This window comes from Vulpes vulpes, chromosome 7 (assembly GCF_048418805.1).
Source record: "Vulpes vulpes isolate BD-2025 chromosome 7, VulVul3, whole genome shotgun sequence".
Lineage (NCBI taxonomy): Eukaryota > Metazoa > Chordata > Mammalia > Carnivora > Canidae > Vulpes > Vulpes vulpes.
Window position 1 is genome coordinate 56,698,882 of NC_132786.1, and position 144,179 is coordinate 56,843,060.

General features: G+C 40.9%; 1 protein-coding gene across 6 annotated transcripts; it reads right to left on the reverse strand.

Annotated features, from left to right (window-relative positions):
- Positions 1–1,805: 1,805 nt before the first annotated feature.
- On the reverse strand, positions 1,806–120,442 carry NEIL3 (nei like DNA glycosylase 3). 6 transcript variants are annotated; one of them, XM_072763887.1, is made up of 14 exons: positions 120,083–120,419; positions 87,099–87,303; positions 85,109–85,258; positions 78,323–78,476; positions 71,187–71,281; positions 36,664–36,791; positions 27,515–27,649; positions 26,893–27,106; positions 24,650–24,724; positions 22,898–23,064; positions 12,447–12,604; positions 10,147–10,570; positions 4,089–4,263; positions 1,806–2,272 (listed from the first exon to the last, which is right to left on the reverse strand). In XM_072763887.1, exons 6-14 carry the CDS (start codon positions 36,687–36,689, stop codon positions 2,090–2,092), a joined length of 1,557 nt encoding a protein of 518 aa, XP_072619988.1. In that variant the 5' UTR covers positions 36,690–36,791; positions 71,187–71,281; positions 78,323–78,476; positions 85,109–85,258; positions 87,099–87,303; positions 120,083–120,419; the 3' UTR covers positions 1,806–2,089. The 6 variants fall into 6 exon arrangements, 5 of the variants coding, with proteins under 5 accessions (XP_072619988.1, XP_072619987.1, XP_072619989.1 ...); XM_072763886.1 differs by lacking the exon at positions 78,323–78,476 and having other exon boundaries at positions 120,083–120,442; XM_072763888.1 differs by lacking the exon at positions 78,323–78,476 and having other exon boundaries at positions 12,447–12,601.
- Positions 120,443–144,179: the final 23,737 nt, after the last annotated feature.

The following is a 144,179-nucleotide window of genomic DNA, read 5'->3' on the forward strand; positions in this document are numbered from 1 at the left end:
GAATATCACGTGGAGGAGGGTCTGGGTTTGGTGTTTTCCTTTAGAGCGTGTTGATGGTTTTGTCTCTGCCAGCAATTAGTTTGGTTGGATTCAAACTGCGAATCCTCTCAGGCAGTGGGTCAGATCTTGGTTGGGTTCTTCTGTCCTTTGCTGCTCTGTGTTCAGGGGTCAGGCGAGGGCAAGGAAAGAGTTTAAGCACTGGACCCCGGGGCTCCCCCTCTTAGGTCTCCTCTTTCCCCTCCCCATCCCCAGTGGCTGTGGTTGCCCAGACTGACCATGGCCTCTTTGGGCTCCTTTTCTGTCAGACTCTGGCCAGCCTGCTTGGTTCTCACGTTGTTCTGCCCTCAGGGTGAGACTATAAACTGTAAAACATGGGAGGTTACCTCCAGCTGGTCTGTCCTCCCAAACCTCTCACCTCTCCAGAATCTGCCTGCTGTGGTTGGCTCTCCAGTGTCGTCTTTGAGTGTGTGCAGAACCCAGTCATCCGGTTGCCCAGAGTCTAGAGTGGGGTTCACTTAGAGCTTGACCCACAATGGACACAGAAACCTCCTTGAGGTCTGGAAGGGAAATATAGTCAAAACGCAGAATGAGGGTCGAATGAATGCCATGTTTCAAACATCCACTCTTTCCAAGCAAGATCCTGTTTTATCTATCCATCCTGTTCTTTGATGCTTCTCAGTAGAATTTTCTTCATACAGATCCTGCATATTTCCTATCTGGTAAGTATCTAAAAGTATCATACTGAAATTGATTGCATTTCATTTGCCTATATTTCCTTGGCATTAATTTTCTCACTGATGGAGGCCTCACTTGAGATGGGCCTTCCCCTCCTTGTGGCACCAGGAGTCTGCAGTCTCGTTCTGCATGTGCACCCTGTGTAACTTCACACCAGGTCAGTCAAGCTCACCAGTGGTCCAGCCCAGTTCCGGGCCTGCCTTGTAGTCATTGTCCTGTTGAGCTCTTGGGGTTGGGGTTACAGATCTTGGGTTGGTTCCAATTTGGTCTCTTCAAGGCAGAGTTCAAATGCAGATAGATGATCACATATGCTCTGGCCTTGCTGAGAATGTCATATGTGGATAACTCTGAGACCTCTGCATGGACAACTCAGAATGGGGTGGGGGTGGGGTCAAGCCATCTTCTCTGCTGTCCTTTTCTAAATATCTTTTTAATAGACTGAACCACCTCTGAGTGGAATTTACCACAAACGTGTAGAAATGACGTAAGAGTGAGGTTTTCCTTTCCTTTGGGTGAATGATTATATAGTTACCCCCACTAAATTTTGGAGGAGGGTACCAAAAAATGGAATTTAAAATGATAAACTTTTTTAAAATAGCACATTATCAAGCATTTTAAATGGACTTGTTTTTAAAAATTAATTTTAAATATTAAAATCAAGATCAGAAAAATTGAAATCAACTTCCCTTTTAAAGAAGTACAGACGACTTCTGCTCCTAAATGTTACTTTCATATTCTGGATCCCCATAGGTTTCTCTGAAAATGCAGTTGAATTCTCGAAGTGTTTGGCTTATCTCTAGCATCTGATGGGAACTTGATGTTGAATAGAATTTAAAAGAAAAAAGCAAATGTCCTTTCCCATGAAGGAGATCTCATTTCCTTAAATTTCATTTAAGAAAATAAGTACTTTAATCATATGCTATGAAGAGGAGTGATACCTGAGAAGGTTACTCATTGTAGATAGAAGACTTGGCTATTTCACTGGACTATGCAGTCCTCCCCTTAAAAAAATAAAAAATAAAATAAAAATAAATCATTGCTTCCCCAAAGAAGTTACGAGAGACCAATAGTGCACTAAAAATACTTTATTGTCATTACTAAATGCATTATACACGATAAACAGAATACACTGTACATCTGATGAAACACACAGAGCCTTCATCAAGGCAAAAACATAGCCATAGAATGGAAAGATGGCACGCATTAAGAAAAAATGAACGGCTCTCAAATATTGCAATAACTATAAAATGTGCCACAGATAGTCTCCAACCTTTCCATTGAACAAAACAGGGACAAAACATTATATACAGTGTGAAGAAATTAAATGTCAGATATCCCACTGAAGGAGAAAATATTAGCATCCTGGAATAATTTTTATTCCTGGTCCGTTTTCTGCCCACTGGAAAAAATTGCACTGCTTTGCCTTCTCAAGAGGACAGACAAAAAAATTCTTTCCGTTATTAGGTCCAATCTTCAACACCGTTCTCATGACGGAGCGTTTGCCATGGTCGCAGAGTGGGAAGGACAGATCTGCCCACTATAGGGTGAAAACAGAAGGATTGCAGAGTTTAGGTGTAGGTTAGGAATAGGCACAGCCGAGCCTGGGGGCATGTGGTCAGCACACCCCATGTTCTCTGCTACTGCTAATCTGACGTTGTAAAATCGACACAAGCCATCAGTTCTTCCCTTAGAAAAGCCTAGATCCTATAAGACGCATCTCTCCTACAAATGGGCTTGAGTCAAACAGAAAACTGCCATAATTCCGAGTTTCTCTTGGTCTCAAGGCATGCTTATTCTTTCCTCTTTATGGCAAGTATCTGGAAATGATCAGAATCTTGCTGTAAAGCAATCACCAATATTTCTGCTATCAATCTGTTTTAGTGAAAACGATGAAGATCAAAGATCTGCTATGATTTTAATACTAAACTCCTTCATCTCTTAGGAAAGGAAAGAATCCGATGCAGAATTGCATGGATGAATTTAAGCAGATTCCACTGTATTATTCTTATAAATTTTGGCGTCCGGGAGCTTTTAGAGCAGGCTGTGATATTATTAATTTGCCACCTAATCCTTTCTCCATTACATCCCCAAAAGCTCCTCGAGGAGGAAATGCGTCAGTTCAGCAGGATGGAGTCACATGTTCGCAGGGGGTAAGACCCAAAGTCATCATCCCGTTCTCCCTGGAAACTTTCTTAGGAAGACAGCCCCCTGAAGACAGAGATTTTCTCTCTCAGCAAGCTCAACCCCCAAAATTTTGCTCCAGCACTAAAACAGATCAGTATTTTCTTTCTTTTTTTTTTTTTTTTTGCAGTTATGTACCAGATGCAACAGTTAGACAAAAATGTATCTTTAAACATCAGAATTACATAATTGCATAATGAGAGGCTCACACCCTGAGAAACACAGATGGTGAGCCAGAGGAGGAAGGACTCTAGATTCTAGTGTCCCGTCCCATCTTCACTTCCAGGGACACGCTCACAGATCTGTGAGGAGGGCAGAGCCGTCCTATATTTACACTGTCAGCGTGCAAGCTTGTGCAATCGGATTCACAAAGTTTACTGTAAACCCAAGGTCTGCAAACTATTTCTCCTGTGTCCTATCCAGTGCATAAACCAAACTTTTGTAGCAGAAGTTAGGAAGAGTGTTTGTATCATGGGTTAGTTGCCACCTGGGTAAATCACTCCCTATCTTTCTATCTTTATAAACCAAGGGTGACAAACCTGCACTTGTGGTTATGCATGTGACACACTAGAATCATCTAACAGCTATTATTTGATTAGTTTTTCTTTTTTGGACAAAGCTCTTTGAATTTTAAGTCCTTCAACGCTCAGGCTTTGGACTGAAGTGTCAAATGGCTATTTGAAATTCCCAGATGAAAAAGAGGGACACCTGGGTGGCTCAGTAGTTGAGCATCTGCCTTCGGCTCAGGTTGTGATCCCAGGGTCCTGGGGTCAAGTCCTGCATCGGGCTCCCCACAGGGAGCCTGCTTCTCCCTCTGCTTACGTCTCTGCCTCTCTCTCTCTCTCTCTGTATTCTCATGAATAAATAAAGTATTTAAAATAAAATAAAACAATAAATAAAGGTGAAAAGGAAAATAAAATTTAAAGGTGAAACTGGAAAAAAAGACCACTATTTATTCCTTTTCTTTCCTCTAGAGAAGCAGGGAGGAGGGGCAGAGGGAGAAAGAGAATCTTAAGCCCCAACTTGAGGACTGAGCTCAGGAGCCTGAGCCAAAATCAAGAGTCAGACTCTTAACCCCCTGAGCCACCCAAGTGGCCCCCAACTATTTATTACATTTTAATAACGGTAGTCCTCAACTGCACGAGAGTAAGCTGGAAAAATCTCATGCATACCTGGAAAAACCCACACTGTGCTTCTCTAGGTAGAGAACAAGCATAAAACCGCCTGCCCTTGTTGTCGCCATCCTTCCGCACAATTCGGAGAGCGCAGAGGCGGTTGTGTTTACTGCAGCGAGGACTGTCAGCATTTAACATACAAGCTCCATCTGTCATATTAATTCCAGGTTCACTGTAATGACAGGTTACAAAGTTACTACGGGGTAACCATGCTAAAGGGATCATTCCTAGCCGCCCCCCACCCCCCACCAGAATTCCGCTTGTACGAAGATATGGTACTGAACAGTGGACCATGGTCAGCTGTACCTCATCACACACTCTGCAACATCTTTTTAATTTGTGGTTTTCCCAGGCAATCCCAATTTACTTCCAAAGTTACCTGTGCATCCAGAGCACACAATTAAAATTTCTAAAGAACAAAAATGGCTGTAATGTCCATGTCCATCCACTTACTGACTTCTCATTGGTGGCATGTGGTTCTTCCCTTATTCAGTATTACACGGTGGCATCTTTTATCTCCTCTAAAATATTCTCAAGTCCAACTGCTCCCTGCCCCCTGAAGTAACTAGAATGACAGTCTTCTCTAATTATTTTCTCATCGCTGGCAAACTCTCATCGATGGCTCTGACAAGGCCAAAGAGATCACCCTTTCTATCGTCCATTTTAAAGGCAATTTTCTATTTGATCAAGGCTACATCTAACGGTTGCAATCATATTTCAGCAGCCTTCAGAAAGGCTGGTGGCAAAGTGTGGAAGTGTGTATTTGGGAAAGCTACTGGGGAAGCTTTCTTCTCCCCCACAATTAGGATCAAGAGTATCTGCAAGTTATTCTTCCAAACAGTGGTCAAAGGTCAGAAACCGAGCTACTATGGTAGCTGGAGAAGCAGAATTTTCTCTTGGTAGAGGAGCTTCATGATTATTTAAAATTTTTTTTCATATTTTGCATATTTTTAATAATGCCTTTATAAGAATTAGTCTTTTTAATAAACCAGTTGAAGAGAAAAAGAGCTTGCATTAATTAAAACCAAAAGCCCTTCCCCTTAATATCCCTATTTTAAAACTTTTTCATGATAAAAAGATTCATCCTTTCTCAGTTTTTTTTTTTTTTTTTGGTTAGAATATCATTATTAAATAATTTCTAGGATGGAATAAAATATCATTCTTAAATAATCTTGAAAAATACTTAAAAATCATAAATATTTCCCCTTTCTCTTACTCCCTCCACGACATTCTTCATATACCTGTTCCTATAATGATGCTTCAAGGTATCTTATCTAATTGAAATGTTCAGAGTTTGAGGTATTTTTTCTTTCCAGTTGTTGTTTTTTCTTTTTTTTTTTTTTTTTCAATCATGATAGTCACAGAGAGAGAGAGAGAGAGGCAGAGACACAGGCAGAGGGAGAAGCAGGCTCCATGCACCGGGAGCCCGATGTGGGACTCGATCCTGGGTCTACAGGATCGCGCCCTGGGCCAAAGGCAGGCGCCAAACCACTGCGCCACCCAGGGATCCCTTTCTTTCCAGTTGTATTCAGGTATAATTGACATATGAGGTCTTGTTTGTGCTGAAATTGCTTTAAAATCACTTATAAAACAGACGCTCAAATACATTGCTTTACATTAACTCGAATATTCTGAGGGTAGTTTCTGAAGCTGTTGATGCAGTAGACATTGCCAAGGAAATCCTTACAGTTAAATATTTTGCCAGCAACTCCTCTGTGGCTACCTTTTTCAGAGTGGGGGACGGTAGCTGGTATTTTAGAATCAGGTGATACCATCCAGAAACAGCAAAGCAGAAAGCACAGGCTTGTCTTTCTCACATCCCCTCCTTTTCACCAATGCTCTACCGAGACAGGCCATACTAAAAACCTTCAAGAGAAGCTAAATATGCAGACGGTCATAGAAAAGGCAAGACATGTCAAAACCAAAGAAGATCATAAATGTGCTTTAAAAAAACAAAACGGTTAAGAGAAAGAAAAAAAGGCCTAAAGAATATTAACAGAAAGGAGTGAAATGATGCTTTCTTACAGAAAAAAAATGCATGCCTGCAAACACAGTTTTTTATATTATTTTTAAGGTGGCTGCCTTCAATAACAATTAGCTGAAGGTTTTCTAACCCATTTGCTTCAACCTAGAAATCCCCAGGGCTCTGAATACCCAAGAGAGGTTTAAATTCTCTTACTAGTAAAGCTTTCCTGGGGAGCGGTGAGGGGCAGGTAGGATTAAGGTGTGTGTGGAGGAAACTACAGTGTCCCCCTTGGGTTCCTCGTTTCTTTCATTCCATTTCTTCCTTGGTATAAGGTAATGACAAAAATGTCCACCTCCCTGGTACTCAGAGTGTGGTCCGCTGACCAGAAGCATGGCATTACCTGGTTGAGCCTTGGAAACACAAGGATTACCCACCCTGCCTCAGATCCTCTGCAGCATTAGAACCTGGATGTTAACAAGATTCCCGGGTGATTCATAGGCACATTAACTTGTGAGGCACTGAGTTAATGTAACCAGGATATTGATGCCACCTGTGATCACATCAACTCTAAATATGCATGGCTAATCTTAATTTTATGATAGAAAACATTATCCAGGATAATTAAATGTTCTGATTAATTGGGGACATCTTGGTTCCTCTTTGTTTCCATCATTATTTAAAAACTTTCTAAGACGTAGCAGAGCATTTTCTTAGGTAAACTTAGCACGCAACATAGTTTGACTTGGATAACTAGGACCATCACTTTGAATATTAACATTGGATTATAAATGGCCTATTAATAAATACAATAGGTCAGGGGTTGACAAATCTATTCAGATGGCACATATTTTTAGCTCATGGGTCTTCACAGTCTCTGCTGCAAGAACTCAGCTCTGCCATTGTAACATGAAAAGCAGCCATAGAACATACATAAGCCAATGGGATTGGAACATGTTCCAAAAAAAAACTTTATTTATAAAAACAGGTGGTGGCCTGGGACTGGGTGGCTCAGTGGTTGAGCACCTGCCCCTAGCTCAGGGCGTGATCCCGTGGTCTCAGGATCAAGTCTAACATCAGGCTCCCCTCAAGGAGCCTGCTTCTCCCTCTGCCTGTGACTCTGCCTCTCTCTTTCATGAATAAATACATAAAATCTTTAAAAACAAACAAACAGGTGGTGGGCTGGATTTGGCCCTGCCAATGGTAAAGTAAAAGAGAAGTGAGCAATGCTTGATGCCTAATAGGTTCTAAAGACATACTCATTAACTAATAAATAAAGATCATTGAACAGAGATCAGATAAAAACTATCATCAGGAAAGGGGACATGACCATGCACAAGTCTGTAATTTTCATATGGACGGTTTCCAATGATCAATTTATCATGGTTTAACTTATTTTACAGATAGGGTGATTCATTACATTAAAAACACTGCCTAAAATTTTTTGAACGAATCCGTCTCACTGAATGTAGATTTCGGAGCTCAGTGGTATTTCAAGAAATAAAACAGAGGTTCAGTGACCTCCTAGATGGTCCCCAGTAGTTCTAGAGTCTTTAGGGGCTGAAAACCCCACAGGTGACAGGAAGGCCCATAATGAGGGGGTCGGTGCTTCCCGGGTGTTGGAGGGGGAGTCGGCCAACCCCGACACAGCAGACGTGAGACGTCATGACTCTGTCAGTTTTATTTCCTCATCTGCTCAGCTCTGGAGAAGCCTTTAGGTAAAACCCATGTATATTCCTTGAATACATACCACTGTGTTTTGCTCTGTATTTACAGTAATTGGATCAAAGACCTAAAACCGTTTCTAGCAGTCATTCTGAACTGCTTAAGAACTGGTTCAATGATCTCATTTATAATCCAGTAGCTGGATAAAATTCAAGTGTATCCAAAGACCAATCTGAAAATAGGCCTCATCACCACAGCACGTATCATGTGGTGATGAGATCAGTAATTAAGAGAATAAAAGGTGAATTTAATTACCATATAATTATTAAGGGAAAAAAAATAAACTGGCTATAAATCCTCTGAGTGGACCACCTGCTTTACTCGTATTATGTTGTGAGCTTCTGCTCGGCATCTTGTCCGCAAGATGAACACTGTAGCTGCCAGACAAGGAGAAAAATGAAATAAATGACAGTAATTTGCAATTTATTCCTTGTAAAGTAGCTGGGTGCAGAAGGGCTGCTGGGTGAATGTATTTCATCACTTGACATTTATTCTGCTAGTTGATCTTGATTGATTTTAGAGTCTCAGTCCTGGGGTTCTTATATTCAACACATACCCAGGCTGCAGTGTTTCTAAGTAATGCTGTGCGCCGTGATTAATCATATGACCCTATTACTAATGGCTTATGAAGAAATCATTTAAATTTAAGGTTACATTAATGTTTTTTTAAATCCCTAATTCATTAGTTAAATTGTCTGAGATTTTCCTACAAAGCACTTGAGGAAATAAAAATATGCCAAGATATTTCATCTGGGTCCAACGAATGCCACAACACTTTTAAAATGCTCATGTCTACTTCTTTCCGCCGAAGCTACGGAACAGAAAAGACTTCAATAGTGAGTTTTCTAACAGGAGAGCCTCCCAGCTCAGACGCTCCTGACCCTAGCTCCTCGTGACCTTGGATTGGGGTTCATTAGACGTTAGTTAGGATTAAAGTGTAGAGGTAGTGTCCCTATCTGGTCAGGTAAACGCTTGGACCTCCAAGGCTTAATTCAAATGTCTAGCATTTCTGAGTATTATGGACAAAAGTTAAAGCAGTTATTATAAATGATTGGGAACAAGATTTTTTTGAGAAACCAGCCAAGTAGATAAATCATCAAGACTAAGTGCCAGCAAACTTAGAGTTAGGGTAGGAGACTCAAGACAAAGGCATCTATTGACCACACACTGACTCAGAATTACGAAATAAGCTCTAAAGGTTCCTAGAGGCTGGGCTGGGCTGGTCCCCCATCTTGCTGCCTGAGGGAAGAATCTTCCCCTCAACAAAGACACAGCCCATCTGGGGAGAAGCTAGTAATGCAACCTGCTGCCCCGTACCCCACGATCACTGTGTATCCCACTCACACCAACTCTTTTCTGCTTGTCTCCCACTGGTGAGGAAAGATGCATGGGAAGAAGACCCTCCACCTCCACTTCCTGTAGAAATGTAGAAGGCACCTGCTTTCTGAAGGAAAAGAAACAAAAGAAGCCAGGAAAAGAAAACTGTGGAATGATGTCTCTGTCTGAGGGAAGCCTAATATCAGGTTGTGAGAGTCAGGACGCCCAGAGAGAGGGTCTAAGCAAGGCAGCATGGACAGGTAGTTTCAGGCGCTGCCAAGAGTCCTAGGAGAAGGGGTGACACTGTTTATTAACACTGCAGTATCTGTGGTGACAGCAACTGGGGGGAAGAGGGGCTTCTCCTAGATGTGAAGCTCATAGTCTCGAAACAGGAAACACATCTGGTCTGCTAGTATTTACTCATCAAAAGGACAACGTTTCAAGTTCAGATACAAAAGCAGCACACGTGTTCTCTGGGCCTTGTGGGCTGAAACCAACACCAGCCTCACCCCCAACAGGGCTACTGAGATAAAGCCACATTCTTGAGCAGCATTGTCACTAAAAGTATCTCCAATCCCTCCCTTGAGAAGACACTTGCTAAACTGTCATGAGTTAAGTCTCCCTTTTAGAAGAACGATCTTTCTTTGGAAGGAAATATTAAAAAAAAAAAAAAAAAAAGAAAGAAAGAAAGAAAAAGAAAAAGAAAGAATGTTAACAGCGGTGATTGATATCAGGTGGGATTATGGGGGATTTAAACACTTTTCTTTACACTTTCCAATATTTTCCGAATATTCCGTATTGAACTGTAGACAGGTGCAGTCAGAATAAAATCACTTTTTACAAATAGCGGTGGAAGGTTCTGTTTTCATTCTCTTCCCCTTTTGAACATTCTAAGCTAGAGGAAGTGAGGGAAATAAGCTATCATAATCACCTTTGCAGGTCTGGTTTACCTTTCAAACTCTATGTCATTTCTTTAGCAGCGGATGGCTTCCTGTCTTCTTAAAACTGAAAGCATATACCTTTCAGGATCAAGGTTAGAAGTTATCATACCTGTTAGAAAACCCAGGGTGACCACTTTTGAGGTCTGGTGATGAGGAGTGGGTTGTTTTCAATTTTTTATACGCTGGACTAAATAATTTAGACTGAGCGCAGACCGCAGGCGATACGTTTACTTTGTCAGATGGTTGAGGGGTACGGTTTGTTCTCTCCTTGGAAGGGTGAAGTGGATCATCACTAGAACAAATGTTAGTCCGAGGAGGGTTTTGAAATTCTCCATCCAGTATCTGGTTTTGGCTTGTTTTTCTTTCCAGACCACTGGATTTATTGCTGAAATCAACCAAGACGAGGGTTGTAGTTCCAAAGGCTGTTTTCCTGTTGATCTTCACTTCTGTACTCGGTTTTCCAAAGCTATTACAAGGGTATTTCACTAAGTTGGTAAAGCCAATAGAATTGTTTTCATTCTTGATGGCTAAATCTGGGAGGAGAGAGATGTAATTGAGCAGTGTTCCAATAATATATTGGCTATCTGAAATATACATTTGTAATATGTATTTGTAATATATTGACTACCTGAAACATCTTTTTATTATTTTTTTATTTTTTAAAGAATTTATTCATGAGAGACTCAGAGAGAGAGGCAGAGATAGGCAGAGGGAGAAGCAGGCTCCATGCAGGGAGCCTGATGTGTGATTCGATCTCAAGACCCCAGGATCATGACCTGAGCCAAAGGTGGAGGCTCAACCACTGAGCCACCCAGGCATCCTGAAACATCTTTTGATATAATTAAAACTTACTCACCCATGATAGTGAATACCTAGAAGGAATAATACACAGTTTGGACAATTTAGGGTTAGCCAACTTCTTGCTAGGAAACGAAGTATTACATAAAGAGCAAAATTTCAACAACTCAGAGAGGCTCCGAGGTGGGTTTAACAAAGATTTGTATTTGCTTCCTCCTGTGTTTAACCATTTAAAGGTCATTCAGCTATCAGTTTTGTTACTATGAGGCAGCATATTGAAGCATGCCTTTAAACATTAAAGCATATTAGGACGTGCTATGCCATGAAGCTTTAGATCAGCGGTTAGAGACCCGACTCTAGATGATCAGTAATGTTTCTGTGAATGACACAGTAAAGGGAAAGGCTTAGTAAAACTAAGCAAAGTTGAATTACAAAGACTTAAGATCAATTAAAAATGTTTCAATAGGGGCACCTGGGTGGCTCCGTCCGTCCACTATGCATCTGCCTTCGGCTCAGGTCATGATCTCTGGGTCGTGGGATGGAGCCCGCGTCAGGCCCCCTGCCCAGCCCGCTTCTCCCTCTCCCTCTGTCAGCCACTTCCCCTGCTTGTGCTCTCTCTCTGTCAAATAAATAAATAGAATCTTCAAAAAAAAAAAAAAAGGTTTCAACAAAGCATCCCAGGATTTTGGAATCAGTACTGTAATATGTTCTAAATTGTAGTCTTTTGTACTTAGAAAAACACCAAGAAAATAGTTAATGAGATGCAAAAAGGCATTTCAGTTGAAATGAAGGTGGAGACCTAAGACTGTGGTTTTTCTGAGGGCTTTCTGCCGAAAGATCCCGAAACAGGAGGCGCCATCCCTTCCAGCAAAGCTGTGAGCGGAGCCAGGCCCGCCTTTCTGGCCCAGAGAACAAAACCCAGTGTGACAGCTAGCACAATGTGGGGTCCGCAAGTCAAGAATGAACTTTCTCATCTCTAATTGAAGGAAGAAAGAACACTTTGGGAACACAATAGAAGCTGCGTCAATGAGCTGGTTCTTAATCACGGGCTCTCTCAGAGGTTTTACTTTCTCTGAACACATGAAATTGGGAGCTGTAAAGAGTTATTTTGAAGGATTTCAATGAAATCAGTACAATTGTCTGGGTAAAGATTTTAATAACAAGGGGTAGGAAGGATAAAGAAGAGAAAAAATTCAGCATTTTTCTATTCCACCTGCAACGATATTCTTACAGAAATCCTCCCTTTCAGTTTACGAAGCACTTGGACTGAATAACAAACTTAAAAGTTGCTGAAATCTGCATAAAACAAAGGCTTTATTGAATAATTCATTAGAAATAGAAGAGAACAGATGTGATCATCTCGGTTTTTTGAGATACAAAGGCACATACTCTTTTAGCACAAGCATGTCTTCCTTCCCTGTTGAAAAAAAAAGGGGGGCTCAACAGAATATTAGCGTGGTTTACATGCAAAGGCTGGCAATTCCTTTAAACCTTTCAGAAAGAGAGCATTTTACTTACTTATGAAATATCAAGATGGAACAAGATATACACCTTTGTATAATTAGCCCTCTTTGAAGCAGAATGCACTCAGAATCAGAATTTCAGGCTTACCGGTAGGCCTGGAAGTCAGGCAAGCATCACACGTCTTCGAAGACGGCCTATTGAGCAGCGTACAGACCACGCACGCCCACTGCTCTTCAGACTTCCCAGCCACATGGTCCCCCCTGCTACACGGCCACCTGATTGTAGTGTCTCTCCTGGGCAACCTGCTACAAAAGAGCGTTCAAAGTTCCTCATTAACACAGTTGACTGTTGGTCTTGTTCTTACGCGTTCTGCGTATTTTAGAAATTATTATAACCATTAACACCCAAATGTGTACCAGCCCTAACACTCTAGAATACGACATTTCCAACTGTGCCCTGCTGATTGCTATTAAAGACAGAAATAACAAATAAACGTTTGTATTTAGAATCAGAGTTGTGTTCTTGCTGCTGTTGTTGTTTCAACTCACTAGAAATGGTTGACATAACTGCTAGGAAGCATTTCTCAAAAAATGTTTTAAGGAAGTGGCTAAGTGGTACTCGTCCCAAAGCCAGACTCAGATATTTTCATTCAACCAAACAGGGGGTGGGGGGTTGATAGGAGAAAAGACTTAGGCAGCAATTAGAACACGGAAAGGACAATGAGAAAAATTTTACATTTACCTCACATGCGTATCCCTCTTGAATTTCTCAACGCTCTCTACTAAAACACCGTATCGATCAGCTAATCTATCATGAAGAAAAAGAAACCTAGCTTTGTATTACTTCCCTACAGGTAAAAACTGCTTCCCATGAGATATCTAATTAATATTTAGTAAGAAAACAATAAAACCAACCCTGATTTTTGGACACAACCGTAAATCATGATTTCCCACCTGGAATTCTTAATTGACTATTTATTGTTATACAAAATGCCTTTAAGAGCTCTGATAAAGTCCTACTCTTTTTTTTTTTTTTTAAGATTTTATTTATTCATGAGAGACACACACACACAGAGAGAGAGAGAGAGAGAGAGAGAGGCAGAGACACAGGCAGAGGGAGAAGCAGGCTCCATGCAGGAAGCCTGACGCGGGATTTGATCCCGGGTCTCCAGCATCACACCCTGGGCGGAAGGCAGGCGCTAAACTGCTGAGCCCCCCAGGGATCCCCTAAAGTCCTAGTCTTAAATACAGAGTTCTACAAAGCCCGTCAGTGGGCAAGCAACCTGGCCACGACACGGATTCCTTTCAGGCTTCCGAACACTCTACTGAGAAAAGCTCTTTGGGTAAAGGCGATGGGCCCTCCTATCTGAGAGAGCACGAGTTCTCTGACCTGCAGAGGTACTGGGTCTCCCCTAACAATTTGCTCCTCACGTAGAGTCAGGCCAGTTGTTAAATTCAGGCTTGTCTGGTGAGATAACAAATAGCACAAGACAATCTGGGAGGCTGACGCATCTCATTATGGTTCTTCTATCTTGACTTTAAACGCTCTTCAGTGCTTCTCATCCCTATGGACCCCAGACCTTCCATAGAATCTGCGTCCTTGACCTAACTCCTGCCCTCCGACCAACTTGCTCTGAAAGGCAGCAAGATGCATTTACTCATAATTAAATAAACACAATTTAAAGAATCTTCAGACTTTCTACACGCTTCAATTTTTCACCATTTTCACCTTCTGCGGATTTCAGTGACCACAAGCACGTATGTTCATGGTTTCCAGCAGAAGCTCTGGAAGCATTTTCTTCCCTTACTGTCCCACTTCTTAATCACCTACTGAGAAATTCTTTCCAGTCTCCACTTGGATGTGCAACAGGAATTTGAAATTTAATATGTTTGTAGCGGACTAAGAGTCTTCCAAAGCTAGCGAGTCACAATGCCAGGGACCTGTAAACATCGTTTTATAAAGAAAGAGGACCTTTGCAGCCGTAATTAAAAACCTCGACGTGGGGAGATTATCCTGGATCCTCTGGGTGGTCCCTGAACCCAAAGGCCAGTGTCCTCATGGGACAGAGGCGGAGAGAGGGGACACCCACGCAAGAGAAGGCGCTGTGACCGCAGAGGCAGAGGCTGGAGCCACCGAAGCCACGAAGGCCGCAGGTGCCCCCTGGGCCCGGGAGGGAACGCGGGGTCCTGGCGTCCAGGAGGGGCCGCGCTCGGCTTCCCGCCCGCAAGTCCGTGCCCGGTGCCAGGAAGGTTCACGCCCCCCCCACCCTACACGCCCCAAACGTACGAGTCGCCCTTCACAGCGCTGCGCGCCCCGTCGCCGCGCCCAGGCCCGAAAGGCTGCAGGCTCCGCCCCGGGGCGAGCGCACCCTGAAGCGAGGGGCCCTGCATGTCCCCTGCGGCCCGAGCGCGCGGAGCGGGAGCTGCACCTGCAGGGTGCCCGGGGCTCCTCGTGGGCGACCCCGGCCGCCCGCGGACCCGCTGCACCTGCTGCGCGCCAGGCCGGGTGCCCTGGGGGAGGGGGCCCCAGCAGGTCCGCGCACTCTGCCCCTGCCCCAGGCTGCAGGGCTGCTGGGCACCCGCGTCACCCGCGCACCATGATGGGGACAGCGGGCGGAGGGGCGACGGGACCGGGCGGAGGGCGGACGGGACCGGGCGGAGGGCGGACGGCAGCGGGCAGAGGGGCGACAGGACCGGGCGGAGGGCGGACGGCAGCGGGGTGGAGGGGGGACGGCAGCGGGCGGAGGGGGGACGGCAGCGGGGCGCAGGGGGGACGGCAGCGGGGCGGAGGGGGGACGGCAGCGGGCGGAGGGGGGACGGCAGCGGGGCGCAGGGGGGACGGCAGCGGGGTGGAGGGGGGATGGCAGCGGGCGGAGGGGGGACAGCAGCGGGGCGCAGAGGGGACGGGACCGGGCGGAGGGCGGACGGCAGCAGGGCGGAGGGGGGACGGCAGCGGGGCGCAGGGGGGACGGCAGCGGGGCGGAGGGGGGACGGCAGCGGGGCGGAAGGGGGACGGCAGCGGGGCGCAGGGGGGACGGCAGCGGGGCGCAGGGGGGACGGCAGCGGGGCGGAGGGGGGACGGCAGCGGGGTGGAGGGGGGACGGCAGCGGGGTGGAGGGGGGACGGCAGCGGGGTGGAGGGGGGACGGCAGCGGGGCGCAGGGGGGACGGCAGCGGGCGGACGGGCGACGGCAGCGGGGTGGAGGGGCGACGGGACCGGGCGGAGGGCGGACGGCAGCTGGCGGAGGGGGGACGGGACCGGGCGGAGGGCGGACGGCAGCGGGGTGGAGGGGGGACGGCAGCGGGGCGGAGGGGGGACGGCAGCGGGGCGGAGGGGGGACGGCAGCGGGGTGGAGGGGGGATGGCAGCGGGCGGAGGGGGGACGGCAGCGGGGCGCAGAGGGGACGGGACCGGGCGGAGGGCGGACGGCAGCGGGCGGAGGGGGGACGGGACCGGGCGGAGGGGGGACGGCAGCGGGGCGGAGGGGGGACGGCAGCGGGCGCAGGGGGGACGGCAGCGGGCGCAGGGGGGACGGCAGCAGGCGCAGGGGGGACGGCAGCGGGTGGAGGGGGGACGGCAGCGGGGCGGAGGGGGGACGGCAGCGGGGCGGAGGGGGGACGGCAGCGGGGTGGAGGGGGGACGGCAGCGGGGCGCAGAGGGGACGGGACCGGGCGGAGGGCGGACGGCAGCGGGCGGAGGGGGGACGGCAGCGGGGCACGGGGGACGGCAGCGGGGCACAGGGGGGACGGCAGCGGGGCGCAGGGGGGACGGCAGCGGGTGGAGGGGGAACAGGAGTGGGGCGGAGGGGGGACGGCAGCGGGGCGCAGGGGGGACGGCAGCGGGGCGCAGGGGGGACGGCAGCAGGGCGGAGGGGGGACGGCAGCGGGGCGCAGGGGCGACGGCAGCGGGGCGCAGGGGCGACGGCAGCGGGGTGGAGGGGGGACGGCAGCGGGGTGGAGGGGGGACGGCAGCGGGGCGCAGGGGGGACGGCAGCGGGGCGCAGGGTGGATGGCAGCGGGGCGGAGGGGGGACGGCAGCGGGGCGCAGGGGGGACGGCAGCGGGGCGGAGGGGGGACGGCAGCGGGGCGCAGGGGGGACGGCAGCGGGGTGGAGGGGGGACGGCAGCGGGCGGAGGGGGGACGGCAGCGAGGCGCAGGGGGGACGGCAGCGGGGCGCAGGGGGGACGGCAGCGGGCGGAGGGGGAACAGGAGTGGGGCGGAGGGGGGACGGCAGCGGGGCGCAGGGGGGACGGCAGCGGGGCGCAGGGGGGACGGCAGCGGGGCGCAGGGGGGACGGCAGCGGGGCGCAGGGGCCGAGGGCGGGCTGCTCCTTCCCGGCGCGGTTCCCGCAGCGCCATCGCCAGGCCCCGCAGGAGCATGGGGGGGACGCGGGGACACGCGCCCGCCTGGCCGTCCCGCCCGCCCCCCGCGGAGCTGGGCCTCCCGGAGGCTGCGCCCCACCGACGTCCCCGGAGGCACTGCTCTGGGCCCGGGGCCCCGCCGGGGAGCCTCGGCCTTGGGCTCAGGGCGTGACCCCGGGGTCCCGGGTTCGAGTCCGCAGGGAGCCTGCTCTCCCTCCGCCTGTGCCTCTCTCTCTGTCTCTCGGTGTCTCAGGAATAAATACACAAAACAACCCCCAGAGCCCGCTCGCGGGGCCTTCTCACAGGCAGGAGGCGGTGCTGGAGCAAAGCTCCCAGGAAGCGAGCCAGGGCCACCAGCGACGGCCACCTGGGAGGCTGGCGGGCGACCCGGGCGGGTCAGGAGCCAGGCCTGCGCTGTGAGGACGCGACAGGGCCCGAGGGGTCCCTCCCCGCCTCTCCCTGTTTATAAATGACCATTTGTCGTTGCTTGTTCTGAATAGTCCTGGGAGGGCCAAATTCAGCATTCATGCTTTAAATTTTTATTTTTATTTTTTATTTATTTTTTTTAAAATTTATTTTTTATAAAGATTTTACTTATTTATTCATGATAGTCACACAGAGAGAGAGAGAGAGGCAGAGACACAGGCAGAGGGAGAAGCAGGCTCCATGCAGGGAGCCCTACGTGGGCCTCAATCCCGGGTCTCCAGGATTGAGCCCCCGGCCAAAGGCAGGCGCCAAACTGCTGCGCCACCCAGGGATCCCTATTTATTTATTTATTTTTATATATATTTTTTAATTTTCCTTTATTTATGATAGTCACACAGAGAGAGAGGGAGAGAGGCAGAGACATAGGCAGAGGGAGAAGCAGGCTCCATGCACCGGGAGCCCGACGTGGGATTCGATCCCGGGTCTCCAGGATCGCGCCCTGGGCCAAAGGCAGGCGCCAAACCACTGCGCCACCCAGGGATCCCTATTTATTTTTTTTAAAGAAGGTTCCCTACATTGTATAGGTTCCAGTGCTCAACCCTATCTCAACTTCTGGAGGTATCCTATATTCAGTCATTTCCCCCCTCCTCCCCCGACAAGTTGCCACCATGGCCACAGGCAGTACTGTTGAGGGCGCCTCGAGGTCACCCCCTCACCCTGCGCACACTACAGCCACCTCCCCACCCGCCACCTCATGATCCTCCTAAAACCCAAGTCAGTGTGTGGCACCCCTCTGCTCACCACCTTCCAGCACCTTCCAGCTACCTTAAAGGCAACACACCCCCGCCTACCCAGAGCGACCTTTCAATATAGGTCTCCATTTCTTCTCTCCCGGCCAAACCCCTCAGAGGCACCCCCCCCACATGTGGAATAAACCCCAGAACCTCCCATCAGGGCCGAGCAGGCCCTGCCCCACCAAGCAGGCCCTCCGCTCACCACACTCGCCCTCTTGCTCCCCATAAAACAGACTTCTTCATGCTTCTCCAAGCACCTCCTCCTCCACCTTTTCAAGTCTCAGAGGCTTTATCCACGCAAACCATCGAAGATGAACTGCCCCAGCCCTGTGTGTCCCCTCACGGAGGGGGATGCGTTCTCCGGGCGTGACAGACACATCCTCACCGGGCACCGCATAGGCACGGGGACACACACAGCTGTTTTCAAGATCTCCTCCCACCAGAACGTAGACTTCTATGAATACATCACAAATACAAGTTGAGTGAGTGAGCTGTGCCCTGGGCCGGGGGAGGCGCCCCTCGAGCCCGCCTGCTCTAACTCCCTGGATGTCGCTCTGTCACATGCTTCCCACTGCTCTTCCACGGGCTCACTTCCGTCTTCTGCTCAGCCAAGTCAAGGGAACCCCAAGGCGGGCAGCCCGGGTGGCTCGGCGGTTGGGTGCCGCCTTGGGCCCAGGGCCTGATTCTGGAGACCCAGGATCGAGTGTCACATCGGGCTCCCCGCATGGAGCCTGCTTCTCCCTCTGCCTGTGTCTCTGCCTCTCTCTCTCTCTGTCTCTCATGAATAAATAAATAAAATCTTAAAAAAAAAAAAAAAGGGAACCTCAAGGCTGTCTCCTGGACTTTCCTCGCCTCTCTTCACGCGCTACCACCACCACGGTGGACCATCGCCTCAGATGATCCCACAGTGGGCAAGGGGGCACGGCTCTGCTCTCAGCAGCCAAGGGCCTAAAACACAGGTGGACGATGACAGTGTCTCTAAGGAACCACTTCTCAGTGGAGACCAGTTGCCACCATGGAAAGCGGTGGATTTTTCTGTCTACACAAAACAGAAAGAATTGTTTAAAGGCAGCAACATAACTGTTAATAAAACAAAAAGAAAGGGGCACCAAAGAGAGCGTTTAAAGAAGGTTTGAGTAAAACGAACGACCCGGCTGCTGCCCAGCTGCTACTTGGGCTATTTCAGTCTCATCTGAGCCCTGACCCCCGGAGCACCATGACATTCCGGAAGCCTCCAGAATGTGTTTCTTCTGCTGAAACCAGAAGGAATTCGCTGTCGTGGGGCTTGGGCGGGAAGCAGTTCAGATCTGCCTACGTGTTCCAGCTGCAGAGAATACAGGCAAGGTCACCTTCCTGGGCTCCAGGTCCTGAGACTCAAGGTCTGGCAGCTTTTTCATATTAATCCTGTGAATTACACCAATACTCCTTTGCGCTGCATGACCCGCACATTCCCACTTTGGCTTGAGATCATGGGAGCTGGGTGTCTTTCACTGTACTCCAAGGAAACCCTTTTAAATTACATTTTTCAACATGACAACGGTGTAATCCAACTCTCTTGCCAGAACAAGGCTGTCCTATCAAGGGTTTCCTCATTCCTGTCTCCCAAGAGCTCCCAAGGGCTCTACAGTCACTCTGTTCCCCTCAACACACTCCGCTAGCTCAGACCTGCCTGAAGAATGGGCTTGCCAACACCAGTGACTTCTCATCCACTCGCAACCAACCCTTAATAACTTCCCAAACTAGACGGTTCTCAGAGACCTGAACGCGTCGTCTTACAGGAACAAGATGCCCTCCCCTTCGTGGGGCTCTCCTAATGCACGCTCCTGCCTCGTCTTCGATCAATCTCTATGTCCTTCCACACTGATCTCAAAGGCCACCTTCCTCAGAAAGCCTTCCTAGTTCTTCCCACGCAGATCTAAGGGTTTCCTCCTCTCAACTTCCATTGCTGCTAGAACAATGGTGCCCACTGCCAAACCTAGTGGGGTTTTAATGATCCATCTCCTCATTTCCTCCCCACCTCTGAAGGGATTTCATTTTGTCTTCGTATTCCCAGTAGCTGACACAGAGCAGACACTAATAACAACAACAACAAAAAAGCAGTAACAAAGGAATTTTTAGGAATGTATAATATATGGACTGGTACAGAAAAAGAAATGATAGCACAGCTTCCCCTCGAGGGAAAAATACGCACCTGTATAAATTATGCCAGTTCGTATATAGAGCCAACGATGGTACATTATCGGAAGTGTGGTGTGATCAGTAAAGACTGCAAAATTTGGGGAGGACTTCATGAAGAAGCTAGTAAACTTTGCACAATTGAAGGAACATGGGGATTTAGATTTTAGGCTTTTCGTATTGCTTCGATTTAATTTGAAAAGACTGTAACTTCCAATGAGAAAATGTAGTCAATATAAAAAATGTTCAAAAACTCATGGAGAAAGTGAACGGAATCTACTTCATTGTGGAAATCTCTAAGAATAGGGTAAATACTATCGGTATTCAAATGTTTTCTGTACACGTTTATTTTCCAATGTATAACTGGTTTTCCAAATGGTGTCTTAGGCTGAACTGAATTTCAATATATAAATCAGGAGTAGGGGATCCCTGGGTGGCTCAGCGGTTTAGCGCCTGCTTTTAGCCCAGGGCACAATCCTGGAGTCCTGGGATCGGGTCCCACGTCGGGCTCCCTGCATGGAACCTGCTTCTCCCTCTGCCTGTGTCTCCACCTCTCTATGTGTCTATCATGAATAAATAAATCTTTAAAATAAATAAATAAATAAATAAATAAATAAATAAATAAATAAATAAATAAATAAATAAATAAATCAGGAGTAGCTCAGGAGGGAGGAGGGATTGAAGGGCTCAGAATATTCCCAGTGCAGTAAGGACTCCTCTAGCTCACAGGTGTCCCACACCTCTTGCAGGGAACCCCTGAGCTTTTAAAGCCTAGTTTCAAAAAACCTTTGGAATTGACAATTACCTTAATTATACGGTAAGTAACATATTTCTTTGATGACTTGAAAAAAACTTTTTTTTTTAAACCTCAAAAGCTATCAATTCATAGAAAAAAGTATAGGATATTAATAATTTATTCACTAGACAAAGATTTATCGAATGTCCTCTGTCTGCCAGGTAACGTGTTATACCCATTTGGTCAGAGAAATGTACACTTATAATCTTAAAAATCAGAAAGCCACAAATCTGTGCCATAAATATATTATCTAAATATATCTCAGATCCCCATGGCAGTACAGTGAGGTAAAGAAGAGGCTGAAAGAGATTCAGAGAAAAGAGCTAAGAGCAAGAGAAGGAGAGATGAAAAGGAAATCACAAGGGCCAGGAGCACAGAAAGAAAGCCACAGACACACTGGGGAAGGTGGGGTGGCGGCCTCTCCGCAGACCACCTCGAACGCATCACCCCAGCCTCTCACCCCAGGATCCACGGCGCCATCCGGCCCTGCTTGGCCACCTGTTCCCAACCACATCACTGTGTTTTCTTGGCTCACTCTTTCCCTCCTACTCCGGGTATTCCCTGAAGCTCAGACCTTGGTTCCTCCCTCTCCACTTTCCCTGTGAACTGACCTCTTTTCAATATATGTCACTTCAACAACCATCAAGCCTTCACCTGCCACCTGTAATGTGGCATCTCTTCAAGCAGTCCACTGTTGCTTCACATATACGAAGTTCATCTGTTCCACTCGACCTCAACTTTCCCAGACCCATATGGTGAAAATTTCTATTATTTAGTCTGAAACTTTCTGCATTATTCTACATACCACATCTGTCACAATTGTTGTTGACTTTTTAAAGTTTTTAACTGAAGTCCCTATTTTGTTTTCCATTTCCAGGGTCTTGACCTCAGGCCCAGTAAACCTCACTAGGAGGTTTAATCTCACCATGTCCTACCCACTGAAAAGCCCTTAATCTACTGATTTCGGCAGGACATCAACCATTCCCAGAATGACTAATGATTCCTACTATTTGATTCCATTCTACCTATAAAACTAGCTTTTACGATCCAACAACTCGAAGCCTTTCTGTGGCTTGGCCGGTGTTACCAACATCTCTCCAACATGCCATGCATATGAATGGTTAGGGTTTGTGGCCATGCTCTGTCTTTCCAATTCAATAATATTTGTTTTCTCATTTATTTAGCCAAAATTCTAACTATCTTTTTTAAAGTAAACTTCAAATCACACTTTTTCTAGATCTTTCCAGCTTTGTATGTATATATAATCCTCTAACATCCCTGAACTCCTGTAGCAGGGATTAATAGGCTTCACTGTCTGCACTGGTTATTTTGCCTTATAATCACATATTCCTTTATATTATTCATATTTGTCCTGGCCTTTCCCAAAGGGATGTAAGGCCTTTTATCAGGGTAACTGCGTCGGGGAAAAGGAAGTAATAAGACCTGTTAGACACTGGCTCTCAACAGATACTAATTCCAAGAAACTCAAAACATCAGTGTTCCACCATTCAGAGCAGGGCCTTATGGAGGTCAGGTGATCAATGGAGTTACAGCTCAGATCCATCTTAGGAGGTCCCTGAACCTTTCCTGTGGTTATTTCCCTCGTTCTGGAAGGTGTAATTGGAACAGACGTAACTCAGCAGCTGGAAGAGTCACCATAGACATGTGTAGTAAGCAGTCAATTATTTCCCCCCAAAAAGACATGAATTCTGCAAAGAGATCTTGCTTATGTTTTATAAGATTACTTCTAAATGAAGCAAAAACTTCTGAAGATAGTTGCATTTTCCAACTACTGACGTATGTGCACCTCTCGCCAATCACTTTACAAATGAGATTAAAATGAAATGCTGGATATTAACATCTGAGCTGGAGATTTTCTACTGAATCCAGAAGTGGTCCATCTGTCATCTTCAGCTTATCCTGGTTTTTGGATGAGGTTATTTACTATTTCCTTCCAAGGGCTTAACTACCTTTGAATTATGTTTTTATTAATAGCCTTTGAGTTAGCGAACTAGGGCAAATCGTTTCCAATTAAATTAGATAACTCACCAAATGTCAACATGTTGAGGATTTTCTTTTTGACATCGAGGACAGAAATATGTCATTCTGTTATTCTCTCCTAGGCGACACACAGTTATTTTGCAACAGCACTGACAACAGTTAGGACGCTTATAAACCTTATAGTGTTTCGAGATAACAGATCCCGTTTTATGGCACTAAAAATAAACAAACATTATAATGTTATCTATCAGACAGTGTTGCTTTGGAGCCAAAGATACATTCCTGAAAGTCATTTCTGAAAATAATTTGTTGAAATTTACATGTTTGGACATATGTCCATATAATCTTTTCATCTGAGAAAAAGGTATTGACTAGATTCAGCAATATGTGTCAAACAAGATTTATGTGAAATAATTAAGTCATTATTTTATAACTTACTAGTATTCAAACTTGTTCTTTGCATAGCATTATCTTTTTATCTAAATGAGATGTAAAAGTTCTACAATATAAAATGTCCTTCATGCTTTTAAGTTTTTTTTTTAATTAAATATAATTATGTGGTTATAAGAAAGACTAGATTAGCTTGAAATCTGGCTATTTTTAGAACATGAAAGCTGCTCACTTTCTTTCAACAGCCAAAACCAAAAAAATTATTTCTACAGTGAAAAACTTGAGATCCTCTTTTTTGTTGACCTGACAAAAGACGCTTTTTCCATTTTTAATCTCACAAATTTGCTAACAAAGAAAATAAAAATTCAAATACCTTCCTAGCAAAGAACATTCCTAGCAAATATTCCATTTGGTATACATTCTAATTCAAAGGACATTTTGATATTCTCTGTCACAGTTTTATTCTACTCATATATATTTAAAGCTTCTAAAAGGACAGTGTTTTGGGTTTATGTCAGTACTGTAAAAATCTCAAGGCCCAGAAATATGACTCGCCATATATAAGTTGAAAATTACACAAACAACTTCTATTGATTTAAGCAAAGTATTAAAATACCCAACACTTAATCTGGGCCAAAAATGAGTAGTGGTTTATAATCACCTTTCCCTAGAAGAGTGAGTAAACATATAGAATATTAAAGTAGCCATAATATTCAAGACAGACACGTAAAGCAAGAGGTTCGTTAACACTCTAGGCCAATAAATGAAGACTCCTATCATACCTGCCTTTCTGAACACAGTAAAAATAAAAATGTTGAATACAGAAAACAGACTGTGTAGAAAAAAACAGGCATATTTATGATACTTTGTTTAAAAGAGAAAACGTATTTTTGGAACTCTGTATGCTGATGTCTATGCATATATACAAATTGCAAAATTTACAGGTAGGTAAGTACTTACACTTCATTCTCAAAAGTCTTTGTGGTAGATAAATCTCATTATCTCATTTTACAGATGAAGAAACTGAGCCTGAATTATCTAAATAATCTAAACCACACAGATAACAAGCAGCAAAATCTGAGTTGAGGCCCGTTTTTTCCAAAGGGTTGAGTCTCTCTATGGAGTTCCTACATTTTACTTTCCTATGCCCAAAAATAGAACAAGAATCTACAATGCTAATGCAACTGTTATAGCCAACTTAGTGTAAGGATAATTTAATATAATTACTGTCAGATAAGTTTGGACGGACCGTGACTAAATCTCTAGCCATTATTTACACCCACACGTTGTCCTCCCTTACTGCACCTCTACACACTGACCACTAGATGGTACAAAGAGCCTTGACATTGTTGGCCCCATCCAAAGGGAGACAGTTGACATATGACATAGTAGAAACATTTTTACTCTTACCCTGTAAAAAAGAATGCTGAAGTCACGTATCATCTTCACAAGGTAATGAGTCTGTTCATCTGTCAACTGACAAACCTGAAAACAGAAAAACGAGGACAGTTTCATAATTTGTTACTGTAAAAAGAAAATAATACCAGTTGCCCGCTCTAAAACTACCCTGATTGAAAATATATGCGTATCTTCTAGAACTCAATTTCTCATGCATCTATTTAATGTCATTAGCAGTGGTTTTAAGTGACATCACTACAGATAAAAATATATATATACCATTCTTGTTTATAAATTTTAATTCTAAAAATGAGTAATTCTAAATGAGTATCTCTTCTGTATCAGACATCTTCAAAGTCCCAGCATTGTGGGATCGACCACCTTGAAAAGTCTCGCTGGATTTGAGGAAAAAAAAAAAAAACAGAAGGAAGAGAAGGAAAAATCGGCACAGAATGGATGTCCGTCAAGGTCACCATCGAGCTTTAAAAAGATATGAATTTATATACATGCATTAATATCAGAGTACTTGTTAACACCTGGAAGAACTCAGACATAGCCCTTACTGAAGAATTTTTTTGTGGCAGAGCCTGGCATAAATCTCAGTGTTACCCTTGTAGAATTAATTATCATTTGGCAAGTGGTTCCAATGGTGATGCCAGAAAAACTCCTGTCTGATGACTTAGCCTTGTTTATGTACATGAATGTACACAGGCATCTACATACAGCAGAAACTAAGTTATGAGGGACTATGAAACCTGAAGTCATCTAATCACCATAATCATTATGAAAATATTACATATATTTTTATTTAAAATTTAAAACATAAGCACTTTTGAAATAGAGTTATTCTTACCATATCTTATATACTCTATTCAGTCATACCCTGAGATGTTAAACTATACTTTTTCAATAATTGTGCATGGACTTCTAGGGAGCTAATAGCTAAACTTGAGAACTGTCCTTAATTTCTAACCTCCCAGACATTAGGGCAAATGATCTTCTACTAGATGAAAGGCCTGCTGGATATACAGATGGAAAATAAATTTGCAGTTTATCATAGAGAGTAACAATACTCCGGGTTCTTTATTCCCCAACACGTTTCCCATAGAGGTCTAGGTGGTTTTAAAAAGTTTGTTCTTATTAAAATTCTGTGTCATCATTCCCACGTTACAGAAATGTAACCATCTTGTTCCAAGGGTCAAAAAAGCAGAACCTCATCCAGAAAAATCATGAACGGGTCTCTTTTAAAACTTATTTCTTACTGATTGGGTTTAACAAAAACTATCTAGGAAATAATTACACAAAATCCAAAGGTATCTTTGGACTCATGTAAAAAATGATTTAGTTTAAAGAGACTAGTAGGATGTAGCTAAAAGCCTTACAGTAGATTCCTTCCTTAGGAACTGAAATACACGTGGCCTTCTACCTGGCTTTGGGTCCTAACCTCTCAGACATTCTTATAACTTTGCCCTATTAATCACCATCCTCTTTCCTACAATTTTAACCTCTCTCTATATTATTTTTTTTCTTATATAAGTAAGTTTATGTCTCTCCAGTTGAGGGACAAGGGAAAAAACAATACTGAGTCCTTATCCTGACACCCCCCAACAGCCTCTGTTTTCCCTTTATTCCAGTAAAGCTGTTTTACAAGTGTTCCACATTGTTTCCAGTTCCCTACTAGTCACTTATTTCCCAGTCCCTGCCATCCAACTTCCTTGCTTATTCCCCCAAAACAGCATTTGCTGTCCAAGGAGCTATAAATAGGAATACGTGAGTGCGTATTGAGTGTGAAGTTAATATGCCAGGTACAAAAAGCAAGTTCTGAGCTTACTTCCATTCCTACATCCAAAAAATATTTCTTTTATGCCTTCCATGGGTTAGATACCGCACTCTGGATGCTTGGAAACTTCGGTGAACAAAACAGACACCATGCTCCTAAGAGACTGCATTGGAGCGGGAGGAGATAGATTTTAAATAATGAATATAACCAGTAAAGATTAGGTCATGTTGGAAGGTGATCCTCAGTATGGGGAAAATACAAAGCAAAGCCAGTCATGGGAGATGGAGGACGTGACGTGAGAGGAGGAGATTTTAAACGGAGAGGTCAGTGTTGGCCCCGTTGAGAAGTTAACACAAAGACCCTGGAAATCTCCATTTGGGGAGAATGTTGCCAACACAGACCTACGTTTTCCCCGTTGGTCCCTCAAATGTATCTAAAAATAGAGAGGTCATTTAAAAAAACACTTATAACCTACTTTAACAGCTGGGTGGAGACCACTGTCGAAGAGAGCTTCGTTTTTGATGATGTTCCCTACCCCAGGCAACACCCTCTGGTCCATTAACACATCACACAACATCCGTCCTTTCTGCTTTTTCACTTCACTTTCGGCTCTTGAGAAACTAAATTTAGGTGAACATACATCTAATTCTTCCATCATTCTTACTCTCTGTTGGCTTTCTGCTGAGTTTCTGTAGCAAGGAATATAAAACACATTAATCATCAGTCTAGTTATAATTTCACAAAGTGTCATTTAAAATGAGATTTGATAGAAACACTTTCTGTTAATCAGGGTATGAATTATATAGCCTAACAATGAAGACCCTAACAAACTAGATTATCCGAAGGCTCTCTCAAAATGAGGTTTTATCAGTTAGAAATCATTTTTAAAACATCTCTCTCTCTCTCTCTCTCTCTCCACATTTCAAACCAAACTGCAGATCCACCTCTATAGCTTTTCAGCTGCAGAACTATTTTATTTTATTTTATTTTATTTTATTTTATTTTATTTTATTTTATTTTATTTTATTTTATTATTTATTTTATTTTTATCTTATCTTATCTTATCTTATCTTATCTTATCTTATCTTATTTTTTACCTGAGTTCTACCGATGAGTCAAAGAAACAAATCAGATCTTTGGTGAGTTGTATTTCCAAAACAGGAGAAACTCCATTTTTATTTTTGTATTCAAGTGGATTAATCATGATGGAGCCTTTCATCCCGAAATGAATCCTGAAACAACATCAAACCCAGTTTTGAGTGGCAGAAAGTATATCGTGCATCTAATTTTCGTTCCTTCATTTCACTTTTTGGATTATAAGCAAGCAAATGTTAGTCAAGATAGGCACTTTCAGAGGGCAGAAAATGTAGCCAACATGGTATCTTTTTCTGTTATGGTTTTGTATCCTTATAAAACTAGAAGATGTGACAATAAGTTTTTCAAACCACAAATAAAATAAATTCCCAGAGAAATAATAGGGCCCGACAATAAGCTCAGGAAAACATACCCTGTTCTTCTTTTCTTGTCAGATGAAGTACTTTTATTCATGGAACAGTCTAGTGTTTCAGCTTTCTCTCAGATTCAAAGGCTTTGGATGGGATGAGTCTAAATTTAAATTGCCTACAGTTTTGTTTTGTTTTTTGTTCTTTTTTTTTTTTTTTCTTATAAATTCTACAAAGCCACTAACATTCAAATTCTGTATCTCTAGCCACAATGGATGGGAAGTGTTTACCTACTCCAAAATGATCTCTACAGTTTAAGACAGTCTCTTCTTCCCCTTTGCTCTGGGATACACAATGAAACAATTCTTTTTTTTTTTTTCAAAATCTCATGTATCAAAAGAGAAGAGAAAAAGTCAAAATGCTATTGTTTTCAATTCTTTTAGTTTTTTTTTTTTTTTTTTACCTTTATATGTATTGGGAAGAGGGGATTTATAAATATTTACGGTTAGCTTGAAAGCCACAAAGCAGTGATGAAAAATTTATGACCTTTCAGTTTTTATAGGATTGATTAGCATGTCCAGTAAAAACAAAAAAAAGAGAGAGAGAGAGAGAAAGTGGTTTTGTGAGACCTCTGATGATGAAGATCAAAAATGATTCTCAAGATGAAATACTGTGTTCTGCTTTTCAAATCCATCTCCTTCTAGCTTTGTTGAGTTAATAAATATGGCTCTTTTGGCAGCAAATGTTACTGCACTGTGCTTCTAATTCCAAAGCACCATGTTATAGTATTGTACAAGGTTAACCAGTCTAACTTTAAAAATGTGGGTTTTAAACTCTGTATGCCCTACTATCAATCATAAATGCATTTTCCGTGCCCCATAGTTCTTGACAGGAAAAATGTGTGCCTGTAAGTACTCCATAATTTAGCTTAGGGAGGTTCAACCCCAGTGAAAGGTGTACAACTGTCATGCCCAGAAGCCATCATATCTAAAATCTTTTCAGCTGCATGGCTCATAAAGTGGATTCTAAATCACTTTCTATAATGAAACTGCAAGCACATAAAAATCTCAAAGGTTAAGACCCAAATGAAATGCAGGAGTAGCCCCAGTGAGAACCCTGAATCAAATTAAGTATGCTTTTGGGGGGGTTTTATTAAATCTATTCAATTTAGAAAACAATATGCATAAAAATAACCATTTTAAATTTATTCTTATTTATTTTTATTAAGTAGCAAAATGTGGTGATCACTGAGCCCCAAGAAATGTTGTGTTTATTGTTAAGTACCCTTTATATTATGCTAAGAAAATATTAAGTGTCCACCAGTGTCACTTTTAGGCACCATAACAACTGTACCATTATAACAACTGTCATACGGATCTTTACAGCTCAGGACACAGGCTCATATCACATTTACATTCTAGAGTTAGATTTACTATCCAAGAGTACTCATTATAATCAACCTAGTTTAAGAAAATTTTATTAGATCCTTATTTCTAACTCTTGACCCTCACAGGTCCCTTCAGCCCCCAACCCAACTGGTTACCTAAGATCATTTACTCTGTAGACCATGACTGCCTGCCAACAGAGGGCCTTAGGCCATGCCTTGACATGGTTGAGTCAAAAATGGACACCTGAGTCAAGCCAGATCCATCAGTATCCAGTACCTGGATTCATCAGCATTCTCCTGATGAATTTATGGATCTGGGATGCAGAGAAATCACTTTCCCAATGGTACTAGGAGATCTAACATGGGAACTGTCCATGGGAATGTCAGCCAGCTTGGGCAGCAGAGAAGCCAAGGGAGGCCTGTCTGCAGAAGGGAAGAGTGCAGCGGATTTCAGGCAGAGAAAGAATGCAGAGTCCTCAAAGCACTTAGTCTTTGCTTCCAATTCTGCTGGACGCCACCTACATTATCTTCAGGTAAGATACTCATATTTTTCTAAGAAATAATTACTCAATCTCACTTGAGTTGGGCTTCTGTCACTTGCAACCAAAATTCTAATATAAAAATGATGTTCAAACTAACAATTGAAGTGATATTAAGAAAACCCCCCTAGTTAGAAAGAACTTCCTAAAACAAACAATAAATAAGACCTGATACTAAACAATCAACCACATGCTTCCGGGTCATCACTATCACAATGATCGGAACGTCGTAAGCAAACATCAATGGCATAAAACCACGGTGTGGTCACAGGTTCAACTTAGTGACAACTACCTATACACTGCTAACAAGACAATTGCTTATGAGAATTATCAAGTGGACCAAAGTGACCTAAGGTTAATAATGAGTGTAAAATAGCTGAATGGAATTATTGTAAAGCTTATACTAGGAATTCAAAGAAAAAAGTTATAAAACAATACGGACTTAATCATGTTAAAAAAGAAACAGTGAGTTCTGCATCTACTTAGGGTACAAAAGCTAAAAGCAAAAGCTAGAGCTCCTGTCCTAACATGGAGAGAAAAGTCATATTATTTACAAATATCATAAATTCTCTCGAGCCCATGAGAGGCCTGAGGTTGCAGGCAGCTGGGTGAGCTAAATTCCAGAGTAACAAGCCCCTCTGTGTGGACAGACAGACACACAAATCATTTGGCCTGTGGCACAATAAAGGCAGAAGAGATGGCTACCAAGGAAACAGGTAGGAAGGAAGCAGCTACAATTTTCCACAAACTTCTAAATACTGAGCGTGGTTGGTGTAACGGTCTACACTTCCCGGAGTCCCAGACTCGAGTAGAGCATGGGCCCACGGGTAAAAGCTCTTTTCCACGAGTATACACCAGCTGCGTAGGGAACCGAAAGAGCCACCCTTGGTGGCATGGCACCTGTCTGTAGCCGAGGGAGAGGTACAAACAAAAAGCCCTCTGTGCCCGAAGGAATAAGAGGAAACCTCCTGCACACACAGGAAGTCTTGCACCGTGCAGCAACAGGCACAGGCTGCCACCGGGGAGGGCAAGAAGTCTTTGCCCCTGGCTCAGGCCAGACACGCTGCTGCTGAGGATGAGCAGAGCAAGGGCCATCTGTAGTTAGCGGGGAGGCAGGGAATCAGCTTTGTCACAGAATCATGCAGTGACACGTGGAGACAGCTGTCCCCCTGAGGAAGGGGAAGGGAATGCTCCCCCTAAAAAGGGGAGACCACCCAACCATGGAAGGAAGTTTGACTGTCTTGAGAAAGAGAGGGTCAGTGGCTCTGAGAAAAGCGCAGCCCTCAGGCCCATGTGCACAGGGCCTAAGAGGAAGCCTGGCCTAGAAGAACCATTTCCCCATTGTCAACCTGCTCCCTGAATAACAGCTGAGACGACCAGCCCAGCCACACCAGGCCACACCGGAGGCATAAGGCAGGAGGACCGGCTGAAGTTTTTGATGTCACGGGTGCACTGAAGTCAACTACAGCAAAACAAAATCCGAACCAAGCTCGACCACTAAATCCCCCCACTAATGACCTGATAGAGGCATACTGTTTTTGAGGTTAAACATTATTTAATTCAGCCTCTAATGTTCCTTTAAATATGACTATCTGGGGTTCAAAAAATTATGACACATAAAAAAAAATAAGATTAAAAACAACAACAACAAAGGGACTCAATGTCAAGAGATAAAGCAGGCAACAGAGCCAGGCCCAGAGATGTGCTGGATGTTGGAACTACGAGGAAGATAATTTAAAATCAATTTAACAATTAAAATCACAGTTATCAGCTGAGAACACCACACCAGGTCAATCTGCTATGATAAGGTCTCTAACCTTCCACAACTACAATAGTGCTGCACATGGATTTTATGCTAACATGTTTCCAGGCTTTTATAACCTTGCTCAGAGGTGTGGATAAATACCACACAATCGGAGCCAAGGCAGGCCATGCACAGACCACGCTCTACTAGGCGACCAGGTGCAGATTCCTGGGCTTTCCACTCATGATCGATTTCTATACACCTTCAAAAAGGATATAAAAAAGCACCAACTAAGATCCAGCAAATCCACATCTAGGTATTTATCCTAAGAAAATATAGAAATGGTAAAGGATACATGCTCAAGAATGTTAACTTCAGAGTTATTTTTTAGAGTGAAAAGTGGCAGAAAATACTAAACAGTATTGATTAAAAAATGAGGATATAGTGGAATACTATTCAAAATAATAATGTACATGTTTTGACACTGACCGATACAATATGCATACTGTGTAAAAAAAGTCTAACATAATTAAAATTCTCATTTATATAAAAATTATAATATACAATGTCAGTTTATGATCCATGCATATACAATATAAATTGTGTATGAATATATGTTGTATACCCAATTGATATGTTCCATCTATGATGTTTATAAAAACTGTTAAGTGTGCCTTCTTTTGGTGGTAGTAACTATTATATATATATATATATATATATATATATATATATATATATAAAGTATTTACTTTTGCCATTAGACTTTTTGGAACTATCTTAATGTTTCATAGTTGAATTATATTTTACTTTTAAAACAAGGGAAAAAGGGATGTCAGGTGGCTCAGCGGTTGAGCACCTGCCTTCAGCTCAGGGCGTGATACTGGGCCTCGGGATTGAGTCCCGCATCAGGCTCCCCCCAAGGAGCCTGATTCTCCCTCTGCCTCTCTCTCTCTCTCTCTCTGTCTCTCATGAATAAATAAATAAAATCTTTAAAAAATAAAATAAGGAAAAAATTGCAACTAAATGATGTGTATTATTAAATAAAAGAAGGAAAACCAAACTATAAAACCAAACCAAATCATGTAAGCATCAGGTGCAGAAGGGAAAGCCAATGCAAGACATAAAGATTTCCCAAATTTCTCCAGTTACACGTGAAAGCATCATGGTTACTGAAATGGAAAATAAAAATTTCAAACTCTACCATTTCAAAAACGAAAGATGTTTACTTTTCTGCCCATAGATTACTTTTAGTTGTTAGTCTTCTTTTCTCTTTCTCTCCTCCTTCCTTCTTTCTTTCACTCAAATCGAGGTATCATTGACACATAACATTAAATCAGTGTCACTCGTACAATATAACGATTCAATATTTGTATATATTGAGAAATGATCACCACAATAACTCTAGTTTACATGTGTCACCAAATATACTGACCAAAGTTTTTTTCTTGTTTTTCTTTTGTTTTTTAAATTTTTTTAAGTTTTTTTTTTTTTTTTTTTTTTTTTTTTTTTTTTAGTTTTTTATTGTGGTGAGAACTTTTAAGACCTACTCTCTTTGCAAGTGGCAACCCTGCGGTAGAGCACTGTGAAAGACCATGGTCCCCGTGTTATACGTTACATCCATAGGACTCATTTATTTCCTAACTGGAAGTGTGTGCCTTTTGATAATGGTCAGTTTTCTTCAACTGCAGGTGATAAAAACCCAACCCAAAAAGGTTTAGGCTGTAAGGAATACCTAGGAGCTCACAGAATCTGAAGGAAGGCTGAAGAATCAAGCCACAGGACAGGTAGGAGAGAGCTGGATCTCATGAAAGGACAGAAGGAAGAGCTAAAAGGCCTTTTGGATTCTCTGCTTTGTGCACCTGGTTTTATCTTCCACCACCTTCCAAGCTGAGTGACGTGGCCACCTACAAGTGTGAAGGCCTCACTCCCTAGCTTCTCTATGTGACAGAGCCTGACCCTCTTCTGCTCCAGATGAGACAGTCTCATGGAATATCCACACTGACCCAATCGACTCCATATGAGAGACAAGGTTCAGCAAGATTGTGCTAGAGTCAACTTGATGTCTGCGGTCATTGTGGCCAGATGACCAGCTTCCAGAAGGAACGCTGTCCCTAAAAGACAAGTGATCACGTTGGGCAGACAGATGGCAGGACTGGCCACTCTTACAGTATATGATTTTATATAGAACCTTTATCACACTTCAGTTTTTCTAACACATTAATGTGACAGATCAGAAAAACTACATCTAAGCTGTAAAACCATCTTTTGAGGAGCCGAGGAGAGATTCCTTACAGACTGTTTAGCAAACTACAAAGAACCATCACAGTGTCTCATGCATATCTGTTTAGAGGATTGCATCACTTAAACGTCAATAAATTACAAAATTGTTAACGTCTAAAGCTTCTCTAAAATATTGCAGATACACTTTTGGAATAGGATCATTGCAAACTATCGGAGTCATATAAATCACAAACTGGACATAGCAGTGTCTTGGAAAGGGAGATTCATTAAAAAAATATATCTTTTAAATGTTAGTCCAAGACGTAACGGCTGGCTTCGTTTTGATGGAAAACCAGCCACTTACCGGGTGGGTGTGTCTGGGTGAACAGACTTGTAGACACGTGCCTGCACAGCCCTGGCATATATACCTCCGCGGTTAACAGAGGTTATGTTTGGGAGTGAGATTGTGAATGGACAGATTTATTCTTGCTTGTTCCTTATGTCTCAGCTTTCTCTAATGAGTATTTGTTCCATACACCGCCAAAAAATTAAAGATGATTTCCATTTTATTACAGATGACGAGCTTCTTCTAAAGCGTTTAGAAGTACGGGTATTAATCACACGTGACATCGCAACTGTGCTCCAAAAATAAATGCATATCCAATAACTTTTCGTATTCAATGGCACTGTTAGGAGCACTTGAGCACTCTGATAAATCTTTTAGTGACAGAAATAGTTACTCTAATCTGTACCTCTCTGAAGTGTGGGTTTTTGCATGGCAGATTCTCTTGCAGAGGGTTAGGTCTGTATTATTTCCATTACAAATGAATCCCAGGAAGATTCATGGCCTGCCCTGTAAGATGCATTACAATCCAGGGCAATTTTACCTATAAAAAGCTGGGCATTAAGGGATAGATATAAGCGAGCATTAAGTGTGGTTCCTGCTACGTACGTGCTCTCTAAAATGCAGAGCAGCCTGGTGAGGAGCAAAAAGAGGTCAGGAATGAAGACAACCTTTCTATCTCCTGCTCACACACTTGCAACCTCACACAATGATCACATTTCTTTGACAGAGTCATCCATTCTCTTAAGAATCGTAGGTTGGGAATATATATACATATATGTTTGTGTGGTTTTTTTTTAACTTCTATTAAATTGTGTAAGGGGATGCAGTTGATTTTAGGTTGCTCGGTTTGTATTCAAACAGCTCATCTGCTGCCAACCTTGAATTATTATATCAAATAGTCGTTCAGGCCATAGGAAATAGAAAGGAAGCAAGCCACCGCACTTTTCCCCATCCATGCACAGAGGTATGTACTCCCCGGGGATGGCACTAGTTTAGTTAGTTTAAAGAAGTGATTGGCCTCGTTTAGAACTTCAGGAAACACTTCCTGACAGCTCCGAGAACTGCTCTGAGAAATGACACCCCCTTTATCCGTCTGGTGGAGAATGCTTGATAAAAACCTCCCTCTCATCCTCCAGGAATAAATCTGCGACTAACTCCAGAGAATCAATAACATATCAGTGTTTTCAACTGTCTGCACGTGGATCCTGTTGTGTCTGACTCAGTTCAGAGGGGAGAGTTCTCAATCACATCCATCTCCCACCACAGCAGTGCAACCTGCAGTAAGTAGATCATTCCTGCCCGAACCAGGAAGCGTGTGTAACGTTATCGTCTCCTGACTGAGAAAACAAAACAAAACAAAACAAAAAACCACCAAGTGACACTGTTGACCAAAGACAGCAGCTGCTGACAACAAAGAGAGATCATGTCAAAGGAAAAGCAATGATGATAAACTCTGAAGCTCTCTAAACGTGCGGTAGATGAGGGGCAGCAAGTCACCATCATGCAGTCCTATTATCTCTGTGACCATTAGTCACCTTCGGTGAGAAGCGCAGGGCCCAGTAACAGGGCTTTTCTTTTAAGGTGAAATTGTTCAATACTTTCAAGAAACATTAGGAGAGATTCAAGGGAGCACTGCCATGCTCCACAGTTTGCCGTACCTTAGGCTAAAGTCAGGGAAGACAGAGGTTTGGTAGACATACTAATTTTTTCAAAATTTATTCATTTTGCTGCAAAAAATCGAATAGGTGACCATGCTCTGGCAAGGACCCACACTTCAACACTCTTAGCATTAAGTCAGCCAACGTAGGAGATTGGTTGGCCTTCATCACCAACACATTAGCCGTGACTTTCCATAAGCTCTGTGGAAGAATGAAGAATTGGGGCCTCCGGTGAAGAGTCCTGGAATCCTGTAAGTTTCCAATCCTGTACAAGGCTTCAGAAAAAGAAGGAAGACCCAAAAGTACAAAAATCTAGAGCTACATTGAAACCAAACTAGGAGCAGTTATAGGGATCCCTGGGTGGCACAGTGGTTTGGCGCCTGCCTTTGGCCCAGGGCGCGATCCTGGAGACCCGGGATCAAATCCCACGTCGGGCTCCCGGTGCATGGAGCCTGCTTCTCCCTCTGCCTATGTCTCTGCCTCTCTCTCTCTGTGTGACTATCATAAAAAAAAAAAAAAAAAAAAAAAAAAGAAACCAAACTAGGAGCAGTTATAAAGAAACTAATGTCGCGAATACAGTCAACACTCGGGGGAAGACGCAAGGGAAGAGCCAAGTGGGGAAGAGCCAAGCTGAGCTGTGCTGCTCTAACATCTCCTGGAAGCCCGTCTTGCCAGTGGGTTTTTCTTAAAAGAAATAAATTGACTAGTCCTCCAAGTAACGATGACATCACAACTTATTCATCTTCTGCTTATTGCTTTCCACGATAGAATCTCAACCTCTTGTATTAGAGCTCTCTTAAAAACGGAGTACTTTCTACGTGATTAAATGTGACACCCGGTGAACCCCAAGAAAAGCCTTCTCCGCATCTTTACACAGAGAGATAAGCCGCATTGTGCAGGTTTATCTTACCGTAAAGCTTTGGGCCCAAAGTACATAAGGAGCTCCTTCCCCAAAGTCTGTACACCACTGTAAACGCAGCCATTCAACAGTCTCGAGAAATTCTGGCTGGAATCTTTATTATCATTCAGTGCAGCAGCCTAGGAGAAAACACACACACATACACACGTAAACACGCAAACTCTAAACAAAATTATAATTTCATTCTTAAATGTATTTCTATTACTTCGTGCCCAGGTGCATCCCTGTGAGAAGAATATTCCCCAGCAAGTCAAGTAATGTAATCAGCTGTTTACATACATTTTGTCAAATTACCGTGTAGTCATTTCAAGAGAGAGGCCAAAAAAATTAAGTGGAAAAGGAAGTAATTGGCTCACAATCAAAATGAGTTTCTTCCAGGACCATATAGCTGTGCACATATGAAAAGAAAGCAGAGAAAAACGATGTGGAGCTTTTAAAATTAAAAAAATAGCATAGTCTTCCGTTTCCAGAAGCACAGCCAAGGTCCCTGAAAGAGCATTCAGACTGAAACAGCTAAAAAATAAATAAAAAATAAAATAAAATAAAAATAAAATAAAATAAAATAAAATAATAATAGTGGATAGAACATGAAAACAAAGTGTTTATAACTGTAACGAAGAACTCAAAAGCCAGGAAGGAACACTATGAGGTGGAAATCCAGGTAAACGGGGGAGAGCACCCCAAAGATAAGCAGTTCTCTGAAGCAGGCTTATGTCAGAAAGGAAAGAAGAGCGTCAGTGCTCACGGTCTTGACCCCCTCCTGACCCCACGATGTCAGGAATAAAGGAAAAAGAAACCCACGACTTCTTCCTCCCCTCACTGTGCAAAACCAAACAATATACTGTGAGGATCACAATATGTGCACTGAGCACTGTAAAGATCAAGGACCTTGATGGGCCCTTCTGTGGGCCGGGGAAAGGAATGAGAGTGGGTTTAGATCCTGCTAAGGCTCCTTTGCTCGATGGACAGCAGGTGAGCCGGTAACATCATTTTTCATTCTTGAGAAATGTTTCCAAATATTATTAAATTTGCAATCAAAATATAGTAAAAAAAAAAAAAAAAACCACAATACCACCATTAATGCCTAGCTGGTCTATAAGGTACGATAGGCATCTATAATTACATTTACACATTAACTCTTAGTCTAAGGGAATATCCTCACCTACTTCTAACCTTTCTTATTCTGGGCTTGACCTAAGCATTCTCAGAAGATCCAGGATAAAATCTCGCCTGCAGAGGGGGGTGAGGTAGTGATGATGGGGGTCACAGGGAGATAATTATAAGACAACTTCCGACAGAGTCTGGGAGCACATCCCAACCCCCCCCCCACACACTTATGGTGGAATGACATTGCTAGGGATGCTCAAAACTTCTGGTTTACAGACACCTGTCATTCTAAATACGCAAGGTGATATGTCCACTCTATTCTCCAGTTTCCTAAATTGGCCCTTGATTAAAAAGACACATTATAGTATTTAGTTCAAAGGAACAGAGGGAAATAAGAGATATAAAAAAAAAAAAAAACCCAAAAAACAAAGATTGAAAACAGCGAGGGAATGGATTTTGTGCCTCCAAATTCATACGTTGAAGCTCTGACCTCCAAGGCGACTGTGTCTGAAAACAGGGCCTTTATGAGGTAAGGAGGCTTAATGAGGTCCTGGGAGGGGCCCTGATCCCGCAGGAGCAGACCCCGTGGAGAGCTCGCCCTGCGGCCTGCGAGCTCTGGGCAGGCCTCACCCGGCCAGGGAGTGGGGTCTGCAAGCCAGGAAGCCACAGGGGCCTCGACCTTGAGCTTGGGCTTCTGGCCTCCAGAACCCTGGGGAAAGACATCTCTGTATGCTCCGGGCCGCGGTGTTTGTCACCGCAGCCCCAGCCAATCCTTCTTCCCCCAAGTCCACAGATGGTCCTCACGACCACAGCTGCTGCGACAATCTGCGACAATCTGCCAACTGCCCGAAGTTCAGGGGAACCGGCTCTCAACCCTTCCTCCCATAATGAGAAGTGGGAGTCAGTCGTGAGCTTAGGGTGACCAACGAACCAAGGCACGGGAGGACTTACAAGAGGCTGCCTTCCAGTTCTTTTTATTTTTTTTATTTTTTTGAAAGATTTCATTTATTTACTTGAGGGGGGGGGGGAGAGAGAGAGAGAGGGAGGGAGAGAGAGCAAGCAGGGACCCCCGCACCCTGAGATGGTGACCTGAGCCCAAGGCACAGCTTCTCCGACAGGGCTGCCTGGGGCCCCGCGGCCTTGCACGTGTGCCCATGCCACCAAAAGAGCCCGTGACGGGTCCCAGCAGAAGGCACAATGCACAAACGTGTCACCATGTGCCCAGAAGCGTGGGCCTGGATCCCACCTCCATGTGGGTTGAACCCGGGGCCCCTCAGCCACCGTCAGGTGTGGCCCCGGCAGGCCCGAGGGCCCAGGGACGCAGAAGCACACTTGCCACATACCTTGCCACATAAATCTACCTGGAGCCCAGTGTAGACTACACGGCAGGTTTCCAGGACAACCAATTAGTAGCTGAAGTGTTCTGAGACAGCAGCCAGCCTCCGAGACCCGGAGATGCGCTGGGCGCAGCCTCCACCTCAACGCGGGGGGCGGTTCACAGACTCTGGGATCTTGGACTGAAGGTCCCAGTGACATTTTGAAGACCCCCCTTCCTGAGTGCAGGGTCTTCTCCAGCGCCCCCAGCTCAGCAGCCTCCTGGCAGGTGGCTTCGGCCGGGCCCGCCTCTCTCTCTGGGTCTCTCATGATGAATAAATCAAATATTAAAAAATAAACAAATAACTAGAGCTCGACCTCTGTCCCGCCCTTTGGGAAGGCACACGCACACTCGCGCCCACCTCCACCTCGTGGCCATCCCGGGGGGGCCCTTGGGCCTGAACACCTGTTGTCTGGAGACAAAGTCGTCACAGCCCGTGGCCTGGGTGGGCAATCGCTCCCCGCCAGGCTTCCCATAGCTCCCTGTACACCCCCAGGGGGCCAGTGGTGCTCAGGTGTCACCCCGGGGTGGGGGGGCATGTCCCTCCACCTTGGCACATGAGAGGCTGGGACGTGGAAGGGAGAGGGAGGCCCCCGGCGGCCCGGGCCTGCATGCAGGGCCCACTGGTGGGGACTGTCCACCTGCTGGGTACGTTGCCCTTTGTCCGCAGCCTGGAACCGGGCTCCAGTTTCTCCTGGTGGCCCTCAGCGGCCTTAGGCCCAGCCATGCTCCCAGGAGGCTGGCCGTCCGCGGCCTGACCCCCAGGGACAGTGACCCCTGGCTGGCTAGGGCCAAGGACCTCGCCTCTCCCTTCCCGCGCCCCATGGGGCTGCTCCCCACACAGGCCTCCTGACCCCCGTAAGTCGCACCTCCCCGTGTGTCATCACGGCCCCTGGCAGAGACAGACCAGGCAGCCCTGAAGCAGACAGGTTGGCACAACACCCGCTAAGCAGTAAAGGCGCCCCAGCTGCCTCACGGGGAGTCGGCTCACGCTGCGAAACTGGCAGCTTTGGCAAGAACTTACAGGGCTCGGGGCGACAGTCCCAGCCAGCGGCCCCCACGGTTCAGACACTCGCCCGGCTGCATCTGTGGCCCGACACTCTCTGATGACAAACGTGGGCAGGGACACCTGCGAAGCCGTCCGTCACCATTCAAAGTGCACCATTCGTGACTGTTCACTGGATTGGTTCTTTTTTTTTTTTTCAGATTGGTTCATTTTGAAAAAAGTTTACTCACCTTCCCCTGTGGGTCAGGCCTTGTTCTAATGCCAGGGATGCGTCAGTGACCACAAAAAACTAACAACTAAAAGTAACTAAAAACCTCCTGCCTGGGATGCTTGGGTGGCTCAGCGGTTGAGCATCTGCCTTCAGCCCAGGGTGTGATCCTGGGGCCCCGGGATCGAGTCCCATGTCGGGCTCCTGCATGGAGTCTGCTTCTCCTTCTGCTTGTGTCTCTGCCTCTCTCTGTGTGTCTCTCATGAATAAATAAAAGATGTTTAAAAATCTTCAAACAAAAACCTCCTGCCTTCACAGAGCTCATCATCTTCCAGGCAGGGGGGAGTAAGCAGTAAATATACCAACAGGGTCTTAAAACACTTGGAGAAGACATCGAGATGAGAAAGACAGATCAAGACGGCGGGGGGGGGGGGGGAGGGTAGCAGGTATAATTCTGCGTGAGGCAGCCCTAGCTCAGGAAGAAACTGGCACCTGAGCAGGTGACTAAGGGGGTTCGGGTGGGCCATGATCCAGGTGGAGGAATGGTGAGGTGACGCGCTGACACAGCAGGCACAGCGCGCCGGCTGGGGAGAGAGCAGGGGCAGGTGTGGACACAGCAGTCCTGCCACGGGGAGGGGTCACACCAAGTGGCCCCCAGGGGCCGCTCTGTGAACTGGCTACTTCTCTGACACGGAGGAAGAAGCAGCCAAATATGATCTACATCACTTTTTTTTTTTTTAAGATTTTATTTATTTATTCATGAGAGACACAGAGAGACGGGCAGAGACACAGGCAGAGGGAGGAGCAGGTCATGCAGGGAGCCCGATGCACGACTTGATCCCGGGTCTCCAGGATCAGGCCCTGGACTGAAGGTGGCGCTAAACCACTGGGTCCCCCGGGCTGCCCTGATCTACATCACTTCCTAAAATGCTCTCCCTGCGCGGGTAGGATTCCAGCTCCAGGGTTCCTGGCAGGAGCAGGCAAAGAACCACCACCCAGGCAAGAGGGGAGGAGAGCTGGGCCAGCTCGTAGTGGCAGAGGGGTGAGAGGGGGCCAGGCTGTCGGATGGATTTCAAGGTGAAGCCAAGAGGATCTGCTGGCACATCTATACGGGAGATCTTGGGGCTGAGCCCCTGGAAAGACAGTGCCAGCAGCAGCGATGAAGATCTGGGTAGAACAAGGTAGTAGAGAAAGGTCGGGCGAGGCTCCAGGTAAGTTAAGGGAGGACGTCTCTCAGGCGGCTGGGTATGAGTCTGGGGGTCGGCAAAGAGGTCCAGACTGCAGAATTTACTTAGTCATCGGCATTCAAATGACCTCCAAAGCTTTGAGGTCGGATCAAGAAGAGAAGAGGCCCAGGAAGGGAGGGCCAGGGCGCTCCCATGTCATGGTGGGGGGGATGGGAGGACACGCGATCCGTCAGGGGAAGGGGGGACAGCACAGGAGAGAAGGCAGCCACGGGGGGGAGGAAGCCCAAGCAAGGGGGGCTGCTGTCCCCCAGCCAAGGAAGGGAGGCTGCAAGCACGGCCCGTGTCCAGCACTGCTGATGCACCAAGTAAGGGGAAGGCCAGCACCCGATGGCTGGGTTTAGCAATGCGGAGGTGATGGGTCGTCAGGGCTCAGAAGAGAAGAAAACCATCGTACAGGAGGGGGACCCCTAGTAAGACGGGTCAACCTTGCCAGAGTCTGACCCGATTCAGAATCATTATCCACAGGTGGAGGCCAACGGCTTCACACAAATGGTGTCCCTTGTTCCATCCTACAGACATCCATGAGAAGATGCCATTAAACTCCCCTGTTGAGGACCACAGCGGGGACCCTTCATACTCCCATCCACCTCATGCTCATCAGTTGACAGTGTTGATCTTATTAAAAGGAAGTACCCATTTGTATTTGTCTACGCAATCTTGGGCTTCTTTGGATCATCATTTTCCCTGATTTTTTTAAATTTTATTTTATTCTGTGCCTTCTAAAAACCCAGATTATTTTCTGAGAAGCTTTCTACTCCAGAAGGCCTACTGCTCACTCTTCGGGACGAGACTGGACCATCCACAGCTGCCCCATTATCTAAACATAGGGATTTAATTCAGTGGTAATACATCATTGGTTTTGTTGCAATTTCCCTCTCGGGGAATGTCCCACAATGTGCTAACGGGGTCTGTCAGGACCCCCACTGTGGGAAACCTGGCTCCGCAGGCAGCTGATGGACAGCACAGCTGAAGCATCCTTTATAACAAGGCTAAGCGGTAGGTTAAAAAAAAAAAAAAAGTTTTCATATCCAGGATTAATTCCTCAAGGCATCAGAGGCTGTCCCGGTGCAGACATCTGTATGCTCCCCAAATTATTGTCAACTCTCAGAGATTTTAGGAAGTCTAAGAGGTCCGGCCATGGGAAATTTGGCTATTTTGCAAAACGGAAGTGTCAGTGGATGGCCCTCCAAAACTGTATAGTTTCGGACCACTTAACTTAAAAGACAAAGGGGAGCACGTGCCCTTGTAAATAAATTCTGTTGCGCACTGGAGGATGAATCCCAGAATATAAAGGTCGATATACTTAAAATGCATGAGACCATTAAATCTCTTTGCACAGCTGTCAATGAAAAGTGAAATACGTCGTCCTGGCTGAGAGGGCCTCAAAGAGAACCCCACACCAAATCCTGGAAGGTGTAATCTATGTCTTCTTTTACTGCTTTACCCTCTTCTCCATGATTTAAAATAACACACAATATGACATCCAGAAAGAAAAAAAGGAAATGTTGAAAAAGTCATGAAACTTACAGTTCTACAAATACTGAAAAAAAAAAAAAGATGTTTATGGCCTGATGATGGTGCACATTACAACCCAGATGTCAGCAGAAGGGCAAGTGGAGGAAGGCTCGCAGGTAGGGAGGCCGTCGCTGTGGAAACGGACTCGGCAACTGTCAAGTGACTTCCTTGCAGCAGACACTGCTCCAGCTACAGATGCTGCGCGACCTTGGCTTGAATACATTTCAGAATTAGTTTTTTAATACTTGATGAGGTGTTTGGGAATTAAAATGAAATGTTAGCATAACCTCTTCCTTGCTCACATATATAGATTGCCTTCCGCTCTGGCACTAGAGTTTCCCCACCTGGGGAGCAGAATAATCTTGAGGCTTTCTACCTACCAAACCCAGCAACCACTCTCAGGTCCTTACCACCCTGAGCGAGTATTTAACTGTGACCTGGGTTTCTCCTCTGATTGCCTCGAAGCTCCTCGGGGACGGCGACTATGGTGTTTAACTAATATTCTTGAGAGCTTCACGCAATGCCTGGAGTTAAGTAAACATGCATGGGATTAATCAGATCCCTCTTCCTTCCCCTCCGAAGGCTATATGCAGCTTTAAAATACAGGCTCACTCACAGCAGAACGTGTAGACGTGTCCAATCACCACGTTGTACACCTACAACTAATGTGACCCTGTGTATCAACTATACTTCAAGGATTAAAAAAAAAAAATTCCAGGCTCACCGTCTCCCCACCTACCATTTTAGTCCTTGCTTAACCTTTCCCAAGGTTTCTAGGCAAAAACTTCTACTCCGCCATCTGCTTCATCTCCTTTGAAAATTATTAACACTCCAGTCTCTTGTCCTCTTTTTTTAAGATTTATTTATTTGAGAGAGAGAGAATGCAAGTGCACACCCATAGCAGGGAGAGGGGCAGAAGGAGAGAGACTCCTAAGCAGACTCTGGGATCCCGACGTAGAGCCTGATGTGGGGCTTGACCTCATGACCCCCAAGACCGTGACCTGAGCTGAAATCAGGAGTCAAGATGCTCAACTGACGGAGCTACCCGGGTGCCCCCCAGTGTCTTGTTTTCTAATTATCTGCAGTGGGGTAAGGTTTACATATTAGAGGACCATATTCTCATGAGGACCAAAAGCTAGATGGGACTAAAATACTCTATTACCAGAATGTCCCATAAAGCAAGCTTTGTCGGAAAGTTTAGGAATTCCATTGATGAATTCTTCACCGGGAGGGATTTAGGAGGGGACTGATGTGCTTCCAGCAAGCAGTGCTAGCGTGCCCTGGTTTCTGTTTGAGATGTTTACTCAGCACTGAAATGGTTGCTTTAAAACATCGATTCTAAACGCTTCATTTGGGTTTTGAGGGTAATGATACATGAAGATCTTTTAATCCAGTTGTCTATCATGTGGGCACTAGACCCAAGTTACCTGATTCCTGGCACACTATCATTTATAAAATAATCAGCTTTGGGGATCCCTGGGTGGCTCAGCGGTTTAGAGCCTGCCTTCGGCTCAGGGCGTGATCCTGGAGTCCTGGGATCGAGTCCCACGTCGGGCTCCCTGCATGGAGCCTGCTTCTCCCTCTGTCTGTGTCTCTGCCTCTCTCTCTCTCTGTGTGTGTCTCTCTCATGGATAAATAAACAGAATCTTTAAAAGTCATTATAATCATCATCATCATCATCATCATCATCATCATCATCTTTGGATAATACACTCGGAACACAATAAAAATCTCAATACTGACTGGCCATCTCAAGCACCTGCATATATTTTTAAGTTGCTGGGGTTTGTTTTTTTTTTTTTTTTTTTTTCATTTTAGGAGGAAATTCTGGTATACTAGTGATGATTTGCTCCCCTTTTTTTGAGAGCTATTGTGTATAAACTGGCCAAGGCTTTTGCAATAAACCTAAGATTTGCAAGATATTCACTTGTCCTTCTGCAGAATCTGGGGTTATCACCTCTTTGTGTAAGCTCCAGCTGCCCAGACAAATTCAAGAATTAATTTCCACAAGCCTATTATCTCTGCTATAACTATACACAAATGCCCAATGTATGCTTGACTTTCTCACACTGACCCTTATAATCCTGTTACTGTGTTATTTGAACATTTCATCCTTTTTTTCCCCCTGAAATAGAGACGAAAATCTCCTATGCCACAATTTTAAGTATGATTGAGAAGGGTTCACCTTTCCATTTTCAAGTGGCTTAATAATATGAAATCGTCAAAACAACATATATCTTCAGAGACAGCACATGATTTATTGAGCTGATTACCATTTATCCTGTCTATCCATGGCTGAACAGGAAGATGAACTTTTCAGAACAGAGCAAGACTTTTCCATAGATAAATGTTTCAGCTCTAGTGCAACTATTTATTTTCCCCACAGAGAAGAGAAAATACCATATTTACTTTCATAGTCTCTCCTTTTTTTTTTTTCACCACATGCCTTTTTCTCCCCTAATACAACAACACTTTTCTTAATCAGAGGTCACTTACCTACCAATTTAAACCATCAAAGAACCTAATTTTAAAATGGTCTTTAAGCACCAGAAGAGAGGTCTTTAGGTTCATACATCAAAACATATACTAGTTTTTTTAAGAGCAGAGCCTTCAAGCATTTACCCAGAGGCTAAATGCTTTGTCTATAATTTGAGGGCACCAAATGATCGCAAACCCTTCATTAGGGAACAGAACGTTCCTCCAATATATGGGTCTGGCAAGAAAGCCCTGATCTGAGAGAAAAAGGAGCAAACAATTAGCAGGACGTTTACTTTGCTAGACACTAGGCTAAGAGTTTCACGCATCCTCTAATGGAATCCTGACCAAATAAGCAAAGATGTGAGTGTAGGCCTCTCTCCAGGAGGAAGTAACAAAAGATCTAGAATTCAAAATCAAGATGGTCAGATGTTCTTTTCCCTGTATCAAACCAAATACTTCACTGTTAGATTAAAAGCTACAGTGGCCATGAAGATCCCCTCCCTTAGTCTCCTCATCTGTAAGATTGTTACCGTTTGTTCTATGATTCCATGTAATGCTGAATGCTGATAATAATGATCGTCAGTCATTAAGGTAAAACCATTACCAGTATCTATCTAAACAGGTAAGGAATTATATAATGCATGTTTTTCATCACGGTATCTCTCCTGCCAGGTAAGTATCATACTGCATGTTCTAGAAAAAACTTAAAACCCCTTTGGATTGAAAGAAATAAGCTTCCTCCAGCTAGAAAATGAATCTCTGGGGATTAGCTCATCCCTTCATACAATGGCACTGAAATAAGCTATGATTTCTTTTTTTCCCCCACTAGGAACAAGAGGAAGGAAGGAGGAAATCTTACTTTGTGGCTTCATTATTTTCTTGTGGCAGGAATTTCCACAGAACATACATAATAAAATACACACACTCATAACGAAAGATTCCGGACTGATTTTAGTTTTAAATCCTCAATCATTTTGGACTATTCAAAATCTTTGTTCTCCATCCATTTAAAATGTTGATCGAATGCCTACTCATTCATGACACTGTGGCGGACATAAAAAGATGAATAAGAGTAGCTATCATACTGAATACATGCATCAAATCTTAAGGAGTGATAGAATGGCCAGGGGATTGTATTTCCAATGAAAGGAATGCTTATAAATAAACTCTGTTTTATATCTAGTTTGGTGAAGGGAGATTGAAAACATATGCAGATTACACACCGATTTCACTAAAATATTGTATCCACCCAACAATTAAAATCGGAGGATTGACTCTTCACAGCTCATCAACCAGAGATGTTCATTGATATTCCGATATTGTTTCTTACCATAAGGCTCCACAAGCTCCAGCAGAGTTTTATGCAATGTGCTTACACAGTTGCATAATTTTATGCTGACAAGACAGTGGATCAAAATTCAGAGAAACAATATAATGCATACACGACTAGCAGATGCTGGGATCTGGGGATCTGGTATGGCTAGGCTTTCTTCTTCACAACAAGGATCAGTTGTCAGAAGGAGACACACACTGATGTGTGTTCTCTATGAACTCCAAACTGAGGCCAAAAGGAGGGAAAGCTCTGTGGCACACTAACTGGTTCATGATGGGAGTAGCTACATAGGTCAGGGGTGGTTGGGGTTGGGTTTTCAGTATGTTGATTCTCTGAGCTATTTTAAACGCCCAGTTAATAATATTTCTTTAACTCTCTTTTGTATTTTTTCATGTTCAGCGCAAGTATGCAGTTGCTGACTTATTTTTAAACTCCATCCTGTGAAAACTAGTGAGTTCGAGCCGGTAGCAAAAACATTTAAACAGCTTTGACTCCCTGCCATACGTGCCTGGGAAATGCGGAATCATCTGTTACAGTCATCACCATGCCGGAGATCGGTGACAATCTACGTTTCGATTATATTTGCTATGGATCCACCAACCCTCTAAAATGCAAGAGACCCCTTCTGTTTATAAAGATGATTATTATTTGATCAAAGGCCCAGTGAGTGAAACCATGGCAAAATATTCACAACTTCCCCAATAACCACAAAGAGATTATTAAATCCATATTGATTTTCAAATCCAGTTTCCATAAAACCAGATTCCTGATCCCAATCATACAGACATATTCCACTTTTTAATACTCCTTTTACATCAAGGTATTAAACATAACAGCTTTCAGGGCAGGCCTTTTTATTTAAGGGGTATAGCTATTTAGTATCGCTTCCGAGAGATGTTAACAAGTGCCCAACAGTTAGCAAGCATTCCCTCATGTTACCAGGTTGCACTCTCTTGTGCAATCTAAACATAGGACTGGAAGTCCTTGGAAGAGAATTACCGGTGCAAGGAAATTGATAATTGAACAAAACTAAAAACGGTGGGTGGATACAACCAAAAACTCAAGGTCTCACTTCCCTAGTTAATAATCACTACTACATATTAAGCAATATGGTGTTTCGGCCTCTGAATTAGCCACTTTCCCACTGAATCTTTTATAACTGAGAAAAGCTACATTTAAGAGAATAGGCTTTGGATTCCAAAAGAGGGAAGCCCCCCTCTCTCCCTTCACTCCTGCTTCAACCCCATACAATCATGTGATCTTGGGGGGCTTAATTAAACTCCCTCTGAACCTCCCATTCCTCAACTGTAGAATCAGAGGGTTATTATTTCTCCTGACTGCATGAAATGTAAACCTCCTTCAAAGGCACTTTGTGCCTTGCCACTAGAGATACTCACAGCAAACCTAAAGGAAACGTTCCTGCGATTTGGGCCTAAATACTTGTACGGTGATATCTATTTAAAACATTAAGTTGGATTCTCACCTCAGGAAATTTATCTTACGCATCTTTGCATCCCCCGGAGCCAGCATAAAATCTAGCACAACATACACGACTGCTGATGACGTGGATCACGGGACCCACAACCACCTTCATGTCATAGCCATTTCTGAGCCTTACTGCCTCCTCTTCGGAAGTAGCAACCCTGTCCCCTCTTCCTCTCCACCACAGGCCCTCCTCCCCTGGATTCCTGTAGCCCTCTCCTAAGTGAGGGTACAGTATCTAGGTTGGCTTTTCTCCAGTCTTTTATTTTTCTTTATCCAGGTAGAGTGATCCTTCCCAAGTATGAGTGGACCTCACCATACTTTGAAGACCTCCCTAACCACAAAGTCCCTAGCCAGGTCTACAAAGATCTCCACGGTCTGGCTCCTGCCCAGCAACCCCAACGCTGTTTTATTTCAAAGGACCTACCTTCTAGCTCATTCTCTGTCTGCCAGTCACACTGCTTTTCTTTCAATCCTTCAAATATCGGAAGCTCTCTTCCTTTGCCATCACTCTGCCTGACGTGTTCTGTCTGCCAACCTTCTGCCCCGGTGCTGCTTATTCCCTCACCCTTCGTACCTCACTTTAATTGTCATCCAAGCCTCTCCTGACCTTCCTGCGTCCTTACAGAACCATGCAGGAGAGCCTTCAGAGAATTTATCAATTTATAGTTATGTGCTTAATGACTGCCTGTGCATCTTCCCAACTATACTGTAGGCCCCGCAAGGGGAAGCCTTTGTTTTCGCTCCCCAGGTGACTTGAGTATTCAAAATTTTGTGGAGTGCGTGATTTTTGGAAACATTAAAATTCCAAGAGAACACTCAAGGTCCAGCCCTGTGGTGCCCCGACCTGATTTGGAGAAATATCACCCTCGAAGAATAGGCGCAGAGCACTTAATGACGTATCAAGTCAAAATAAATAACGAGGACAGCTGGAAGAAGATGCAAAATTTATTCTTCTTCCAAGTTTGAAAAATATTTTCTCCCAGACTTAGAGCCTTATTTCTTTCCAGTTGTAAGCATATGCTAATTTCATCGTAAGCCACTTTCTCTTCCTGGACCAAAGGCTAGGAGGGAGCTTTGCAGGAGAAATTGAAGGAGGGCACAACATCGCATGCGTCCATGAAATACAATCATCCACACATCTAAAGGGCTTTTAAGGCATGATGGCTTAATCAGAATATTTTTAGTACAAGTTCTAAAATCTTAACAAATGAATATCACACCATCTGCAGTGAATGCCTTGAGTGGCCAGAAGCTGTGCTACCATTTATTTTAAGAAGAAACAAATTGACTTAAGGGAACCAGAGCTGGGTTCCACAGCCCCTTCATTAGATGGCTAATATTAAGTTGAGTGGGAAGGTCAGTGCTAACTTTTCTATGTGCAGTTTTGGAATTACAGGTTAGCTGTGCTACTGCAGAATAGTAGGCAGGCGAGAGGCTGGAACTTCATGCTGAAAAGGTGAAGGAAAAAACGTGGAGAGATCTGATAATATTAACAGCAGAAAATGCACCTAGACACGCAAGGAGACCATCTATGGCTGGGTTGCAGGAAGTTAAGCAGCGTGGTTGGTAGTAAAACACCTTGGATGGATCCCCGCCTGGGCAGCTCCCGCTGCAGCCCGGGCTCAGCCAGTCCCGCAGGCGCGCGAGCACCGGCTTCTCCCTCCTGCAGAGTCAAGTTAGGGAAACGCGGAGCCCCAGAGAGCCTGGTGCAGAGCAAAGAGATGACACTTTGGGCCCTGGGAACCTGGCGGGGTCTTCATTCCATCGTCCCCTGTCGGCCCCGTAGCAAATTATATTAACCGCTCACCTGGGAAGAGAGCACAGCCAGCGAGGCTGCGCGAGGCAAGGCCGGGCCTCCCAGGCTCTGCAGGGCGCTTCCCCGCACGTCCAGCACCGCCTGGCCCGGGCGCACCTTCGCCCGAATTTTCTCTCCATTTAGAGTACAACCTGGTCCTTCCACCATCTCCCGACCCGCACTGCGGGCCGCCAGGCGCAGAAGGCGCAGAAGGCAGCTCCGCAACCTAATCCCCGCGCAGGTACAGGGCGCCGAGAGGACGTTCAAATCTCCCGCGCACCCGGCCCCGCCTCGGCTGCCTGGCCCCGCCCCGCCCCCGCCCAGGCCCCGCCCACTGCGGTCCGCCTGGCCCTTCCCAGTTCAGGCCCGTCGGGCCCCGCCCAATGAGGTCCGTCGGGCCCTGGCCCGACCCCGCCCACGGAGGTCGGCCTGGTCCCGCCCCACCTCAAGCCCCGTGTGGCCCCGCCCAGGCCCCGCCCACTGAGGTCGGCCTGGCCCCGCCCCACCTCAGGCCCCGTGTGGCCCCGCCCAGGTCCCGCCCACTGAGGTCCTCCTGGCCCCGCCCAGCTCAGGCCCGTCGGGCCCCGCCCAGGCCCCGCCCGCTGCGGTCGGCCTGGCCCCGCCCCGCCCCGCCCCGCCCCGCCCCACCCAGAGTGCGTGGAGCCCACCCAGCCCGGGTAAACCGTAGGAGCCCAAGCAACTGGGACCTCAGAAACTCCAACCTTTCCGTTTGGAGGGTTCGCTCTTGCCCTTGAACTACTCAGTAAACGTCCATTTTGCGATCTTTTCCTCTTACTGGGCCCTAAAATTCAAGGTCGCAGTAGCTGTCTTGCAGGCTTCGGGTTCTGTCTGCACCTGCACCGTTCAGGTGTGGGTCAGGAGAGGGCTCAGAGGGGGTTTTCAGAACGAGCAGCTTATATGTTTGCTCCTACAGAGTTAGCGTATTTTCGAAAACGTGGCTTTATATGCCAAATACCCTTGTGTCTATATTAAAAACCCTTCCATTTTTCAGATAGCTGAGCTAAGTGAGCTCTACCCAAATTGGTCAGGCCTTCTCTCTTGGGATGCCCCAGACGGAGGCTATTTGAACCTGCTCTGTAAAAGACAGGGCTCCACACAAATAGGAAGGCGATGCAAAGCTTTTCAAACTTACACAGAGCTGCATACATATAAATACATGAAGCTAATGACTCCATACAATTGTGTAAATAATAAAAAAAATCTAATCTTTTTGGAAGATTAAAATATAGCACATGAAAACAGAATGTTAATTTCTCTGTGATTTAATCAGCCTGTCACGGTGCTGTCGTTAAACCAGAGAATATACATGCGAGAGCCTTGGATTCAAACATTTAAGAAGCATTAAATCTTTCTTTGTGGGGAGCGATTAGTGATCAGGTGAGCTGGATCATGTTCAGGGTTCTTTGTACTTTACCGCCTTATTTAATTGTTGTTCACCCTTCTCGGCCAAATTACTAACTAGAAGAATCCTGTTCGTTGCAGCCCAAATTCCATCACCATCTCGGCCCTTCGATGGAGGGAAGTGCTATCCACCTGATTTGCTTCTACCTTTGCATTAATTACTTATTGCCACCTAGTCAGTTATCCCACTTATTATTTCGGAGTTTTTGCAGGTCAGAAATTTGACAGCTGTCTGGCCTGGGTGCATCAGTATTTCTCAAGCAGTTGCAGCAAGGATGTTGGCCAGAGCTGCAGTGATGCAAAGGCTAGATTTTAGCTGGAAGATCCACTTCTGAGGCAGCTCACTTGCACAGCTGTTGACAGGAGATCTTGGTTTCCCATCCTTTGGATCTCTCTGCAGGGTCAGGGTTGCTTGCCTGCTCTCCTGACGGGGCAGCTGAGTTCTCCCAGAGGTGTGATCTAAAAGCCAAGCAAGGAGAAAGCTATACCCATCTTCATTCCCTAGTCTCTGAGGTGACACATCCACACCGTCGCTAATTCCATTGTTAGAATCCAGTCTATCAGTAGAGCCCATGGAGGGGGGGCGGGTGGTTAGGAGGTGGGAAATTAAAGCTTTATCTCTTGAAAGTTAGAGTATGAAATAATGTGTGAATCTATTCTAAAGCCCTCACAATCTTCCTGAATCTGAATGATTCAGCACGGACTCCTCCTTTCTCTGCAGGTTGCCCTGTGTGCACATTAGGATCAAATATACTCTTTAATTAGAATCGGGCTTAGCGTTGCCCACAGAGCTCAGGACGAGTGGGGAGTGACGTGAAGACACTAAGACACTTCCCTCGTGTGCCCAGAAGAGCTAAGCCGGAGTTTGTCCATGTGGGATTGCCTTTGAGTCTTGATACTTCTCGTTGTTACCCTTCCTTGCACCCAGTCGAGTCAAATTGCATGCACCATGCACCGTGCGTCTGCAGTGCCTTTAAAGAGTCGCCTCACCATTGTGGGCAAGCCTGCCTGGGTGCAGACTCTTGGAGCTCTTCTCTCAGACTATTTTGGAAACCTCTGAACTGCCTTCGGCTCTCACTTTGGCTTTCACACTCCTCAGAGTCATCTTCTGAAGCATGATGGATTCACTGATGACTTTAGACAAGTCACTTGTTTTCTCTAAAACTCCCTTTCTTCGTATGTAAAATAAAACATATTTTTCCTGCAAACCTCCACATGATTATTCTAATTCCCAGATAACATATGTGAAAGCCCGTTGAGAATTATAAAATGCCCTACAAATTGAAGAAATCAAGCTAAATTCTGTTTGCTGTGCTTAGAATATCTTCTGTATTTGTTTCTTGGCTCAGGCTGTCATCCTTACCTTTTTTCTTTTTAATTCCTCTTCAACTGAGCTTACTGAAATTCTCCCACCTTTAAATTCTCGTTGAATGCATAGCCTCAAATAAAAATAAATAAATAAATAAAAAGCCTCCCAGGTACAGTCAGAAGGAATCTCTTTTCTTCTGAGGTTGGTTTTACAAAACCTACCTTGTGTTCGACTTAATTGGGTGCAGACCAGTCTCCTACTAGATTCATTCCTTGAACACATTCGAGTGAGTGTCCTGTTTATAATTCCCATAGCACCCAGGATGCTCTTTTGCACATAACAAACATTCAACGAATATTTGTTGAATTCAACTGTGATTACTAACTTACAAATGAAAATATTAGAACATTCTGACCCCCAATACCTTTTCTTTTATCTTTAGTGTCATTCTTATGAATTGAGATTTTATGTTCTCAGAAGTCCTTGCTAAAATAAACATTAACAAAAACAGGTAATACATTAAGTTGCCCTATGGTATACTTTCTTTATTAGGTCAACAAGCCAAGAATCTTGATGTATCCTTGAGGAAATCAGATCAACCACACGTACAGTCATTTGTGTATATTCATGGATATGTATTTATCTTCACAATAACCCTGTGTGATAGTCAGGATAGATAATATTAGGGGCTTATAGATAGAGAAATTGAGTTTCAAACCAGTGGTTATTTTCCACGATCACATGTAGGGACCAAGAAAGCTACAGATATGAAACCCAAATTCTCTGACTCTGAGACCAGTATTCTTTTCACTAACACCACAGGTAAGTATAGATGAAATAACAATGTCTAAAACATTGGAAAAGATAGCTTTCTCCAGAACTTCAGGTCTCTAATATATGGCACCTAGGTATGTCATAGCACTAGTGGAAAACAGGTTGGAAAGGGTACAAAATCACTCAACGGAGTTGGATGGGAGTTAAAAAATAAACATGAATTTTACTTCCAAAGATTTTCATTAATAAAAATGTACTTAATGCTTGCTCCGTGTGAGGCCCCGAATCAGGCTGTAGGGTACGAAGGGCTGTAAGGAAGCCTTTACACACACAAAATTACAGTGCAGTTAGAGACACTGACATTAGAAGATATAAAAGGAAAAGAGAGCTCATGTTATGTACAAAACAGGATTGAGAGACTAAGAGAATTCGTTGAAGGGACACATCCCTCAGAAGCCATATGTCTGGGAGATGCTCAGAGAAGAGATGGAGTCAGGGCCAGTCCTTTAAGATGGAGAGCCGTAGGCAAGTGGAAAGGCAACTAGGAGAAATCGAAGAGGAATACAGACGAGTGTGTGATGTACTCAAGACACAGTGATTAAAGCAGAAGTTGTCAGGCAGGACAGTAGTGGTAGAAAACACTGGAAGAACTCCTGGGGACAGCTGTGTGCAGGGCCCAGGATAAGGAAGAGCAAAATGCCTTTTCCTGGGGGAAGGGACAGTCATGAAGCATTTGAGCAAATGTAGGGACCCCAAGCCCACAACGTCACAAGAACCATTTACTAAGAGTGAAATCCAGAGCTCCATTCAAACTATGGAGGGAGACCCGCTCTGCAATTTGGGTCTTTTATTTGCTTAAAATAAATTTAAGCAAATAAATTTTATTTCTTCATTAAGAACTACATGGGGGCAGCCCGGGAGGCTCAGCAGTTTAGTGCCACCTTCGGCCCAGGGCGTGATCCTGGAGTCCCAGGGTCGAGTCCCATGTAGGGCTCCCTGCATGGAGCCTGCTTCTCCCTTTGCCTGTGTCTCTGCCTCTCTCTCTCTGTCTCTCATGAATAAATAAAAATCTTTTAAAAAGAAAAAGACCTACATGGGTCCCAATGGCTCATAGTAAGTGGGCACAGTTGCTTACATAATGCTGAGCTCCTCACACTTCAGGGAGACCTTAGTTCAAAAGTCCTCGGTTTTCACGAACAAGAATCCCAGATACTAAAAAAGAATCCCAGATACCCATGCAGTCCGGGTGCCAGGCGACGTTCGAAGTGTCCTGCAAACACAGACTCTTGTACCTCACAATAATCCTCTGAGGTTAGCACTGTTCTTATCTTCATTTTCACAAATGAAAGAATTGGCCCAGAGATGTGAGGTCATTTGCTCAAGGCCACAAAGTTGGGATTCAACCAGGCAAGCCATGGCCTTAGCCAAATGTTTTCAGCAGCGTCGATTACACTACACTCGCCTTCAATCAAATATATTTAGCAATGACTTAAGAGATGGTGGTGTCGAGGCAAGGCAACCCTTTACTCAACCCTACGGAGGAAGTGAAGGCAATTTGAAAACCTTGCCTCAGTGTATGAAGTTTTGATATATTTTGGATCATGTAACTTTGTTTTCAGCCCTCTCTTGACAACGTCTGTGGGCAGAGTTTTCGCGGAATGATAAAGATGTAGCAAGGGGGAAATTTCTTTAACTTCTGTGTTTTACATAAATTACCTGAATATATTTAACAAGTAGAGCGATCCCATCCATCCTCTCTCAACATCCTCTTAATTTGAGCTCTGACTAGAGGAAGGAGTCATTAGCGAACATTACGTGCAGGTGTTTTTGGTGGTATTTACCAAAGAGTCTCCAGTTTCTGCCCATTAAGAGAAACTTTTAACATTAGACTTCCAGAAGAATAATAACTGCACAGCAACAGAAACCATTCGGATGGTTTTATCGTTTGAAGCATATACTGAATGTTGAGACCTTGCAGGGCCCTGGTTTTTGTTCCGCTGAGAAGGCTGGAAGCGCCGGGGCAGTTTTCTGCCGGTAGAGTCACAATTTAAATTGCAGAACCAGCCGTGGCCTCCTAGGTGATGCTCAAAACCACCCCGACATCCCTCTGTCTCTTCAGAGAGCCGAGGAACCCGGGATGGTGGTGCTGTAATTCCAGCTTTGTTTTGCACAGTTCTGTGTAGAAGGGATTTTTCTCATTTATTTTGTAATTTAATCATGTTAAGTAAGTAAAGGTAGTTTCTGAGCATGAACTTGCTTTGGGGGAAATTAATCTCTAAATTGTTATTAGGCACTCACAGAAGAGCCAAAAATAATCCCTTTGTGAGGGTTTCCCTCCATGAGAGAGGATAGGAGGATTGATTCCTTTCCTATTTTGAAATAGAACAGTGAGTTACTTTTTTGTTAGTATCTTTGTTAATAATGGTGAGTTGGATTTTGTTAATATCTTTGTGAATATTTTCATCAGTCTGGGCCCACCGAGAAGGTAATCAGGTTGAGGCATGAAATGCACCATTGACTCATTCATCGGCACCTTGGTTGTCGCAGGAAGGGTGCTAGATCCAAGGACACAGAGAAAAGTCAGAGATCAAGGTAGCTCCCAGACTAGTGCAGGGAAGAGGAAGCGAATGCAGGTTCTCTGACAGGTGAGCTCTGAATGCCACAAGCAGATGTGGCGAGGAGACCTGGGATTCCAGACATTTCCGCTACATTTTGAGGGGGAATAATAGGTAGAAGTGCATCTCATGAAGAACCGGAGAAGGGGATTTTCAGGCAGATGGGGAAGAAACCATGCCTGAAGCCAGGGGATGTGGATGTGAGGGAACTTCATATTAGGGGAACTGTAAGAACACCCAGAGGACAAAGAGATCAGGAAGCGAGGGCTGAGGGCGTCCAGAGAAGTCAACAAACCAAGATTATGGAAGTTCTAAGATGATACACAAAGAAGTATGGATATTATTTTGAGAGTAATGGGAGCCAATAAAGAATCCTATGCAGGAGAGTGACATGACAACATAAACTTTACTTAATGGTCGCCAGGACAGTGTGAAGCAGTGATCCTCAACCGGGGTGATTTTGCTCACTTGGGGACAGTTGGTCACACCCAGCGGAAAGGGAGTGCTATTGGCATCTCATGGGCAGAGGGCAGGGATGCTGCAAAATAGCCTGCAGTGCACATGACATGCCACCAAAATAAAGAAGTAGCAGGCCCAAAATATCCATAGTGCCAGCGTTGAGAAGCCCTGGTGTGGTGTGCCAATTCATGCCCGCTCCCCACGTTCACATGCGAATCCTTGGAACTTGGGACTCTGTTTCTTCACAGGGCCGAAGGGACCCTGCAGATGCGACTAAGGATTGTGGGATGAGGTGAATAGCCTGGATTCTCCAGGTGGGCTCAGTGTAATCACACACGCTGAGAAGAGGGAAGCAGGAGAGTGGAAGACAGAGAAGGTAATGTGAGCACAGAACTTGTCAATAAAGGAGATGTGATGACACCACGTGATGCCTTTGAAGGTGGAGGAAGGAGCCAGGAGCCAAGGAACGTGGGTGGCCTCTAGCAGCCAGAAGGGGCAAGGGCAGGGTCTCTCTGAAGCCTCCAAAAGGAGCCAGCCAGCCCAGCTACCACCGTGATGTCAGGCCAGTAAGGCTGATTTGGGACTTGTGACTTCCAGAGTAGTTAGAGAATAAATTTGTGTCGTGCTAAGCCACTTAACTTGTAATTTGTTTTAGTGGCAATAGAAATTTAATATATCAGTTTTTGGAGGATGGGATAGATGGGCAGCAAATCCTGAGGCAAAATAAACAGTAGGGAGAGGTCAGTATTGCCAGGCACTTATCTGAGCACTGAGGATACAACAGTGATCAAGGCAGGACATGAACAAAATTCCTGCTCTCTTGAAGTTTATAAATTAGTGATTTATGTGAGTTTTTTTTATACTCCAGAATATAATCCCTTGTGTAATGCTAATTTCCCTTTCCATTCCATGATAGACCAGCTAACGTCTATTTTGAATGGAAAGTTTTATTTTTGATATATTCAAATTTGTCAGTATTTCACATTATGATTCATGCTCCTCCCCCATCCAAGGTCACCTCAGTGTCATAAAATATCTCTATTTTTTCTATCAACTTTATTTATACTTTTCTTGTGATCAATTAATTATCGTTCCCAATTATCCACTCACTTCTTCAAAGCAGCATCATTAACCCTACTCTTGCCTTGGGTTCCTAATGGAGGAATAGACTTGGCACCATTGTCAGGACCAGCCATTTAACTACCTTTGCTCAATGGAGTGTGAGTTCTCTTACCTGGTCATAAACTTGTGAATGAGAAATAAAATGTTTCAGTTAAAAATAAACTGAGACTTTGGGATGGTTCATTATGCAGCACAACCTAGGGAAATCTGATTAAAACACTTCTGTTTATATTCAAGTCTTTTAGCTATGATGTCATCATTGTCATATGCAAAGTCATCCTTAATAAATAAATATATTTGGTCTCTCTATTGTGTTTCATTGATCTATCTGTTCCTGTACCAATTCTATACTATTTTTTATGATTGTGATATTATACTGTCTTAATGTCTTATGAGCTCCTACTTTTCAGTCTTCTTTCCCATAATTATACTAGCTTTGTATGAATGTTTAAGCTTTTGAGTTATATTTAGACAATGTTTCCTGTTCTCCCCAAAATTCCACTGAAATATTGATTATAAATGTATTAAATACGTAGATATACTTGGGAAACCATTCATAGTTTTACAATGTTAACACGTCTACTTTTATTAACGTCTTATTTAACTTCAGAAATTGTATAAGTTTCTATGTAAAGATATTGTGTTTTCTTCCTTAGTTTAATTCCTAATTGTTTCACTGTTTGGGTTGATATTTTAAGCGGCATATTCTTTCCTTTTATAGTTTTAGTTGTTGGTTTTCTACGTAAGGTACTAGACTCCAATGTGAAATGTATATATTCAATTGGAAAATGTTAGCACTTCTCTGTGTGCTTATTTTTTAAATTTTACTTTAACATGTTTATGTTTAGGCAAATCATATCTAATGTATTAATACATTAGTTGTATGATTAAAAGAATAGCTAATTTTTAGGAGGCACTAACTTTATGCTAGGTACTATAAATTCTTTCCAAGTATGGATTTACTTAATCCTCATAACATCCTAAGTGGTAAGTGTTGCTAGTGCTATTATTTTTACTATTCTCGTTTTACAGACAAGAAGAGTGAGGCAGAGAGGTTATGTAACTTGCCCAAGTTCACACAAGCAGTAACAGAACCAAGATTTGAACCCAAGGTAATAAAAAAAATAAAATAAGATAAAAAAATAAAATAAAATAAAATAAAAATTTAAAAAAATGAACCCAAGGTAATCTTGCTCATGGTATATACACTACTTTGTATATAAACTACATAATTATGATTCATAAATAAATATTGGGGTCATGCTAGGCTCATAGGATGAGTTGGCTTGCTTTTTAAAGATTAAACTATTTTTTGTTAAGTTTTATTCATCAACTTTCAGGGGAACCAATATTTTGAGACAAGTAGAAAAATGCTATTAATCTTTGAAGTTGGTTTTGTATGTGGCAATTCACCTAACTCTCTTATTAGATATCCTAATTTGTCCATTCTGTTGGGTTTTCTATGTAGATAATCTTATCATTTCCAAATAATGACAGTTTTATCTCTTCCTTTCCAATTCTTATCATTCCTAATTATTTTCCTTGTCTTATTATGTTGGCTGGAGCCTTCAGTGTTATATTGAATACTAGTAGTGATAAGAGATATCTTTGCTTTGGTGAGTTCCAAATTTCTTCAGTAAGTACTATCTAGCTGAGCCTTTTAAGTAAATACTTTTATCAAGTTAAAGACATCATATTTGTTCTCAGTTTTCTTAGCCTTTCTTCTGTTTTATCAGTACATAGCTGTGAAACTTATTAAATGCTTTCTGTATCTACTGAGATCATTCATTTTTCTCATTTAGTCCATTATTACGATGAACTACATTGATAGAATTTTGATCAGTAAACCATTGTACCATTCCTAAAATAATCCCTACCAATTCATGCTGTGTCATTCTTAACCAATTATGAATTTATTTAGCTACTGTTTTTTTTTCTGTTTTTTTTTTTTTTAATTTATGATAGTCATACAGAGAGAGAGAGAGGCAGAGACACAGGCAGAGGGAGAAGCAGGTTCCGTGCACCGGGAGCCCAACGTGGGATTCGATCCCGGGTCTCCAGGATTGCGCCCTGGGCCAAAGGCAGGCGCTAAACCGCTGCACCACCCAGGGATCCCTATTTAGCTACTGTTTTATTTCATATTTTTTCATCTGGGTTCAGAAGTGAACTAAGACTATTTACTCCCCTTTCTCCTTTATATTGTCCTTACCCAATTTTTATACCAAGATATTAAGCTTATAATGTGACTCGTGCCAACTTTGTTTTTTCTGAAAGAGCTATCATAAGATAAAATCATCTGCCTTTTAAATTTCTACTTACCAATCTTTAAAAGACCCTATTTCAAATAACTCTGAGATGTTTAGTTAGCAAGGAAATAAAGGAGGGATACCAAAGCTGTGTTGTGGCCATTTTCCTGAGGAAGCTAATTTACTTGGTTAAATATTTTCTGCAATTCATCACGATAAGTGAGCTTTAAAGCTTCACAGAAGAATTTTGAAATTCATAGTATTTGGCAGTTTTGGAAAGAATTAGGAACATTAACACTGATGTATATTTGTTTCATGTGGCATTGTCATTTTGGCCACCAACCATTCCTTGAAGATCATTTCCCCCACAATTCCTGTCAGATTATTAATGCAAAGAATTGAAATAACTATGTCAACATAAACTGTTTTATTGGTCAAACTGAAAGACAGAAAGGGTTCAGGTTCCAGAAGGCAGTTACTATAAACATTAGAATTCTGGTGGGAACCATTTTTGTTCCAGTGAGAAGATGCATCAAGGTAACCCTTTAGGGATCCCTGGGTGGCGCAGCGGTTTAGCGCCTGTCTTTGGCCCAGGGCGCGATCCTGGAGACCCGGGATCGAATCCCACATTGGGCTCTTGGTGCATAGAGCCTGCTTCTCCCTCTGCCTGTGTCTCTGCCTCTCTCTCTCTCTGTGTGACTATCATAAATAAATAAAATTTTTAAAAAATTTATAAAAAAAAAAGGTAACCCTTTAAACATGCAGGATTCCCACTAAAGGAAAGGTAAAGGGGCGATTATTATCTGCCTTCACTGGGTCAAAATGTGGGGGATGAGGTTTGTGAGGAGCTCCCCTTAAGAAATAGGAGCTGAGAAACAAAAATCTTACTGGCTTTTAAATATTTTTTCAATTAAATTTATTTTATTTATTTGGGAAAGAGAGAGCAAGAGAACATGGGCAGGGGGAAGGGCAGAGGGAGAAGTAGACTCTCCTCAGAGCAGGGAGACTGACAGAGGTCTCAATCCCAGGACTCCAGGATTATGACTTAAACTGGAGGCAGACACTTAACTGACTGAGCCACCCCCAGGTACCCCCAAATCTTACTAGTTTTTAGGGTTGGGCATGGTTTCAGTCATTGTAGACCAAGGACCTAGATTATATAAGAGGCTTGAAATCTTTTTTATTTGCAGATTCATTATTATTTTTAATGGTTGCTCGTTTTACATAATGAGGAACTGGAAACTCTGAAGACATTAATGACCTGTGGCCGTGTTTGTACAGCCAGCAAGACATTTGGAGAAGTGGAAGCAAAGGCCAGAGTAGGAGATGGCAGCTGACAAGAAGAGCAGATATGAAGCTAAATCCTTCTGGCCACTATAGAGAGACAAACGGGACAGCCTTAAGCCTGAGAATGAACCTGGAGTTTAAAACAGAAATGCTGCCATTATGCCATTACGCCTTGTCATCTACTCTGCGGATGTCCCAAACTTGCCTGGGTTGTGTCGAGGCATGATGTGAAGTTTGGGCAATGCTGAAATTGAGAGCTGTAGAATGACAGCAACAGATGGACCTCGCTAGCATGAAGCAATCAAAGATGTGCAAAGTCTGAGCAAAAATTCTCAATCCTGCAATCCTGAGCTTGACAGACCATATAGAAGCAGGTTATATCATTAGCTAAAGGTCAGATATAAATATAGGGCGCTGCTAAAGACAGTTGGGTATGCTCTATCCTCCTCAATCACATTTATTTCTATACCTGGGAGATAACTTGTCAGCTGTGTGCATATCCATCTCCACCTATGTGATAAAACAAGTAGAAATCTCAGGAGGTGCCAGAGTCCAATCCACTGTATTTGGTGTCTTAATGAGAACACAGTAGTTAGAATACAGTAAAATGGATTCATATTCCTAATAGAACAGAGGGGCCCATTTCAGCAGCCAAATACAGGATCACTTCTTGCCCTAACTTCTAGCACATAATTTTAATCAGCTACCAAAGTCAACAGAAAAATTCAGCTTATTTGTAGATGTCTCAAAACCCGTTAAGAAAAACCAAGTACAATATTTTGATATTGTTCACTTTGCGCAGACGGGGTTCAGAGTTTATCTGTTAAGCCTGAAGAAGGATTCTTCGGCATTTCTCATCTAATTATTGTTGGCTTAGACCCAATCTGAGCTAGTGATTAAACCACAACAGGCTCTATTTTCCATTATTAATCTCTTGGACTTGAAAGGTTTATCAGACCCAAAGCAATTAGACATTTAAAATTCTGGAATTTGCTTACTTGCTAAATACTGACACCTGAGATTTTTTCTGTCCCTCTGTTTTCATTTATGAAGCAACTGGAAAATGCTAAGGTAGGTGTGTGTGTGTGTGTGTGTGTGTGTGTGTATACACCTGCCCCTGCACTCACACACTTGCATGTGCATGCACATGTACATGTTTCATAATCTTTTAGGGATAAGTATCCACCTTTACAAAATATTCTATTTTAGATTAGCAAAGTTGAGAAACTCTGCATTCTCTTCATGCGTTAACTCAACTAAGGCATCCAGAGCCATCTCCTAAATGCCGACTGGAATTATGGTCTATTTTCAATGTGGAGGTTTGCTTCAGCAGACATTTATGTGACAGCTTGATTATCAATGGTGTGATTAATTCCTCAGCACACGCATGTCAGGACTTGCTTCAGAGTTTGAGTGCTAACGTGAAAGGGATGGATTAGCACTGCATGTCAGGAATTCAAAAGTCCCCAGAAGGGAAGGAGTAAGCATGACATCAACTCAGAAAAGACCAAGCAAGGTACAGAAATATTTGTAAGGATTCCAGATAAGAAAATACCTTTGTACAAATTTCACCTTAGAGTGTTCTTTCAAACTGTGTATGAAGTTGAATTGTTTTATAGAAGGGTCTTCAATAATCTTCCTCAGTGTTGCTTGGACTTACTGCTGCATTTTAGGAAAAAAGGAGTGATATTTCAAAGAGAGAGAAACACTACTTGGAGGATTTCTGATTATGAAAATGATGCATAATGGGGGAAAGTCTGTACAGAGTTCTTGCATGATACTATAGAAAGTTTTAGAATTTTTCTTTATAGAAATTTTTCTAGAAGAGTAGAAAATGTAAAAGTATAACTCTCCAGCAGAAGTGTGAATTTGGTCTCTGATAGATGCATGGATTTCTTAAGACTTTCTCTTTTGGTATTAGAAAAGGGAAACACAATAATGGTAGCTTCATTAAATAGGGGTTTCTTTTTCTCATATATTAAGTCTGGACATAGGTAGGTGAGGTTGGTGTTGTGGCATGATATTATTAACATCCTGGCCTTTGTCTTTCTGCTCCTTCAAACTCCTGGTTACCTCATAGTTCCAAGATGGCATTCTCTACGTCTATAGAATCTCCTTCTGTATTCCAGGCAGGAAGAATAAGAGAGCTATGAGGAGGAAGGTCTGACTTGTATGGCAGGAAAGCAAAACTACATAGAAATTCCTGGTAGGTTTCAGCTTATTTCATTGACTAAACCATGTCACATGATCAGTCTTTGCCATAATACAGTCTGAAAAATGCTGTGGATACTTTTTTTTTCTTTTTTTTTATACTTTCCTCTCTTCCTTCTCTTCTCTTCTCTCTTCTCTTCTCTTCTCTCTCTTCTCTTCTCTTCTCTTCTCTTCTCTTCTCTTCTCTTCTCTTCTCTTCTCTTCTCTTCTCTTCTTTTTTCTCTCCTTCTCTTCCCTTCCCTTCCCTTCCCTTCCCTTCCCTTCCCTTCCCTTCCCTTCCCTTCCCTTCCCTTCTCTTCTCTTTTTTTGGCTGTATTGCCAATAAAAAGTAAATGAGGGCCCTTTTGGTAAAAATGAAGGAGAGGATGGATATTGGGTAGGCAAGCAGCATGTTCTGGCACATGTTCCTTCAAGATATTTACCAATATCCATTCTGGTTTCATGATGCCTATGACATTCTGATTGTTATTTTGTACGCCATGCCTTCCCATCCTTATTTGGCTTGATTAGAAGTGGATTTTGTTCAATATAGCTTTAGTACATGGAACTGATGTTCTCAAAGACTAATGACATCCTGAGAGCTTGTTTCTCAACTTCATTCCCCCACAGTACTCCAAAACAACACCACCAACCACCCAATTACTCATACACACAGAAAGACTAGGGAGGTGTACTAGGTTGGCAATACTGGACATAAAGTCAAAAGCAAAGCCATCATCATTCTTCATATAGTGGCCCTGAGAGTTGAAACCTGAAGGATAAGTTATGTTGGTACTAAAAACCCAAAGTAAACACTGATAGAACTAACAGGATTAAGTAGACAAGCCCAATGGAGATTTTATCATCCCTTATCAAGAGCAGATAGTAAAATCTCCAAAATAAACCATATGTTGGGAAATGAAACATTTTTAAAAGATTTTATTTATTTATTTGACACAGAGAGAAAAAAGAGCAAAAGCAGGGGAGCAATAGGCAGAGGGAGACGGAGAAGCAGGCTCCCTGCTGAGCAGGGAGCCTGACTCAGAGCTCAATCTCAGGACCCCAGGATCATGGCCTGAGCTGAAGGCAGATGTTTGAGCCACCCAGCTGCCCCTGGGAAATGAAACTTATTAAATAAATTTAAAGGCTTGATTTTAAAAGTGTATTAATGGATAATGATAGACTTTAAATTAGACATCAATAGAATAAAATATCTTGATAAGCCCAAAATTTGAAAATTAAAGAGCTCCCTCCTAAATGTCAAAGAGATCAAAGATTTAAAAAATCACAAAGGAAATGAAAACTTAATTTGACTAAAGTTATAATGAAAATATAGCCTCTGAGCATTTGTAGGATGCTGCTAAAGTAGTACTTACAAGAAGATTCTTAAATTAGAAAAGGAACAAGTTTTTAAAGATTAAAAAAAAAAAAAGATTTAAGGTCACTCTAACTTCCCACCTTAAGAAGCTAGAAAAAGACAAGCAATTTAAGCCCAAGTATGCAAAAGGACAAAAATAATAAATATGAGTATAAATCAAGAAATAAAAAATGAACAATGTAGAAAATTATCAAAACCAAAAGCATCTGAAAAGATGAATAAAATCCATCAAACTCTAGCTAGATTGATAAGGACAAAAAAAAAGAAAGTTAAAAGAAAACCAAATCTACTATTCTCAGGAATAAACGAGAGGTGTTTGTTTGTTTGTTTATTTGTTTAATACCATAGATATTAGAGGAATAAGAAGGGAAAATTTGGAACAATTTTATAACAATGTGTATGACAATTTAGCTGAAATGGACAAGTTCCTTGAAAATCACATTTCAAAACTGACATGATAGAAAATCTGAGTAGCCTCATAATAATGGAATTGAATTTATCATCAAAATCTCCCCACAACTAAAACTTGGGTGTCAGAGGGCGCTCATGGTGAATTTTAGCACACATTTAAGAAAGAAAGAAAGAATGCAAATCCTACAGATGGTTTCACTTAGAATAGAAGAGGAGGTAATAATTCCCAGCATTGACTAGAGGGCTGATAGCAGGCCTGGCATTTAATTTTTTCCCTACTTACAAGCTAATAAATTAACCTATTACTATTTCATAGACTCTGGCAGAAGATGTGAGACTCCTGGATCAGAGACAAATGACTTTATTACAGACAGCAAGCAGCATGAGCATCATTCTGTCTGTGTCTATCCCTTTTCTTGAGGCCCCGAGAAGTGACACGAGGGGCCCAAGTGGAAGCCCGGACGCGCAGTGAACTGCATTTGCATAGGAGGGATTCTGAGCTTGGAGAATCTACTGACTGGTTGTCTGTCTGGTGACCAGGCCCTGACATAAAATGAGGAAAAATGGTTTTGGTTTTAGCTCAGCTATCGGTGTATTCCTAGTAAGGGACAAATCACCGTGTTTTGGGATCCTGGTTTCACCATCTACACAATCAGAGCATTGGGACGAGGAGATTTCTCAGGACCCTTCCAACTCGATAACTATAACTGATTGTGTCTGCGAATTAAGGAAGGTTGAAAAATGGAGCCTTAAAATATTTTCTGTAATAGAATTAAGAGCACAAACTTAAAGCCGTGGTAAACTCCTTTCGTCCACTTCTGGCCTGAAAACATCAATGCCCCCACCCTATGATTCCTATGCTACTGAGGGATCTCTAACTTCCTAACATTTCTACTCAAGGTTTCAAATCTGTGCTGCTCATGATATTCTTTTTTACAACCATTTAAAAATATCTCTTGACCCTTGAACATTACGGGTTTGAACGTGCAGGTCTTACTTATACGCAGATTATTTTTTTTTTTTTGATAAAAGTACTAGAAAGGTATTTTCTCTTCCTTATGATTTTCTTTATAATAGTTTCTTTAAACTACCTTAGGAATATGGCATATAATACATAGAATGTATAAAATATGTGTTAATCAACTATTTATGGTATTGGTAAGGTTTTTGCTCAACAGTAGACTATCAGTAGTTAAGTTGTGGGGGAGTCAGAAGATGTGCACAGATTTTCAACTGCGTAGGGGGTGTGGGTACCCCTAACCCCCAAGTTGTGCAAAGGTCAACTGTACTGTCAAGTCATCTTGACTCTTGCATGAAATCAATGGACATTCTCTCCCTTAGTTATTTTAAAAATTTAACTTCACTTGTTAGGTTAGCAGTTCTCAAACTCTGTCCCACATGATGTTATCTGAAAATAGTATACCTAGAAAAATGAAGGTTTTGGAAACCTTAGGTTAAACAAAGAAAGGTAAAAGTAGTTTCTTTTATGAGGACTTCCAAGAGTCTCAATTACTCGCCATGGAATGCTGATTCCCAAATCAATCTGACCACTGAAAAGCGTTCTAAGAAATACACTTTGGAAATGCTATTTTGGATTCTTCAGCATTAAGCCTTGTGATTATTTTATAGTTTGCAGAAAGTCTGCCTAATTAAAAAGAGAAGAAGAAGAAGAAGAAGAAGAAGAAGAAGAAGAAGAAGAAGAAAGAAGGAAAGAAAGAAAGAAAGAAAGAAAGAAAGAAAGAAAGAAAGAAAGACAAAACATAAAGCTCTTAATTTGCCCTTTTATCATATTTTCCAGCTAGGAGATTTGTGTTGCCTTGGCCCAACTGTGCTTCTCATCCAGCTGAATAAAACAGAGGGAAATTAAAGATACGGGTACAAGGACAGTGGACCTACTTAATGAGGAAGCGAACAGAAAGATAAGCCATCGTGACACAGGACGGTGAGGGGACCAAGCAGCCTAGTGGGGCACGAAACTGACAGAATTGAAACTAGTTGGAAATGCCGGCAGTCAACGCAGATTCTTCTAGAAACAAAGTCCAGGCAAGATGAGTAGATGAGGCAGGATTCAGGCTTGGTCAAATAGGGTTGGAATTGCAGAAAATGTAGTCTCTTGGAAAGCTTGGGTTTCAGTATCCCTAGGGACTTAGTACCCTAGGGAGGAACTGAGTCTCAGCACTGCCCAGCCCCTGAGACAAATGCCTCTTCATTTGCCACCCCTGGTGTCTCAGATCACCAGGCAAACTCCTTTCGGCTTTAAAAGCCAAGGCAAACTGCACGAGAGGGCAACCTCTAATGCTTTGGGTGGATTTGGGATTCTGAGAGCGTCACCTGTGTGAGGAATAAGGGCTGATTCCTAGAGTCCTTGAGCTTCATCTTTTTCCGCCTAGGAAGTCTGCTGTTACCAGAGTAGCGACAAAAAGCCCCCATTAGAGCTTATCCATGACAATTAGGCTCCAAGCCTTGTGTGTTTTAGATTTTAAACCAATTCCAGCAATCAGGCATGCTCTGCATGATACCATGTTTGGCGCTGAGCTACTGAAAACCTGGAAACAAGTGATTTACACACAGAAAGGGCTCCTTTGCCTGATGTACCCGATGGTACAGAGACAGGTAGTCCCAGGGCTGCAAAAGCCGGAGCTCTGCAAGGTCATCAAGGACTCGTTTTTTTCTTCTCTGCCTTCTTCAGTGTGTGGCCTTTGCATTCATGTTTGCAAGATGCTGCTCCTCCAGGCGTCACACCTGTACTCCACGCAAGAAGAAAGGGAAAGATCCAGAAGCCTTTCCCATAAGGCTTTGTCCTCTGTTGAGAAGGAGTGTGCTTTCTCCAGGTAAATCTGCCTCCAGCATCTTACCGGCCAGAACTGGGTAGCACAGCTTTCCCCAGCTGCACATTCCTTGGAGAAGTGAAGATATTTATAAGGTAAACGGAGAACCTTGATCGTCAGCTCCAAGACAGCTGGAGTCCCATTTCTGGTCGGGGGAAGGGGAGACTAGGTAGTGGCGGGTGCTGAGCAGCTTCTGCCTGTTGTACAGAAATTGGACGAGACACAGAGAAGCATTCCTCCATTCTGCTCATCCACGGACTTATCTAGCCCTCCTCCCTCTTTCTCCTGATCGATACCTTATTTGAAAATAAAGAGGCTCTTGGCCTTACCTCGGTAGTTAGGTAAAGCAACTTCTAAGCTATATTCCTGAACCCTGGGGCTTCCTGAGGCAAATAACCCCCAAAACCATGCCCCCCTCCTTGGGGACACTTAGTATCCCTAAGAAAGAACTTTTACGAGAAAGAAAAAAAATGCAAATAAGTTTTGAGGGCAGAAATTGAAAATAAGGTCTCATGACAGACCGTGGGCCTTTTATTTGGGTCACAAAGCAGGCCCTTCCTGTCCTCCCAAAGCCCCAGCCTTCGGCCATCAGTGCCCTGTGACCCGGTGCGTGCCCCGGGGGCAGCAGGCTCCCAGGCCTAGGGCCATGGCTCTTTGCCAAGGGCTCCGGGCACGGATTGTGGGACCCGGTCCCCTTCGTCATGGTCATGATCACCATCGTGTGTTTCTGAGTGTCCCCGGGGGGCCTGGCACCAGCCGGTGCTTAATGTGTGCTGGGGGCTTCGCTCCCACCCAGCTTCTGTCTTATGACCAGCAGTAGTGGCCACTGCCATCAGCCCCCCAGAGCTAGAGCTTTCTGAGCTGTGCATGTTCCCCGAAGCCACCTGATGGGAAAGGGACCCCACCACTCCTTAGCTCCGCTGCTGCATCATGAACCGATTTGCTCCACATGCTCATTGGTGGGGCCCCATTTCCTTGATCATGGAACCCTGTGAGGACATCACTGAGTTCAAGGTTTGCCGGAAACTTCAGGACTTGCAGGAAAAAGACAGGGCTAAGGCTTAGCAGTTCTGGGGACGGCAGGAGGGCGGGCTAGTGCCTTCCTAGGGCAGCCCGCTGAAGGAATGAGTGCACAGATGTCACATGGGAAGCGGGGATGGTGAAAAAGTTTAGATTTAGTTGTCCAAAGTCCTATACGCTGGTAAAAGAGCAAAACTGAACATCGACGGGGGGTTCTTACTTAGCTATCTTTCAACTACGGTCTATTGTCCTTTAAGAAGTGTCATGACACTTCTCATGACTTCACTGAGAGGTCACAAAACCCAACGCACATTGGTGACTTCAGTTTAACCTAAAGGACCGCACCTGTCAGTGACATGCGTGGCTGCCATGCACGAGCAAGAACAGATGCTTTCCCAAGGTCAGAGAAGCTACTTATAAAGCATCAGGATGTGGGCACCTGGTGGCTCAGCGGTTGAGTGTCTGCCTTCGGCTCAGGGCGCTATCCCGGGGTCCTAGGATTGAATCCCGCATCGGGCTCCCTGCATGGAGCCTGCTTGTGTCTCTCCCTCTCTCTCTGTGTCTCTCATGAAAAGATAAATAAAATCTTAAAAAAAGAAAAAGAAAAGCATCAGGATTCGGGATGAAGTATATTATTTCCTTCCAGGTGTATCGTATACTATGTTCTTTAGTGGAACTAAAATTGCACTGTATTCCGGTTTAATGTGGTTTATTTCCTCATACATATTTACATCTGTATTCTGCTTGCTTCCTCTACAAGCAAGTTCTCCATCATAACAATAGATCTTCTAATGGTCTATCCTTGCTCATAATGCTTCTTTTTTTACTAGTAGCAATTTCTACTGTGACGCGCTATTTGACGTGTGCTTTTTTTTCCTGTTGTTCAAGGGCTTTTGAGATTTCCATACTCCTTCACATCAGCCTCATCGTCTGGCATTATTTCTGGAGGACCACGGGCTGCCCATTTATTTCCCAAGTATGTTTCAGAATCCTTCATCTCCCCTCGGTATTTCATGATTGCAGATGGCTTTTCTGTAGCGTGTTTGTTTTTCTCAAAGTCTATACTTGTTCAAGCTTGATGCTCCAGCTCGACTCAATAATGACTCCGTAAGAACCTGAACGTTTGCAGATTGTGACCGCTACTGAGTCTAATTGTGCCTTCTGGTTCACAGGTGCCATGGCTTTCTTTACTTCTAATAATCTGTAATGATTTTAAACTTCATTGTAACTTCAAGGCATCTTGAAGATCTTTTCTGCATGTGTCCTTCTTTACAGAATTTAGTTCTAGGGGTGCTCTTCCTTCTAACTGTTCTGAGCAATGGAAAGGACTTCTATTAAACACTAAAGATTACTCCTCTCCAGTTTCTTATCTGACACACTCTGGCTTTTAACCCACATTTCCCACCTGGCAACTTGAGATACACAACATATTCATAGCTTTGCAAAGCATTTTCCAACAGTCTCCTACTGTCTTGATATTCAGGCACTGATGACAAGGACAATTATTTAATAATGCACTATTTTGCCACCCATCCTTTCCTACAATTACACGGTTAGTAGGAAAAAAAATGATCAGCTATGTAATATAACCGAACAGAGACTAAAATAAAAATCTAAAAGCAGATCTAACTGTACTTTTGAAATAAATGGACCATGTGGAGGAAAAGAGGCTTGCATGAGAAAAAGAAAAAAGAAAACAAGAGTAAATGTAAAGGAAAAGTAAAATAGCAACAGCTGTCTGTAATATACATGGAAATTAAACTTCATGTTCTTTGCATATTTTAAAATCATATGATCATGAAAAAATTTTTACCCATTTGAAAGAAAACCAGCATGCATTAGAATTATCCACAAGAAGAACTGAGTATATCCTGAACAAGGTAGCCTGAGATGTTGCAACTCACCCATGTCAAAATGATAGGTCAGAGAAGGATCCAGAAGAGCACACCTGACTTGGATGCAGGAGGCAGTGCTGGAGACCCAGGCTGGGTGAAGAAACCTGTTGATATCAAAAAAGGACAAGAAAGAAGGGACTTAAGTTGGATATATATATATATATATATATATATATATATATATATATATATATATAATGACCATGGGTTTTTAAGATATTTTGTGGTAAAGCAGGACTGTTCCATTTACCATGGATTCTGGTCGCGGGAATGCAATTAATAAAGCATGTCATTGGAAATTACATTATATCACATGCTTTATTATCACTCAACACATATGTAATTCATATACTGATGGAGGGTTGCAGAGGAGATAGTCTATGAATCAAAACAGGCAGGAAAAGCTGGGGTGCCTGGGTGGCTCAGTCAATTTAAGCAGCAATTCTTGATTTTGGCTCAGATTGTGATCTCAAGGTTGTGAGATCAAGCCCAGTGTCAGGCTCCACGCTCATTGGGGAGTCCACTTGAGAGCCTCTCCTTCTCCCTCTGCCCCTTCCCACCACCCACTGTGGCATGTGTGCACTCGTGCATGTGCACTCTCTTTCATAAATAAATAAATAAATAAATAAATAAATAAATAAATCTTAAAAACAACAACAGGCAAGTAAAGACAATCCATTACTTCACAATTTTGGAAATTCTTGCACTGACATTAGGAAGGTTTATTTCTCTATTTTACAACAATTTCTTTTGTGATTTAAGCTTATTTGTTTTTGCATTATTTTTCCATCAATATAAACACATTTACTTCCTTTCATTCTACTACCTTTAAACACTTAACGGCAATTACATTTCCCTTTCCCTTCACATTTTGATTCTTTGAGCCTCCTTTTAATATCTCCTAAAAAAATAAAGCCTCCCAGCTAGTTGTTCATGGCTCGCCCGCTCATGAAGAGCTATTTCTCAGGTCTGGAAGAAAATATGGTAGGACACTGATGGGTTCACTCACACAGCCTGAGAGCTTCCTTTGGACAGCATGGCAATTAGGGAAAGCCAGGACCCTCCCTCCCTGGGGATCCCAAACCCTGCCCACACAGAATGGTACAGACTTGAGGATTAGGCACCCAAAAGTAGGTTGTGTCACGGAGTCAGGAAAAGAGAAGGGAAATGTGAGAGTCCAAGAAAGGCTCTGGTGGCAATGAGGACAATGAACAATGAGTGGCTAATGTGAACGTACTGAGAATCTCTAGAGGTGGTGCATGGCAGAGGATGCAAAGATCTTGGTCAACAACAACAAAAAGGTCTTAGAAAGACAGTTCATAAAGAAAAAATTTTTTATACCCTGCAATTTTTACCTAAAGCTTTTGGAGACAATTGAAATGGGACTGGAAATTACCATCTAAGGTAAAAATATTTAGCACACAACCTTGGAAGAGAAACTGTATGAAATAAACATTTATTTGGTGATCTTTCTCTGTAAAGGTTCAGATTTAAATATTTTAGATTTTGCAGGACATGAAGCAAAATTGAGGACAGTACATAGGTATATTTATATGACGAGAGAAAACAAATGTCCACCAATTCTTGTATTGATAAAATTCAAAATATAATAATGATAATTAAGTTTGTTTTTTAAAAATATAGGTCTACTAATGAGAAGAATGGAATCCTCTTTTGGGGGAGATAACATGTTGCTTAATTGAGGTTCAAATTTAGTTTTTGCTATCATCAAAATCAATTGCAGATTCATCCTTAAACTTGATCCATAATTAAACTTGAAGTATTTCATCTTTGAAGCTATCTTTTCACACAGATAGGTATTGCCAAACACCAATGTCAATTTAGGAGCATATGATTTTAATTGAGCATATTTATCAGCTGGGAGGCATATAGAATTCTATTATATTTTCCTCTTGATATTTGATTTTAGCATGTCATTATATAGCATATTAGTAACTTCCAAGGGAAGATGAGGTGGAAGCTCCTCAATTGCACAGTTAATTGAATTTTGAAATATGAAGAGTTTTTTTGCCCCTTGCATTTTGATTAAGGTCTGAAAAGCACTGCTGGAAATAACATGGTTCGAACTTGGAAAATAGAGCTACTGCAAATTTGTGTGAGAATGGAGATCTTGTTTTTTTTTTTTTTTGTTTTAACTTTAAATAGTACATGACATGTATAAAGGAACTTTACACTACTTTGTTTCAAACAACATTAGTTGTCATAGAAATGCCTTTACCGTAGTATAAGTTTTGCACATAAGCCCTCTTTTACCTTGTAATTTTGTGTTGAATTCATTAAGAAACGTTATTAAGTCGGCACTAAAAGCTAATTTCCAACTAGCGTTTGAGAGCAGTTAAGGGTAGTACTTCCAACCACTTGAAAATATAAAAGCCATTCTCAGCTTGTGGGCTGTACAGAAACAGGCAGTTGATGGGATTTGGTCTCTGGGCCTTGGTTCGCAACCTCTGAATTATACCGATAGACCCTCTGGAGTCCGACTCCCTAGGTTTGAAATCTGGCCATACTCACCAAGGAGCCTCGTGACTTCAGGCTATTTAATGTCTCTAAAGCCTCTAGGAGAGGAGAAAAATTCTCCACTTCATAGAGTTGAAAGGATTCAATGAAGGGAGCGCATGGAATAATATAAACACAATTAATAGTTTTCAATAGTGAAATAAAAACCCACCATAATGCTGCAAATAGATTTTAAAAAATTCAGCCATGTAAAATGAGGGGGACAGAGTGAGGGGCAAGGAATGGAGTAGTTCTTGTCTTGGTAAAGCTAATGAGATGAACTCGGGTCAGCCCCCCGGGGAGGATGTGTACCAATCACTCACCATCTTTCATCTGCATTCGAGTTGCTGAGGGACTTTGCTGTCCTACCTAGACATGCCCAACAAATCCAGCTTCACCAGTTCTGTGTGGTTCCCCAGCTCATCCCATTCTGCTTTTTTCCAGAAGAGAGCAGAGCATGATTCATGGGTTTTGCTTCCTTTCAGACCTCGAATCTGCCTTTAACGGTATTGAAAGTCCTTATATATGGCCTGATTGTGGGCCTGTCTCCTTCCACACTGGATGATCCTAAAAAGTTAGAGGTGTGCTGTCTTTATTTCTGTACGTATGGAGATGACTAATGAGTAGTTCTTCAGAAAAAAGTGCTGAATCACTCAGCAAATGAACGAAGGAAGATTGTTATGAAAACAAAGTAGTGTTTCATTGTTATTCCTCATGAACGACAACACTCTTCAGTCATTTCTTTCATTGTGTTCGCTATTATTATATTCTTTTCTATATTATGATACTTATTTATAAACTAAAGGACAAGTTTTTTGGAGAAAGAGCACATAGATTAACACGTGTTCATGTTCAGATCCCAAATTCGCCATGCAAAAGCTATGTGAACTTACACAAAAATTTCACTTCTCTGTTCTTTCCTGATCTAGGAGCTATCTTTAAGGTCAAATTTGATTCTGGGACGCTCGGGTGCCTCAGGGGTTGAGCGCCTGCCTTCAGCTCAGGCCGTGATCCTCGGGGGCCTGGGATCAAGTCCCGCATAAGGCTCCCTGCTTGGAGCCTGCTTTCTCCCTCTGCCTGTGTCTCTGCCTCTCTCTGTATCTCTCATGAATAAATAAATAATATCTTTAAAATGAAAAAAAAAGATCAAATTTAATTCTGAAATTCTACAGCAGTTTTACAACCTAAAGTTTAGCATTGATTTTAGATTCTGTATTATACACTTATTTTTTTTTAAATAATTTCTGAGATTTAAATGAGGACTTAAAAATGTCTCGACTCCACACTGCCTTAGGAGTTGAATAGCACCCTTTTATTTTTGGTAGAAATACTTAGGAAAAAACATATATGGTATATGATTATTACATTTTGTTAAATCTCCCTGAGGAATTTTTTTTTAATATACCCTAACAGCAGTCTCCCTTGATGTATAGCTGAAATTCTTCATCTGGCTTTTTAAATCATATTCAAACATCACTGCCAATAAGACCAGCGTCTTAGCTGTGGCTTTCCACTGATGTCAGCAACCCAAACCGAAAAGGACTCATCAGACCTGGTGGGAGGAACCAAGCTAACTTCTCTCCCACCTCCTAGAGATGTGCTTTATCTGAGGGACCTCAGATATTAAAGAAAAACTCTCATCCGGTGTGTACATGTGCTTTTCTCTTCATCAGCTCAATGTTGAGTACTGGTTTTTGATATTTATTACTGGGAACAGAATCGGTCATTGCTATACACCTGCGACAGCACACATCTTTCTTCTTACGACAGTAAGGATCATGCTTTAGGTTTCCAGGCGCTTCTGCTTTCCCAAGGCAGGACCATGGCTCCCTGGCTCCTTCCTGCAGTGTTCCCAGCCCCTAGCTCAGAGCCTCACACATAACGCGTGACTCCAACAAATATGCACCACATGAGAGCATGGATGAAAGCAGTATCACGTCTGATGCTCATGGCATTATCCCCATTAGACAGAAGAGGAAAGAGAGGATCAGATAGGTTAATTAAGGAATATTCGACAAGGTCATGGGGATGATAAAGTGGCAGTGCTGAGACTGAGATCCTATCTTTGGGCTGGAGAGCCATGATCTTTTCAATTCCTGCAGGCTGCTTCTACCTGGGAATCATTAAAGCTGGGCAGGGTTTTAGGGCTGACTACCAAGTCACGGGACTTGCAGAAGACTGCATTAGGAATACTTCATACACGGTCTCTAGCAGTTTTATGATGTTGAGACTCGCAAAACTGCCGTGAACCTCCTCAGCACAAAAGCACCAGGAAGGCCTATTGAGAAACTTGCCACAAACTTTTAACGTGTGCCTGTAGAGGATTAGGGCGACCGTAAACATTCTGGGGCACCCCCCCGCCCAGGGAGTTTTGGCAGGATCCAATTTCCCACAACTGTTCAGAAGTTCCATGAACTTAGGAACATTTCTGTGCTGCTTAGGCAAGTGTGTTATCTGCAGGCTCAAATTTCTAAGGTCCAAGGAAAGGAAATGGTGATGGAAACTTTTTCTGGGGGCTTTGTCTGGTAGAACGCAAGCTCACTCATCCCAAACAAACCATTTCGAAGAGAGCAACAATTTTGTTGACTGCATTTAAAGATAGAACACGCAGTTCCCAGATGCAATTGCCGTTTTCCAAAGGACAGTTTTATTCTTTTCAGAAACGCCTTGGTGATTTTTTTGTTGTTGTTGTTTTGTTTTGTTTTGCTTAGAAGCACTGCTTAGTGTGTCTCTTTAGTCAACACGAAAAAGAAAGAAAAGAACAAGCAATGGAATGATCCTCCGATGGCCTCAAGGCAGTGGATTGAGGAAGTCTCTTAAATATAAACAGGTACTCTAGGGTGACACTGGCAAAGACTTCTCAAATCAGGCTGAAATGCTCTTCAAACACTGACCCAGTCAGTCTGACTCAGATTAAGTGTTTTCTTTTTTTTTTCTTTTTTCTAGAAGATGTTTATTTTCCATAGTGTATTTAAGAAATCCCTCTGAAAGTACTGAAATCTCAGTAATGTTAATATCTTACATTAAGAATTGGATAACATTGACTTACAGTGGCCAATCTTGGGTTCTATTACATTCAGCATATTAATTTTTTTTCTTTTGATGACCACTGTTATTAAAATTACCTATTCCGTGCTTTCTAAATCTGTGCTATCAGCCGTAGTGTTCCTGCAGTGTTCCCAGTACACTATATATATGTGTTTGTGTGTATTTTTTTAGAGGAAAATGTGTGTGTGTGTGTGTGTGTGTGTATTTTTTTAGAGAGGAAATTCATAGGAATTTAGCACCAGGACCAGCAACTGAATCAGTATTTTTGGACATTTGTATACTGTTTTGGCTGTGGAGGGGAGGAAAAATAATTTTCCCTCTATCCTTTGGAGTTCTTAGCTGAGATCCCTGTGATAAAAGGCAGATTAACAAGAGTAGAACAAATAGATATCTGATTAACAGGTATACCTCAAGTATGCATGAGAGGTGCCCAGGGAAGATGAGGAACCCTCTGAGATGGTCTAGAATTCAGGCTTCAATACCATTCTAAGAGAGAAAGGGAAGGGGAGGCAGGTCTCTTGGGGGAGAAGAAGTGGTTTTTGTGAAAGATAAATGGGCCCTTGGAGAACAAATGGGAGGTGTGATAGTTTGTGACAAAGTGACTTCTAGGCCACTCTCCTGTGACAAGAATCAGTCTTTGCTGGTTGATGATGCGTCGAGGAGGGGGATTTATGACAATTGGTTCCTTTTGGAGGATCTGTATTAAGGTAGATAAAGGAGTTCAGAGAGAGCTTCTCCCTGCATTTGCTGCTTCTCAAGTGCTTTCAGCTCAAAATAATCAGTATGCCATAGTGGCATATTTTGGGGTGGTGTATTACGCCACTCATCACCTACTTTGCATCTTTCATATATTCTTTGTAGGTTGGACATAAATGCTTCAAATATGGGTAATTCCTTAGGAAGTGTTATTTTCCCAGTCTAATTAATCAGTTCACAACTAACTTTGTGATGATGTTTATCGATGTAAAATTTATATTCTAAAGGATCTTCACTTTGGGAAAATTAAGAGGAGTTTAAATTTGATGTTTGTTTATTTTGGGCATCTTACTAGATTAGGAACTTTATGAATAGCTATTCTCTATCATTCATGGCTGTCTCCTCAGAACTTCGTTGATGACTGACCATATTAAACACTCAGTAAAGTTTTGTCAAATAACTGAATGAAAGGCAATTAAACCATACACATCACATGTCCATCCCGGGGTCAGCACACTAAAGTCAAATCTGGTCCATGGCCTGTTCTTATATGCCCTGCAAGCTAAGAATGCTTTTTTTACATTTTTAAAGGCTTATAAAAATAATGATGGAACATATGTGGCAGAGACTATATGACCCACAAAGCCTAAAATATTTACTATCTGCCTCTTTACAGAAAAATGCTTGCAGACCCATCTCTACTCTTAAGTATAGATCTTTTTTTTTTTTTTTTCTTTTTTGGCATATTCTTTAGTCAGAACTCAGACGAATTTGTAGAGCAAAGCTATCCAGGAAGGTAGACCCTGGAAACTGCCTATTGAAAGTCATTCTCCCTCACTCCTGTTAACAGAACTCTTATTTTGTTTGGCTTATGTTGTACCTACCTCTAGGGATGAAATGTGGTAGGTCAAAGCCTGTCTCAGCCATTCCATCTCTCTTTACTAGTGATTTGTCTGGGTAAATATGTGACTGAGTCCCAGAAGATGAAACTGAAGGGGAGAACGTCCAGGAAGACATCTGGGGGAGATTTTCCTCCTCCTTTAAAAGAAAACATATAGGAAGGAATATACATGTCTGCTCCCACTTTGTTCCTTGGGAACCTGGTTATGTGTAGACGTGTTTTGGATCTTTGACAGTCATCTTCTGACCATGAAGGAAAAACCAAACAACTGATAGTTCTGCTGACCTAAAATTTGATCACTGATGGGTTGCTGGACTCACCTCCAAACCACATACCTCCAGGCTTCCCACATGGTGACACTTCACGGCTTTATGGTTTAGCCTTTGTTAACTGTGTGCTCTGATACTTGCTGCCAAAATATCCTAACTGATTCCTTCGGGTTTTAAGTCTAATAATGAACTAGATTAAATTATTAAGTTTGTTTGGAATGAGGAGCTTTTTCAAATGATTTGGAGTCACAAATGAAATTGCAATATTATCCAGACAAGGACTGCTGTTACCCAGTATTGCATAATCTTGGAAGTAACCACTTGGTCTTAGGTTTGTATGAGAAAGGTAGCCACTTGGAGAGCAGAGCGGATTTCACCATGGAGAATTAATTTAATTTTCCCATCTGATTAAGAAGCAAAGGTGTGGGGCCCCTGAGTGGCTCAGTCGGTGAAGCATCTGCCTTCGCCTCAGGTCATGGTCCCTGGGTCCTGGGACCAAGACCTGCATCGGACCCTTTGCTCAGTGGGGAGCCTGCGCTTCCCTCTCCCTCTGCCTGCTGCTCCCCCTGCATGTGTTCTGTCTCTCAAATAAATAAATAAAATCTTCTTTTTAAAAAAGGAAGTAACTGTGTGTAAAGAAGCGTGTGTGTTTATGTGTTTATGTGCTCGTTCTGTGTGAACATAGGATGCACGCACCAACTCTATCAGCTGTTGGTCAGTACAACAGACTAGGAATTCAGAGGGGAAAAGCCACTGACCTCTCACTAAAGATGTTACAAATCCACGCTCCAGAGTTCATGTTCTTGAATTTCATTAAGAACCCGCAAGTTCTCCCCTAACGCTTGTTTCAGAATGGATAAAAATGCAGCATTACTGTGATATTATCTTACTCTATTTCTTTATTTTGACATCCCAATTTGGTAACTGTATTTCGCAGCCACATAGGAAACTTTGCAGGGCTCACAAGTTCAGAATAACACTTTTCAGACTTCTAGTGACTCTACATTAGCTTCGTTAACTATGGCAATCCTGCTACAAACTTTCATTTAGTTTGTGTGTTTTTTCAAACTTTTCAAGTAACTCATGATCGAGATGATATTTTTCTCAGTTTTGTGCATATCTTATCCTTCTATGTATATATCTCTATGTATCTATGAATAACACTTTGGATGGACATTCCATATGCTCACCCATCTCTGACTTGAATTACCTCCTAGTATTAATTGGATAACCTATAAAATTTCATGCATTATTCTATTTCTGTCCATTATTGCAAAATTCTAACTACCTGGTAGGGGTCCAGAGTTCCTGAATTTGTAAAGAGACAGCTCCCTGGCCCCCAATAAGCTGCTTTCATAAAACAAATTAAGAATGGAACACTTATTTATCTAAAGGAAGAAAGGGGTACATTTCCCATAATGAAATCCCAACATGTACCTAGTACTTTATGGTATAAAGTGCATTCATATTTCTTACGTTATCCTCATAAAAACTCCATAAAGTCACAAAGTACTGTTTTTTGTATCCATTTAATATTTTTAAAACAGAGGCTCATAAAGTTTAAAAGATTTGCTCAAGTCACTGTCCTGCAAAGAAACAGATTCTGACTCTCCAAGCGGATCTCCTAATTCTACTGCCTCCCAGAAGTGGGCCATTTTTTGTTTGCTTGTTTGTTTAGTTTTGGTATCACCACCAGCTTTTTGAATGACTTTTGGAAGTAATTAATTTTGAAATAGAAATTTTGTCAAAGTTTGCCAATTAATTAGGCTGGCTGACACCTGACATTTCCACTGAACTCGGTGAGCCTATTTAAAAATATGTCCATCAATTTCTTTTTTATAAGCCTACAGAAAAAGTAGTTCACCACATATTAGAAATGCACAGAAATAGTCTGGAAATGTTTGAATACTGTGCATAAAATCAGTGTAGTACATACAACTACAAATTCTATTGGTATAATATGTCAAATGCTAACATCAGTTGAAGATTATAACAGAAAGTCTAAACATGAAGTTCCCCAGTGAATTTATGTTGCTATCTTCTTTGGCTTATATTTTCACCATATGTCAGAATTCTGTTTACCTGACCCCAGGCTTTACTGGTGGTCCACATATGTGCAGTGTTCATTCCATTTTAATTAACCTCAAGACTCTAGTTTACGTGGCAAAGCTGGGCTCCCTAATTATTTTCACGAAACTAGTGATCTGCCCAGAAATGAAGGGAGAGAGAAGATATAAAGTGTTAGAGATGTTGCTAAATCTCATAGAGCGGCATGGGGACTAGGAAATATAACAAATTACTGCTTTTTTAAAAAAGACTTGTCCATATTATTTAATTTTTGTTGCAGGTGTTACAGTTAACTCTAGAAATGACTCAGGGGCTAATTATTTTTGTACACTGGTCTCTAAATATATATGCTTTAGAGTGCATTAAAAAATATGTCCTAAGGTAATACTTTTCATCTTCATAATATATGTGAAAAATTCTTTTTTTTTTTTTTTATCCTTTGAGGATAGCTAAGACCGGGAACTGAATTCACTGTTACTCACATGCTGGCCTTGGCAGAGAAAGGCCAGGATTATCTTAGAATTGAGGCTTCATTATTGAGATAAAATGGAGGAGACTTTACTACTCTTTATGTAATTAAATGCAATCATTATTATGAAAAATTTTCTGCACAGCTGTTAGGTTGAAACAAAATTTGCATTATCAGTAATCCCTTTATATCTTTGACATGATTCATAGCTTCTCACATATTCCCTGGTCTGAAAATGAAATAGAATTTGAAACCTTCCATAGGTAAACATTGTGTATTTGTCTTAATATCGATCCAGTAGCTTGTTTTTTAATTCAGTGAACATTCAAATGGTTAAATTGTCAAATCTGGACAATATATCCTTCCAGGGACTCACAGATGAATGGTCAAGATATCAGGCAGGCCATAAAATAGTTCAGTTTAGGCTCAAACTTTAAGATACAAAGGTAAGAGTCTCCAAAGAGGGTGTTGATTAGGCCACCCTGACGTCATAAGGTGTATGTTAGAGCAGAGGTTATGTCATGCTCCAAAACAGGGACCTGGCTACATCCATGGTTAGAGATCTGGTGATTGATATATTACCTGATCTACTTGACCGAATCTGACAAAAATTCTCCAATATATTTACTAGTATTACAAATATATTTAACTTCTGTGATTGTCTAAATCTCCAATGATTCTCAATGCAGGCAGGGAAGATAGAGGTACACTGCACTGGGGACTCTGCAACCCCATGTATCAATACAAGCTCAGGAATGGGTCCATGCTCAGACCTGAGAGGTCTGTGAATGTCCTTTTCCAATCCCATGGGGAGTGGCCCTATGCCTTTTGGGGAAAGACTGAGCAATCACAAAGTCCTTCCTTCAGGGAATCTTACTCTTTATCTGAAGGACTCTTGGTCTTGAGAAGTGATGTATGTCAAAGAGTTGGATGGAGTGGCCTTCTACTGGCTTGATGATGTCACAATCAGGCTTTTGCTGGCAACACCAGAGTGTGTGTGTTTGCTCAGATCAAGTTGGACTGTAGTAGTCGACCAGGAGATACCATGGTTAATTAACAACTACTAAAAATACCTATGGGGCAGATTATTCTAATGACCTTTCTGTTCCCACTGCCTGTTTTGTAATCATGAGCACTTTGTTTCCAGCAGTCTTTCCCACTGCGGGACCCAAGCATCCACACTGAAACCAGAGAGCCTACTTCCATGGCAGGATTCTCTACCTTCTCTGGCTTCCTACTAGAAACAGCCATTATATCATCTTGCAAGATGCTGGGAATACCTTTGATAGAAATGCATATTTAAAGATGTTTCATTTGGAAATTATTTCCAACTTACAGAAAAGGTGCAAAAATAAGCATATAAAACAATATGTCCTTCCTTGGGTACCTTTGTTGTTAACAGTTTTCTCCCCTTTGCTTTATTGTTTGGATTTGCTTTCTCTTAAATATTTGGGAGTACCTGCATACCCCTTGGTCCTTTACCACTAAATAACTTATTTCCTAAGAAGAAAGATATACTCTCATGTCACAACTGAACAGTTCCTCTCTTCAGTAAATCTAACAGTAATTCAATACTTTAGTTTCATCCTTATTCCAGTTTTGTCACACCGACCCAGTAACACTCTTTATTGAATTTGTCCTCAGTATAAATACTCTAGGATCCGGTATTGCACTCAGTGGTCTTGTCCTTTTAGACTCATTTAATTTGGAACATTTCTAAGGCTTTTCTTTGTGTTTTATTACATTAGCATTTATGCAAAATTCAACCCTCCCCCACCCTTTAAAAAAAATGAACGCAATATTCCTCTTTTTGAGTTCATTTGATGTTTGCTCATGATTAGATTTAGGTTATTTATTCCCAGCCAGAATATGACACAGAGGATATTGTGTCTGAGATGTCCTTCTCAGGGTATCAAATCAAGAGGCACACAATGTCTGTCTACATCTTTTTCACCCAGGTCAAGGTGTTACCTCATTTCTCCATTGAATTACTACTCTTTGCCTTGCAATTAAGAAATGATTGGTAGAAGGATAATTAAAGATGATACTAATACTTTGCTCCTTTTCAGAATCTATTCCTCTAGTTTTAGCATCAATTGATGATTTTGCCTGTACCAATATTTATAATTACGATTGCAAAATGTTATTTTTCCAATTGCAGCATTCCCCCTGCGTTGACCAGTCCATATGTATCATTCTTCTATAGCAAAGAGCCCCTGTCTTCTTATTTCTTTATTTATATATTTTGTGTATAAAAGTATGTATGTTGTATATAAGCATATGTATTTTGTGTGAGTCCATACTAAAATAGGGAATATTTTAGAAGTGTAATATACATGTACTTATATATGTTATATAAATACTTATTTATATTTATGTATTTTGGTATAGGCTCATAGTTTTCCACATTTATTTATTTATTTATTTATTTATTTATTTATTTATTTTAGAGAGAGAGAGAGAGGGAGCACACACAAGTGGGGCAGAGGGAGAGGGAGAGAGAGAATCTTACACAGGTTCCACACTCAGTGTGGAGCCCCTTGTAGGCTCAATCTCAAGACCCTGAGATCACGACCTGAGCTGAAATCAAGAGTCAGACACTTAGCGGACTGTGCCATCCAGGTGCCCCATAGCTTCCCATCTTTTCCCCCAGTGGTTTATAACATATTTCTGTCTTTAATTATTTTGTTTACCAATTTTTATTTTAAATGGTTAGATAAAGGGAGGGTCTTCTAAGCCTCCTCAGGAGAAGTTCTTATAGATAGAGTGATTTAGGGGCACAGCAAATAAATCCATTCCATTCTTGTCTTTCTAAGTTTTCAAATTCTTTCTTGCATAATGCAAGAGTGATTTTAGGTACCTCACCTTCATTCAGTACAGTCCACCTACTGAGTCCAGGTCCAGGAAACTAAGCAAGCCAGCATTTCAAGCCAAACTGGAAAGCTTGAGTTGGCATTTGAGTGCATCTCTGGAAGGTATGCCTGTATTGATATACTTGGCCCAATCTATAGATATATTTCTATTTCCCTTGTTTAGGTCTCTTAGAACCCATCCTCATACATATTCCTTAGCTTTCTGCTACTACATATTAGCCAAATCCTGGATCTATTTTTATATGTAGTGTAATGCCTTCCATGTTAGCTTCTGTGTCTGTCTCCCTGGGACAAGCTGAGAGCCAACTCTTGTCATATGGGTAGTGTCTATGAGGGGCAGCAGGGGCAGGGTTGGGGGAAGGGTATCGTCATCCTTTCAAAGGGGAAGGTATCACAGGGTCTCCAAGCAACTACAGGTTGTGTCATTAGAGTGGAGGAAGAACTGTTTCTGCTGGCAAAGAGATTTTCTCTGGTCTTTAGGGATACAGAGTAGTCGGGTTCATCTGAATTCACTAAAATGTCTTCAGTCAGAATTTTACTCTTAATAAATGCTCAGGCTTTGACTTAAGAGGCATGATGAAGCTTTGCATTCAATTTATGTTTGATTTAGAAAATTAAAGGAACTGACTCTGTCTGATTTCTGGTTTGACATGTCAGTGTCGTGGCTGCAAGAGATCATGATAAATGTTCCTTAATTTTCTAACCATGTCTCGAGCTGAGAATTTAAAACCCAGAGGTCTTTTCTTTTTTTCTGTTCTTTACACTCTCCAGTGTCATGAGAAATAGCTAGAGGTCTGTATTCTTGCTTTCCTCCACCATCGGCCATCACAGCAATCACTTGGTGTGCCCAAACCCTCCCTTCGTAGGCACTTGATTGCAAGAGGCTAACTGTGATCATAGAAGTCACTGTGCTATGGGCAGGAGGTTTCTAGTTCCTCATTGTTTGGGGAACTATCCCTGTTTCATTCCCAGATAGGTCTCGCTACTTCTAGTACTAGACTCTGTGTCACTGGGGACTCAGTGTAAAAACAGGATTTGGTCTAATTTTTTTAGAAGTGGAAAAGATGAAACACAGAGAATCACAGGCTTACATTAAGGAAAACTGGAAGGTTAGTGTCTAGACGAACCACCGCAAATGAGGTCTATGATCAGGAACAGATCCATAGGGTGCAATCATGAAGACAGGAATCAGGGGTCCAGTATCAAGGGGTGAATGTCACTGTTGCCTCTCATAAGACTCCCTATCCAAACAAAACAAACAAGAAGGACAATTAACAAGGCAGAAAATCTTCAAATTTCTATGACCTCATTAGCCAGGAAAACATCAAAAGGAACAAGAAAATGGTTTCAGCGTTATCACTTACTAAATCTCACTCGAGAAGCATTTTTTTTAAAGAATTAATTTATTTATTCATAAGAGACACAGAGACAGACAGAGACACAGGCAGAAGGAGAAGCAGGCTCCCTCCCCCTGCAGGGATCCTGATGTGGAACTCGATCCTAGGACCCTGGGATCATGACCTGAGCCAAAGGCAGATGCTCAACCACTGAGCCACCCAGAGGTCCCTCACTCAAGAGCATTTAATCCGAGGAACCTATTCTGCATCCAGAACGTGAGCTGCAGTGGGTAAATGCTGCTTTCAGCTTTTCCAAATCTCAATAAGAATTGGGGTGAAATCTACTTGGAACGAGACGCCGCGATGTTCAGCGTGGCTCACCAGTGAGAGCTGCCACACTTAGACTCAGGTGCAATCAAACCCATTTATCTATTTTTAATGAGAGTTGTAAGCAGTAAATACTTGACTCAAATCTCACACTGCGTACTTCTGAATCATACAAAACTCATAACATGGATGATTCGAACTTCCTTAGACTGAAGTCTATGACACTTATTTCCCCCTTTTGTTTAATATTCTTAAATCATGAAAATAAATGGCACCTAGCTTACAACTGAAGTGATTTTGATATTTAGTCTTATACTTAATGGTGATGCATTTTTCTTTTCTAATAAAGCCTTGATGTATTCAAGTCAATTAAACAGTAATTGCATATGACTCATTAACATATCTGCAGCTTGGGCATCGCAAAAACAGCTGATTTTTTAACAGAATGGCAAGTCAGATCCAGTCCACCCCAGAGGATGGGAGAGTCTTACCTTCTCACCGAGGTGATTGGGCCAAACTGCGTGTGCTGACCCCATGTCACAGTCTCAGCTGCTAACTAAAGGAATGGCTACTTAACTGTATTTGTTGATAAAATTGTAAGCATACCTCTTACGTTGTTCTTGTTGTTGTTGTTAACCGGGACTGTATTTTTTTAACGGAGGTAGAAAATCATAGGGAAAAAAAAATGAAGACTGTAACTGTAGGCTAATTGGCTTTGAAGCTTTGGGGGATTCATTTTATTGTGGAAGATTCCACTGAAAGGCAAATGCTCATCCACAGCATGAAAAGTATCGACCATGGAAACCACAGGAGAAAGCTCAACTGGCTTGCAATGCAATCAGATTCAGAGGTGCATTTACATAAACCAACTTTCACTGTCTTTGTTTTATTTATACTTGTTTATCTCTTCTAGGCAAGGACTTACTCATTACTTGAAAAAAGAACTCAGGGGCGCCTGGGTGGCTCAGTGGTTGAGCATCTGCCTTCAGCCCAGGGCATTATCCCGGGGTCCTGGGATCAAGTCCCACGTCAGGCTCCTCATGGGGAGCCTGCTTCTCCCTCCGCCTGTGTCTCTGCCTCTCTCTCTGCGTCTCTCATGAATAAATAAATAAAATCTTAAAAAAATACTCAGTGAGAGGGGGAAAAAGAGACAACGAGAAGAGGAAAGAACTTTTTTAAAAGTATCTTTCCTTTTACTTGAGCTCTTGTTTGAAGGTTTCCATTTTGTGGTACATTATTTTACTGTATTTTGCCTTTTAATTTATGCTTGCAAACTTATATTAGTTAATATATTAACCTTTGTAATTCTGGACAAAGTGTCTTTATCCTCCAAGCTTTGATATGAGAAGAATCCTCTCCATCAGGGAATAAAGAAAATAAGGTGACATGTTAGAGTCAAGTTTTCAATAATTATTACCTGGCCTTTCGTGTAGGAGAAGCTGACACTTGAGAACATCTTTCCGAGGCAAAATCCTCTCTGGGGCAGTCAGCCGTGTTGGGGCTGTGAGTACCACTGTCATGGGGACCCAAACATCTTCTCTTCTGATCGAGTAAATCTAGAAGATTCCCTCCACTCTCCACATTTCTTTGGGTGATGCAGATGAATCTCTGGAAGGGATAACCTTAAGAGATACATAGCACAAAACTTTAGACATTAATTCACATGGTACTTTTCTAATTGAAAATACGTAGTTGTGGTGATATCACCACAATCAGACTATGACCCAACTATAGAGACACAGAATAGGACACACGCAAAACTATCACTGTAGCAAAGCAGAAGAGGGATCTGACTTTCGCTGCACTGGACTGTGCATCTACAGAGCACTTAACTATGCATTGTGCTTCTACTGTGATCGAGCTACAGGATCAAGAAAACGAAACATGATATTTGACTCTCGAAATCAGCAGTGAAAAGCAATGCTTCTGTTAAGTGAGTGCAAAGACTCTGTGGGGTTGCATGTTTGAAAGGATGACAAGTCTCCAGAGGATACACTCCCGCAAGGCTTTACTAGACAGAAAGGGTGTGGAAGAGCAGGAGAAAGAAATCCACAGGCAATCACGAATCATAATGAAGCCCACATATCTCCAGGCCCAGTCCATCAATGTCCTTCCTCAGCCACAGAAGATGAACCTCATCTTTGGATACAAAGCACCTAGATACATACGAGGTATCTTGGTGTCCGGGGAGTCCAAGCTCCAGTTTACCAGAGGACGTTGAAAGCCCCGCATCATACCAGCAAGGTAGGTTGGATAATCGGGTAAGCCAGGTGCAAATATCAACCTGAGCCTGCTTTGCAAACCCTACGAACACACATAACCAAGCCCCCAGCACTACTAATTTTGAATGTTTACTTCTGTTGTCTTGATTTGAAATGTATCTGTGTTTCTGGATTCCTGACTTTTATCCTCATCTGACTTTTATTCTCAAAATCCTTTATTCCCCTGACCTTTTTCTCCTCTTGGCTCTTGGCCTAGTATAACGATTTGGAAGAGAAAATAAGAAGATTACAACATAAAACTACGTCTTTTCTGTCTGCAAGTTTTTTTTTTTTTTTAATATCAACACGTTTGGTGATACATTGTTTAAGCTGATAGGATAGGAATTTTGGGATAAAGAATATAAAATGACTTATTTGAGATGGAGGCAAGAGCATAATTGCTTTATATGATATTTAGATGTAGGCCATTCATTGTAAATCTATCAATCATATGCGGAGAAGAGCTTTTGGTCACATGGCATTCATGGTGACAAGTTTCTATCGGCATTACTGATATTTCTATTCCCATTTTCTTTTCTTTTCTTTTTTTTTTTTTTTTTTTTTGAGAAAACCTAAGAGATCTTATTGGTAATATTAGAGCTTTTAACTTTGAATATAGCTAGTCTGCGCCACCATGTGCCACAGAGAACACGCGTGATTACATTCCATTGTAATGTCACTGAGGTCACCCGGGTTGGAACAAGATTTCCTTGTCACTGCAATGGCCCTCAACACTCCCTGCAGCATGGATGGCTGATTCTCATTTACTTGTCTGTCTTACAAAAGCTGATTTGACTGTGCCTGTTGACCCAGGGTGTTTCTCAAAGTTGCCAGAAAGAACATAATTGGCATTTTCAGCTTGCTTAATGTCCTGACGAAGTTCAGTATCTCCCAAGTGTTTTCTACAGAAACCGATTCTTGGAATAAAGACTTTCTTGGTTCATAAGGAGGCATATGACAAGAACAAGAACAAAATTAACATTAGTTGAGTACTCGCCATGCATCAAGCTCTCAATTATACAAATTACATCATTTAATCTTTAACAATTTTATAGGACAATACCTATTATTATCACCATGTTACAGATGTGGAAACTAAAGCATAGAAAGGCCTCGTAATTTTCCCAGTTGCGCACAGTAGGGGACACGTGAGCTGGTGTTTAGACAGATATATCGATGAGAAGGTCCCAGAGTCCATGCAAGATGAAACAAAGCAAGAAAAGCCTTAGTAGCAATAATTTTAAAAGTTCTTAAACCATGGTTCTTTATACACAGTTGTCCATGGAATGTGCCTTATGAGTAACACCCATTACTACGGAGTACACTTTGGGAAATGATTCATTTGACTTAGGGAGGCTGTCTATGCTGTCCTTGCAGACCCCACATAGGTTCTGAGGTTGCAGTGTTGCTTAGGGAGCCTTGACCAAATGGGTCTGGAACTTTCCAGGGTAAAGTGGAAGGTTCAAGATAGCTCATCACATTTACTCTAGAAATCCATAAAGAGTTCGGGATAAGCACTCGGATTTCCCACTCTGACTGACTGTAAGCACGTTCCATAAAGGCAGGAAGGTTGTCCGTGTTTACCCCTGAGCATTAGCATAATGCCTAGAACATGGTAGGTACCCAAAAGACGATGAATAAATGAATTCAATAGCTACCACAAATCCTAACTTTACTATGTACCAGATTTGTTCCAAACTCTGGAGTGTGGAGGAGATTGCCAAGTAGAATGGGAAGTGATATCAAACGTGTGTCACACGCATCCCCTGTCCCTGTTACTTCTCATCCTCATTGTTATTCCACAACATTCAGGAAAATTAAGGCCCATGTTCCACCCAACTAGAACAGTTCCTTAGGAGGACAAGGAGAAGATTTTCGTTCACTAATTTAGATAGTGAATATTTGTTTAAAGATTAATTTATTTACTTGAGAGAGAGAGAACGTGCATGTGTGTGTGCATGTAGGCACAAGTGGGAGGAGGGGCAGAGGGGGAGAGAGAGAGAATCTCAAGCAGACTCCCTGCTGAGCACAGAACCCCACACCAGGCTCCATCTCATGACCCTGATATCATGACCCGAGTCAAAACCGAGAGATGGACGCTTAACCGACTGAGCCACCAGGCACCCAAACAGTGAGTATTTTTTGAGGGCTTATATATAGTAGCCATTGGATACACACTAACAAAGAAAATACCATGTAACACTTAATATGGTACTTACTATGAGATTTTAATAAGTGATATATGCACACACATATCTTATTGAATCTTCTACATGTTTACAATGAGAAAATGAAGGCTGCAAAGCCGGTAATTGGCACAGCTGATTGGCGAACACAAAAGGCATTGGGCTGTGTGCTCTTGGAAGCTGGGAGCAGGGCAGGGAAAAGGAGGGTAGACCCTTCCAGTAGGAGGTGGGAGAGGGAGATGCCACAACCCGTTGGGTCTTGTAGCCTATGTGAACATTTGCTACCACCTTTATTGCACCAGGACATCCATGTGAGGGTCCAGCAGGGATGTGATGTGGTCCGATCCATGGTTTACACAAATCACTCATTCTGCTTGTTACACTTTTACAGCAATAATCAGCCACGGTAATCAATAGCACACTTTTTTGACCGGATTATTTATTCCTTTGAACAGATGTTTTCTTCATTATTGCAGCTAGTTCACTTGTATCACAGATGCCACGTGGAAAACGCTTCTGAACACAGAAATCTATTGACAGCTATCCTGGAATTAAGACATATTTTGACATAAATAAATACAGTAGGCATAAAAAGCAAATTTACGAGCTCTTTACATGTTATTACATGTAAATAAAGGAGAAGATCGTGTGGCAGAGATACTGTTCACGGCTTCACTGTATCATTGATAAAAGTTCTCTTTGGTAATTTTTCCAAAGCCATCCAATGCTCCTGGGGGTTATGCGCAGGCTAAATGATATTAGCATATTTAGATATTTAGACAATGTCTGCTATAAGGAGTCAGGATGTGGAGATAGACAAAATGTAAGCTATTATTATTATTGATGCAGAATTAAAAGGGTTCAGGTCTACTATCTCAGCCATATTTTAAATATAATGACTTAGGGCCGCCTGGGCGGCTCAGCGGTTGAGCACCTGCCTTGGGCTCAGGTCGTGACCCCAGGGTCCTGGGATCCCGAGTCCTGCATCCAGCTCCCTGCACGCAGGGAGCCGGCTTCTCCCTCTGCCTGTGTCTCTGCCTCTCTCTCTTTCTCTCTCTGTGTGTCTCTCGAGAATAAAAAAATAAAAAAGACGTTAAATATAATGAATGAAAAGGCAAAAATGCCAGCATTTCCGTGGCATTCATTACAAAGAATACGCTGACCTGCAGGAGAAGAACCGCTAAGGCTAGCAGGGTGGCCGCGATGATGCATGCTCTGGGCCAAGCCCCGCCGCCTCGAAAGAGCACACAGCTGCCTTGGGGTTGCTCAGCGCTGGCGTCTCATTCACATAAACAAGTTGCCTTTTTCGGGAGTAAAAACCAGGGCCTGCAACGCCCGGTAAAGCAGGCGCCGCGGCTCCTCCCGGCGGAGCATCCCGGCCGGGCTCGCGGTCCGGCAGCGCCCCCTGGAGGCCGGTGCTCAGATAGCAGCCCCTCCGGCCGCAGGAGCCAGAGGTCCCCCGGGTCATCATCCTGGGGATGAGCTGCAAAGACCATTGGGGCGACCGGCTAGACAGCAAGAGAAATGGCACGAGGCAGACTCCCTTAATGATTCCCGCAGCTTCCAAGCGCTGAGAATGCTCCCATCGGTAAAGGAGGGTGGCACCTGGGAATTCCCTCCCTGTAAGTCAGGGAAATCCTTCAAAGATTGGAATGTCTTCCCTATGGGGACATGCGAAGATATTTAGATGGTGGGGAAAAAAAAAAAACAAAGCAAACCAAACATGCATGCCAGCTTTTAAAAGGCAGTATTAAAAAATAAATTAAATAAATAAAAAAATAAATAAAAGGCGGTATTATTGCCTCTGCCACCTGCCAGATTTGAGGATGCAAATGACAAGCACCCCATGAGCACAGCCTAGGATAAGTGCTAGTGATCCTATTGGTTATGACGAAAGGCTGTCCTGTTTGTTGGTTCATTCAGCACTGATAAATTTTTGATGGAGCCAAATTATCCCTGGGCTCTGACCAAATTACACAGGACATTGTTCATTCATATTTTAAGGTGACCCCAAAATACATAATAGTCCAAAGATAAGTGGGAAATATTATCAGCCGGCTACCTGTTCTTTTTAATTGTGCACAGATGCAATTATTCTCTTAAATGGAGTTGGGGTGGGGGGGATTCTCTGGGTGGCTCCGTGGTTTGGCACCTGCCTTTGGCTCAGGGCGTGATCCTGGAGTCCTGGGATCGAGTCCTGGGATCGAGTCCCACATCAGGCTCTCTGCATGGAGCCTGCTTCTCCCTCTGCCTGTGTCTCTGCTTCTCTCTCTCTCTCTCTCTCTCTGTGTATGTGTGTGTCTCTCTGTATCTGAATGAATAGATAAAATCTTTAAAAAAATAAATAAATGGAGTTAGGTAAGAGATGCCTCCTCAAGTGCTGGAAATTCTGCAAGGGTAAATTAAGAGTGGCAGGAACAAGTGCATGAGAGGCATTAAATGCAATTAATATTTTCAGGCCATGGCAAGGGGGGGTGTAGAGGCATACTGAGGTCTTTTTCGTCTCAGGATTTCTGCAGGTTTTTGGTTCCCTGCCATTCACTGTGTCTGGGCAGCTTGTTTAGTGCACCTTGACAGCAACAAGTCTCCTGGTGTTAGCTTAAAATCTTTTGTTGAAAGTGTGAGTTAATACTAGGGTTTTTTTTTAAGATTTATTTTTTGTATTTATTTGGGAAAGAGAGAGAGCACACAGAGGGAGAGGGAGAAGCAGGATCCCTGCTGAGCAGTGAGCCCAACACGGGGCTCGATCCTAGGACCCTGGGTCATGACCTGAGCCGAAGGCAGACGCTTAACTGACTGAGCCACCCGGGTGTCCCAAAACTAGTTTTAATAACAGATCCACGCAAAAGCTGTTAAAATAAAATAATATCAGAACAAGTTTGTCTTCTTCACTTACCAACCACAGCAGAAATCAAATTCACAGCTTCACAAGTATTTTCACTCAAGTAGCTATGTAACTGCACATAATATCATAACGATTTAATAGCTCTAAAGACCAATATTTTGTGAAGTGCATACGTCCACACCAGGCATGAGGCACTATGTTAATAAAACAGACATGGACTTTCCCCCTCGTGGAGCCTGGAGGATAATTTGTAGTCATAGATTTGGTTAATCTGTCACTGGTGTTTGAATAAAAAAGAGTTTAGGGTGCTTAAAAAGGATTGGTTTGGAGTAGAAAGTTAGATGCCCATGGCTTGTGTCAGGCAATGGCAGAGTAAGGGAGCCCATGGTAATAACTAAGATGGAGCCATACGGGGGTAAGGGCGGGGATGGTGGCATCGTTGCGCACCAGGCACTGAGTTGAACGCCCGCAGGGATTATCCAACTGGATCCTCACACGGTCTGCTGAGGTTTTCATGTGAAGACATGCACATCTAAGGATACACAACAGGTTTAAAATTGAGGGGCTTGCCCAGGTCACACAACTTGTAAGTGTGGATTTTGATGTTTCTCACTCAAACTCAAGAAAAACTAGAAAATGGAAGATTTTTTAAAAAAAGAGTTAAAATAATGAGGGCCTTGATAGACACAGATAGATATTATTAAAAGCACAGAGATGCCAGTGATAGGCATTGTCATGGGACTCAAGGATTGCGACCCCCATTACCCTCTGTGTGCTTTGTTTTACTCCTATTACAAACCAACTTCTCCTGCTAATGCTCATTCCAGAAAGATGTCTCCAGAATGTTAAAATGAGTAGACATGAACCTGAAAGGTTGAACTGTCAGGAGCAATCTCCTGGTTTTCAAAAAAAAACAAAAACAAGAAACAAAACAAACCCCCCCCCCAAAAAAAAAAAAAACCTCTTCCACTGTTTGTTCACAAATCATTCAGTCAAGAGCAAGGCATCAGAAATTCCTAGCAGGAGGCACACCGGAGGTCAGAGATGACAAGCCCCCCCCCCCCCCCCACGACGTCCACGCTCCTGCTTCCTATGCTTTCAGTTGCCTGTGGCCAACCACGGTCCAGAAGTAGATGATCCTCCTGACTTTGGGTCAGAAGGTCAAAAGGAACCTAATGCCAAGTCACAAGGCCTCCGTCATTCACCTCACTGCATCTCATCACATAGGCATTTTATCATCTCACATCAGGACAGGAAGGGTGAGTATCATATAAGATATTTGGAGAGAGAGAGAGAGAGAGAGAGAGACCACATTCACTGAGCTTTTATCATACTATATTGTCATAATTGTTCGATTCTAATTATTAATTATTGCTGTTAACCTCTTGCTGTGCCTCATTTATAAGCAGCTTTGTCACAAGTATGCACGTCTAGGAGAAAACATAGTGTGTACAGGTTTGGGTGGGTACCGTCTGCCATTTTGGGCATCCACTGGGGGTCTTGGCACAGATCCTCGGTGGATAAGGGAGGACCGCTGTACGCAGCCAGTGGGCACTCAGCTAAAAGAAGCTTAGAGAATGAAAACAAAACACAACACAACAAAACAAAAAGCCTTTGCCTCCTTTCCCTCATAATAAAATGCTGACACCACCTTAATTATAGTGTTATACACAGTGCTTTTGGACCACTGCTTCGCCATATGGGACTGAGGACCATAAATAGGTTATGTATTGGTTCTTAGGAAAAAAAAATTAGAATATAATCTTTGCGAAAATCATATTTTTATGAGCCTGCTGAAGAGTAGCTGAATGTTGAATCAAATCACGAATTCTCAAGACCATCATAATCAGAGTAGGCAAAGTATATATTTGCTCAGGGAAACATCTGTTAAGGAATTTCTCCTGAGTCTCATCAGTAGTTGGCAAGCTTTACGGCTTTAACTATGTTTTCATTATTGGCCTGTCTGCAGAATAGTTTACACGGGTTGTCCTTCTATCATTAATTCACTGGTAGAGAAATAACCTTTCTCATGGCCTGCCATGGTTGATAATGCTCACGACAACATTTAAATTTTAAAAAATCACTCACTGATTTGTATTTTACTCAATTGTAGTCTCGAATTTTATGTCCAGGCAAAGAGGTTTGAAAAGGATATAAATAGTAAGTTATGAAATGAGCATGAATCAACCATGGTGTTTCCATTTACAGCTCAGCTACTTCGGGACTGTTGCAGAAACTGTATCTTTACTTTATAACGCTTTGTTCACGGCGATCGGGCCAGCATTTCTAACACCACGCGGTGAAATTACTGAAATTGGCTAAATTGTATACATAGAAAAATCTTTTTTAGTCCAAATGGAGGCACTTTCCAGCAACATATATTTTCATCGAATTGTCAAATCAGCTACAGGAGAGGGAAAAAAAAAAAAAAAAACCAACAGAGGAAAACCAGCAAATCACCTTCTTTGACACATTTATCTCATAGATGTGTATCACCGGTGGCCCAAACTGCAGAAACAACGGACTCCTGGGGATATATTTGACATTAAATACATCTATGACCAGGATCATCTTATTTTCTTTCTAGATTCCTATTTGGGGTTTCCCATGTGTAATACAGTCAGTAAAACACTATCTCAATATACCCACACATTTTCTGCCTTTTACAGTTGATTTGCAGGTAAATTAATTTTGGAAATTGCGATAAGAATACTTAACATGATTTGTCCTCTCAACAAATTTCGATGTATACGATACAGTCTGGTTAACTGTCGGCATCGTGTTGTATATCAGATCTCTAGAACTTATCTATCTTGTACAGACGAAATGTTATAGTTGTCGAACAACTCCACGTTTCCCCTCACCCTCAGGCTTCTAGCAACTGGCATTCTCGCCTCTGCTTCTATGAATCTGAGTAGTATTTTAGTTATCTCTTCTAAGTTGAATTGTGCAGTATTTATCTTTTTGTAACTGGCTTCTTCCATGTAGCTTCCTGTCCTCTAGGTTCATCCATACTGTTGCATCTTGCAGGATTTCCTTCTTTAAGACTAAATGATACTCCACTGTGTATATATCACATTTTATTTATCCATTCATCTGTCAAGGGCCATTCAGGTTATTTCCCTATTTTGGCTATTGTGAATAACACTCCAACGGACACGGCGGTGCAGATACCTCTTTGAGAAGCTCATTTCAATTTGACGATGTGGAGAAATTGGAACCTTGCACCATATTGACGGGAATGTGAAATAGCACAGCTGCTTTGGAAAACAGTATGGAAGTTCCGCAAAATATTAAAAATAGAACTACTATTTTTACTGTATGACCCAGCAATTCTCCCTCTTGGTATACATGCAAGTGAATTATTTTTTCAATGGTTCTTGCTAATACCATATTGCAATACCATTGAATATTGCTAATATGGGATATTAGCAGCTCTAACAGTTTTCTCTGGTCAAAATATTGATATAACTTGGTCAAAAGATAAGCATGAGCAAGAACGAAAGTAGTGTTTCTCTTGTGTGCAATATCAACCTGCGGTTGTTGATGCTATTATTAAGTTTCAGTAATTGTTTAGGTCATCAATCTCTGGCAAGAACCTTTCAGGGTGCTTGATGGTAGTGCACGCATCAAGCTGTGCTACATTAAAAAATGATGAATCTCTGTCCAGGTAAAGCTCTGCCCTTTGGCTATCATAATGTATCACCATTTTGTTTAAAAATAGGTATTTGCTATGCTAAGTAGCAAAAGGGTACATGAGATTTTAGAAACAAATGAGATGTTGGCACCAGCTAATATAGGAACTTATGTAGTTGAAAGTGTGATGGAAAGTCTAGAGAAAATGATCATGGTTACCTGTGAAATAAATGGTAAATTAAGATCATTGTGATGGGCTACTTAAATGACCAAAGATTATTTATTTAAAATCATGCTTTTCACAGAATAACTCAATTTTAACTTTCAATTTCTACTCTTAACTTTTTTTTAAGATTTTATTTATTTATTTGAGAGAGAGAGAGAGCACAGAGAAAGAGAGGGAGAAGCAGACCCCACGCTGAGCAGGGAGCCCAACACAAAGCTTGACCCCAGGACCCTGAGCCCATGACCTGAACCCAAGGCAGACACTTAACCGACTGCGCCACCCAGGTGCCTCTCGACTTCTACTCTTAAAAAATAAAGTCTCTGTGTCTTACCGAAATACAACTACATCATCCTACATATTTTTGGTAACTTGTAAAATTCAGAGGGCTCTCTTTCTAATCCTTTCTGTTAGGTTCATTAAGCTATTAGCCACATTGTGGTCTTGTTATTTTAATTTTGGACAGGAGAATTTTATTTTTGATAGGAAACTTTTTTTCCTAAACATATAACAGAAATGACTTTATCTCCTCTCTGCTGATTGGTTCATAAGGCAGCTAGCTGTATGTCACACCTAGGGATCCTTCCTTATTAATCCAAGGTGGCATTTTAAGGATATTTTGAAGGAAATCTGTGCAGTGCTTGCTACAATTCCTTTTATCTTTTTTTTGCAATTCCTTTTATCTTATTTTATTTTTTTGTCTTACGTATTTTTTCCTGCATCTATTTTTTCTATTACAGCTATGTTAGTTCTGGCTCGATTATCATTTTTTTGTTTAAGGAACATGGTACAATCTCTATTTTTATTAGCAAATCTTTTGAGATATGTAGAAGAGTATGGAAACAAGAAAACCATCATCTAAGAAAATACCATGGAGCTTTATCAAGTCTTTAAGAATTTAATAGATTCAGATTTTTCAAAAAAACCAATGATTAAGGCAAGAGCTATAGCGTTTTGGCTACTTTTTACAGACAGCCTCTTCCCTCCATTCCTATCCTGCCCATTAGAATGTTTGTGAATTTCGTGTACACACTTAAACTATTACTGCATAAGGATTTATGGATGCGCACCATGTGATGTTTTGTGTATTTTCAGTTTATACAAATAGTCTGAGACTGTGAATATCATTATTTAGCTTGCCTTTATTTTTCAGTATTCTATTTTTTTTAATTTCACCATGTTAATACATATATCCCTGGTTCATTCATTTTAAGGACTACATGTTATTGTTCTGATGAAGTAGATCACATTTTATGTAATGAGCAATTTTGCCTGGGTCCAATTTTTTTTATAAACATGAATGTCCCACAATATGTCCACTTGCCACATATGCTAGGGTTTCTCTAGAAGAATATATACCTAACCATTCAATTGTTGTGCATATCTACAACTTGACTAGGATACCATCACGTTGCCCTCCTGGATGTTTATATTACTACACTTTGGGCAGTGCATAAAAGTTCCCCATTTTCCCACAAGCTTACCAATGGTTAATATCAAATATTTTTTAACCTGTCATTCTGATGAAAAAATATTTTACTATGGTTTTGTTTTCCATTCCCTTACTTAAAAATGAGCTAGAGTATCTTTTCATATATTTGTTGGACATTAGTGTATCACTAGATTGCATATTCACATCCTTTTCTCACTTTTTTGGTTGTTTGACTATTTTCTGATTAATTAGTAGAAGCTCCATACATATTCTTACAACTAATCATTGTCAGTTACATGAATTGCAAACACTCTTTCCCAATGGATAACTGATCTTTCTCATTTGTGTATAGTCTCTATTGTTGAAGGGTTAAAGATTTAATGTATTCAAATTCATCAGTCTTCCCTTTTATCTTTTGAGCTTTTGAATCATTTAAAAAAATTTTTTTCATCTTATTTTTTTTTTTTTTAGAGAGACAGAGAGAACCATGTGGGGGAGAGAGGCAGAAGGAGAATCTTAAGCAGGTGCCATGTCCAGTGCAGAGCCTGTCAAGGGGCTCAATCTCACAACTCTGAGATCACCACCTAAGTTGAAATCAATAATCTGATGCTTAACCAACTGAGCCATGCAAGCACCCTATGCTTTTGGATTCTTTTTAAAAGATTTTATTTATTTATTCATCAGAGACACAAAAAGAGAGAGAGGCAGAGACACAAGCAGAGGGAGAAGCAGGCTCCATGCAGAAGCCCGACGTGGGACTCCATCCTGGGTCTCCAGGATCAGGCCCTGGGCTGAAGGCAGGTGCTAAACCACTGAGCCACCCTGACTGCACCCTATGCTTTTGAATCATGTTTAAGAAATCCTTTCCTACCTTGTTGCCATAAAGATATTCTATTATGTTTTCTTTCAAAAGCTTTTCAGATTAGGTCTTTCATCATTTAGAATGGATTATAAGGTGTATCTCCTATTTTAATTATGTATGACAAAAACTGTTTTCACAGTAAATTTTATTGGAGAACACATGCTTCTCTTATTTTTAATACATCTTCTGAAGCCCTCCATCGAGTTTCTAAACATACATGGGTCTCTTTTGTCCTCTCAATTGTTCTTTTTTTAAAAAATTTAATTTTGTTTCATTACTCTTCTATGTGAATTTCAGGATAAGATTGTCAAGTTTTATGAAAAAAATTGGAATTTTACTTGGAATTGAGTTGAAATTACTAATTGGTTTGAAAGGAATTATATTTTTATAATATTGTAACTCTCAACCATGAGCATGATTTATTTCCATTTACACAACTCCTTATTTATATTACTCAACATGGTATTATAATTTCTATTAGACTTATTCCTAGCTATTAGAGTTGTATGGAGATTTTGTTTGGCTTTTATATTTGGCCCAAACCAGATATTTCATGTGGCTTCAACCTTGGTCTGTAGAACATTAAGTAGCTGCAAGCCAACTTCAGTGTTATTTCTGGTATCCCTGAACTTGAGTATGATCAGTAATTTTGTGATCTCAAGGTTTCTTTCATACTTACACAGAGTTACAACATCAGTAATACAAATAAGACATGTTATTTGGATTTACTGTGAATATCTGAATGTTCATTTACAAATATGTGTAAATATTCTAAATGTTATTCAGAGCAAAAATTCTCCTTATGTTGTTTTTGTGGTGAAAATCTGTTATTTTGAAATGAAAATGTTTATTATTGCAGGAGTACAATGTTGTAGCAGCTAATAATGACTTAAATGTTAATATCATGAAAAAAACTGTTATAAACTTTCAAATAGTTAAATATGCAAAACAATAAACTTGAAGATTAAATTAGAATCCAAGAATGAAATTCAAATATTGACAGAGTATGTTAGCTCCATAAGAAAGAGTATTCAATACTTTTTGAACTGACAGTGGTTTGTACAATTTAAATAATATAATGAGGAATGTTAGTGATTATAAGATAATTCTAATCTCCGTGCAATTGTTCAGTGCACAGTATTGAAAAATTGAAATGAAGGAAACAAAGAACTCTAAATTTTAGATATTTAACTCCCTTTATGAGTTTTTCTTCTTAAGCACTGAAATTGAATAGTGGCTGTGCAAACACCCTAGCAGATGAAATTATGGAGAAATAATATTTCCTACACTATGAAATTTAAAAAATAATTTTGAAAACAAGCCTTTCAAATACTAAAACTGTAAGAACATTTATATTTTTTAAATCAAGGTTGAGGTTTGTTCTTGTATTCTAGAAATTCATCTCTGGTCATCATATTTGGCTTTGTCTCCACTGTAGTTATATATTGATTTTAACAATAAGGCACTTGATCTTTTTAAGATGTTGAGGAATGTTCCCTCTATCCCTACACTCTGAAGAGTTTTGATCAGGAATGGATGCTGTATTTTGTCAAATGCTTTCTCTACATCTAATGAGAGGATCATATGGTTCTTGGTTTTTCTCTTGCTGATATGATGAATCACATTGATTGTTTTACGAGTGTTGAACCAGCCTTGTGTCCCAGGGATAAATCCTACTTGGTCATGGTGAATAATTTTCTTAATGTGTTGTTGGATCCTATTGGCTAGTATCTTGTTGAGAATTTTTGCATCCATGTTCATCAGGGACATTGGTCTGTAATTCTCCTTTTTGGTGGGGTCTTTGTCTGGTTTTGGAATTAAGGTGATGCTGGCCTCATAGAACGAATTTGGAAGTACTCCATCTCCTTCTATCTTTCCAAACAGCTTTTGTAGAATAAGTATGATTTCTTCTTTAAACGTTTGATAGAATTCCCCTGGGAAGCCATCTGGCCCTGGACTCTTGTGTCTTGGGAGGTTTTTGATGACTGCTTCAATTTCCTCCCTGGTTATTGGCCTGTTCAGGTCTTCTATTTCTTCCTGTTCTAGTTTTGGTAGTTTGTGGCTTTCCAGGAATGCGTCCACTTCTTCTAGATTGCCTAGTTTATTGGCGTAGAGCTGTTCATAATATGTTTTTAAAATCGTTTGTATTTCCTTGATGTTGGTAGTGATCTCTCCTTTCTCATTCATGATTTTATTAATTTGAGTCTTCTCTCTATTCTTTTTAATAAGGCTGGCTAATGGTTTATCTATCTTATTAATTTTTTCAAAGAACCAACTCCTGGTTCTGTTGATCTGTTCCACAGTTCTTCCGGTCTTTTTTTTATTATTACTTAAATTCAATTTTCCAACATAGAGTATAACACCCAGAGGCACTTGATCTTTAACTAAAATATACACTTGATGCACCTTTATAAGATACTAGAAATAGCATGTAATAGAATGTAGATGCTAGATGTACTGATGTCATGGCTAATATAATCTTACTTTTTTAAAATTCTAATAGCTAGTTATTAGGGTATTATTGAGTCATATCCTGATCTTTTATCTAGGAAAGTTGATGAGTTCATTAATTCAAGTAGTATGTAGATTCTTGATTGTTTAGTGTGAAAAATAATATTGCCTGTAACTGAAGACAGAATTGCCTCTTTTTTTTTTTTTTTGGCTCTTTTTTTTAAGTTTTATATACATGGTGTATTTTCCATATCCAATTGGAGTAACGGCAGTAGAGGACGTCTTGCCTCGTTCCTATCCCTATGGAAACTTACAATTTTGCCCGTATCTATCATGATTTTTTATTGTCTTAGGTAGAGAACTCTTCTACTCCTAGTTTATTAAATTTTTGTTTGTTTTTGTCATGAATGAGTATTGATTTTAGTGAATGCTGTTTTAGTATCTACTGAAGTAAAAAGATCTCTCCTTTAATCCATCAATATGGTTTATTTGATTAACTTATTTTTTATGTTGAAACATCCTTAAAATTTTTGGAAATGGCCTACTAGCCTACTAGTTGTCACATATTTAAAAATATATATACACTGGGGCAGATGACTTGAATAAATAAATATTAAAGAAAAAATATATATGTACTGTACTTGGAAAAAGCTATAAAAGTGTCTAACTTTTTTCTTTTGTTATGGTTTTTTATGGGGGATAAAGCATTATTTTTGATTGCCTTCAGTGATGCTAATAGTTATTGCTCATTCACCTTTTCAATTTTATACAGAAAAAATGGTGATTTATCTATTTACTAGAAAGTTATCACTACTATTTATGTTTTTAAATACAATCCCATAAAGTTGTTCCTAGCATTGCCTTAGAATTAAAAAAACAATCCTAATGTATCTATAGTTATATTCGCTTTATTCCCAATAATAATTTGGTCTCTCTCTCCTTCTGTAATAAGTATTACTGGGGAAAAAAACAACAAATTTGCTTTGTTAAAATCCTGATACTGGCTTTGTTGATTGTTGTCAGAGAACATGTTCTCTTTGATGCTGATTCTTTGAAATTTGTTGAGACTTTTTGTGACATTATGAGATGGAACATCACATGGATACTTGAAAGGAATTTTTATAAAACCATTCTCAGAGTTCCTTGGAAAAGTGGTTGGTCCCATGGCCGGGGCAGGGAAAATGAAAGATAAGTCTGAGGCATCCTTGGGTGTGAGAAAGTAAGAAAGTTCTCAAAAAAAAAAAAAAAAAAAGATTGGGCTAAGGAGCCAACCTTTAGAGGTCTCAATGACTCATGGTGTAACAATTTAGCCAAAACATAAATAATAACTGTAACTAGATTTTAACCTGTAGAATAAAGAGATATCCATGAGCCCACGGTAACACCAACAAATAAATAAATAGGTGGAAAGAAGGAATGACTCTGTCTTACAAAAAAATTCCAATAATAAATGTGCAAGAGAAGGAAATGGCTCGCCTTTAGAATACCACAGTAACCACGATTGCAGGCAAGATTCACCAATGTGTGCTCACAATACCAGGTAATACTGAGGAGAAACACAATATTTGCCTACTCACAAAATATCTCCCTCAAGATATTTAATTTAAAAAGAGGAAATTATAACTTTATAGTGAAAAATCCTGATAGACACCAGCTTAAGCAAATGATGGAAGTTAACACCCACAGTAATAAGACATATGGGCGTTATGCACTCCGGATGGGAGGTATTGAAAGGGGCACAACATGAGTATGATAGTCTTGCCAAAAATGCATAAACTCTAGCTAATCGTGAGTAAACATCAGACAAACCCAAACTGAGAGAGATTCTACAAAATAACTAACTGGAACTCTCCCAAAGTGTAATGTTCGTGAAAGACAAGGAAAGGCTACAAAACTGCTGCAGGCTGAAGCCCAAGGAGCAATGAGTAAGTGTGGTTTCCTGTCTCGGACGCTGCACACAACAAGGACATTAGTGGGAAAACTGGTCAAATGAAAGAATACATAGCTTGTGTTTCTTGTATGCAGGATTTCTATATATTTACTAGAATAGACTTCTGTTTGAACATAGTAAGTCTTTTTTGTTTAATCACTTTCTGTTACAATTGTATGAAAATTATCTACTATTACTATGGGATTATCACTTCTGTTAATAACTCTTTGTTTTTCTTTATGGATTTTGAGGCTGTGTGCTTAGGGGCAGACAAGCCCATAGTTTTTCTATTTCATGGAGGATTCTCTGTTCCTTTGATCCCCATTAATGCCTTTTGCATTTAATGTTATTTTGTCTAATTTTTTAAAAAAGATTTTATTTATTTATTTATTCATGAGAGACACAGACAGAGGCAGAGACAGAGGCAGAGGGAGAAGCAGGCTCTCTGTGGGGAGCCCGATGAGGGACTCAATCCCAGGACCCCCGGGATCATGCCCTGAGCCAAAGGCAAACACTCAATCACTGAGCCACCTACATGGCCCAATTTTATCTAATTTTAATATTACTAGAATGTATTTCTTTTAATCATTATTTTCAAAGTATCGTTTTCCCATTCTTTCATTTTCACCTTTTCTATATGTTTTTGTTCAATGTGTATTTCTTGCAAGGAGCTTATAGCTAGTTAAGAAAATATAGTCACAATTTGTATCTTTTCATATAAAAGTTTAATCCATTACTATTTATTATAATTACTGATATATCTTAGCCTTTAAAAAAACATGTCTTGTGTGTTTAGTATCCATGCCAGTGTTCAACATCTCTTCTCCCTTTCTTCAGAGTGAATAGACTTTTTGGGTGGGCACATGGCTGGCTGCAATAAATATTACATGTCCTAGCCATTCTGGAGTTAAGTGTGAGTATGTGACTAAATTTGGCCAGTAGGATATAATGTGAATCAGTCTCCCACAGTCTTCCTTAGAAGTCAGCGGGGGATGACCTTTCCTCTTCTTTATCCTTCTGTCATCATTGTGCCTGATATATGGATGCTTCCTTAGACCATGAGGATGAAGTCCATACCTTAGGGATGGCTGAATGGTGAGACAGATAACCTCACAGGATAGCTCTGAATTGAGTAACCACACCAGCTCTGGACATTTTTGGACATTTATGTGATTAACATGAGTACAAAATAAACACCTTCCATATCTAAATCAATATGTGTAGTGTATGTGTGTGTGTGTGTGTGCACATTTCCTGTAGATGAATCCAATCTTAACATATATACTATTTCTCCCATAATTTTTCTCCTTCTGTGACTTTTATTTTGGTTGATAATTTTCCACACTCCCTTCTTTTTTTCTCAGCACGCATGGAGAAGAATATATATGTTATTCTTACTTCTTCAGCAAACATATTTCATTATATATTTTAAAATAAAGTCAAAAGTTATTTCTATCTTCTCTTAACCAAGATGTAGTCGATATTACAGACAAACAGGCATTGAATTTCACTGTCCCTATGTTTATCATTATCCAGACTCATTGGTGACCAACAGAACTTTCTGTTATGGTAGAAATGTTCTGTATCTGAACTGTCTAAAGTGGTAGCCACATATGGCTATTGAGCATTTGAAATGCATTTAATGTGACTGAGGAGATGAATTTTAAATTTTATCTAATTTAAATCTATTTAAAATTAAATTTTAATAGCCACATTTAGCTAGTAGTTAAAATATAGGACTATGCATGTAGAGTTTTAATTTTCATTTTATCTCTATCATTTAAACAAGAGATGAGTCAGGACATATCTAAGCTGTGTTTCCTATCTCTCTCTTCACCTATGACACTTTCAGGGTCTTCCTTCAATTCCATTATCATTCATTCATTACCCTCCTTTCCTCATGGACTCAAAAATATTCTATCTCAAATCATCTAACCTAAGCCCTTTATTTGATAGGTAGGGAAAAAAGTAGAAGAAAAAATAAATTTTATTTGTTTTATGTGACATTCATATTCTGTTCTGGTTACTGACTTTTACATTTTTTTTTAAGATTTTGTTTATTTATTCATGAGAAACACACAGAGAAAGAGAGAGAGGCAGAGACACAGGCAGAGGGAGAAGCAGGGAGCCCAATGGGGGACTCGATCCCGGGACCCTCGGGATCACACCCTGGGCTAAAGGCTCAACCACTGAGCCACCCAGGGCTCCCCCTGGTTACAGACTTTTAAAACCTTAATTTCAACATACTTGTCTAATATGACCACAGTAAACATTGCTTGTAGTAACTGTCTATTGATTAAGATTAGAAATATTCTTTTTTTTGTATTGAGAATTTTTTTATAGTATGTTATTCCATAAATCTAACATGAAATGCTGAAATGTGCCATATATTAACAGTACTAGTATGTCAATCTTCACTGGAGAATCTTAAAATGGTAAAGTGAATGAACATCACTCTCAATATAAGTTTAAATTGCTCTTATAAATACAGGACGTTAGTAGATTTCCTATAACTACAGTTGTATTGTTTGAGTTTGATATGAATAATCTGGCATAAAATACCGTAACATCCAATTTAAGAGGGAAAAAAACAGGCAAAGTACATTCCAACTCTAAAGATTTGTTTATATTGTTCAATACTAGTCTCACTAAAATAATGGATAATATGGCATAGACTTTAGGAAGACTAGAAGCAGTGAAATGACTGCAAAATTACCAGTTTTTTTTTGTGGTAGAGGCCATAAAGGTTTATGTCTAAGCATCCTGAAATGCTGACAAAGAAACTTCTTTTTGGCAACAGAAAGCGCTGCCTGGTAATTTTACAATTTTTAAAAAGTCAGAAGTAAGGCCTTTAAATATTTAAATCTCATTAGACTAGAATAGAAATTTAGAGCTCTTGGAGACCTTAGAAATGATCAAATCCAATCCTTTCACAAGTAATGACACTGAATTTTAAGGAAGTTAACTAACTTCCCTTAGAAAACACAGCAAATTAGCCAGAATCAGAAGTATTACTGCAGCCCACTGTTGCTTGTCAAGTATGCTGTCCACTGACCAGGCTGTGTCTCTAGACATCGTGTCCATTGAGAATGTATTTTAAGGAATATGAGACGGTACTTCTACCACAGGATTTATTCTACAGGAAAGCACGTGTATCTTTTGCTTAATTTGTAGGACAGGATAGAGGGTACAGCATCTCTGCATCATCATTCCTATGGGCTGAATAAAATTTTTGCTGCCACTCGTTAAAGATAAAAGGAGCATTGTTGTTAACTAGATTTTCCTGCCTCAACATGTCTGCCACTTTCTCTGTGAATGTTATTAACCCATTTCTCTGCCATTTGACTGTCATCATCAGCCAACAGAGCATTTTTCTTCAGGAGAGGGGTTATTTCTTCAATGAGACAACTGATCAAAACCCAAGTAAAATAAAATGGAGAGATCCGTGACCTCCCTGTGGTAAAAGTAATCCTGACATTCTTCATGGATGCAGCCAACAGGATGTCTAGATATATAGCGTAATCCACCAAATTAGTAGGGTCAAAAGACAGGAAGATCTTACATGAGAAGAGTATTGATTGGCTGAGCCCAAGAAGGCCATCAATAACTTCTATGATTAAAGACTGATGTAACATGAGGGATGGCTTTTCTGTTTGTTTGTTTGTTTTGTTTGGTTTGGTTTTGGGTTTTTTTAGATAGAGTTATTTTATGAGAGAGAGAACATGAGCAGAGGAACAGAGGGAGACAGAATCTGAACCAGGCTCAGCACTGAGCTCAGAGCCCAACAGGGGGCTCAATCTCATGAGCCTGAGATCATGACCTGAGCTGAAACCAATAGTGGGAAACTCAGCCAACTGCTACACCCAGGCACCCCTACACAAGGGATGACTTCTGAGGAAGTTACAAAGGTGGCATCAGGTGCTCAGCTGAGAGTCAAAACTGAAGCTAGTAGGGGCGCGATGATTCATAAGAATAGAGTGGCCTGAGGATTGGAAGTCTCCCTGTAGCTGAGGGACGGCTGAAATGGCAATGAGCCGTGAGTGACCCAAAAGCAGGATTTGGCCAGAGAGAACCATTTGGAGGTTAGATTCCAGGGATGAGAAGATGCTTCACTGGTTTTCTCCAGAGAAACAGAACCAATATAGTATGAATCTGTAGACAAATAGATGATACATAGATAGAGAAACACTATGGGCTGAATTGAGTCCCTCCTAAATTCATATGATGAAGCCCTAACCCCCAGTGTGATGATATTTACACATTGGGGAGGTAACTGGGTCTAAATGAGGTCATGAGGGCCCTCAAGATGGAATTAGTGCCCTTAAAAGAGGAGATCCCCTAGAGTTTACTCTCCCTTTCTCTCTGCATGTGAGGGTACTGGGCATACATATCGTCTGAAAGCCAGAAAAGTCTTCAAGGAAGACCCTTCCAGAACCTCAATCTTGGACTTTCCAGCCCCAAGAACTGTGAGACATAAATTTCTGTGGTTTAAACCACCCCACCTAAGACATTTTATTATGACAGTGAGAGCAGATTGAGTGTGTGAGAGATTGATTGATGATTGACTGAGACCTCGAGGAATTGGCTTATGTGATACTGTGAGGTCCTGTAAGTCAGGTTTATGTGGAGGAGGCCAAACAGGCTGGAAACTAAGGCAATGGTTGGTGTCCCAGTCTTGAGTTTGAAATCCATAGAGCAAGGAGGCGGGCTAGAAGCTCCAACAGGACTGGATGCTGCAGTGTTGAGGCAGGGATGGATTGTAGAAATGAAAACAAGAATCTGCCTTTGGAGTTGATGGTGAGTGCATGGAGAGCTACACCACTGGGTGAGTCATTCAGAGAAGTCACCCATTTGGTGGGGACACTAGGTGGGTCATGTAATGAAGGTACTGTTCTCACTCTTACAATACATTCAGAATCTTCTTGCATTTTCTCTCCTTAATGGCCCAAAATGTAACACAAACAATGCGTAGCTCATTACATGTTCAGTGTATTTTAAGTTTAGTCACTTTGCTGTATTTTTTTTCATTTGCAATCACAATATTTAATACTATCATATAACTTTTTCCTTGTGGCCTACCCATAGACTGTTTTCTTAAAACTACATTCACTACGGCCAATACTACCATCATTTCAAATTTACTGAGTGGTCAGGAAATATCATGGTATTACATGTAAGTAGCCTCCTGTTCCAAGGATCTATCTTTGATTTTAAAAAGCAGTTGGCTTTGTTATCTGTATTATAAAATCTAAAAGCAAAAGCAATGCACCGATGATTATGCAGAGGGAGCCCCTGCTTTGTATTTGCAAATCCGTAGATCCGACATACACATTTATCTGCAGCTTCAGCATAATTAAGTTGGGAAGAAGCCATTTGCACCATAGTAATACTGATCTACATCTAAACACAGAAAGACTCTTGGCTCTGATTCCAAGTTGACAATAGCCTTACTCGAGAAAAATATAAACGTTCATCCAAGAGAAATATTGACATAAAAAATTAAATGTGCAAATCTTATCTACAACAAAAATATAAAATTAAATTGTCTTCAGAGTAGTTGAAGAAACACAGTGCTACTATTAAAATGCTGCCTCTTTTATACTGTATATATGTTGTAATAAAATATAGCAATCCAACCCATACACAGTACCTTCCCATCAGCTCTTTGCTTGAAACAATCCAGTCAAGCTTCATACAGCAGGTGCATTTTTACTTTACATATTAGAAGTACTGGCTTAAAAGTTCATGAAACCAGAGGATTTTTAGGAACATGTCTCCTGGATGTTACACCATAGACTAACGTTTGTACTCAAAGGGAAGTAGGGTTAGTCTATTTTAGGAAACTCCGGTCTGTAAAGGGAAAAAAAACAACTGCTCACGGATTGGTTGATGGTAGATGGCTGTCACAGGGCATTAGCACGGAATTCCTTACACCACGTCTTCTCCCTCTCTGCCTGTTTAACTTCTGGGGCTCCGATACATGGAGTCAAAGAAATGCAGACGCAGCCCAGCAGAAGCACATTGGGGTGTTTCAGTCTTCCCCCGTAATACAGCTCCTTGGATTACACTAAATATATGGCTCTCGTCTAGACATAGTGCTTGAAAGACATTACACTCGTCTCCCGCTTGCCACACTTTTATGGGACTATAATGAATTAGTCTTCTGATGCCTCAAATGTCTTTAGAAAGTTTTATATGTTGTATTTATTGCAAATCTTCCCCAGTACACTGAAAAGGTATATCCAAGTAACTTTAAAGCCTTCCTTCGAAATTCTCTTATATCTATCAACTAAATGGCTAAATTAACAGCTAGATACATTGCTTACATTACTGGCTCTGGGCCTGTACTGGGCAGAGGCCAAGGGGCGTGAATGAGTAATTCGTGCCCTCGGGCGTCTATATGGGCCAACAGTAGAGATCAGACATCATGTGACTCTAAATCCACAGTCGCCTCAACTGCTTTCCGGTGGCATATTTTTCCTTTTATATTTATAAAACCTGTTTGTGATGGATAAACCACATTGATGAGGATGTATCTGGAAGCATTCGAAAGCTGGCTTCATCTTCTTTTCAGGGACGACTTAGCATTTTGAAATCATTGGCCTCCTTTACCTCTGTGTCTCCTGTCAACATTTGGAGACAGCCAGTGTGCACTGTCATTTCTTTTACTTAATAAGTGTACTTCTGAGTATTTCGGCATTTTCTCATCAAGCAAGTGTAAATGTTAACAGCAGCTTGGCTGCTGCAAATCACTGCTCAGTGGTGATGAGCTGCAGGATTTATCTGGATGAAAATACCAAAGAGTGTGTAAACGCTGTTGATATTTCCCCTAATGTTTTCCTTAAGAAAATATTAAAAGTTAGAGACACAAGTTCTACCGTTTGATTTCCTTATGTTTCAAAGTTATTCATTGAGCAATAATCATCACATTTATTTGCACTTCACTTTTACACAAGTCCTTCTTCTTTATTAACAGAAACTACCAACTGCTTGCTCTGAGTTTAAAAATTAATTTCTAATTTCATATTATTGAGATGAGAGTTCTTTAAAAGGTTTTGTAATATTTATTCAAATTATAAATAGATTGAGATAGAATGACTCTGAATTGACCCAATCAATATCTGTCTTCTAAAATAGACTTGCTCCATGTTAATAATTACCCCTCATTTCTTTTTCATTGTGTTCTTATTTTTGTGCACGTGGCCATCAAAGATCGCTTACTGTAGAGTAGTAGAAATGCTGATCCATCTTGTATAACAATAACATTGCATGAAGAGTTAGTCACCGAGGTGACTTTGAAGAAGACCCATAATTTTGGTCATGAAGGAAGAAATTGCAAAATTCTGTAATATGACCGGAGGTAACTTAGCAGAAATGGTCCTTACCAAAGTCATTCAGCACAGCTGACAGGCATCATTCAATATAGGTCATGTATCAGTCAGGACTATTAAAAATGTTAAGTGACAAAATTCAACTCAAATTGCCTTAATCATAAAATGGAAAAGGATGTTTCACATGCTGAGAAGGTCCAGAGGAAGGGAGGCATCAGGCATGGCTGGATCCAGATGAGGAGAGGTCGGAAGACTATCTATTGCCATTTCTAGGCCCCCTTCTTTGTCCCCGTTGGCTTGATTATCAGGCTCTGCATCATGGCCCCTGAAAGCATCAGGCTCTCATCACTCTTACTGCTCGAGGCTGCACTGGATAACAGCACATTCCATTCTTCCCCATTCAAAAATCCTTAGCTCCAGTTGGGCAATAAAGTCAATCCTGAATTAATCCCTGTGGACAGGGCCATGGTAAACTCAAACCCAGGGCAGACACCCCTAACTGGTGCTAGGTGTTGGATAAGACTTACCTAAACCACACCCAGTGAGTAGGGGTAAGACAGGCTGTGGTGTAAAGTCTAAGGGAGCACCTGATATCATGAGCTGCCTGACGTCTGAAACCAGGTGGCCTGGGATAGCTGAACCCACAAGACCCCTCCCTGCCACTGCTCTGCAGGGAAGGCCCCTAGCCAAACAACACCTCTTTGCAAGTGGCCCGGGTACAGTTCCTGTTTATCCCCGGGTAGTGGATTTTAGCTTCCTACCAGGCTGTGGAATTTCGAAAGAGCTAATCCCATCCTCCTGCAAGAAATGAAAAGGCACTTTACCCTCTGGACACTGGCCTCAACCTCTGCATGGCCCTGTGTGACTTGCAGTGTCCTCCTCAGATGACTGCGAGGATCTGTGACCAAGAAATGCCAAGCTCCTCTGTCCAGTGTTGTGTGTCATGTCTTTGGCCATCCCTGTAACCCAAGGGTGGGAATCCTCCCTCACCATTGGGGTGAATAAGAGGTGATTAAAGCAGAAGCAGTACCTCTAAAAATCATGAGTTAAATCCATATAAAGATGAATGAATGCTGGGTAAGTCAACAAATCACTGAAGTTAATTTCAGTTTAAATCCATGATTCAATTCAATCTTCTCTGCAGCTAGGACCCTTGGTAGGAGGAGAAAAGAAAACTAACAGATTTTCCTAGAGATTTGGGGTATGCTTCGGAATAACATCATTTCAACTTAGAATCCCTTACCTGATGCAGGAGGTCAGGATTATAGGATGAAGAGAACCAGGACTGATTTTCCTAGCTGAGGAGGCACTGCATGCTACATCTTTCCTTTTTTATTTTTTATTTTTGGAAATTTACTATACTCATTAACATTTTTAAAGCTCTGATAAGTCCTGTAGTGAAAATATCTAAAGGGTATTTTATATCAAGAATTTCTCAAGCATATTTGATACAGAATACATGTAAGGCTTTTAGGGAATGCTGAAATGTTCATCTATGAAATGTTATAATTTTTACGGTTTGTTTAGAACACCACGGGCATATCTTAAATCTTAATAATATTACTGAATATAGTCATTATAAATTGGTATCATAAAACATCTGAGACCTATTTATATGGTCCTACCCTTAAGACAAGGAAGATTATGTGTATATATTTCAAATTATATCACCTACTTGAGTTTCAATTTTTTCATTTATTTCTCTACATTTAAAGGGCCATTTCTTTCTTAACATAATTTTGGAATATAAATCCATTTCTTGCAAAACCAGAAAAATTATCAAGATAGTTATCTCTTGTATTTTTATCATAAACCCTTGGGGAAAAATAAGATTAACCTCAGACTTCCTGACCTAAAATACCAACATATCTTAAAAGATGAATATTTTCAACACTAATCTCTTTTTTGAGAAAACTATGGAAAAAAAAAAGCCCCATTTCTAATATTTGTCTTCTGTGGTCTTCACCACATATCCTCCTGGAAGAGCATATTAAAAAATAACACTTGAAGGAAGCTATGATAAATGGTTCATACGAATTTTCTGCACATTTCTTGTTATGCAACAAAGAATCAGTTGTGCCAGGAAAAGCAACAACAATCCACAACCCATGATTAAGTAGTGCAGATTGGTTGTGATTTTAAGTATATTTCAATTTTTTTTTGGAGTATGCCAACTGACGACAATGTCAATATTCATTATCTTTGTTATTTTTAATATGCACTATGTAATTAGCAGAATTTGGAAGTAATCTTTTTTCTGGGAGACTATGACTGGTTGACAGTGAGGGGGGTGGTTTTATTTCTGACAATAAAAGCAATCATGATGATTTAGATATAATGGGGAAATACTTAACCAATGTAATTATTGTTGTTTTTGAAACAGCTACTTTGAAATGAGTAAAGGAGGGGAAAGAGTCTATTGTTCAGTATTGTAAAACACATAATCCCAAATATTTTGACTACTTGAAAGTAAAATATCTTGGATGGAAAAGAGATTAATTGTATTCATTAGCATAGAATTCTAACATGAGGGCAATACATGGAGGTTCAGGGGGAGGTTTCATCTTTGAGACTGAAATATCCCAAATTGCTAAAATCTCGTAAGATTTTACTAGGTCTGGAAAATTTATTTTTGACATCTCTATCATTATTTTGTTTGTTTTTGTAAAACATGCTCGAATCCTCTCCACTTCTACATCGAGAATATAAATGTAAGTAAGCTACAGTGAGAGATCAAATGACATGTTTAAAAACTCCCACAATTTTACTTCTCTTCTGGACAGTTATTGTTTAAATTTATTTACACAACACAAAATCAAATCCTCTTGAAATACAGGCAGATGACCAGGTCGTCAGTATTGATAATTTTGGACCTCTGGGAAAAGTGTGTGTGTGCGTGTGTGTGAAGTAAAATCCTTGACAAGGAAATCATGGGTGCTAAGGTGTAGGGTGCCATATTTCACCTAACACCCCATAGTTGTAAAGATGTGATCTGTGTATGGTTCGTTATTGTCACTTCCTTTAGACTCTTTAAAAAAAAAAAGATTTTCTTGACTTATTTGAGAGAGGGAGAGAGAGAATGCACATGAGCAGAGGGAAGCAGAGAGGGAGAGGGAGAAGCAGACCCTCTGCTGAGCAGGGAGCCTGACATGACGCAGCACTCGATCTCAGGACCCAGGGATCATGACCTGAGCTGAAGGAAGACACTTAACCAACTGAGCCACCCGAGGGCCTCCTTCCTTTCGACTCTTAAGCGAGGTGAAAGGAGCGCTGGCAAATACTTGCAATGTATACACAAATAAATATCATTTATACACACATTTCTTATTGCTGCTGTAACAAATTACCACAAATTTACCTGCTTTAAAAAACACACACTTATAGTCCTATTAGTCATAAATCTCACTGGGCTAAAACTTAGTGTTAGCAAGGCTGTGTTCTTTCTGGAGGTTCTCGGGGAAAATTCATTCTAGAAGCCACTTCCCTTTCTTTGCTCCAGACTCTTTCCTCCATCGTCAAAGCAGCACTGCACCTTCAAATCTCCGACTCTAACACTCTTGCCTCCCTTTCATGAGAACCCTTGTGATTATGCTAGGCCTGCCCAGATATCCAGGATAATCTCCCCATCTCAGGAGCCTCACCCTAATTACATTTGTAAAGTCCCTTCTACTGTATCTAGTAACATATTCGCTGGAGATTTGGGCCTGGATGTCTTTGGGGGACCATGATCCTGCCACACACACACACACACACACACACACACACACACGTGTATCTATCCAATGGTTAGAATTCTCAGTGTACAAATTTAGGATTAAGAGAAATATAATGTCATTGTTTTTTTTTTTTCTACAACTCAAGCTAGGGTTGTGTCCATAAATTGTCAAAGCCCAGGGTGGAAATGCGTGAGGGGTGCCTAAGCTGGTCCTCGCTGTTGAGTCCACGCAGGTTTGCCACTGAGCTGCTTCTCATTTGTGTTAAAGAAGGTACACTGCTGGGAAACAGGCAGTCATCTAATTCCTATTTCACATGGAATCATCCATCTAGTCACTCAATAAGTATTCATCAAGTGCCAACGTGTATGGGCCCCCAAACCCCTGGAATATAAAACATGCATAAGGCTTCATCCCTCATTTCAAAGAAACTACTGTCTAAGACCGTAACACGTTCCCAGGAAGCACAGTGACAGAAATGCATACTCGGTACTGTGAGAGTACTGAGAACGGGGATCTGATGTAGGTCGGGGTGGTGTACAGTCTGATTAGCAAAGGCGCCGGAAGTTGCTGACAGGTGAGCTGAGGACTTGGAGAAGGAGGACAAGTGAGCTGGGGGTCTATAGGTACCACCAGAGCCCAGCCGCAGTGTTCCTTGAGGACCAGAGATATATTTTCAATTCAACTCAACAAATAATTATCGAACGGTGTTGCATGCTAAGGAGAAGTGCGATGACCTAAGAGAATGTTGAATACCGACACTTCCACTTGTTAAGGGGATTAGGGAGAGCTTCTCCGAGGAAGTTACAGACGTGAGACAAGTAATTACAAGTGTGATGCGTGCTGTGGAGCAATGCTATGGTCATGCAGGGGAAAATAATTTAACCCAGTCAAGAGGGTCAGGGACTGCCAGGCTGAGAAATTGATGTCCAAATTGAGACCTGAGGGATAAGGAGCATTTGACAAAGGAGAGGAGGAAGGGGCCAGTTGAGTAATAGAATATTCTGGATGGTGGGAGGTGCAGGGTGGTCAGGACAGGGAGAAGAGGAGAGAAGAGTGCATGCAGGGTCTCCAGAACCAGATGAACAGTTTTACCTTTATTTTGGATTTGTTGGGGAGCTTCTGCTAAATTTTCAATTTGGAAATGACATGATCAGATTTGTATTTTTTTTAAAGATTTTTATTTATTTATTCCTGAGAGACATAGAAAGAGAGGCAGAGACACAGGCAGAGGGAGAAGCAGGCTCCCTGAGGGGACCCCGATGTGGGACTTGATCCCAGGACCCTGGGATCACAACCTGGGCCAAAGGCAGATGCTCAGCCACTGAGCCACCCAGGTGCCCAGATCAGGTTTGTATTTTTAAAAGATCCTTTTGGCCTTAGAAGGGGGAGATTAGATGAAAGGTGAGTAACGGAAGAAGAGTAAAGAAGCAGTTGCAGCATCCAGACAAGATTCTGACACAGGCTGCATGGTGTCAGTGGGTGTAGAGTAAGGGCAGTTTGTTCAAAAAATATTTAGGAGGTAAAATATTTATGAAGTTCTCCTCTTGTCGAAGGCCCCATGCTATGTTTTGGAGCAATTATAACACATGGCACAATGCCTGGCACATAGGTGCTAAATATTATTAAATTTGGTCGATGTTTGGGACACAGAGTAGCAAGAGACAAAGACAGAGGCCAGATCACGTGTCATCAAGCAAAGGTCTTAAGCGAGGATACCCTGGCATTGTGGCATTTGCCTGTTATTTTTCAGCCAGTGCCTGTTTGGAAGATGAATTTGAAGGAGACAACATTCTAGATGGAAGGAGGAGTAACAAGACCCTTGCAGCAGTTCAGTTACATGATGATGTGCCCTGGAACCAGTATAGCGCTCGGAAATCCAGGCAAAGAGCTATCACAAGCAAGAAATAGTTGGAGGGCAAAATTAGAACCGGTGATGGACAGGTAGAGAGAGAAAGGAACAAGACTCAAAGATGATTCTCCTGCTTCTAATATCAAGGACGGAGAAGGACAAATGTGAACCCAGGCACAAACCAAGCACTCCCCACTACTTCCCGATGACCTCCTGGGTCATCCTGCCAATTCGAATCCAAGTATAAACCTGCTCTACCTTTTACCTGATTTTTCCTACATGATGAACCCAAGTTTTTACTTTTAGTTCAACCGTTGGTGACAATTGACTCACTGTCATTTGTTTTGTTTTGTTTTGTGCTTTTGTTTTGTTTTTCTGATGCTCCAATATAAAGGGAGGTGTGGGGAAATCTCAGAAAGACCATTTCTCGGGAGAACATTTGCTATTAGTCCATGCATTTGTTTTTTGATTGTCAATATACCGTCACCTCTCTGAGCAGTGGTGGCACAGCTACTAAGTAGTTTGTTTTTATATGAACTGCTTTCAGACAAACTGCTTACTGACACTCATCAAATTCCAATGAAAACTGCCCAAACCCCCCTTCCCACAGGACCATCGTTTTCACCACCCGGGCAAAAATGACATTCTGGGTAAAAAGGAAGGAATACATGAAACATATGCTCTGGAGACCAACAACAAATAATTACACAATAACTTCCAAAGCCCAGACACCCCGCCATGCAATACAACTCCCGTCCTATGGGGTTTCCAGCACTTTGGTTATTGCTGAATATATTTTGCCACACATCTTGTGACACATCAAACTTCAAGGTCGCAAGGTTTGACTTTATTTTATAGGAGACATAACTTTAATTCCATAATCATATAATAGGTATTGTCAGTATCCACATGGAGAAAGAACTGCAGAGACAAGCCTCAGAAATGAAAACAAAGCAAGTGCCCTGTGTAGGAGCTCACTATGTTCTAGTTTGCCAGCCATCCCCCCCGAACCCTATGCCCACCCTATGCCCCTATCCTAGCTCTAGTTCCCTCCCGTCGGACCTTGTGCAAAGCATGACTCACTGTACCCCCCACATAGTGTGTGGGCTTCAATCTCATATGTGGCTAATTTGTAGGATAAATCATTTACATAATTTTTTAAAAGAATCAAAAACATACAAATGTTTATCATGACTGGATAGGAGAGAAACTAAGACCAAAAGATATTTTACATAGATTTCTTTTAAAGCTCATAAAGAGGAGGTACATTTTTGGCCTGACAACTCGGCCAGCCAAGTTAATTGCTCTCCATGACCTACAGCTCCTGCAGACTAATTAGGCTAGTCTCTGAGTTTGGTTCAATAACAGCAACACAGCTCCACAGCTCAGCAAAAGTTTGAACGAAGCTGGCTTGCTCTCTCTGACCCAGGATTTAAAAGTGATGTCTAAGAAATGATTATGCTAATCAGAAGTCATTTGTCCAAGTAAACTGCTGGGAATATCTTGTTTCTTCAGAGCTTGCAAAGACCATGAGAGCGTCTAACTCTTCTTGGTCAAGTAGATGTAAAAAAAAAAAAAAAAAAAAAGTCTGATTTATTATCTGGTAATGATTTTATTAAAAAAAAAAAAAAAATCAGAGCCACAGATTCAAGTCCCTTCCTTTCAGACCAAACCTTTCAGGCCATTGTTGTTAGTTTGTCATATGTAAAGAGAGAATCAAGTCCTCTGAATTGATAAACATTAGATCCAATCACATGTTTTTGTTTTCTTAGCCAATTAAGATAGAGGATTATAGAAAAAAATGGACAAAGATAGGGAGGAAGGGCAAAGACTTTCATATTCAGACTAGTTTGATGAAATGTGAGGAGACAAACGATTTTAGCAGGCATATCTAATGAATAACGCTTTTGTGGTTCAATCATAAATAAAATACTTTCTCCATCTCTTTTTTTTTTCTTGTTAGTCTCAGGACAAGGCTTCATTAATCATGAGTTTGGAGCTCAAGAAAGACCCTGAGGAAAAGATCTTTTTATTCATACAGAATGGTACAAAACTGGGCTGCCAGAGACAAATAAAACAGTCAATGTGACCTAGAGCTTCCAAATTCCAGCTTGACATTCAAACTTATTTTTCTTTCAGCAATTATTGATGTGGGTAAACTGATTAACACCAGTCTCAAGTTATCTGTAGAATTCTTTTTTAACCACTTGAGATAAAAGAGAAACAGAGCTGTAGTTCAAAACTTATGAAACACTCTGAGAGAATACATTCCTATAAACTCTAAAATGTCAGTATCTGTTTTCTGTAAAAATGAAATTTAAATTTAGAACCTTGTTTTTTTCCAAAACTGAACTCTCTATGAGAATTGATCTACTCACACACACTCATTTCGCAGATAACAAACCAGAGAGGCCAAAGATGTTAAATGACTTGCCCAGAGGCACTGAGCTAATTAGCACTGAGTCTCAGAGATTCTGGAGTCAAGGGGGTGGGGGTAGGGGGTGCTGGGGATCTTTACAACCCATCAAAGAAAAGCGGAAGAAAATATATGCTTGTCCAATTAACTCAGACTCTCTGTTCTTCAAATATCATACTTTTTTTTCATAAAAGCAAATGAAACAGTGAAGAGGATAGTGTATTTCCACAGAAAACTCTTAAGAGTCTGTGGAAATACACTCCACTGGTCGTTAAATTAAAATTAATTTAAAATTAAAATTTCCTATTTAAAGTCACTTTCGGTTAGATCACCGAACTGAAGTGAACTTGCAACGGTTTTTTTTGAGGTTCACAGAAGTTCATTATGTTAACCAGAAATCATGTGACTCTTATTTCAATCTTTGGCAGAAACTGCTAGAAAGAAAGTCCCTCAATAGTCAGAAGTGACCCTTCCCACTCCCTCCACCGGAGATTTAGACGGTGGGAATATTAGGGAATTAACACTTGGCTTAGTATTCTTATGACTTCTCCAAGCCGGCTGTCACCACTAGGTACTGCATGTCTTAGAGGTTAGCTCTTTTAAGATCTTCTAGTTCAGTGGGTTAGGAATGCTCGGATCACTTTTGGCTAAGTGTTCATGTTCATTTCCTCCTTCCCCCACATTTGTGGACTGGAAACCCCCCTCTTACTTTTCATTTTATGAATTTGAAACAAATGTCAGAACTTCAGATTTAAAAAGATACTCCTATCCCACAAGGTTAGGCACAGTCAGCGAAGTTTGCCCACATCAGAAAGCCAAAGTGATCACAGCAGAACAAGGTAGCGTTATTTCATGGGACACTTTGCCCTTTTGCTGCTTTTAGATGCTCTTTTTTTGTAGTGACGAGAACCAGGTATTTCTTTGCCTCAGATTTCTCACAAATGAATGGTGTGTTTGTGCTGAAACACAAGACTGAAGTTATAGGCTGCATTTCTGGAAGCTCCCCATACTCTTAGAAATTTCAGGGACCAGAAGTTAGGACTGTTGAGGTTTTTATACGGTACATAGAACAAAGCTCCAAATAATGCAATTATGAAACGCAAACCCACGTCTGCTGAGCGGCCTCTGAGGGTGTCTGGGACCTCTGAGCGTGCCCTTGTCTGCTGTATGAATGTGGTTCAGACCCTCTACTACTGGACTGGATCTGGGTCTCCCGGGAGGGGCCCCATTGCTCAGATGGGTTGAGTTGCTGTCACAGCCTACCTGTGACATCAGAGTGTTCTCCTCAATTTAGCCGAGGGGGTTAGTGTCCGGTGACCATGAACTCCAGGCTGTGATCACTCCTTGCTTCTCCAAGACGTAAACTGGAGGCCTTGCTGCAGTCTTGGACGCGGGCTGGTCTTCATTAAGTCATCACAGCAAGATGTAAAATGCAAGCCTAGCGTTTCTGCCCCAGAATAGACTCAGAGCTCAGAGATTCAAGGTGTATCACGTTGCCTCATGGTCAAGGGTGCTGGGTTAGAGCTTCATCAGTTTGCGTTAAAATCACAGCCCAGCTTCTTGTTAGCTGTGTAACCTTGTGGAAGTGATTCGGCTGTTTGAAGAGGTCAGATCGGGTGTTTTAACTCATCAGCTTGCTAGGAGACTTAATGTGCCTGGCAAATAAGATTCAATAAACATCAGCTATCTTTATTAATTATTTCACTTTTGTATACACATGGATGGTTTCCTGTCTACTGCTCGAGGAAAATGGTCAACATTCATTCTTCTTTTGAGATTATTCTAGAAGCGCTTCGGCTGTTAGCTTCCGTATACAATTTGCATTGTCCAAGGCATTGCTAAATCACTTTTGAAATGCTCTTCATTTATCGATTCTCTCCACAGTACTTAATAAAATTGCTTTTCATCATGATAAATTTTCTTTATATAGATTGGCTATAAATGCCAAAACAAGGGACAAGCACCCTTTAAAAAACAACTTTTTGTTTTGAAATAATCTTTAAAAATTGCAAATTGTGCAGAGTTCTCACATCACCCCTCACTCAGCTTGCCCTGAGGTTTGCAACGTTAGTCATGGCACAATGATTGATCAAAACCTAAGGTATTAACAGTGATCCAAAGTTAAATTACACATCTTATTAGAACTTTACCAGTTTTCCTCCAATGTTCCTTTTCTGCTCTAGCATTTAATCCGGGGTCCTACATTGCATTTACTTGTGTTGTCTCCTATTTTCCCATCTGTGACAGTTCTTTGTTCTCCAGAGTTAAGGTCGATTTCTTGGTGAAACGTCAGTTATTTTGTGGGATGTCTCTCTCAGTTTGGATTTATCTGATGTTTTCTCGTGACCACATTTTTGTTATATATTTTTATCAAAAACAACACAAAAGTGATTGGGAGTCCTTCTCAGGGAGAACGTGGTCTTGCCATGTCTCACTGCTGGTGAAATTAACTAGGACTACTGGGTAGGACCGTGTCTACTGGGTTTCTCCATTATAGAACTACTATTTTCCCTTCATACTTGCTGGATATTTGGGAGAAGATTCTTTGAGATGACAGTAATATTCTGCATTTCCTACCATTTTTACTCACTAATTTTTAGCATGTATTAGTGGATTTTCATCTCCAATAATCATTACTAACATATTTGCCTAATGGTGATTTTTTACTTTTCTTTTTCTTTTTTTTTTTTTTAAAGTAAGCACTATGGCCACCGTGAGGCTTGAGATCTCATGGCCCTGAGATCAAGAGTCACATGCTCCATCAACTGAACCAGTCAGGTATCCCTGCCTAGTGGTGATTTTGTACTTCCCTCATTCCTTCTATATTTATTAGTTGAATTTTTCTTCATAGAATTTTCTTCTACGTCCCTTCTCACTTATTTATTTACTCAACGATGTACTACATAGACATAGACACATGGATGCATATTTTATTCTGCAAGAAACAATCCAAGACTATTATCTATTTGTTACTCAAACTATTCCTTCCTTAGCCTTTGGGAGCTCCTGCCAGTGGGTTCTCCTTCCTTTCAACAGACCTCCACACTTTTTATTTATTTATTTATTTATTTATTTATTTATTTATTTATTTATTTATTTTTAATTTTTATTTATTTATGATAGTCATAGAGAGAGAAAGAGGCAGAGACACAGGCAGAGGGAGAAGCAGGCTCCATGCACCGGGAGCCTGATGTGGGACTCAATCCTGGGTCTCCACGATCGCGCCCTGGGCCAAAGGCAGGGGCCAAACCGCTGCGCCACCCAGGGATCCCGACCTCCACACTTTTTAAATACTTCCTTACTTCTGATACCAGAAGATGGACCAGGTTCACCTTGAATTTTTCCCTATCCAGCCACAGAATTTGCCATTTCTCCAAACAGCTCTGGTTCTTTTTATATGAGAATGGTACTTAGAAGCCAAGAAGTGGGTGCTAGATATTGAACAACTTTTTTAAAAAAATTACGCTGAATCAGGAAAAACAAAAAATTATAGAACACATTTCTCTTCTCAAAATAAAAAATAACTTTATGCCGTATGTTACCTATAATAAACTAGAATTATGTTGGTGAGAAAATTCACACTGGTTTTAATGAAAAATTAAAGGTTAATGTTTGTGCACCATTGTGAAGCAACAGGAATCTAATCTTTTATTCTGAATTAGTTTTTGTGTTTTGTGCAGAAGATCAATGGGCTGTTATTTCCTCATCACTATTCTAGACTCTTGCTGTTGGGGGTAGACTAGAATCATTTAGTGAATTGATGAAATCTCTTCAGTAATTCAATTCCATGGTCATCATGATATCTCCCTCTTCCCCTTTCTCCTTCCCTTTTCCCCAGCCTCTTGGGGTGTGAATCTAGCTCTGCTGGAAAAGTGGTCGGGGAGACAGACTCCATGGTTTCTCCAGCTCAACTGCCATTGCTGCTACTGGCTCTTCCTTATGCTTCCTACAGATTGGGGTTGGGGGGAGCCATTCCCCTTCTCTGTCTTTCCTGGATATCACCTCATTTGCCTCAGCTGCACAAGGATTAAACATTTGTTTCAAGAAAAGTTTTGACTAATCTTTTCCATAAAGCATTTCAAATACATGTAGGAAAAAAGTGGATGTGGAAGGGAGAAAACCAGGTGATGTGCCCCTTTGACTATTTTGTTCCCAAAGCCTCTTGAAGTCTCTTCCGGCCGGGGTGGTAGGCAGAGGTGTGTAGATACTCCATGGACTCTTGCTTTCCTTCTCTGGATAATTTGACACAACTGTCTTCCCAAGATTAGTGCTTTTTTCTAGTGCTTCTGTGAAAGAATCCCTATTTAACGGCATGCCCAGACCATTTTGCTGTTTCCATATTTTCATATATGGGCACGGAGCTCCGCAGGCTTTTTCCCCTCCAACTTGTATTCTCACTCTGCCAAGAGGCAGAAACGATCTATCTCAGTGTCAGTTAATTCCCTCTTCAAGGAGGATATCTCATCACATAGATTGAGAAGTGGAATACTAATAATAAGAAAGCCAAGGTCCCTATCTAGGCAGTTGCTGGTTCTGTCTCCTCTCTGTTCTAAATTATACCTTAAAGCATCCCACATTGACTTGATAATGTGACAATTACAGGCATGGCACAAAAATAATTTCCTGCTGATTTGGGTGGGGGGTTGTTTAGAAGGATTGGTGGGTAGTTACAGAGCCTCTACCCCCGCTCTCTCTTGAAATCTCAGACAGGACGCACAATCACACAACATAGGACATGCTGATTTGGAATTGATATTTCAATTTTTTTGATTCCTCACCCTTATCAGTACCATTTTTCAACAAGCACTACCAATATATAGCTAGTTATTTATAAAAAATGATGTACATGTAGTAATATAACATATTACATATTTTTAAAAAAAGTTCATAACTCAGAAATGTTAAAAAGATAAAATAAATATAAAATTGAATTTTTTAGTAATAGTACAAATACTTCCTTGCTTTCACTAGCACAATTAATGCATTGTTTTTAGTGAGAATAAGATGATTGAATATACTTTATTACTTTGAAAATTATATTTCTTAATTTGGTTTATTTTAATATTTGAGTTTAATGACTATCACAGCTAAGAGAATATTTGAGAATATAAAGATTTAAATAAACTGATTTAGGAAAAATGACTTGATTTTCAATGTTTCAATTATGTAAAATTTTTCAATAAATTTAACTTATTAATTTCTCTTTTGCTGATATCAATTAATGTTTTTAATAAACTAATCCAAAGTCATTGAATTTTTATACTCTTAAGCCTAGATTTAAATGTTTTTTTTTTTTTTTTTGAAAGTAACACTCGGAAACCACAATCTGGGTTGTAGGTGTGAAGAGATCTTGGAAAATCTTTTAAAAAACTAAGAAATTCCGTTTCCAACTTTCAAATATGGATATAAGAGAGTTTTAAAGTAATGACACATTATATTCAGCAAAAGGAATACTTAATAATAGAAGCTTTATTTTTTTAGTACAAACTTATTTTAAAAATAATAGGTTACATTCTTACTGCGAAATATCACTTTTCCTAGAGAAGTTCAATTAAACATGATTATGTTTTTCAAATGACTCTGCTTAGCATCTTACTCTTGATAGTCATTATTATCCAAATCGTTATAATTTGGGGACATTAACTTTCTGTAAATGCAAAATATGCAACTTATTTTAAGCCCTTCAAATGTTAAGAATTCAGTAAATATATTCTTTAAAATGAATGATCCAGTTACTGAATGATGGAGAGAATCAATGAGATTCTGTGTAGCACAAAAGAGTTTTCTGGTTCTTCTCCATAATATCACAGTTTTGTCATTCATCTGTAAATCAGCAAACAAACAAAAACTGCAACTAGCCACATGGATGACATTCTGAAAATTCTGGGTTTTAAATAATTGGTTGTAATGTCTTTCTTTTGAATTGGGCCATGAGTGAATTTCAGCTGTGACATTTTTTTCTGTACACTTACTCTGGAATCTTGTTACATTACCAGATAAAGAAACCAAGTCATTAGTGGTCACCCATTATCCCCCCTGAACACATTAGTTTACAAAAGAGTGGTTACCAATGAAACCTATTCTTTCTGGTGTATCTTTTCTTTATAATCCCCCCCCCAAAGTATTTCTTTATGCACTTCAAGATTAATATACATTATATATTAGCCTAGAAATATTAGAAACATCAGCATTTTTATCCAACTCCTACATTATAAAAAATGTTCTAAAATTTGTGTAAAATTCCTGACACACTTTCTATATGACTTCCAACAGTGTTTGGACTGCATTTTAGTTTACTGCTCTATTTATCTGTGAATCATTGCAGCTGTGATATGTAATAGGAAGAACATGTCCCCCCAACTCTGATAATAACAAGATGGAGACTGAGCAATATAAGAATGAAAAATACATTTCAGTTCCAGTGCTAACTGACCAAATAGTGCCAAGTAGGCTTTCTTTGCTATAGATAGTTTGAAAGCCAGGATTAGTAGGATGGTGCTTTGTGGGCATGGTGTAATGTCATGAAGTTTAATTAGAAATCACTAATCAGTAATTAGTATTTTAATAAATGACCAGAGTTAAAATCTACTAATGCTGAGTATGGGGTTAGAATGACAAACAATTCATTTTCTTAGCATAATGACTCAATTTTATCATAAAACAAACCAGTTGACCATGTTAGGGTTGTAATCTAGTCATTATTTCACATTTTATTGTTCATATCAACAAAGGAGTAACTCCTGCAGCATGTCCAGCCCCACTTATTTTGTATGCATGTGTATGATAGTGGCAGAGAGAATGACCACTGGTGGGGAGGAAGTTTGGGAAAAGCACTATGAAATTGCCATACGGCTGTGCAGTATCACAAAATAATAAGCTCATATTCTCTGTCTCCTCATACTTTTTCTTTCTTGGCATATCCCAGAGGTACTGGAAGGCTAATGGACTGGTTTCACAACAGACCCATGAGAAACATGTCTGACAAACATCTGCTCCTGTTGACTGTTCATTCAAAAGGTACTAATGGGACCCTAGTCTGTGTCAGCTACCGGGGGCATTATATGAGGTTTAACGGTGAGCAAAATCAGTGTAATCTCATGGAGCTAATAGTCAAAAGAAAGACACACAACTACTACAGAAACATAAGTAAGTGTAAGTTGTGGAATGTGTTATAAATAAAACATAAAGAAAGGCACAGGACTCGATAAAGCAATCAACATTTTAACAATTTCACTTGGGCATTATATTTCTCTAGCATGTTGTATGTGCTTCATGTCACCAGTGACAAGTATCTCTTAAGAATAAACAGTGAGATGATGTCCTTCAACACATGAATGGATAAAGATGTGGTATATATGTATACACAATGGAATATTACTCAGCCATCAGAAAGGATGAATACCTACCATTTACTTTGACGTGGATGGAACTGGAGGGTATTATGCTGAGTGAAATAAGTCAAATAGAGAAAGACAATTATCATATGGTTTCACTCATACATGGAATATAAGAAATAGTGAAAGGGACTATAAGGGAAAGGAGGGAAACTAAGTGGGGAAATATTAGAGAGAGAGACAAACCATGAGAGACTCCTGACTCTGGGAAACACACAAAGGTTTACAGAAAGAGGAGGGGGTAAGGGGGATGGGATGGCTGGGTGATGGGCACTGAGGGGGGCACTTGATGGGATGAGCACTTGGTGCCATACTATATGTTGGCAAATTGAATTTAAATAAAATATTTTTTTTAAAAAAAGAATAAATGATGAGAAGGAGGTTCTAAAAACAGTGTTTAGAGACTCCATGACAAATACAGTCTGGATAAAGAAATATAGTTAATTCTGACATCATATTTATTATTATTTTGCCAGATCTGTGTTGTCACCGACTTCTATCTTTATCTAATTCATATGAATGGGGCAGTTCATTCTAAAGGTATTATCTATCTCTATGTCTTCTTTAAGTGACATAAAATATATAAATTTGCAAATGGATATAAAGCAACTAAAACACTGAAAAGTAAAATCAGAAGGGCTACCATTACTCTTGGGTGAATTTATTGACCTGAGTTGCACCTTGACAGTGGTTCTTTATTCCCCGGGAGTGATGGAGTACAATTAGTTGTCCTATGTCAATGTTTTTGAAATAAGATAAGTTATTCAAACAGTTCAGTTCTTTTTATATGAAGTTAAATTCGGCATCAGCTATCAAGATTTTAGGAAAACTTGATTAGTTGCAGCAAGTGAGTTGTCTTATTGACGCTATGAGAGTATATTGAGTAGGAAATTTATGTTAGTGTCTACTTTTGCTAAAACAAAGAATAAAAGAAATAATTATACGTTTGTAAAATAATTATAAAAGAAATATCCCAAAAATAATTTGCTCTCTCCCCTTTATATTTATTTATTTACTTGTTTGGTTTTGGCTAGGTAGATTATGTCTGAAATGATAGAGTAAGTGTAGGTACTAAGTATGGTGGAAGATAAAGCTGTCAAACTTTGGAAGAATATAGATTACAATAGACAGAAGAATATAGATTACTACAGACAATGGGATCATAACTGGGAAACATAAATTAGACTTTCCCAACAGGCGCGTTAGATGTTAGATCAATAAACCATTTTAAAAGCTTTCAAAGTTTAAACTCTTGGAAGCTTTTAAGATGCTGTGAATCTGAAAATGTATGTTTTACAGTGACCTGAGAGAGCTGGTGCAGATTTAGGAGGACGATTCTTAAAGATGGATGATGTCTTAAAATTGTGTGACAATACCATCTGAGCACACCCTCATACATTGTTAAAGGCACTGATATAAAATATTGGGCTGTCTTGGTCGGCTGTTTTAAATAACAAAGCACAACATGTAAGATCAGCCCTGGCTGAAAGGAAAAGTTTTCCTGATTCTATGATGGGTAAAAAACAACAAATTTCTTAGCAGAAATTCAATCAGAGAATGAGGTCCTTGATATCTTTTTAACTTGAACAAAAGATAAGCTACCCAAAGTGGTTTTAATTTAGCATTTACATCAGGAAAGCAGAATGCATACAATCTTATTGGGGGAGTACCTGAGAATTCATATTACTAGTTTGATTGCTCTCATTTAGAGATTGAACCAGCTGAGATTATATAATGCATCTCAAATTTCAACACTTTTAAACAGAAATACTCAAAAAATACCAGGTATTTTCGGTCAATTTGAACAACAAAAAAAAAAATCTTAAGAGGTTTTATTTCTTTGTTGTTATTGTGATTTACTTTTTTCCAACTTTATTAGGATGTAATTGACATCTAACATTGTGTAAATTTAATGGAATGATTCAATATATTATATAACGGCCAATTATCATCACAATAAAGTTAGTTAACATATCCAGCACCTCACATAATTATAATTTTTTGTTATTGGGATGAGAATTCTTAAGATATACTTTCTCAGCAACTTTCAAATAAATATACAATACAGTATTGTTAACTGTAGTCACCATGCTGTGCGTTCCATCCCCAGAATTTTTTTCATCTTATAACTGGAAGTGTGTACTCTTTGACTACTACTTTCCAATTCCCTACCCTGGAAATCACCAATCTATTCTCTCTTTTAATGAGTCTGGGTTTGTTTTTGTTTTTTTGTTTTGTTTTGTTTTTAGGTTCCCCATGTAAATAGATCATACATATTTGTCTCTCTCTCTCTAACTTATTTCTTTTAGTATAATGGCCTCAAAGTTCATCCATGCTGTCTTAAAGGTGAGGACCCCCTTCTTTTTTATGTCTGAATAATATTTTATTGTAATATATGTATATATACATAACATTTATGTACATACACACACATACCACGTGGTATGTATGCATATCACATTTTCTATTCATCTGTTGATGGACACTTAGGTTTTTTCCATGTCTTGGCTTTGTAAATAATGCTATGAACATGGGGGTGTGGATATCTCTTTGAGATAGTGATTTTGTTCCCTACAGATATGTATACTGGATCACATTGTAGTTTTATTTTCAACTTTTTGAGGAACTTCCATACTGTTTTCCATAGTGGCTGCAACCAATTCACATTCCCACCGTCAGTACACAAGAGTTTCCTTTTCTTCATATCCTCATCAGTACTTGTTATTTCTTCTTGAGGACAGCTATGCTAACAAACGTGAGGTGGCATCTCATTGTGGTTTTGATTTGCATTTCCTTATGATGAGTGATGCTGAACACTTTTTCATTTACCTGTTGGCCATTTGAATATCTTCTTTGACAAAAATATGTATTTGGGTCTTTTGCCCATGTCTAACTTGGATCATGTGCTTTTCTTTCCTGCTGAATTGTATGAATTCCTTTCATATTTTGATAATTAACGCCTTACTCAGATATGTGGTTTACAAATATTTCTCCCATTTTCATAGGCTTGCCTTCATTTTGTTGACTGTTTCTTTTGCTGGGAAAAAGCAGTTCAGTTTGATGTAGCCCTACTTGTTTATTTTTGCTTTCGTTCCTTGTATTTTTGGTGTCATTTCCATACAATCATTGCCAAGACTAAAGCCAAGGGCTCTTTCCTGACTGGGAGATTTTAAAACAGATTTCTAAGAGAGATCTGAGGCATTGGTTCTGTACATGATATTAAACAGTTTCAAATTTTACAAATACTGTAAATGAGATTGATGGAAACTACAAAACCCACCTTCTTTCTATCCCCTTTGCTAAAAACCCATTGCCTAATAGTTTTGGTCCATGTTCCAAGCTTGGCCTCTCATCTCTAGTGTTTCCTCACATATACTTTCCTCTTGATCTGTCCACTCACTCTCAGGTTCATTCATTGGATTTTGTGCATCTCTGCACCCTGTTTCTGGGAACTGATAAAGGCTTAGCTATGATGTTTGCCCTAGATTATCTCCCTTACCCACTCATGTGAGCTGGAGCTCCTTTCTCTATTTGCAGCTCTTTGAAAAACCTGGGCTGAGTTCTGTCCACCAATTTTGCTGTCAGATTATTCTTGTTCTGTAACCTGCTAAGGGAACCCTCCCTAATTCTAACCATGGATCCCTCAGACATGAGGGATCTAGCTCCATATACCTTCACACAGAATTCAGAGATTACCTCCCCATCCTATCTTCCATCATTTGTTTTATTTATTTTTTTAAAGATTTTATTTATTTATGAGAGACACACACACACACAGGGGGAGAGAGAGAGAGAGAGAGAGAGAGAGAGAGAGAGAGACATAGGCAGAAGGAGAAGCAGGCTCCCTATGGGGAGCCCGATGAGGGATTTGAGCCTAGGATCCCAGGATCATGACCTGAGCTGAAGGCTCTACCACTGAGCCACCCAGGTGCCCCCATCATTTGTTTTAAAATAAGTTTTGATCTTGGAATTTTCTGATACTGTTAACAATTTGGTAAATTTCCAATACTAGTGCCATATGCAAATTATGCATTTTGAAACTTTCAATTGTCATTTTTTTGGGGACCGTTCTATTACCAGGTATTTTTTTCCATATAAATCTGTTTATATTCATCTACATGATGGAAAAGTTTGGAGAAAGGCTAGCCTGAGCCAACAGCAATGTTGGGAAATGAGAGGATTTTGTCCAAATAGACTATATTGGTAGACATTGATGAATTTACCAAAATCTTTTCATTCTGGCCCTCGGGTGCATGAGTTATCAGCTCAGTAGGGTGAATCTAGCTTTTAAAAGCAAATTCATATTGACCAAACTCCTGGCACTATGAAAAAGCCAGATGATCACTGTTTCAACATGACAAGCAGAACCATTCTGGTGAATGAGAATTCTCATGTGAGCATGACTAGTTCATTCTTTTTCAGTTGACTAAAACCAAATCATGATCTAAAATTTGCTTTGTGAGAAGAACAAGGTGAGTGAATTTAAAACTAAGCTTTTAGTGAAGGAGGCGAAGACAAGTCAATTCAATCCCTATAGAGATTCCTTGAACAATGATGCTTGTGTTGTCAGCACTATAGTAGAAGTAAGAAGAAAATTTATTGAAAGGCTGATGGCTAACTCACAGGATCTTGCAAAGACGGGAGAGCCAGAGTTACAAAATGAGCAAGAAGAGATTAAGGCTGTGCCAGAGCTATACTAGGGAACTCGGTGAGCAGAATTATGCTGCTTATGCTATAGTTGGCACCGGTCACTGGGGTGCATCTCCAACCCTGGGTCCTTTATACTTGATGTGCCACAGCTGTGTTCTGTAGCCAGAACAGTGTCTCTACTGCTTCTTCTCTGTCCTTTTAGGGGCTGGTAGGTGCTTCCAATTGGCTGAGCCTCCTACCAAGACACCTGCGATATAGATATCCCAAGCCTAGAAACAGAGTTTAGATACTGGATGGCCAAAAAGAAAAAAAAAAAAAAGGTAGCAAATATTCATCCGATATTCATCATCCGATGAATCATCATTCATTCGGATGAATATTTAGCCTTGTGGCTAAAATAGGCCATCCCCTCCCCCAGACAGAGGTCGGTCAGGAACTGCTGACAGTGCTGCTGGGCTTCCAGTAATCCCCAGGTCAGTGTCAGACAGACCTAGTATCAAGTTCCAACTCTGACACTTTCTTACACTGTTGGGAAATGAATGAAAAATACTTAGCACACTGCTTGGCATTGGGTAAGTGTTCATCAAGTAGAAGTTATTCTTGTTTTCACATCTGTACAACCTCCCTCCCATCCTTCTCATTCAGCTGCCCTCTCTGCAGCAGGTTTAGTCCTAGAGGTCTGGCAGATGAGTGAGTAGTTATGAGCTGGTTTCATAGCTACCCTGTCAGAGACAATGCAGTTTTCCTTATTTCCAAGTCCTAGAGAAAGCTTGACTCAGTGTCTGCTGACAATGTTTACAAGGACTGTTGTAAAAAGAATAAGTAAGTTTACACTTGAGAAAATGCCTCATGTTTTACACAGTACATTTTATACTAGGAATTCTATAGGTATAAACTTTTATTTCCTTTTGCCCAGAATGTTCCTTTCAGCTTTCATACTCCAAAATAAAATTAGAAGTAAAAATATTAATCAATTTGTAATTTCGCTTGCCATCACAAATGCATTCCTTAACCTCTTATCCTCAGTCAGGTACAGTGATCCAGGTACTGCATCCTGGATGGGGGTGGAGCAGTAAATGTGATACACATTCTATTATATCAGTGCAGGGTAAGATTTGGTTTTAATGTGATTTAACAAACCATTTCAAATTTAGAACAAGAAGTGTATTTTCTCCCTCATTCTTGGAAGATATGAATGGATCTCTCCTAGCAGGAAATGCAAAAACATCTCTGCAAAATTTTTTTAAGCATCTATCCTGTGCCTAAACCATTATAGAATTGTGTGATCTAACTTGATTCTCAAAACAGCTCTGTGAAATCAGAGTTATTTATTGTTTCCACTTTAAAAAAGATAGAAGGTAAGTAATTTTATTTCATTTTAAACCTGCTTAAAGAGACTTACAGAGTATTTTTCTAGGTCCTTGTGTTTTCCTAGACTAACACCAAGGGGTTTGACATAGTTTTCTAGTTTTCCCCTTCTCACAGTGACACCGAAAGCTCTCAGATTCACTAGTGGAGAAACAGGAGAGCTTATCCCCCACCTGTGTGGAAACCAATGTCAAGCAGCTTTCTGGTGAAACATCTATTGATCATGCAGGCAGCGTAAGAGAGCAGCTGCACCAACACACAATGAAGCCAGACTGCCTGGGTTCGAATCACAGCTCTGTCACTGATTGGCTGCATGACCTTGGGAAAGCCACTTAACTCTTCTGTGCCTTAGTTTCCTCATCAGTAAAATAGAAGATAATGAGGTAGGTACTATGATTTTACTCATTTTACAGCTGAAGAAACAAAAGTCTTAACGAGGTGGGAAGTAGCAAATGGAAATTGTTCAGGTTAGAGCCTGTATTTCATCATTACGTTTCTCCATATCTTCTTATGTGATATTAGTAGTACATAGATGTCTAATAAAGACCTCATAGATTAACAAATGATCTCAATCTCTTGGGTGTTTGGGGGGAGGGAGTTAGGAAACTGTGAAAAAGAGAGTTTAGCCATGTTTGTCTCTAAGTATCCAATAATAAAGGTATTGAGACCTTTTTCCTACATGGTATAGATCTTTCTCTTTAAGGAGGCAGAGACATATTTGACACAGGGTGGTATTTTAAAGGCAGGCTTATAAGGGATTGAATCACGGATCCACTACCTAGAGTTCTTATGACTTTGGGGAAATTACTTAACTATTTGGCTTCAACATTTTTACGTGTAAAATGGGGAAGGCAATACCGAAATACAAAATAGGATTGTGCATGAAATTACCTAATTCATGTATGTGCACACAGATGTGCATTCTTTTTCCGTGTGAGTAGAGAAGCTCTTCTAAAAGAAGGTTGAAGTGAAATTAAATCCATGGCACAACTTGTCATGTCTCTCTTATGCACAATTAGAGTACTAAAGACAGTTGTCAATAAGTTTGATCTTGTGTACCACTGTGATGACAATGGTGGGGTCAAATTATTTTTCAATATTAAAAATATGCCTAAAATAAATGAAAACATTGCCACTGATTGCTACCTTGAACATCTAGGTATAAATTGTTCTATTGCGATAAAGACAAATGTGAGGCAACCATATGTAAAACAGGCCCATCAAACACCAGAAAGTCAATAAGAAGTATTTTTTTAGTAGAGTGTAGAGAAACTGCTAATCTCAGAAACCTAGTAATGAGCTTTCACAGGTTGGAGAATAAGAAATGTTGAATTAGCTAAACCTAAAAGGGAGGAAGAAATATTAGGATCATTTACAAAAGAAATAATAAGGTAAACAGGAAAGTCAAGAGACTGCAGACCAATAAATTTCTCTAGTAGCTGTATTAGTTTTTGTTTACTTTTCATTTCTAATCAATACTACAGAGAGCAACAGAGGTGCACAATGTAACAAAGAGAGAAATAAAGAAAATTAAGGAACAGGAAGAGAGATGACTTATAAAATTTAGAGCTTTGGGGAAAGATCCCAGAAAAATAACAGTTTAAATTCTTGAAGGGAGAAACGGAAAAAAAAAAGTTAGTGGAAAGTTCTTAGCAGATTTGTGAGATCTGGAAAAAGAATACTGAGTATAAAGTATCTACGGATGAAGGAGATTTTTACTCATCCAAGACACCTTACATAAGACATTATTTAAACTACTACTACAAAGTACTCTATATAAGAAAAGGAAGATTTAAGGTTTAAGCTTTCTTTAGCAGCCACTGACCGGAGTTTCAATTGACATTCAAAATCTTTATCTCAAGATAAAGCATCAAATAGAAATAATTAATCAATGTTGTAAAACCACCATCCATGAAAGACATCAACTCTTTAGCCCTTAGATATGAATCTTAGAGTTGTCAAGTACCAGAACACAGTGTTAAATCTGCAAAATCCTCCGAAAACCCAAATAATTTACATTGTCATTTATCGTCACTCTCAGAAAAATGCAGTGTTCTTTAACGACAGAATTATAAAAAAAATTAAGTAACCTTAAATAAGTAACTCCTTGGATTTGATGCTACCAACTCCAATCCAGCTACCGTGACTTGTGGTGGGGTTTCTAATGCTGTATATTTAAAATTTCCATCCCATTTATCATCCCATTTACCCTTTACTCACGGAAAGTATTTGAAACATAGAAGAGTTACCTGGAATGATTATTTTCTCCTCTAAGCTGTTGAAAGTACTCTTTACCACTTTGAAAGGTCTAAGCAATAGAACAGATGCCACAACTACTAGTGTGTCTGGCTGTAAAATTTTCACTGACTACCTACCTATTTTTAAAAATTATAAATCTAGATTAACCAAGTCGACAGAATCATGTTAACTCTTAATGTCGGTTTTTCACGTTAGTAATGCCTGGCAGCAAAGCTATATTTGAATGTACTTTCATGAAACAAAGAATAAAAGAAATTTGGATGCAATATTTGTCAAAGAATCACTAAATTCGTGGAGTCTATAGCTTTAACACATCTAAAAAGCACAATACACTTTTTTCAATAAGAGAGATTTATTTTTCACATGCTTTCCCAACTATACACTTGTATAGTGAAGATAATGAATTTAGACTATAGATACTGTAAAAAAAAAAAAAAAAAAGAGACTATAGATATTGTTATACCACAATATTAGGACAAAAATAATTAGGACAAAAATTAGACTATTAATGTTGTTATACCTCAATTTTAGGACAAGCTATTAATAAGATTAATAGGAAAAACTGAATGAGAAGTTTAACAATAACTTGACCATCAAAATCAGGCCGGCAAACTATAGGCCCAATCGCACCCATTGTTTATTTTTGTAAATAAAGTTTTATTGGAACACAGCCATGCTCATGTGTTTACATATTGTCTATGACTACTTTCATGCTACCATGGCACAGCTGAGTGTTGCGATGGACTCCATGGCCTGGAAAACTTAACTTTTTACTGTCAACAAAAAATCTTGCCATCTCCTGATCTTAAAGATCACTGGAAACAAATTTTATTTTACAACATTTCTTAAACCATGGAAACCTCATAACAAGACTAGGGCTCATCGTACCCTTTTATTCAATTATTTACTATCCAATGTCTAGGGTACATGGAAAAGTTTTTTTTTTTTCTCCTGAAAAATTCCTTGATTGATTCAAAAGTTATGAATTTTGTGAAGAAGTCAAGCTGAGAAAATTCTAGTAGATTGTCTAAGGGCTCTTTATTGGGATCAGCATGAGAGTCCACAGCCTGTTCAAATACCATTTTCTCAGTTTGTGTATCTGTATCTGAACATCCTTCTTGTTTGCGATTCACAGTTTTTGGATACTAGAATGATAAAGGCTCAAATGATTTTCATAGTAGCTCATGATTCAGAAAATTTAAGATTAACTGATCTGGACAAATCTTAATCTTTAGAGATAGGATTATGAGGCTAAGAAGTTTAAATAACTTTTCCTCCAAGCTGTATGACTAGAATTAAAAGCCATAATTTCTGGCTCCCAGTTCAGAGGTTTTTCTTTGTGCAAGCCAATTTTTTAAAACAAAATTGTGACGTAAAAGTCAGAAAAGTTAAATACACGTGGAATTAAATATAGTAGGCAATTAAACTTTGTATTCCCTTCTAACATGTGTGTTATTTTCATGACTTTGAAGACAGAGATGGGGAGGTGAGATCTAGGTACTGGGCCTGGGTCTCTCAGGGTGGTGTGTGTGACAGTAGCAGAGCAGGCTGTGCACAGTTTGACATGAACCCAGTTGAGTACCTTGGCCTAAAACCATTGCCAAATACCAAATTCAAAGAGATAGCCAGGAGAGTCAGCTGATCCCAATACTAAATCCCTAATTTCCCTAATTTTCCCTAATATCGTAAAGTTGGAAGCATTATGGTCTGCTCTTTCTTCATTTTTTCCACTTTTTGTGCTAGCTCCTCTTGTGTTTTTGAGAAGGGAGAAGGAATAGAGAAAAGAGCAAACACTTCTTTACCCAAGTGAGCAAAGTTGCTATTTTCTTATTGGCTGGTCACCCTGCTTTATACTCCTTGTACATGGACGTTATGTGGAGCATCATTCTCATGAGAGGTTTGACTTTTGAGTGGCTCCTCTAGGTACTGGTGTTTGCACTCACCACCTCGACCTATCCTGCTGCTCACAAGGCGCTCACAAGCACCCTTCTGGGACTGCCTCTTTCCCTCCCATGTTGTGGCCTTCTTGGCAAAGCTGTTAATCCCAATATTACCATCTATGGCCAGCTCTAGGGAGTGTGATGGGCATCCAGCTTCTGTGCCTCTTGGGGACTGAGAATCTTGAGAAGTCTCTCTCTTCTAGTCACTGTGGTGAAGTGAAGCTATTGACCAAAATGCTGTTCTCCTGGTAGGGCAACTCGTCTACATTTGCTTAAACACCATATAATATATCAACTAGGTATATCCCTAGAATAGGATGGGAGAGTATGGCCACAGTCGAAGAGGTGTTAAGGAAGTTTTGGCCCCTTCTCCAGAAGCCCTAGGGAAATGGCTGACTGCTGCCTAGATGTCCTTTAAAATGTAGAGTATTTAGTACATTTTTGTCTTCAGCTTTCAATCTTCACTATGATTACAGAACATGTTAGTACATATGAATTCACAACATAGGTGTTCTTCTTTGGCCATGCTATTATTAATGGGCAGTAGTGTTAGTTCCAATTTTTCTCTATTACCAAGAATGCTCCAGTGAGCATCCAGGGTTCATACCTCTGTGTGGATATGAATTATTTTTTTCACAGGGAAAATACCAGGAGGGAGAACTAACTGCTTAGTCACAGGGTATGAAAATTTAAAGTTTTAATATATGTTGATAAATTGTCCTCCCTAAGTGACTATTCTAATTTATTTTTCCAAACCTCCAAAAATAATAAACATCTGCTCAAATACAGGATCAGGACTCTGCAATCACAGCAACAGTGAAATATCTCTTAAAACCCATTATATTGACAAATGTGAACTTTTATATACTGCTGGTGGGAAGGGAAGGGAATAGGATTTAGGTAATGTTCACATCTGTCATTTTTTTTCTCCAAATCATCACCAAGAAAAATGTCAAAATATTGAAAAATTGAAACTCTATTATAACAAATACCTGTAGACTCACCATCAATACACACATACATGCACTCATGCAAACACACACACACATCTGAACCATTTGAGAAGATCAAGTCTCCTTATTTCTAAACACATATATCTTAGATAGCATTCATTGTTTTCTGTCTACTAAGTGAGGATGATTATTAATTGTATGCTATATCTGTGAAGAAAAGGCAAAATAATATATGAAAAGCACGCAGAGCAGTACTCAGGTCATGGTGAGTACTCAAGTATACAAAAATGATACGCCTATTCCCCTAAACAAATATATGAAATAGACATGTGTGCATGCTTTTTCTTAATGAGTTTGTTTTTTAAGATTTATTTATTTATTTGACAGAGAGAACGCAGGAACCCACACTAGCAAGGGGAGGGTCACAGGGAGAGGGAGAGAGAGAGAATCTCAGGAAGATCCCATCTGAGCATGGAGCCTGATGGGAGGCTGGTTCCTACGACCCATGAAATCATGACCTGAGCCAAAATCGCCAGACACTTAACCGATTGAGCCACCCAGGTGCCCCCTATGTGTGTGTATTCTTAAATGAATATGTAGTTTTGTTTATATCTTGAGTTTATAAGCTGTTTTTTCCCCTGAGTCCTGCTCTCTCTTTGAAGAGATAAAATGAAGCCTGCAACATGTTAGATATCTCAGTGAAAATATCTAGATTATAGAATGCTATTTACTTATATATGAGAATCCACTCTACTGGTGGAAGAGCAACTTTAGCTAACTGGGTCCTTTTTCATCTTTTATTTTTTAACTAAAACCCACATGTGTGATGTTGGCCCATAAAAGAGAGACTATAGAATTTTCAAATATAAACAGTTAAACTAATGTCCTTTAAAAAAATGAAAAAAGGCTAGTCCTCATGTTTCTTATAATTTTTTACCCTTCAATATTTTCTTTGTTTCAGCTGACCATAGCGTTATTATTTAAAGGTAAGAATGCTCTCCTGAGTAGTTTGTTTGTTTGTTTGTTTTCCTGAGTAGTTTCAAATGATCCTCTAAAAGGAATATGTTTTAGGAATCCTGAAGACAGAAAAAAACCTCTTATAGAGTAGGTGTTCAGTAAACATTGGTTAATAGCAGTTAATTGCATATATGAATTTTTAAATGAGTTGATAATGTTCTTTGTCAGGAAGATAAAATCTGCAATCCAACTCCTCCACAAAATAATGAATTTTTCATTGATTATTACAAGTCATAAATTTGAGGTTGTCAAAAACTTTCAAACATACTAAAACCTTTGTTTCCATTATAAAAAAGGAATCTTTATCTTTCAGGAAGTAGTGTATTCCCCGTGCATATAAAACCCGGGCTAAAGCCAGGTAATCTGTTTGAAACAGTCTGTGAGAAACATCTTTTTACATAGATGTTGCTGCTAGAGATTGCAATATGCACAGTGCTGGTTACAATAAAGTCTGATTAATTAACTTTTATTTTTTAATAATTCATATGCCATAGAATGCAAGTCAATCAGAAAATTACTTTCAGTAAAATTTTGCTACCGGATAATAAAATGAAGTCATTAGGAGCCTACATGACAGATAACCAAATAACAATTAAGAACCCAATTTTCTTTGCTGAGTTTGGACTTAAATAAAATCTTCACTTAATCTCTGGAAGAGTAGTTCTTTGTTATTAATTAAATCTAGGATTTTTGCTGTTGAAATCACCACACTGGTTTAGTTTTATTTTTGCAAGGCTATGAGAAATGTTATTGCTGCTTCAACATATATAGTACACAACACATAAAAATGTATCTCATGCTTTGTGAACAGAAACAAAAATTCTCAAGCATTAACAATTATATCAGTGGGAGTTTTTGCATTAAATTAAACTTGAGGGAAGGAAGCAATGTGGGCTGTAAACAAGAAAAATATTTCTCTTAAGACAGTTAAATGTTAACTAGGTGCATTAATCAAATTATGATGTAATGTTCTGCAAAGTCAGCTATAAAAAGTGTTTTCCATTACTTTTCTACTTTCCCATTAATTTTTTTGCAGTAAAAACTAACTGCTATATATAGCAAAAGGAAAGTACCTAACTTGATGTGTCATTTCCTTTTGAGCCAAAGAACCTATAAAATTTCTGTGTGAGAGAATATTAATTGCAACTATACCTTTTATGGCAGAAAACCTTAGCACTTTGGCTGTCTGCCTGTTTTCTTGAGGGCAAAAATTATTTCTTATTCCTTTATTTTTTTTAAATTTTTGGCAAATTTCTAGGGATAAATGCAGTGCTTAGAATATTTTCACAGCTTGCTCTTTGTAGAAGGAAGGAGAGGTGGAAACAGGAGGGAAGGAAGAAAAGAAGGGAGGAAGGAAGGAAGGAAGGAAGGAAGGAAGGAAGGAAGGAAGGAAGGAAGGAAGGAGGAATTTATGCCAGACAATTTAACTCAATTAGTAAATTCTAGGAGGGGTAAATATATACATTTGGAAATGTACTTGAAGTTCACCTTATTTATTTATTTATTTTTAAAAGATTATTTATTTATTTATTCACGAGAGACACCCAGAGAGAGGTAGAGACACAGGTAGAGGGAGAAGCAGGCTCCCTGCAGGGAGTTCGATGTGGGACTCAATCCCAGGACTGCGGGATCACGCAACCTGAGCCAAAGGCAAATGCTCCATAGCTGAGCCATCCAGATGCCCCAAGTTCACCATACTTAAAATCGGGAAAAACAAACTGGTAAATGTACATCATACCTTTTTGTATTATATTAGTGTAACAAATGCATTTTAATCCATACAAGTCTGCTAGCTTTAATCTCGGACAATTTACATCCTTTGCTGGTTTAAAATTCCTTAGGTGAATGATGATGGAATTTTAGGCTTGATCAAGTTTTTCTAACATTATGAAGAAAGGCAGATAAGGGCATGCAATGCAGATTGCCTTCTCCATGTTTTCATAGTTGGTAGTGGAGGTGTGCATAAAAGTGAGCTTCTGGGCTGGGTATTGACCCCAAGAAAATGAAAACATGAATTCAAAAGGATACATGCACCCTATGTTTATTGCAGCATTATTTGCGATAGCCATGATATGGAAGCAACCAAAGAGGCCACTGATAGACGAATGGAGGAGGAAGATACGGCATACACATACTACATACTACCTGCACGTGTGTGTGTTCCCACACACACATGCTGGGGTGTGCATAGCAGAATATTTTGCAGCATGGAAAAAGGATGAAGTTGTGCCATTTGCAACAACATGGATGGACCTGGAGGGTGTTACGCTAAGTGAAAGAAGTCAGACTGAGAAGGACAGATATCATGATATCACTCATATGTGGAATCTACAAAAGCAAAGGAATAAACAAACATAAAGCAGAATCAGGCCTATAAACAGAACAAACTGATGGTTGTCAGAAGGGAGTGGAATGAAGCGATGGGCAAATTGGGTGAAGGGGAGTGGGAGGTACAGCTTCCAGTTATGGAGTAAATAAATCACGGAATAAAAGACATAAGGAATATAGTCAATGATCCTGTAACAGTGTGTATGGTGACAGATGGGAGCTACACTTACGGTGAGCACAGCATAACATATAGAGTTGTCAAATCACCATGTGGCACACCTGAAACTAATTTAACATTGCGTGTCAGTGTCAACTATACTCAAAAAAATTTTTTTTTTTAAATTTTAAATAGAATCTCTTCAGCTGGGGGAGGAAAGAAAGAGTTGCTGGGAAACTCTCAACAAATACAGTAACATTACTGATCTTTCTCCTGACTCTTCCCCAGCCAGTGACCATGGTAATGGCAGCAGGAATGGTGGCGGTTGAACTTAGACAAGTCTTGCCATTTACCACATCTGCAGTGGAATTTCTACCACAGCATTTAGAAGCTCACATTGTTCATTCATGTGTTTGTTTGTTTGTTTGAAGAGGCCTTCTGTGAACAAGAGTTAATTAGTCCGGATTCTTTTTCTTTACTGCACAATCATGAGAGCTTTGGGAAATGCATTTCATTTCCTTGGGTCATGAAAATTAAAAATGAAGTTTATATTTAATGGATCCAATAGTTGGGGAAATTATATTTAAGCATACTGCTATAGGACAATGGCTTTTGGTCAGGAGATATTCCCAGGTAGGAGAAAGTAAAGTCCAGTTTAATAGCAGTGCAGTTTTAGTTTGCAATATATAAAAATTTAAGAGACGAAAAGAAAGCCAAAACAGTTTTGGACTACACAGGGAGTTGGAGAAATAAAACTAACCTGCAGAAAAGATCATGCAATTACTGTAACTAATTTCAGAAATGTAATGAAGAAACATAGTTTGGGTTTGCGGTTAAATTAGGTAGGAATCCAATAAAATTCCACAATGATTTTAAGGAGGAACTTACTTGGTTATTTTGAAACATGTGATTAGTTAGTTTTGCTGAGTGAGTTTGCCTTCTTTTTAGAAGTTGATTTATAATCAAGGTAAACCTTCTCTAGGAAAGGGTAGAAGTTCTAGCCAAATGGAGGGAACAGGCATGGGTGGGTATGAGGGGAAGCCTTCCTGAAGGTAAGCTCCTTGAAGGCAGATCAAATATATCTGAACTTCCCATACACCTACTAGCTCAGTACTGAGCTCAGAAATGTTCTCTAAGAATGTTTTGGCATTGGTTTGCTTCAGAATTTAGGTGCATTATCTGCAAGAATTATCATTGACATAGAATAAAATGTCCTAAAAATTTTCAAGATGAAATTAATATAGTCAGAATTCTGGGGTCTCCACTGGAATTTATCTGAGTCCAAATATCTTAAAAAGATCTTTTTTTTTTGAGGAAATACTTTACATTATTTTCAGACAGCCTGTGGCCAACCTCAGATGGAAGTGGGCTAGCTCCCAGGACCAATAATTTGTCAAGTGCCAAAACCTGTGCAATGGAATGGAAATCTGTCTTCTGACAGCCTGATATTTGAAGCGTAGAGGTCTCATGTCAGAACATCCAAGTCTGCGCTGAATGTGATCCAGGATTTCCTGAAAGTCTATGTGAGATATATGATATTGGAAGGAAACCATCTAGGATCTGTCAACACACTGTTTTCCTAGATCTTCTAATCTTTATCACCAGAAAGCAATGTGCCTGGAGCATATTTTCCAAAATCTCATGGATATGTATAAACTATCTTCTGTTAGCTTTGTTGCAAAAGTTAGCTGAGGGTATTCTAAAAGAAACTGTCTTGGGAAGTGTATTTATCTGCAGATAATGTACCTCATCTTCCAGTTTACTTCTTACAGAACTAAGCGGAAGAGATAAAAGAGCTGCCCTTTAAAGTCATTCATACTATGAGTCAAATTCAAGAAAAAGAGTTGGGGAAGGGGGATAAGCTGTCGATTAGGATCCTGGCTACACCCTTCATTGACTGATTAAATAAATCATTTTGCTGTATCAACTGGTGTCAGACTTGGTGGTAGACCCAGCCACACAGTGATAAATGGGACAGGCTGCAGAGGCCAACAGCACTAGACTGTTCCCTGATCAGAGGAGCACCACTGACTAGAAGAGCTGTGGCCCCTGTGGGCTGGCCAGGGAGCTATGTGGTAGCCTAGAGTGAGGTCTGTCCATTAAGGGCAAAAAATAATTAGCTTTTTTCCTCAAAAGATTTATTTTAATTAAATAATTTAATTATTTAGAGAGAGAGAAAAAGAGAGAGCATGAGCAGGAGGAGGAGGGACAGAGGCAAAAAGAGAAAGAGAACCTCAAGCAGATGTCCCGCTGAGCTCAGAGCCTGATTTGGAGTTTGATCCCAGGACCCCCAAATTGTGACCCAAGTAGAAACCAAGAGTCAGTCGCTCAACCCACTGAGCTACCCAGGGACCTCAAAAATTACATTTTAAGCCTGGGATTCCAATCTGAAGGATAGAACATGGAAACTAACACAAGTCATCATTTTCTTAATTCTTCAAAGGAGGGTCGATAGCTAGCATTCTAAGAATCATAGGAGAGAAGTTAAGGCATTGCTTATGATGCAGGTGTGGGGGCATGAGGGCTTAATTTTCTCATGAAATCCTGGTTGAGGAATTAGAATGAAAAAATATGAAATTATCCAAAGGGTAACTGGAAAGTTAAAGCAAAAACACATATTGAAACAGAAATAGTAATTACTGTGTATATAGGACCTGTTCTAAGTGTAATACATGTGTCAACTCATTTAATCCCAGCAAGTGGCTTTATTATTGTCCTAATAATTGATGGAGAAACTAAGGCACAAAGTGGTTAAACAACTTGTTTGAAGCTAATAACTGGTAAAACTGGGGTTTACACCTAGGCCCTATGGATTTAGGGCCTGAGGTGTGTAACCTGAAGAGTAGCTGAGCCATATGAGTGGCAGGACTGGGCCTTTGTCCCAGTGTTGGGAGAGGCAACCTGCCATTGGCCACAAGTGTCCCTAAATGTACTCCTTATACCTGTAAGAAATGCAAAGTCCTGATCACCCTCTATCTGGGGCCACCCCTCAGGATTGTATTTGTCCTGAGCAACTTTGAGGGATGAGAAGATGTTTCCTCCTAGACACAGAGCCAGCCTGCCTGCTCTTGCTCTAAAACTCAGTTTTCCTCTCTGGGAACACACTCATGAGTGTGCAGGCTGCATGCTGAGGTCTTTGCAACGTTCTCGTGGAACGAGGTTGGGATGAGAACCAACATGAACCAACCTGAAGCTCTGGATTGGATGCTTCTGCCATGAGTAACCAAGTCTTAGGCCACTGACCCAGAAGTCTTGTGTCTTCTCCTGGCATCTGTGAAACAGGAACAGGCTACC

Bases quoted from the DNA above. Each gene is read 5' to 3' on its own strand.
- NEIL3 (XM_072763884.1), bottom strand. From the start codon at position 50,389: ATGGTGGAAGGACCAGGTTGTACTCTAAATGGAGAGAAAATTCGGGCG. The intron at 24,725-26,892 runs GTAGGTTATAAG...TTCTGTTTTCAG, and splicing joins GTCTCCACCCAGCTGTTAAA to GTTTGTCAGTTGACAGATGA. The intron at 2,273-4,088 runs GTATGCATGAGA...TTCACCCTATAG, and splicing joins CACAGTGTGGGTTTTTCCAG to TGGGCAGATCTGTCCTTCCC.